The following is a 144,179-nucleotide window of genomic DNA, read 5'->3' as shown; positions in this document are numbered from 1 at the left end:
TCTTTTTTATTTTTTCCCCAAAGAAACCTTTTATTTAAGGAATACAAACTTCATGCATTACCTAGGTACAACTTTGGGAATATAGTGATTGTTCCCACTGTACCCGCCCTCCCACCCCTCCTCCTGCTTCTCCCATTCCCAGACCCATTCTCCAGTAAGATCCATTTTCGATTAACTTTATACACAGAAGAACAACTCTATACTAAGTAAAGAGTTCAACAATTTGCACAAATTAAAAAAAAAAAAACTGTTTCTCAACAGTAGCGACAAGGGCTGTTCATATCTTCCACTTAATACACTAAAGTAGAATAAATCTTTGAGAATAAGCTTTGATATTAACTCTCATAATACAACTCATTGAGGACAGAAGTCCTGCAGGGGTAGTTATCGCACAGTGACTCCGCTGTTAATTTAACAATGAACACTCTTATGTATGACGTCAGTGACCACCCAAGGCTCTTGACATGAGCTGTCTAGGCTACGGAAGACTTTTGAATCCATAAACTCCATTAGTATTTAGACAAAGCCACAAGCAAAGTGGAAGTTCTCTCCTCCATTCAGAAAAAGGAACCTCCTCTTTGATGACCACTTCTTTCCACTGGATTCTCACTCACAGAGATCCTTCATGTAGGACATTTCTTTGCCACAGCGTCTTGGCTTTCCATGCCTGAGAAACTCTGATGGGCTTTTTGGCCAGACCAGGAAGCCTTAAGGGTGATTCTCACCAGGTCTTCTGACTACAGTCTTGTCCTGCTCTTGTTCCTAGACACGCTGAATGCCCTTCACTTCCTTAAGCGTGCTTTTACAGATTGAATGGTGTCCACTCCCAAAAGACATGTTTTAGAGTTCTCACTCGCTGTACCTGAGACTGTGGTCTTATTTAGAGATGGGGTTTTGATGGAAGTAATCAGGTTAAAATGAGATGACCAGGCTGGGCCCTGAGAGGAAAGAGGGAAATTGAAGAATGATTTTTGTTTTATGAAGATTTATTTTGTTTATTTGAAAGACTGAGAGAGAGAGAGAGAGAGAAATAGAAAAATAGAGCCTCCATCTGCTGGTTCACTCCCCAAATTGCTATAATGGCCAGTGCTGGGCCAAGCTGCAACCAGGAGCCAGGAATTCCATCCAGGTCTCCCACAGGGATGACAGGGGCCCAAGTATTGGAGCCATCCTCTGCTGCCTTCACAGGTACAAAAGCAGGGAGCTGGATCAGAAGTGGAGACACCATGACCTGAACCAGCTCTCCAATATCGCATGCTGGCATTGCAGGTGCCAGCTTAACCCACTGTGCTACATTCAGGCTCAAGACAGAATTGTTAAGCACAAAGAAACCAGAACTTGAAGATTTGGAAAATTCCCAGTCCACCTGTTTGCAAAAAATGTGGAAGTATGCTCTGGAGAAAGTTCCAAGAGTTTGGCTGGACAATGGCTTCCCAAAGAAACTCACAGTGATTGCCTGTGTGTCAATCAACCATCTCAGAAGAAACACTACCAGCTGAGGCTGAAGAAGAAGAGCTGAGAGGCAGGGCTACCACCCCAGAGGGCCGGAACAGCACGGAGCAAAAGAAGATTGTTCTTAAGCCTTAAAATCAAACGGGGCCCAGTCCTGTGGCATAGTGGGTGAAGGTGCCACCTGCAGGGCCAGCATCCCATATTTGCCCTAGGTTCAAGACCCGGCTACTCCACTTCTGATCCAGCTTCCTGCTAATGCACCTGGGAAAGCAGTAGAAGATGGTCCAAGGGCTTGGGCCCCTGCACCCATGTGGGAGACCCGGAAGAAGCTCCTGGCTCCTGGATTTTGGCTTCGGCCTGGCCCAGCCCCAGACATTGCAGCCATTCGGGGAGTTAAGCAGTGGATGGAAGACTTCTCTCTCTGTCTCTCCTCTCTCTCTCTCTGTCTGTAACTCTACCTCTCAATTAAATAAAATAAATCTTAAAAAATCAAATGGAACTTGCCCCACTAGGTTTTCAAGACGCTTTGAGTCCGGGATCCTTATTGTCCTTATGCCCTTTGGGAATGGGAATATCTAGCCTGCGTTTTAGAGGGAGGTAATTTACTGTGTGTTCTCACAAGTACAGAGAGCCAGAGGGATTTTGTTGTGGGACGAATCAAATTGTGAGTCTCACTCATGCCTGATTTGGTGGATAATTGAGATGGTGCTATTTGGAATTTTGACTTGATGCTTGGATGAGATTTTGCCCTTAGAGATGGTATTGGAGTGATAAGTCTTTGAGAGGGGGAGATTGGGATGGGTGGTTGCATTTTGCATGTGGAAAGGACATGGATTTGGGGGGTCAAAAGGCAGACTGTTAAAGGTTGAATTGCATTCCTGTAAGAAAAATGCATTAGAGTCTTAACCCCCACTATCTCCCAACATGACCTTATTTGGAGTTCTGATCTTTACAGAGATCATCAAATTGAAATGGGGTTGGTGAAGTGTGGCCTAATTCAATATGACTGGTATCCTTTTAAAACAAGGGAAATGCATATAAAGAAATAGATATGTACAGGGATCTCTCTCTCTCTCTCTCTCTCTCTCTCTCTCTCACACACACACACACACACACACACCCCAGATGCCATCTGATCATGATGGCAGAGGTTGGAATGATGTGTTCTATAAGCTGGGAAATGCCAATGGTTGTGGGAAAGCCACCAGGAGCTAAGGGAGCAGGTGGAATTTCTCTCCCATTATGCTCAGAAGGAACCAACCTGTGCTACCTTGATTATGAACTTCTAGCCTCCAAAATGGCAGGACAGTGAATTTTGGGGTGTCTTTTATTATGGAGCCATAGGAAACTGATATCTGGCATGTTCCTTTTACTTCAGAGACCTTGAAAATCTTTTTCTATCTACCTGTGCCATTCTTACTCCAGCCCAGGCTTGCTTAGCTAACTCCTACCTTCCCTTCAGTTCAGTTGGAGCCAAATTTTCCAAGAAGACGTCCTCAGCTTCCTTGTGCTTGTGAGGTGCCTCCTTTTCCATCCATAAGCTTCTTGTGTTCCTGCAGGTGTAGCACTGAGCATTCTGTGTGGACAGCCTGTCTGTCTCCAGCACAGACTGTGAAATCCCTAAGGACAGAGCTGTTTCCCATTCCTCATGGCTTTCTGGACACAGATGCAAACACATGGAGAGCAGCTCAAAACTATTATTTCAAATGAGTGAATAGAAAATTAAGTCTAAACTTTGTAGATAAATACAAGTACTGAGAATTAATCAGGCTGTTAAATGACCAGGCATTTCTGAAAGGGTTGGAGAATTAATGGCATTGTGAATTGTAAGATCCATCAGCGTGATAATGACTTTCTAAATTGCAAGCAATTATATTTTCGATTACTGAGCCTGCTTTGATTGAATCAGCTGCCCATGACTGCTTTCATGGCTCATACGTTGCCAGCTAAATGCTCATAGATTCAAGTCTCACGGAGGGCTTTTAATTTCCTGCATAAAGTCATATCAGAAGGGCTGGGTTAACAAAGGAAACAAGTCAATGAATTGATGGCTTACTGGACAACTTTCTCACACAGAGGTTCATTCACAGGGAACCCTGGCGTAGTGGAGTGTGTGTGAGAGCTGGGTCGAAGAACCAGGTTGGAAGAATGGTGGTCCTGTATCTTTCCAACCATGAGGCTTTGCTACCATGACGATGCAATGGGACCATGGAAAGGGTGCTTAATTGTGAGTCAGCACCCTGAGTCACTTGTTACTTACCATCTGAGTGACTGTAGGCAGGCTTAACTCTTGGAGGATCTGTCTCTGAATCTCTAAAACAAGGACATGGAGCCCCATCCATCCCTCTTCTTCATTGATCTCGTGAGCTGCAAATGAGCACATGCATGGGAAAGGGCTTTGTAAATGTAACAAGCGGTATTTCTTGAATGTTCTCCCAGGACGTGTTCCTGCAAGAATGCACACCAGCTTAAATAAACGCGAGAGATGCTGCCAAGGCTTTCCTTCCTGCATATGACAAAATGGCTTCTCACGTTCAAGGCTCTGCGATACCTTTTGTTTCGTCATAGTAGCTATAATACTTCCCAAACTTGCTTGTGCAGGAAAACACTTGTGAATGTTTACTTGTGTATGTCGAAGCACTTTTCTAGTATGAGTTCCACATGACACACTCAGGAGCCATTTCCATATGTAGCTGGAGTACCTGCCATTCCACACGCTACTTAATCAATGCATTTTCACAGGCTCTTCCTACAAACTGTCAAGGCTGTTTTCTCAAAATAAGAAAGACTCTCAGATGGCAAGGACAAGACATCCCTTCGACATTCAACGGGTCTTCAGAAAATTAGTGAAACATTCATATTATAAAATAAACTATGCATGTATTTCAAAATCTTTGCACAAAAAAACTTATCTTTTAATTATAATTTTCCATGCACTTTTATTTATTTATTTATTTATTTATTTTATTTTTGACAGGCAGAGTGGACAGTGAGAGAGAGAGAGAAAGGTCTTCCTTTTGCCGTTGGTTCACCCTCCAATGGCCGCCACGGTAGGCGCGCTGCGGCCGGCGCACCGCGCTGATCCGATGGCAGGAGCCAGGTGCTTCTCCTGGTCTCCCATGGGGTGCAGGGCCCAAGGACTTGGGCCATCCTCCACTGCACTCCCTGGCCACAGCAGAGAGCTGGCCTGGAAGCGGGGTAACTGGGACAGGATCGGTGCCCTGACCGAGACTAGAACCCGGTGTGCCGGCGCCGCAAGGCGGAGGATTAGCCTAGTGAGCCGCGGCGCCAGCCCCATGCACTTTTTAAAACACCTTCATACAGCTTGTAATGGCAGAGATAGCACTGACTCCTAAACCAAAGGTATTCTTGCCCAATTTTTTTAATAAGAATTCAGTGTTCAGTAGGATTTTCCTGAGTGTGGTTATTCTTTTTTTTTTATTTATTAAACTTTTATTTAATGAATATAAATTTCCAAAGTACAGCTTATGGGTTACAATGGCTTCCCCCCTCCCATAACTTCCCTCCCACCCACAACCCTCCCCTTTCCCGCTCCCTCTCCCCTTCCATTCACATCAAGATTCATTTTCAATTCTCTTTATATACAGAAGATCAGTTTAGTGTATGAGTGTGGTTATTCCTAATACCTCTTCAAATGTCCCACCCGGGGGGCTGGTGTGTGCGCTAAGACTTGGGCCCGGGCAGGCCAGAGCTCCTGGAGTTGCACAGATTCACATCTGCAAAAATGCAGAAGCTCCACTCTGCTTCTCTCCATCTCAGCCTGCTGTCACTTGCACCTCAGCCAGGGCCCTGAGGCCACAGTAGGGAACCCGGAGGAGATGCGATACGGGAGAGACGCCCGAGGATGGCCAACGATGGCTCTCCCAAGGACTGAAACCCGGCTTCCAATCAGCTCAGCACACATTGGATGGGGGAGATGGTCCCCAGAGGCACAAGTAAATCCTCTCTGGAGGGACAGAAGATTCACCAAAGCTTCAACTTGACACTTTTCATATAAAATGTCTGACTTTTTATCAAAAAGTTATGCATTGCAGAAGACAAAAGAAAGAGTGGCCTAAAAGCAGAACAACAAAGAGTAGCTATCAGAAAGAGACCTCTGGAGGGCTGGCGTTATGGCATGGCAGGTTAACTTCCTGCCTAGGACACCTGCGGCCTGTGTCTGACTGCCTGGTTCATGTCCCAGCAGTTCCCCCTCCAAATCCAGCTTCCTACTAATTAATATCCTGCAATGGCAGCAGAGGATGGCTCAAGTATTTAGGTCCCTGCCAGTCACATGGATGGAAATTCTGGTTCCTTGGCTTCAGCATGGCCCAGCCCTGGCTGCTGCAGCCCTTTGGGAAGTGAACCACTGGGTAGAAGATCTCTCTCTCTCTCTCTCTCTCTCTCCCTCTCTCTTTCTCTCTCTTTCTCTCTGTCACTCTGCCCTTGAACTAAATGGAGAAAAAAAGAGACCCATAGGAGATCTATATATTGGGATGATCAGACATGAACATTAAAATTACTGGGATTAAAACTTTCTGTTTCTAGAAATTTTTATTTATATAAAGGGAACAAATTTCATATATGCAGTTTTGATGCATATATGTTTTCATATGTACAGTTTTCAGAACATAATAATACTTCCTGTCTTATACTCTCTCCTCCCCTCACTCCCTCACTCCCACCCTCCCTCCTCCTCCCTGTCTTATTCTTCTTTTGATTTTTACAATGACATCCTTTCAATTTACTTTATAATCACAAGCTTAACCCTCTTCTAAATAAAGAATGCAACAAGTAGTAAGAAAAAAACTCTGTCCCTCAGGAGTATAGACAAAGGCTATAAACAATAACCAAATCTCAAAATGTCAGTTCCACTCATATACATTACATTTGTTCTGCACTCTGTACATTAGTTACCACAAATAGGCGAAAACATTATATTTGTCTTTTGGAGACTGGTATTTCACTAAGCATAATGGTCTCCAGTTGCATCCAGTTTGTTGTGAATGACAGGATTTCATTCTTGTTTTTGGCTGAGTAGTATTACATTATATATATATATATATATATATATATATATATATATGCCACTAGATGGACATGTGGGTTGATTCTACAGCTTAGCTATGCTATAAACATGGGGATACAGACGACTCTTTTAAGTGCTGACTTCACTTCCTTTGGGTAAATTCCCAGGAGTGCAATGGCTGGCTCCTATGGTAGATTATTTTCAGATTTCTAAGGAATCTCTATCCTGTCTTTCATAATGGTTGTACTAGTTTACACTCCCACCAGCAATGGATTAGGGTACCTTTCCCCACATCCTTGCCAGCATTTGTGGTTTTTTTTTTTTTTTTATTTTTGTATGATAGTCTTTCTTAAAAAAGATGACAAGTTAAAATCTAAACAAAATGCAAAGTCTATATGTGAAAAATACTATACTAAAATCAATAACTCAGTGTACTTGTTACCAGCAGATTAGGTCCTACTGAAGATTAGTGATCTAGAAGACAGGTCAATAGGAAATATCCAAGGTCTGGTGTTGTGGCACCTAGGGTTAAGCTACTACCTTGATGACAGCATCCCATAGTGGAGTGCTGGTTAGAATCCTGGCTACTCTGCTTCTGATCCATCTACCAGCGAATGCATCTGGGAAAGGCAATGGAAGATGGCCCAAGTGCTTGGACCCTTGCCACCCATGTGGGAGACCCAGATTGCGTTCTAGGCTCCTGGCATCAGCCTGAACCAGTTCTGGCTGTTGCGGCCATTGGGGAGTGAAGTAGAAGTTGGATGATCTCTCTATTTCTATCATCTCTCTCTCTCTCTTTCTCTCTCTCTCTCTATCTTATCTCTATCTCTTTCTCTATATCAAATCTATCTCTTCTCTGTCTCCTCTCCTTGCCATTGTGTGTGTCAAATAAATAAATGAATCTTAAAGAATAATAAAAATAATTGAGCAATTTCTAAAAATATTTTTAAAAAATCTATAGTTACACTAAGAGAGCCCGCTAACAACTTTTAGCTGATGAAGTACATGATCAAAATATGTGAACGTTACAGCTCTGGAGAGTCTGGCTACAAGGGCCAACAGGGTGCAGCATGGGATGCTGGCATTCCATCTTGGGGCGCCAGTTCGAGTCCCAGCTGCTCTTCCTCTAAGCTCCCTAATAATGCACCTGGGAAAGCAGCAGAGGATGGCCCAAGTCCTTGGGCCCTTTATACTCCCGTGGGAGACCAGAATGGAATTCCTGGCTCCTGGATTTGGCGTGGCCTTTCCCTGCCCTGCCCTGCCCATTGCGAACATTTGGGGAGAAAACCAGTAGATGGAAGATTTCTCTCTATCTCTCTCTTCTTATCTCTCTGTCACTCTACCTTTCAAATAAGCAACTCTTTTAAAAAAAGAAGAAAAATATAGCCAGCTGTGGTGTTGCTGAGAATTTGCAGTTTCAGGTTTATTGGATATTACCAGATCACTCTCCTGGGTAAACGTGGGAATCTGTCCTGTGACCAGCATTCACATGTAATCACATGAGCTGCGAGACTTCTGTGTTGTCTGGGTTTATAAGGATTTTCCAAGAATCACTGCTGCTCAGAGATGGCACATTAAGAGCTTGGTCATCAACACACCACTAGCTTCAAGTTCCTCATACGGGCATTTTGCCAGTCCCAGAGGCGCTGGGATGAGTTAGCATTATTGTTATTCCTAAGAGCCCTCACTTTCTTCAAGATCCCCTTTGCATTCATGACCCCCAGCACCTCACTCACATCTCCAAGTGTGCCTATCACCTCTTTCTGAAAACTGAGATGCTGCTGCACAACGCAGTAGCTTTCCTATCGCGACTTTTCAGGGCTGTCATCATGTGAATGCAACATTCCCAGGGATCCAGTGAAAAAGGCACAAACATTGGAAGTCCAGGCAAAGAAAGCAAAGGATTTCAGGGCCCCGTGAGTTGCGATTGCCAGCGCACCTGCAGGACACCTGCGAAGGCTCAAGCAGGAGGGTGCGTGTGGTAGGCAAAGCCCCCAGCTTTTGACCGACAGAGAAAACTCAGTGCGTGAATGAGCATGGATTTGTTACCTGCGCATTTGGGCACTGTTGATAATACCTGAAACAATGGTATCCTTGAGGTACTCATCTGACTGTATCATACAACAAACGCTTGGACAAGGTTAAGTAAGTACCTACTGTGTACCAGGAAACGTGCTAGAAGCTGTGAGTGGATGACAACCCCGTTAATAACACTGGAACTTATTATGCATTTGCTTGTATGCCAGGGTCATTATTTGGGGCATTTCTTGCACCTCTAAGATCTCTTGATAAAGCTCCTAATAAAATGACCCTGATTGAATAAATTGCAAAATCTGAAAATAAAGCCAGTTGAAGTAACAGTTCAGGCCCATACAGCTAATAGGTGCAGGAGTTAGGACTACAGACCAAACAGAACCACTTGGATTCCAGATGCACAAACCATAGGAAGGTGGACTCAGGTTAACTTCCCCTTGACTGAATGGTTGGCATCAAAACTGCTTCAAATTTTGGACTTATTTTTTTGGATTTCAGAATATTTGCATATACACAATGAGGTATCATGCAATGGGACCCAAATCTAAACATGAAATTCACATTATGTTTCATGTACACCTATACACATAGTACATGTACACCTATATTTCATGTACACCTATACACATAGTACACCTATACACATAGTACACCTATACACAATGTCACTTTATGCGATATTTTTAGTGCAACTGTGTTTTGACCATGACTTGTCATGTGATGTCAGGTGCTGCATTTTTTCCCACTTGTGGCCTCATGTCAGTGCTCACAAGTTTTCAGACCTTAGAGCATTTCAGATTCCAAAATTTGGGATGAAGGATGTTCGACCTGTGGTTCCTACCACTGCAGAACTTGCAGTCTGGTGAGCAAGACAGACACACAAACACAAACTGATGATTATCAGGCATGCTTGTGCAGCTGGTGGGAGCAACAAAGAGATGGGGCATTTCTCCTGGGTCTTAAATGAGTAGGATTTTGACAGATGGAAGAGATAAGAAAGAACATTCCTGACAGAGGCAACAGCTGTACAGAGGCATGAGATGTGAAGGAGTGCCTGCCACCCGCCATGAACAGGAAAAAGATTCTGTCCACAGAAAAAAGCAAGAAAGGAGGGATTCTAAAGAGATCACCAAGGCCAGCTCTCGGAGAGCTTTGAACGCCAAGCTAAATGAGAGCCCCAACTTTTCGGTGTCTGCCACAGAGATCCAGGAATGGAGTTGAATACAAGGTGTGACATGACTAGTGCCAGATTTTACAACTGCTTCCCGTCTACCTACAGACTTGTCAGAATTCCCACCCTGCTCCCTGGGGAGGCTTCAAAGACTGCCTTCCTCTTGCAGAAGGGCTCAGTTTCAGACTGGCATTAATATGTAAAGCCCCAGGGACCCAATAGAAACTTTAAAGCCTTAGAAGAATAGCAGTAGGTCCCTGGGAAGTCTCCCTGAGCTTCCTCGCCTGCAAACCTGCAGCCCTTTCATAGATGACTCCTCCCCTGGAAGACAGGGTCAGGAGAATGGGGTCCAATCCTTCCGTCCCTGGGGCAGAGGCCAAGTCCAAGAGGTGCCAGCCCGATGCTCACGTTGAAGTTGCAGGCCTCATTTTAGGGACATCAAACTGGGGATAAGTCCTTTGATCCACCTCATGTGTACTACCCTGCGAGCATGCCACCCCCCCCCCCCCACCATGAGACTATTTCAAGTCAGAAAGAGAGTTCTTTAGGGCAAAAGGAAATATTTCGATTGCTCATCCACAGCTAACTTTTATAAAAAGACACGGAGAGCTAAAATTAAACCTCCTCAATTATTTGGTTTCTAGACTGACTTAGGAAACTCACAGAGGACTTTGTGCAAATAATCGGCAGCTATGGGAAAAGAGTCTTTGCAAATCTCCGCAGGCAGCCAATCTCCCCAGCAGATTGCACGGACCTCCAGCCCTGGACGGAGCCGCTGGACTCAGGGGCCGGATATGGGATGAGGTGTCTAAAGGAAAGAAATTCGAATCTGAATTCAGAAGAAGAGGCCATCTCCGTGCAATCCCAGCGAGCAATGCAATTTCCTCCTCCATCAAGACCCAGCCTTGCCTGTTTGCAGGGCTGCTGGCCTCATGCTTCCTTCATTACTCTGCAGTTCCTGTCTGCTCCGGCCACATCAGAAACCATAAGCAAACTATTCAGTCTGTCTGGCACAGGGAGATCTATTTCAACCTGTCCCTGGTCACAGTAGCCTCAAATTGGAACTAAATTAACTGTCCATCACCGGGGAAAAAAAAAAAAAAAGAATACATAGCACATAAAGGCAGCATTTGATTGTTGGGAGTCCCCAAGGTACCAACAATCTCTGGATACAGAAGTGTACTATAAAAAGTGGCCTAGTATTTGTATAGACTCTAGGCACTTCCTCCCATATATTCTAAATCATCTCTAGATTCCTCACAATAGCAAATAAAATGTATGTTCTTTGTAAACAGCTACTATGCCATAGTTTAAGGGAATAATGACAAGAAAAAAAGCCCTGTACGTGTCTGATACAGAAGTTATTTTTTCAAATATTTTTGCTACATAATTATGGGGTCCTCAGGAGGGCCAACTGTGTTAGAAAGAAGGGCACAGTACTTGGAGCTGTGGTGCAGCGGGTAAAGCCACCGTCTGCAGCGCTGACATCCCATATGGGCACGGGTTGGAATCCCGGCTGTTCCACTTCCAATCCAACTCCCTGCTAATGTACCTGGGAAAGCAGCAGAAGATGGCCCAAGTACTTAGACCTCTGTACCCAATGGAAACCCGGAAGAAGCTCCTGGCTCCTGACTTTGGCCTGACCCAGCCTTGGCCATCGCAACCATGGGGGTAGTGAACAAGCAGGTGGAGGATTTCTCTCTCTCTTCTCTCTCTGTCTGTAACTCTGATTTTCAAATAAATGAATTTAAAAAAAAGAGTAAGAAGCGTGGGGCTGGCCCTGTGGTGTTAGGTTAAGCCTCCACCTGCAGTGCTGACATTCCATATGGGCACTGGTTCAAGTCCCAGCTGCTCCACTTCTGATCCAGCTCTCTGCTATGGCCTGGGAAAGCAATAGAAGATGGCCCAAGTCCTTGGGCCCCTGTACCCACATAGGAGACCTGGAGAAAGCTCCTGGCTTTGGATCAACCCTGCTCTGGCCATTGTAGCCATTTAGGGATTGAACCAGAGGATGGAAGATCTGTCTGTCTCTCTGTCTATAATTTGCTTCTCAAATAAATAAATAAATCTTAAAAAAAGAAGGATGCAGAAGTACATGCATACATCTCAAAAACATTATTTTGAATTAGAGTAAATTGTAAAATGATTCTTAGAATTTGGTACTATTTGTTTAATAAAAGGTATTATTTGTGGGTACCTACTATGGAGTGAAGCATACACTGGAAGGATATTGGGCAATAGCTCCCCATGCTATGCCACAGCACTGGCCCAAGATCTGGTAATGTTGAGTGGCGGGCGAATGCACAAATGTTCGTTACACTGGTCTCCATTCTTCTTTTGCCGTTAGAAGCAGGTCATTAAACATTGTCTTAGGGGCAAGCCTTTGGCTTGTGGTTAAAACTTCAGTTGACACCTGTGTCCCACGTCAGCAAGCCATCTCCAACCCCTGGCCCCAGCTTCCTGTTAATGCAGACCCCAGAAGGCAGCAGCCATGACTCGAGCAGCTGGATCCCTACCACCTGTATGGGATGGCTGGATTGAATTTCTGACTCTCAGCTTCAGACCTTCCCTCTCTTTGCCTTTGTGGGTATTTGGGAAATGAATCAGCTGATGGGAACCCTCTCTTCCTGCCCCTTCTCTGGCTCTACCTTTTAAATCAATAGAATCATATTGTATTTTTTGAAAGAATTTATTTAGTTTTATTTCTTTGAAATGCAGAGTTACAGAGAAAGGAGAAGAGACAGACAGACACACACACACAAACAGAGAGAGAGAGAGAGAGAGAGAGAGATCCTCCATCCACTGGTCCACTCCCCAAATAGCCACAACAGCCAGGGCTGGGCCATGCTGAAGCCAGGAGCCTGGAGCGTCCTCCAGATCTCTCATGTGGGCACAGGTGTCCAAGCACTTGGGCCACCCTAGCTGCTTTCCCAGAATCCTCTAGCAGACTTATCATTGGTTGGAACTGGATCACATGATCACTTCTCTTGGGGAATCAAGTATCTGACATTTGGAGCATAGAGTAGGCAATAGACTGTGCAAGAAAGTAGAATGGGGAAGCAATGGATTTAGGATGGGCAACCAAGAGGGCGTTGCGACATATGAGACAGGGTAGGTGAGAGAACAACTAATATCCCAAAGAAGACGTTCCCCCTGGTTATACATTGGAAGCATCACCCACAATGGAGCCTCGAGGGATGACTGGGCTAATGGTCCTGCGTGGTAGATCAGAAAATAAAATTGCTCATAGGCTCTAAGATTTCACAAATGCCTAAAACAATGGAGAGGGCGCTGGCATTGTGTGTGTGTTATATCGACACTTGTAATACTGACATCCCAAAATGGAGAGTCAACTCAAATCCTGCTGTTCTGATCCAGCTCCCTGCTCATGTGCCTAGGAAAGCAGCAGAAGATGGTCTGAGTGCTTGGATGCCTGCACTCACGTACAGGGCCCATAAAAAGCTGTAGGCTGACAAGAGAGGTGGTGGAAGAGCACACGACCCAGCAACTCACGCTCCAGGTTCTTATTCTCCTCTTTAGGAGCTAGGAGACTTCCTCAACGCAAAGAACTGCAAGTCTCAGTTTTCATGTCTGTTCAATGGGGCATTCATTTAATGTTCAGCTGGCTGTTCAGCTTATGTGAAATATATGAGAAAGCAGCAGATGATGGCTAGCACGGACTTTGCCATCAGATTGACATTGACATTGACATCCTTAAGCTTTCCCTTTCTCCTCTGGAAAAAGTAAAGGATTCAGCAGAATGACATCAAAGCCTGGGAGATGCTTCGAGCCATTTCTTTATGATGGATAGCCATCACCCATGTCATTAGTCACAATAAGCTGTACTCAAAACTATTTAGCTTGGAGCTGATGCTGTGGCGTAGTGGATGAAGCCACCTCCTGTGACACCAGTGTCCCGTATGGACACCAATTCAAGCTCTGGCTGCTCCACTTCTGACCCAGTTCCCTGCTAATGTGCCAGGGAAAGCAGTAGAGGATGGTCCAAGTGTTTGGGCTCCTGCACTCACGTGGGAGACCCAGGTGAAGCTCCTAACTCCTGACTTCAGACCAGCTCAGCTCCAGCCATTGTGGCCATTTGCAGAGTGAACCAACAGATGTAAGATCTCTCTCTCTCTCTCCATCTCTCTCTCTCTCTCTCTCTCTCTGCCAAATAAATAAATAAAACTTTAAAAAAACTATTTAGCTTGGATCACTCAATCCATTGCAAAGACAGCAGACAGAGCCCGTGGTCTAGGAACAGCCTTGGCAGTCCTTTCTATGAGAGCAGTACTTTTGCCACAGCTATCCTCATGTCTTGGGCATGTACAAAGGCTCTGACAGACAGCTGTCCTTCATGTGCCCAGAATTGCTCTGAGCCGGGTCTTGTCTCCTCTGTCTGTACTGAACCCTCCTCCCTGTGCAAGGAGAAGAGAGGAAAGCCCTGGGCCGGCTACGGGAGCCCTCTGCAGCCGGTGATCCAGGCAGAGAAGCTCTTTGCTGACTTGGATGCGGTAATCTTAATCTCCCGTAGGAAGATTCTCTCCTAATAGGGTTCTCAGGATTCTAACTTGAAGAGGCTTCCTTCCTTATTTCATGCCTTTTAGCTTCACACAGCAAAGAGCACTGGAATATGTGTCTAGGGAGATGTCAGAACATCAGAAAATGGGGAAGCTCACGTGGAAGCCAGCATATTAAGTCCCACATCATGCACTTATCCAAAATGCAGCAACCGCCCTTTATTATCTTAAATATTGCAGACCCAGACTCAACCTGGATGTACATTTACAATATAATAAGCCCTTCTGTGCTCTGACCAGTGAGCCAGATGAAATGGCTTTGGGGGTTTTAAGAGCCTTGGAGCTGTGTGGCTGTAGACCAGATACAGTGCACAGAAAGTGTGCTTGCGGGTCCATGTGTGTCTGGATATTTAAATGATCAGGAAGAGAGAAAATACAGGGTCAGAGGACCTGCTCTGTGCTAGGAGTGCTACCGAGACTCCTATGTAATTCTCAGAGCCCTCTTGGGATGGTATTAGTAAGACTACTTTACAGGTAATAATCACAGCAATAGTCTAAATAATAGAGCAACGGTGATCATCACCCGCATTTATTAAGCCCTTGCTGTATGCTGGGCACACTGCCAGCTAAGAGCTTTCCATGCATAATCTAAGTCCTCACAAAACTCTGAAGTTTATGATTCTCCCCAAACCACGGAGTTGGGGACAAACATGTCCTAAGTGGGAACGCTGGGATTGGCATGCACGCTCTTGGTCATTGCACAATAGAGTTCAAGGCAACGAGGCCAAGGCAGTGGAAGATCTCACCTGGGACACACAGGTCACAAGTACATCAGAGCCAGTATTATTTGATCTTGAACCTCAGGATGGCCCCAGAAGTTCAACAAACAAGAAAACCGAAGTTCCCAGTAAGTTGACTTGGGCCAACTTTCCTCTTTGCCTTAATAAGGGGCCCAGTTAATGGATTCAGGCTTCCCAGTAGGCAACACAGGAAGCCACAGAGGGGAGTGTGAACCAGAGAGTGGCGGGTTCTTCAGAAAGGATTTTCGGAATCACTGGGGACGCTCTGCAGAGCAGAGACTGAAAGAGCAGGAGCGGGGCTGTTCATTCCATAACGTCTCATGGCTATTTGCACAGATGTGTTTTCCCCACAACCCTCTCCATGCAGCCTGCACCTGAACCCGAGCCTGTGCAGTCCCGCAGGCAGCCCTCGAGCGGTGTCATGAGCGCCAAAGAAAACAGACGGGCATCTGGATCATTCGAGGCAGGCCCCGGCAAGCCGACCGAGGGTCAGAGCAGTGAGGCCACCACGGCCTGCTCTAAGCCAACGGGGAAACACTTCTATAGTGCATTCTCAGGGAAGGCGGATGGGAGCCCAGAAGAACAGAGGCCACATCTCCCAGGGCTTCGGAGACCCAGCAAGGGAGTGAAGAAGACCGAACCTAGGAAACCCATAAAGATGGGCTCTTTCAGGTAGAGTACTGGCTAATAGTCATTGATTGATGCCTACCCTGCCCCAGGTTCTAAGCACCTAGCCTACACTAACTTCTTTAACTCTCCCCATCCTGGAAGGCTTAGAACAGTTGATTCTTGTTACTTGCAGTAGTTAACACTTTATAAGGCTCCCAGAGCACTGACTTAGCAAACACGGAACCATCTTCTCTGGAAGAAATAGAGCCTCTGATCACATTTCTGTCAATCAGCACACGATCTTGCTGCAGGTGTGCTTCTACTCCAACACACCCCATGTAGTATAGGTCACGGATGCATTAGCATTGAACTTGTAGCACAGTGACTCGTGTCTGGATGCGGCATATCTAACACACCCCTAGAAACTCATCGGAGTTGAAAATATTCTAAGTTGAAAATATATTGAGTGCCCCCTAACCTGTAACCACCACAGCTCAGCAGCTCTGTGCACTATACAGCTGCGGTCCTTCCCCTCTTGACCATGGGACAGACTGGGAGCCAGGCTCACTACCACTGCCCAGCACTGCCAGAGAGAATGGGACCACAGGAAGCCAACTAAGGAAAGACCCAAGAGACAGACAGAGGCCTGGAAAGCTGCAGTGCCCTGCCCCAGATTTCATATCCAGTAAGTGTCAAATCCCCTTTGGTGAACTCAAGAATTCACTTCCCTCTATGCGGGTCAGCTCTCTTGCCTGCTAGCCATAGGATATGTGCGAAGTACAGCGAGTAGAAACCTGTGGCATCTTTTCATGAGATAACGCACATTTGCTGTGGGCAGCGATAGTGCAAAGGGGAGAATTGGATCTCCCACCTCATGGGACTGGGTTTGCTATAGGAAGGCATGAAATGTCCACAGCACACAAATGACGCTTGACAAATAGTAGCACCCACCCAACACCCACAGAGAGAAATAACACAGGGAAAACCCATGCAGAGCATGCACATGGAATGTGACCGCAAGGGCAGGCTTTGGGATTCTTCTTTGACTACTTACCTTGGAGAAACCCACTAGAAACTCACCAGTCATGCAAGATTCGATCATTGAAAGTATTCATGGAAACCTGGCTACCACAGAGAGAACACCACAGGTTTCAGATGATTTGAAAGTTCTGTAAAACCCATCTGGTAAAGCCATCACAAAGCAGAAGAGATGAGAAGGGTTTTGCTTTTTCATTTGTAATGGATCCAAATGATCAGGGAAAATGTTTGGCAGTTTATTCATTTAGAAAACTATCAATGGGTGAGACACCAATTAATTGCTAAGATTCAGAATCCAAGAACGTTCTGTGTTCAGTGAGATGTCATCAATTGAATATGGTGCTTTGCTAATTGAATATATAATTTGAACAAATTCAAAGAGTCTATGTGACACTTGAACAGATTAAGAAAAAGCATATTAATATGTGGAATGAGTCAAGAAATCAAGATGATTTCTTAAAAGTGATTTAGAACAATAGACACATTAAGCTGCTAAGTACTAGAGGGAAATAAAAACCAGCTCTGGTAGATTTTAAACATCAAAGAGTTGGAGACCAGGTGAGAAGGACCTTCAAGGGATTGAGTCAGAGACAAAAGTTGGTCCACCACACAGAGTCAATGGGAAACCCTTTGCCACACTCCAGGGCTGTGCGTTGCATGGATACTCCAGGCCGAAAATTCACAAAACCCAAGACAAACAAGCAAAAAAGATCCATTTACCTACTTTGATAGTTGCTCGATTTTTAAAGAGGATTTATTTATTTATCTGACAGGCAGAGTTACAGAGAGAAAGGGAGAGCCAGAGAGCAAGAGCTTCCATCTGCTGGTTCACTTCCCAAATGGCTGAAACGGCCAGAGCTGTGCCAGGCTGAAGCCAGGAGCCAGAAGCTTCTTCTGGGTCTCCCACATGCATCGCAGGGACCCAAGCACCTGGGCCATCTTCCATTGCTTTCCCAGGCACATTAGCAGGGAGCTGGATTGGAGTGGAACAGCCGGGACTCAAACCAGTGCCCATATGAGATGCTGGCATCACAGCCTTAACCCCCTATGCCACAGCACTGGCCCCAATAGTTACTCAACTTTAAACTGAGCCGGAAGCCTTAGACTTCCTGATGTCTTGCAGATCATCTGTCTCCCGTGGGGCTGAGTTTTATTGTTAGTGAATCCCAGGGAAAACCAGTTTCTGCTCTTAATATTTCTCCAGGTCTCCTTTGTGTTCAGAATATGGCTCTCACCGATCGAATTGCTTGTTGTGAGCTTTGTATCATGCCGACCATTGGCATGCCTGATCTTGCTTAGCCACGATGACCATCTCAATGTCCAGTTATTTCTAGTTTGCAGAGGGGGAAGCTGACACCCTGAGAGGTCAAGCGTGCTTCTCCCAAATCCAGTCGATGAATAGCAGAGTTTAGATTTGAACCCAAACCCATTTGCTCTAAATTCTGAGTTTTTGATCATTTTACTGAACACTTTTTAAAGGATGACTGTGCTGTGAAGATATGAAAAGACAGGCTAAATATGAAAATACACCCACTGGGGCGTAGGCACTGTGGTGCTTCATTTAATGATTGGTCCGTGTGCTAGCCTCAAGGGCAGCAGTCCTATGGGCTATGGCTCCAGTCCCACATCTGTGCAGTGGTCCTTGGAGGAGTTGCAGAATAACAAAATGAAGGCCACAGCAAGTCTGACTGGCGAATATCAGGAGAGTTTGTTGATGTCCTGAGGCCCAGGACAAGCTGTACTCGCCATTGCTTCCATGCATTAATTGAATAATGTTCTGTGTAAGACAATGCATAGAAGAGAAAAATGCTCTTTCCAATCCAATCTGTCACAACCCATTTCAGTGTTTGCTGCCTCCCACTTTCCAAGTAGCTAGGAATATTAAAGAGCAGAGCTTCTGGCAATCTTCCCGCTTAGTTCTGAGATGTTTGTCCAGGGAAAACCTCACCAATCTTCTGACTCCAGTCCATCAGTGGGCCAAGCCAGTCAAGCGCACATCCTGGCAGCCTGCGTGTACCCCTCCATATATGTACGTGACAATCAAACACACCAAATTGCTGATGTGGGAGTATGAAAATGAAAGGTACTGTCTTAATATCTAGCATCAGGAATTGCTTCTCCGAGGGAAGGAACTCTCATTGGGAAAACACCTTATGGAGAAAATAAGATCTGGAAGAATTATCTCAGCGGTACCAAGGTAACAAAGCAGTGATTAGAGAAAGAAGTCTTTTATCACTTAACAACAAGAAAGTTCTCTGGGCAATATGTCTTTAGGCAGTTCTATGTTTTGAGGACAACGTAGCGTGTGCAACAGGTCAACCATTTGATGTGGGCTTTCGGTGCAAGCAAGAGATGTGATCATCACAAGACTGGGTAAGGGAGACCCAGACAGGTCAAGTGTCTTTCCCTTCTCCACAAGACTCTGCTGTTGGTATACCCGGCCACAATGTTTAACACCTTTTTATAATGTTTAGCATTCTTTTTATAAGTAGAAGGACAATAAAACAATGAGAAAATGCATACTGTAGGAAATACATAAGCCAGTAACATTCATTTATTACAATATCAATTGTCATGTACTATACAGGATTGTATAGGACTAGCAGTGCAATAGGTACGTTTCCACCAAGATCACTACACACATACACACAACTGATGCTTTTCCCTATGACACTCTGATGGCTATGATGTTATCAGGCAAGAAACTTCCAGCTCCATTATGATCTTATGACCACTATCATACAAGCCCATGTACTTGGTTGTTGACCAGTTTGGCTGTGTGGCACATGACTGTCACAGCCTGAACACACAGTAGTTGGGTGTGTTCTTTGATCTCAATTATTTCTGCAAGGCATTCATTTGTTAAATGGAGACATGAATCACTTTTAAAAGACAAAGCTGGTTTGGAGGAGACAGTCTTCAAAACATGAGTCTGTGGGCAGAAAATAAGGCTGAAGCCTGGTAGGGAGAAGACATGAGAACATTGATCAAGCCTCTGCTGGTGTGATGTTCACCCGCCCGTGTTCTTCCTTTGGCCAAGGCAAGTCAGGTGTCCGAGCCCAGGGTTGATGTGGAGAGCACTACAAAAGGGCATGCATACAAAGGGCTGTGATTCATTGGAAGTAATCAGGCAACAACTCACCACAGTCTACCTGCTGGCCCTCCGGTCATGTTCCTCTCTCAAGCAAAAGCCCTTGCCGTCTCTAAGACTCCCAAAGTCTCATCCATTGTTGACCTCAGTTTGCCTCTCTCTCTCTCTCTCTCTCTCTATATATATATATATATATGTATATATATATGTGTGTATGTATGTATATATATAATTACATACAAATTGCTACTATTTTAATTATATATATACAAATTGCTAATATAATATATATACAAATTATTTTTGAAACAGATTTCTCTCTATTTTGGGAGGCATTGAGGGAAGCTCTCAAGATTCTTAGAAATCCTTTTGTCTTGCTGAGAGGGTCAAGGAAACACTCTTAAATTTCTGAAGGTTTAACTGATTCCCGCAGATCTAGCCAATTTCAGCTTCATAAAGGATCTTTTGTTTTCGGCACACTTCCAGCTCTACAGAATATTCTTCCCCTGCAATTGATTCTCGCCGCAGCTCAGACAGGGAGACTTTGTTGTGCCGAATCTCAGAGGAGACCAGCCTTCTGGAAGGAGACGTCACGTATCAGAGATCATGGAGTAGGATGCCTAAGCCACGTCAGATCACTTGTCTCCTGAACCCACAGGACCAGGAGCATAGGATGGGTCGGGAGCCGACCAGAGTTGACCCTACCCCATGCGAAGCTTGCTGCACCTGGGGAAATTACTGCTTCACATCACCCTCTCCTCAGAGGAAGACAGCCCAGCAAGGGGGCTGCTGTGATGTTTGGAACGGAATAAAATGCTTCCCACAGATATATTTTGCTCTCTCCTACATCCTCTCTGATCTCTCCACTTCAGGACTGCAGGGGCTGTCTTAGCGTGTTTATCTACCACTCACATTCTCAGCCCATTCTATGCCATTTTAAAGCACTTTCATATCCATTATCTCATTTGATCCTCACAGCAACCATGCAAAAAGGGCCTAATTATGATCAGCGTGAAGGCTGGAGAAACTCAGACACAAGGAATGGGTTCCAAAGCAAGTCAGCCTTTCACAGAACCCTCTCTGGGCTTGCGGTCCTAAAAGTCAGCTCGGCAGCCAGCACCCCTGATTTTCCAGATGTGGAAACAGAGGCCCCACCAAGGGCAGAGGGAAGCCAGAGTTTACTCAGCTACTAGCTTCTCGGTTAAGATTTGAACTTAAGCCCTTTGCCCTGAACTGAGTCATCGGGCACTGCCTGGGCTCTTCCTTGATCTGCAATTCTGTTTCCCCAGCCTGCAAGGCAAGGCTGAGTCATGGTTTATAGGACTGGCCAAAGTTAGCTTTTCTTTTTGTTTAGTTTTCACAGGTGAGCATCCAAACCTAGCCTAAAATCATCTGCCATCTCACCCAGCATCACTGGGGAGAGAATTCCCAGCACCTTCCCCAACTTGGGAAAATGATGGCTGCCCCTCCACTCAAGAGGCTCAAAGACTATCTTTTTAGAGTGAGTGCACGCTGGGGGAAGTGAGCCACTGCACGTGCAACCAGAATTAGATTCAGGCTTGGGAAGGAGTCACATTCCTGGGGTCTGGTCTGGACATCTCAGCAAAGTCACTTCACTTGTTTGTTTTTATCATAAGGACATAAGAAAGAGGAGAAGGAACTCATGATCAAAATCACATATCACCGTTGCCCCATCTGTGCTTTACCTAACCCTAACAATAAATCAGGTCTGACCTGGCTGGTCACTCGTCACCCAGTCACCCACCCAACCATTAGTTCATCTGTCCATGCATCTGGCCGTCCCTTCATGTATCCAATCCTCCATGTATCATCCATCCACCCATCCACTCGCCAATCCATCCATCCATCCATCCACCCATCCACTCGCCAATCCATCCACCCATCCATCCACCCATCCACTCGCCAATCCATCCACCCATCCATCCACCCATCCACTCGCCAATCCATCCATCCATCCATCCATCCACCCATCCACTTGCCAATCCATCCATCCATTCATCCACCCACCCATCCACTCGCCAATCCATCCATCCATCCATCCATGTACCCACCCACTCACCCATCCTCTCTTCCATCCATCAACCCTTACCCCTTAGTCTTTTTCTCTCTTAGTCTTTTTCTCTGCCCTTCCTTCCATCTGTGCCCCTTCATTTACTTATAATTTATAAGTTCTGTGATTTATTTGCTCACTTATCAGGCACATTTTCTTCTCAATTACTACGAACAACAGCTTGTGTTCTTCTCTTTCACCCCACACACTCTTTTGATGTGAGAAAACTGAAGACCCAGAGACATGACACAATTTACTCAATAACTGTTGAATTATGTACAGTTAGACCTCTTTCCTTGGAGGATTTTTATCCAGAGGAAGGAGAGTATCAGATATGAGCTGTTTGATGATCCATACTCTAAAGCCCTTTTCTGAGCCCATTTCTTACACACTCAACAAACATTTGTAGAATACATGTTGTGCATTTGTTAAGCTCTGGTATGTGCCAAACAGCTAACAGGAACCAAAACCACAAATTGTAATATAAACTCTTACAGTTTGGCTAAAGGTCAGTGCACCTGGTTGTGAACAGACAACCAATTATATCTTTCAAACATGGTAAGTGTAATAATAAAGATCAACAAAGAAATGACTGGTGGCCTGGAAAGTTTGCCTAAAGAAAGAATAATTAGGGACCTGTTCTTTGGGGCAACGGGGCAAGCCACACCTGCAATGCAGGCGTTGCATATGGTTTGAGTCTCAGTTGCTCCAGTTCTGATCCAGCTGCCTGCTAATGTGCCTGGGAAAGTAGCAGAAAATAGCCCACATCATGGACCCCTAGACCCAGATGGGAGACTCAGATGGATTCCAGGCTCCTGACTTTGGCCTCTGTCTCATCCTCTCTCTATAACTCTGCCTTTCAGATAATAAATAAATAAATCTTTTTTTTAAAAGGAGGAGGGTAGCGCTGTGGCACAGCAGGTTAACGCCCTGGCCTGAAGTGTCGGCATCCCATATGGGCGCCGGTTCTGTTCCCGGCTGCTCCTCTTCCGATCCAGCTCTCTGCTATGGCCTGGGAAAGCAGTAGAAGATGGCCCAAGTCCTTGGGCCCCTGCACCCATGTGGGAGACCCGGAAGAAGCTCCTGGCTCCTGGCTTCAGATTGGCGCAGTTCCGGCCATTGTGGCCAACTGGGAGTGAACCATCGGATGGAAGACCTCTCTCTCTCTCTCTCTCTTTCTCTGCCTCTCCTTTCTCTGTGTAACTCTGACTTTCAAATAAATGAATAAGTCTTTTAAAAATAATAATAATAAAACTTTTAGAAGGCTTTTAAAAAAAACTTTTTAAAAAAACTATACTTATTTCAGGACTGAGTAAAGTCCTCAAGAAAAAGTCAGAATGTGAAAAATGGGAGTTTCAGATAGAATTCAAAACTATTTTAATTGTAAAATCACTATAACTGCTTCAAAAAGGTCCTTAAAAATGGAGTTAAAAGGGCCAGCGCCATGGCTCACTTGGTTAATCCTCTGCCTGCGGCACCAGCATCCCATATAGGCGCCAGGTTCTAGTCCCGGTTGCTCCTCTTCCAGGCCAGCTCTCTGCTGTGGCCTGGGAGGGTAATGGAGGATGGCCCAAGTGCTTGGGCCCCTGCACCCGCGTGGGAGACCCGAGGAAGCACCTGGCTCCTGGCTATGGATTGGCGCAGCTCTGGCAGTAGCGGCCATTTGGGGAGTGAACCAACAAAAGGAAGACCTTTCTCTCTGTCTCTCTCTCTCTCACTGTCTATAACTCTACCTGTCAAATAAATAAATTAAAAAAGAGCTAAAAATGGAGTTAAAAGATAAATTTGCTTTGTTATTTTGTTGTGAAAATTCTGAAGAATTCTCATATGCATGGATTGCCCAAAAATTTGCACCAAAATAAATCTGTAATTTTATTCCCTTATTCCATGAACTTTTTGAAGTACACTCATTTGCTTACCCAAACATTTTCACTAAGACATATATGGACAAAAAAAAATGTATAACAAATCAGCTCATTCCCTGATCCTTCCCCCCGTATTAACCATATTAACCCTATTAACCATATCTAGCGCATCGTTCCAGAATTCTCCAGCCATATGCAAGCAAATCATCTCCCCAGGACTGCACTGGGCCTTTTCTATCATTCATCCTACAGTTAGTAGCCGCTATTATTTGATAAAGAAAAGCTTTCCTTCATCAGAAAGCCGAACTGCAATTTATTCTGAATACATAAAGTGAACAATTATTTCCTCTAGTTACCAATTTTCAGGGAAGGGTTATCCATCTATCTATCTATCCATCATCTCTCTGCTTATCTTTCATCTATGTGTCTATATCTATCTGTCTTGCTTTTTTTTTTGTTTTTTTTTTTTTGTTTTTTTTTGGAATCACAGTAGATTGGTAAAATTCTCTTCGTCTTATGCTTCACAATAAGCCACAGTTACATTGATGTTTAGTACTCAGAATATTCCAGACTTGAGCAATGTGGAGTCCTAAGCCTGACTTTTCGCTCTTTGCCCTGTCTTCTTGCTTTCGTGAATGACCCCGCTCATCCCTCAAGACGCCTGCCCCCACCTCGGAATTATTCATTTCTCCTATTCTTTCTTCCTTTTGGGGGAAATTGTTCCCAGAAACCAGGATCTGAGTACTAGCTGTGTTCAAAAATATCAGTTTTTCATGGCCTTTCCAATGGACAGAACTACGAATTATATTTGTTTTAAGGACTCACGAGTTTATGTTGATATTTGCAATTCAAATCTAGTTTTAGGGGATTTTTTCTTTTTTTAAAAGAATTATTTTATTGTTTTGAAAGACAGTTAACAGAGAGAGAGAGAGGTCTTCCATTCTGCTGGTTCACTCCCCAAATGACCCCAACGGCCAGAGCTGAGCTGATCCAAAGCCAGGAGCTTCTTTCAGGTCTCCCATATGGGTGCAGGGACCCAAGCACTTAAGCCATCTTGCACTGCTTTCCCAGGCCATAGCAGAGAGCTGGATTGGAAGAGGAGAAGCCGGGACTCAAACAGGTGCTCATATGGGATGTCGGCACTGCAGACTGGGGCTTTAACCCACTGCACCACAGCGTCAGCCCTGGGGATTTATTCTTAACACTTTAATTCATACTTTTATATCCTGTTGTCTCAAACTAAACATCTGAGTTCCTGATAACACAGTAGTATAAGATCAGCTCTCTGTACCCATTGGTTCTGTACTCATGGACTCAGCAAACTCTAGACCAAAAATAACCAGAAAAAACCTTACATCTGTACTAAGCATGTACTATTTCTTCTTGTCATTATTAAACAATGTAATACTATATTAAACAATATAGTATAACAACTATCGACACAGCATTCACAATTCATTAGGTATTATATGTAATCATCTGGAGTTGATTTAAAACATTTGGGAGGACAATGCTTTCTGCAAATACTATGCCGTTTTATATAAGAGACTCACTTTGGTATCCACAAGAGTCCTGAACCCAACGCCACACTGATAGCAAGGGAAGGCAGTGCTGATTCCACATTTGTTTTATCTTACAATGGCTGCTAAATAATGACAATGTCACCACCACTATGTGAATACTAACAAAGAAATCACGGAAAGAGGTTGAAGATTTCTTTGCTGTTTTTTTTTTTAAATAAATAAATCTCTTTTTTAAAAAATTTATTTGACAGGTAGAGTTATAGACAGTGAGAGAGAGAGACAGAGAGAAGTCTTTCTTCTATTGGTTCACTCCCCAAATGGCTGCTACGGCCGGAGCTACGCTGATCCTAAGCCAGGAGCCAGGTGCTTCCTCCTGGTCTCCCATGCAGGTGCAGAAGCCCAAGCACTTGGGCCATCCTCCATTGCTTTCCCGGGCCACAACAGAGAGCTGGACTGGAAGAGGAGCAGCCGGGACTAGAACCTGGCACCCATATGGGATGCTGGCGCTGCAGGCGGAGGATTAACCAAGCGAAGCACCGCACAAGCCCCATGCTGTTCTTTTTTATCTTCAAGGATGCTGAGTCTGGGAATCACATGCAAAAGCTACCTGAGGGGCAGGCGTTGGCACCACTGTTAAAACACCACCCAGATGCCTACCTCGCTTATCTGAGTCTCCATTCCAGATTCTGGCTTCCTGTTAACACACATCCTGAGAAGTAACTGGAGATGACTCAAGTGGCCGGTCTCTGTCATCCCCATGAAAGACCACATTGGGACCCTGGATCCCACCTTTGGCCTGGCTCAGCCCTGGCTATTGTTACTAAAAATCATTTCTGTTTGTGTTAATGTTATAAATTTAATATATAAATAAGGTTTTTGTTTCAGCTTATTTTCAATTACTTTTTGAACTATGTGAAGCATTTACATAGCTCACAAGCTAAAACCATATGAAAACATGCACTCCCAGGGGCTGGCTCTGTGGCATGGAAAGTAGAGCCGCTGCCTGCAGTGCTGGCATCCCATATGGGCATTGGTTCTAGTCCCAGCTGCTTCAATTCCAATCCAACTCTCTGCTATGGCCTGAGAAAGCAGTAGAAGATGGCCCAAATTCTTAGGCCCTTGTACCTGCATGGGTGATCCAGAAGAAACTTCTGGCTCCTGGCTCCAGATTGGCACTGGCCATTTGGGGAGTGAACCAGCAGATGGAAGACCCCCCCCCTTCTGATCTCCCTCTAACTCTGCATTTCAAATAAATAAATAAGTTTTTTTTAAAAGATGCACTCCAAGAAGTCTTTGCCCCACCATCCTATTTCCTCAGCCTCTGCAGATCAATGCCATTTTATAGTTTCCAATTTATTCTTCCATCATTTCTCTTTATAAAAATAGTGTCTCCCAATGATTTTGAATACTACTGTAAGTAGTATTCAACATCTTGCTTTTATTCTTTGAAATATGCAAAAAAAAAAGCACTGCACATATGTTCAAAGAGAATTTGTTTTGCATTTTTGAGGGCTGCCTAGTGGTCTGTTGTGTTGAAGTACCGAGTTTATCCAATTACTCTCAGGTGCACATGTGAGTTGTTTCCCATCTTTTCTTCTCTCAGAAATAATGCCACAGTGAATATATTTTCCTACGTACAAGGGTTTATCTTCAGGGTAGATTATTAAGAGTAGAATTTGTGGGTCCAGAGGTAAATATCTAAGTAATATAGTCAAACATAGTGAAATAGTCAAATACGAAATCATTACGCTTCGTAGGAGTTGGATGTTTTGTATTCCGGCCAGCACCACATGAGAGTGATGGTTTCCTTGAAAATGTATTTCTAACTCTTGGCTTTCTGCCAACCTGAGTAATGACAGATGACATTTCACAGCCGTTTAAACTTGCGTTCCCTCATTAAGAGAGAGGTTGAGCATATTTTCATGTTTTAAGGTCTTTGCCTTTCTTTTTCCATAAACCGTCTATTTATGTCTGTTGCCCATTTTATCTCAATGTCAGAGTCTTTAATGTATTAACATAATTAGTGTTTTATGATGTAAGTTTCAAGTATTTCAGCTTTTCCTTTGACTTTTGACTGCTAATGGTATTTTAGTCATATAAAGTTTTAAAAATGCAAGTAGTTGAAGTTATCAATCTTTTTCTTTTAATACTTCTGGCTTGTGAGTCATAGGAGAGAGGTTCTTGCCACTCCCAAGTTAAATGGAACTTGTCTATGTTGCTTTTTAATCTTTACCTTAATTTTCATATTTAAATTAATGATGCATTTGGAATATATTCTAGTGAATGCTGTCCATACAGTTTTATCATTTCCCAAACGTCTATCCATGTTGTCCTAATGCCATTGGGACAAAGACCAAAGGTCTATGTCACAATACCACAGGACCTCCTACACCTTCCAAGATGTTCGCTTGCCTCCCCAAGCTGCCCCCTGCCTTCCTGTGCAACTCCTAAACCCTTCCTCATGCTCACCTCCCTCCCACTCACCAGCGCTGTGTCTGGCACTCCTCTACTTGTTCACCGTGTCTTCACGTAGGATGGAACATTCTCCTTCCAGATGAATCATTCTTGAAGATATCCATGTTCAACCACCACAAAGGCCCCACCAGACTGCCCGTTATCTGCTCATTTTCCACCAGACTTTGCACCCTGAGATGTCCTCTGAAGTTGATGCAGCTAGAGGTAGATATTTAGTTTTCCATATTTACATAATTGAAGTAATCATTTTTTGCATTTTACTCATAAATGGGTACTAAAAGTAGATTTTGAATATAAATTTTGTTTTTGATATTTTTAAAATATTTATTTATTTATTTGAAGGGAAGAGTAATACAGACACAAAGAGAGGTAGAGAGAGAGAGAGAGAGAGGGAGAGAACCATCTGATGGATCACTCCCCAAATGGCTACTACAATCAGAGCTGAGTCAGAGCAAAGCCAAAGCCAGGAGCCCAGAATTCCATCTGGATCTTCCACCTAAAGGGGCCCAAGCACTTGGGCCATCTTCCATTGCTTTCCCAGGTGCATTAGCAGTGAGCTGGACTGGTAGAGGAGCAGCTAGGACTTCAACCAGCTGCCCATATTTGATGCTGGGATCACATGTGGCAACATAACTCACTGTCCCCAAAATTTTTATTTTAAGATTCATTTATTTATTTGAAAGTCAAAGTTACACAGAGAGAGAAGGAGAGGCAGAGAGAAGAGAGGTCTTCCATCCAATGGTTCACTCTCCAAATGGCTGCAACAGCTGGAGCTGTGCCGATCTGAAGCCAGGAGCCAAGAGGTTCTTCCAGGTCTCCCATGTGGGTGGGTACAGGGGCCCAAGGACTTGGACCATATTCTACTACCTTCTGAAGCCATAGCAGAGAGCTGGATCAGAAGTGGAGCAGCTGGGATTCGAACTGGTGCCCATATGGGATGCCAGCACTGCAGGCGGTGGTTTAACCTGCTATGCCACAGTGCGGGCCCCTAAACTTTTGTTTTTGATTGTCACATAATTGTATATATTTATGGGGTACAGCGTTTCAAGCCTGTGTATAATTTGTGATGATCCAATCAAGGTAATTAATGGATACATCATTTCAAACATTTATCATTTCTTTGTCCTGAGAATGCTCCAAGTCCTCTCTACAATCTATTTTGAGATATAAAATTGCTTTCAGTTGGTTTTCCTACTACTCTGTAGGCATTAGAAGCCATTGCTCATATCCAACTGTACTCCTGTTCCCATTAATTCTCCCCTCTCCACCCTCTCCAACCTTCTCACCCTTCCCAGCCCTGATAACCACAGTTCTACTTCCATGAGATCAATTGATTAAGCTTCCACATGTGAGTTATTTACTCTTTTATGTTTAAAGAGTTTTAGAAGATGCACAGAGAACTTGTAGTTTAGGCAGCCACCCTTACGCAACAGGACTCTGGAACTAACGTGGGCTTCTTAAACTTGGATATTTTGTAAGCAAGAAACGCCTCTGCACGGATGTAGCATTTTTGCCCAATTTGTCCAATTCAATCAGTCATTCTGTCAAACAGGTGCAGGTGGCAGCCATACATTTTTGGAAAGAGAGGACAACTCATAGATCCTGTTTGAAAACAGCCAACCTCCTTGGGGCACTCCTGGGAGAAGTAAATCCCATCCTTTGGCCTTCAGACTCTTCTCAATTCCATGTGAGTTTGAATCCTTCCCAGGAAAAGCAGGGTCTTCCTGCAGCCTGATAGTCACCCTCAGCATTGTCCTCGGCATTGCCTGTCCCTCGTTAATGCCCTGACCGTTGTGCTTACTGGATGTAAGAGCTCACCAATCATCGCTTAGTAATTCTCTTTGGCTCCTGAGGTGAGCGTTAAATCAACACTGTGAATTAGTACAAATATAAGGAATTTGTTTCCTGACTAAACAGACCCCCCCACACTGTCTCCCCATCCCGCGGAAGCCCCTGTGTGGGTTTCTCACCTGGGATCACCCCTCCAGTCCCTTATTCCTCTTATTTCCCATGTTATCCTCTCCAACTGGAGTGTATTGACTTTACCCCAGTCTAGGGGTAGGCTTTGAATGCCTGTGCCAGTTAGGGTATCTCCTTCCCCCTGCCACAATGATTGGTTCAAGGTCTAGCACAAAATCTAGCCCTAAACCCATCAATGCATGACATACCTCACGCATCCTGATGAGTTCAGAGGTGGTCACCAGGGTGAAGCTCATGACGTTGGCATGATAGTTGAGAGAAATGATGTATCTCTTTTTCCTATGGATGTGACTGAGGAGGCAGCGTACCCCGGAAATGGTAGTAAAATAAAAAATGTGTAAGTAACTACCCTGAAGCCCTGAAGGAGGCTGTGATGGGGTTGAAGCAGCTCACAGAATGTTGAGAGATCTCAAATCTCCCAGGCCCTCGCATGATTGCATCTGCAACAGCTCTACCAGAGGCACAAATGATGCAATCAGTCAAGGGAAGGCCCTGAAGCCAGTCAGGCAGGTCTGGGCACCAGTCCCAGGTCTACAGCTTAATACGTGTGGGATCCTTGGCGGGTCAGTCCGTCTTTGGGGACCTCGGTTTTCTCACCTGCTAAATGAGTTCCTCACAACTATGTCCATCTCCAGCTCCTCCACCAGCAGTGCTCCGTAAATGTGGAGTGGATGAACGAGAGGAAAGAAAGGAGGAGGAATGGATGGATGGGTGGATGGCTATGAGTCAGATCCGATCTAATTCATTTTTATCAGGGGTGTTGATCTTAAATGAACTAGAAATAGAGCCAACGGTCACAAAACATTGTACATATTTTGGCCAAACTAGGATAATTGTGCAATCTAAATGGGAAATCCTAAATAAGTGGATCAACTATTTGGCTTATAGGGGGTGTTCAATTTTCATTTGCTGAATAAAAGATTTGTTTGGGGGAAAATACTCTCTAAGCACAGGACCTGCTGTCTCCACAGGTGTTCCCTCAAGTGACATTCTAAGGGGACCTTTTGTATCTCAACTCAATGATACTCAAGTAGGAAGTCCTGATTTCAGATGTTAGTGAGTAGATTGTCACTCGTTCTTAGTAAGAGAGATTTCTAGCTCTTAATTAAAATATAATTACAAAATATCAAATATAAATCAGTACTACATTGGGTGGGATAAGAGAATGGTTTGCCTCATTTAAAAATGCATTTTAATTCTCTTCAGAGGTAAAATTCATTGTTGCTGATCTTTGCAAATCCCAGCATCTCTTCCTAAATTCTGGAAGAAGATTCATGAGTTAAGACAAACTACATTTTTTTATCCATAGATTATCAGAGGCAAAAAATTTTCCCTGAGTCAGACACGTCCCTGAATTCTAACCCATTAGCATATCCTGTACACATTTGTCTCTGTAAGATGATGCATCATGCTATCTCAAAGTAAGGATGCTAACACCAGTTGTAGCACTGCTACTACCATTCATATTGATTATACTTTATTGAATGTCTACTATATACAAAGGAATAGAGTGCAGTGCTTTCCAAACCATATTTCTAATTCTTACAATAAGCCTGCAGGGGACATTGGATCACTGCTCCCATCTGACAGCTGAAAACATTGCATCCAAGGTCGCGTGATGGAAGGCCTGAAACTCGAGAACTACGGGGATCATTTGACATCATTTGATTCAATGGACAAAAGTGGGGTCTAACCCCCACCCCACTCTGAGAGATGAAGCAGTTGAAGCCCAGAAAGGGAAGGAGCATCTCAGGCCCAGGGCCCAGCCTCTCTCTCTGTGATCTTGGCCTGTCTGAATATCTGTCTCCTGACCTCGCTGCTGAAGTTGCTCTTATTCTGTGGCTGCCTAGCCAGGCTCTTAGAGACCTTGGAGATGCCCACTCAGAGTTTATGTTTCTGTGTGCAAAATCCAAGTCTTTGGGCACACACACCTCTGTTGGCAATCCCAAATTTACTTCTTTGATATTTCTTATTATCCCAAGGAGCCAAGTACCCTTAGCAAAAGACTTACTGAGAAATAGGTTGTGATACAGAAAACCCAAAAACTGGAGGGAAGAAAGACCCAAGACATCTGTTATTATAACTTGAATGCAGGTGAATGAGTGCAGCTAACCCTTACGAGTGCCTTCCCTAACCCAGATGCTATTTCATGGAAGCATTTCGTGTCATGCCTCCCTGGAGCCCAACCACAATCCCACGACACCAGCCTCATTTCACTGACACTGCAGTGAGGCTGGAAGGGTTAAGAAACTTGTCCGTGGGTGGCAAAGTCAGGGTCAAAACCTTGGTGCTTCCAAAACCTGCGTGTTTACCGCTGTCCGGGTGCCTCTCTGCAATCTCTCCCCCTCCTACCAAGTGGCCCGGCAGGCCACCAGGGAGCAGATTAAATCAGGGCTGTTGATCTGCACTGGACGCTGCTGTGCAATGAGGCATTGGGGGAGTGCATTTGCTGTTCTCCAAGCAGAGCGAAAACGTGGGATTTACAGCATTAGAGTGAGGCCTCCTCCTGAGATGGAGACAACGCCTTGAGGAGTTTGGGTTGCTCCACTGGAATTGCAGAGAGGAAGCCCCGGGAAAGGACTTGAGCACAAGAAGTGAGCAAAGCCAGGAATAAGAGTTTCAAGGGCCCTGCATGCAAAAAGTCAGCCAAGCAATCCCGAAGAGTGAGGACCACAAATAGAACAAGCACTCTGTGGCACATGGAGGGATGGTTCCCCCTCCTGCCAGTTCCCAGGATTAGGGACAGGTCGCTGAAGCAGGCAGGGTCACTGAGTTCCTGGCATCCGAATGCCGCTCTGTGGACTTTTCCCAAAACTCATCCATCAAAATGATTATGGAAGAACACAGTGTCCAAAGAAACAACAACAAAAAAGAAAAAAACGACAGAAATGATAATAATAATATCTGCCATTTGTTGAGTGCCTACCATGTGCCGTGTAAAGAACTTCGAGAAATCATCCCCTTAAAATCTCACAGAAATCTTGGATAAACGTATTATCACACTTGCTTCCTAGAAAGGAAACCTGAGACTCCAATGTTAAGTGACCTGCACAGTGTCACACAGGTAATAAATGATGGGGATGAGATTCAGCCCCAGCTCTGTCTGTCCCTAGAGCCCGCTGTCTGTGTCTCCGGGCTGCCTCTTCCATCGCAACACTAAATGGCTTAGGTAAGAGCAATAGCTGTGGGGCTCTAAAACCCAATCATGGGTTTTAGAGAGAACTACAGCCTGAGCAGAAGCTTCTCTTGGTCAACCGGCAGGAGCAGGAGACAGAGTTGGAGGGAGGAAGGCAGCAGCCACCTGCTAAGCAAACGGGCTCAGTAGATGGGGAGGGAGATTACCTCTTTGTCCCTGGGGAAGTCCCCTGGTGGGCCAGCTTTCTCGGAAGGAGCCAGGGTCTGGGCTCCGAACAGCAGCCTTCCTTCTCTCTGGTGTCAGACAATGAGGCTAAGTGACAAAGAAAGGGAGCGAGCTCATTTCCAGGTGCCAGAAACGGGTCCAGGCATCCACACGTCTGGGCCAGGTCAAGGGTAAAGCAGCCTCAGGTTCTCTCAAGTCTGGTTGGGCCAACTCAAGGGACCAGCAAGAGGTCTTTAGGAAAAGCTTGTATTTATTCTGGGGCTATTTCTGAATTACTCAGCTTTTTTTTAAAAAATGGAATTCCAATTCAAAGTGGCTTAAATAAACAAACAAAAAAGGAAATGTATTGGCTCTTTAACAAGAAAGGTCAGAAGCAAGAGTGTCTAAGGACATTGCTGGAATCAGATACAAAGTTAGTATCCCCAGAGATCTGACTCTCTCCTCTACTTTGTTCTGAGTCCACCACTTCCCAGTAACTTCAAGTTTGTCTACTAGATTGAAATTACCATTTTTTAAGAAAGTGTCTTTTTCTAGGGCCTGGCACCGTGGTGCAGTAGGTTAGTCCTCCGTCTGTGCTGCCGGCATCCCATATGGGAGCCAGTTCCAGTCCCAGCTGCTCCTCTTCCAATCCAGCTCTCTGCTATGGCCTGGGAAAGCAGTAGAAGATGGCCCAAGTCCTTGGGCCCCTGCACTCACATGGGAGACCTGGAAGAAGCTCCTGGCTCCTGGCTTCAGATTGGTGCAGCTCCGGCCGTTGTGGCCATTTAGGGAGTGAACCAATGGAAGGAAGACCTTTTTCTCTGTCTCTCCCTCTCAATGTCTATAACTCTACCTCTCAAATAAATAAATTAATTAAATAAATAAATAAAAGAAAGTGTCTTTTTCTAAGTAGTTCTGGTAGTAGTCTTGGATTGATGCTGACTCCTCCACCTCTTCTAGTATCTCTAGCTCCTCTCAATCCAGTCATCTTTAAAAGCATCCAGGATTCGCACAGACCGGGGTAGCAGACCCATTCTTGGAGCTATTGTTGGGGTCCACACTCCACACTGACCACTTGAAGTGTAGTGAGGACGGAATATTTTCTAGTTTCTCAAAGAGTTGTCATGGTGTTGTTACGAGGAGGAGGGATACATCACCGAAAGGAAAAAATGATTGACGGCCACAGGAATGGGGCTGAAGCAGTAGGGGGAGTAATCATTTCCCTACTCCTTTAGGGTTTATGCACTACACAAATGAGATAGCACTGATCATGGAGAAACACACCCGTGGTCTGCCATAGAGAATAGTAACAAACACTTCTGTAGTTTTTTCTTTATTTTATTTTATTTTTTTTACAAAACGTTTCACCTTTATTACTGCATTTAATCTCTATACTTCAACTCTGTGCTGTGTTGACAGTGCCACTGGGCAGTTGAGAAAACTAAAGTTCTGAAAGTAAAGTTGTTGACCTAAGTTTTATTAATGTGACAGACTGGATTATTCTGCCCTGTTCTGCCCCCTGTGGCCTGCAACAGGGTTACGGGTCCAGGCCCTTGGCCATGTTCCTTTGCAGATCTCCTGTAGGCACAGTGAACCTGTCACTCTGGACTAATAAAGTGAGGATGGATGTGATGCACACCACATCCCAAGAAAAATCTGCCTGTTGAGCTCCTGAGCTCATCCGTGAGAAGAACATGCCCCAGGAAGCCATCGCCCCCGGAGGAGCTCAGTAAGGAATGATTCTTTCAGATGAAGACAGGCAGAAAAGACTTGAACCCAATCTATTCCTGGGAGCCAAGTGTGGTGGAACTCATCAGACCCACAGCCAGATCACAGAGCTGTGGGCAATAAGGTAACACCTGCTGTTGGGATCCGTGGATATTTCGGGGGTGTGTGTTATACAGCAAACACAGACTAACGGCTACAACTAACAAGTCACGAATCAGATAATTAGAGGCTGCCATAACACTGCCACACAGAGCATGGGGCATGGGCTCCAAATGCCAGCATGCACTTAGACTTCACCTGGAGGACCGCTGGAACCACTGAAGGGAAGCCGCTATTTAGATAGGTGCACTGGCATGCCACGTCTAGTACTTCAGGGGGATCCGAGGGCCAGCCAGGAGACGAAGATGAGATGATGAGCCATGCCGCTATGGCAGCCCGGAAGTGAGTGCAGCTTTCCGTCCAGCTGTTACAGCTCCGTAATGGCCCAACCCCACTGCCAATCATTACACCCACAGGGCCAGGTAAACCCATTATGATATCAGCTAAAAATAATCTCTTGAGTAACCTCGACAATTGGTTCCGTCCATGATCTCGTTTTGATTAGAATTTGTCTGATTGTAATCACTGAACGTAATTCAGCGCCATGTTTTATGCATGTGGCAAACACCAGTCCTGGCTCCTGACAAGGGGGTCTTCCCTGGTGCCCCTTGTGGGCAACGAAACTTTCCTTCACGTTTAAACAATGTTGGCCTTGGGAAGTTTCATGCGTTGGGGACTTTGGACTTGGGAAAACTTAGCAGGTGGCATTGGGAAATATATTTTATTCACTTTAAATATAAGCCTGATTTTTTTTACTTAATGATTTTTAGAACCAATGTTAATTTACAGTAATAAGTATTCAGGAAGGATCTTTAAATAGGGGAGTCAGAGTCGGATTCCACATATTGTAAAGCCCTTTCTCTCTGCCAGCTGTCCACATTGCTCTAGTTAGCTTTCCTTACCCTGTGGCAGCTGGTCCCACTTTACAGATGAGGACATTGAGACCTGGGGAGGTAAAGGGAATGAGGATAAGAAAAGGGAAGCATCGGCCGGTGCCGCGGCTCACTAGGCTAATCCTCCACCTGCAGCGCCGACACCTGGGTTCTAGTCCTGGCCGGGGCACTGGATTCTGTCCCGGTTGCCCCTCTTCCAGGCCAGCTCTCTGCTGTGGCCTGGGAAGGCAGTGGAGGATGGCCCAAGTGCTTGGGCCCTGCACCCGCATGGGAGACCAGGAGAAGCACCTGGCTCCTGGCTTCGGATTGGCCTAGCACGAAGGCCGTAGCGGCCATTTGGGGGGTGACCCAACGGAAAAGGAAGACCTTTCTCTCTGTCTCTCTCTCACTGTCTAACTCTGCCTGTCAAAAAATAAATAAAATTTTTAAAAAAGGGAAGCATCAAGAAGAAATGTTAATGCGATGAGCGACTTGAACGGCTTCTTTCAGAGAATTATTTCTTAAAATACTCACACCTCTGAGCTCCATTTTCCTCATTTGCCGATGTCACAGAGTTGCCATGAGGTTGAAATATGTATTGGGCACTCGCCATTCTGTGCTCTTATAGCACCGTTGAAAGCTGTTTTAAATCAGGAAACTTCCTTGTTGTATGAATCTCGGAATCCCAACTTATTACTTTTTTGAAAAATACTTTTTATTAATTTGAGAGAGAGAAAGAGAGAGAGAGAATTCCTATTAACTGGCCCACTCCCAAAATGCCCACAGTGGCTGCGGCTAAGCCTGGAGCTGGTAATTCAATCTAGACTCCCATGTGGGTAGCAAAAACTCAACCTCTTGCACCATCAATGTGACCTCCCAGGGTTTGCACTAGCAGGAAGTGGGAGTCCGGAGCCAGAGCCAGGACTCAAAACCAGCACTCTGACAAGGGATGGGGGTTGTTAACCAGTAGGCCAATCGTCCATTCCTCATTTCACTTTTAAATAGCTTGAGATATAATTTACCTAACATAAAATCCACACATTTTAAAGACCCTACTCAATGATTTTCAGGAAACATAAAAGTTAGCAGCCATCACCACAGTTCCATTTTTGGAAACATTTTCATTGATCCAGAAAAGTCTATGCTGTCCATTAGTGGTACAGACCCTCTCTTTGCCCAGCCCCAGGCAAACACAAATCTTTGCCTACAGATTTCCTTTTCTGGACATTTCATATAAATAGATTCATATGATTTGTGGGTTTTCTGTGTCTGGTTCTTTTGCTCAGCATGTGTTTTAGGTTCATTCATGTGCCTTGTTATTGCTGGATAGCATTGTACTGCATGGGTATGTCACAGAGTGCTTATCTACCTCCAACTGAACATTGCCATTATTCCAAGTTGTTGGCTTGTCTCAGTCTGATTTGTGCTGCTATAACTGGACATCCCAGAGTATGTAATTTATAAAAAGCAGAAATGTATTTCCTTACAGTGCTTAAGGCTGGGGAGCCCAAGAAGCCAGCATCTGATGAGGGCTTTATTGCTGTGTCCTTACGTGGCCGAAGGCAGAAGGAAAAAGTCAACGTCCCTCCTTGGCAAGAAAATGGAAGAGAGAATGCACTCTCACAAGCCCCCTCTATAGCAGTACTAATTCATGAGAGGCGAGCCCTCAAGACTCAAGCACCTCTCCCAAACCCCACCTCCAACAGTGCTGTTTTAGAACAGCATGGACTCTGGAGGGGACCAAAACATTCAAACCATAGCACGGCTATCATGAAAAATGCTGCTATGAATATTTGTGTACTGGGGCTGGCATTGTGCACAGTGGTTTAAGCCGCCACTAGAACACCACTATCATGTATCAGCTCTGGTTCGAGTCTCAGCTGTCAAGTCCCAGCTCCTCTGCTTCTGATCCAGTTCCCTGCTAATGTGTCTGAGAAGGCAGCAGAAGACAGCTCAAGGACTTGGGTCCCTGCCAACTACTTGGGAGACCTTGACGGAGTTCAAGGTTCAGCCTGGCCAAGCTCTGGCCATTGTGGCCATTTGGGGAGTGAACCAGTAGATAGAAGATTCTTTCATATTTCTCTCTCTCTCTCTCTCTCTCTCTCTATTCTCTCTCTCTCTCTCTAGCTCGGCCTTCCAAATAAATAAGTAGATCTTTTAAAAAATTGCATCCTCTGTGTGGACATACACTTTTATTTCTTCAACTAGCTTTTTCAGACTCCCTTGCAGCTAGGGTGGGTGCAAACCAAAGCTGCATCCATCAGAACCCTTGTCATCATGCCCCACGGCAGCTTTCTCAGATTGATAACAGACCTATAGGGACAAATGGTGCTGTCTTCCAGCAGCCATGCTATCTTAATAGTTCACCTGTGTTATCTTAGTATTTGACATTTGTTGAACCTTTTTCCACTTTACAGATAATGCAAACCGAGGCACCAAAATTGAAAGATTGGTTTATTTTGGTGCCAAAAATCCACGCATCTGAGAGGTCTTCAAAATCTTCAAGGAAATGCATTGTAATGGAAAAAATATGAATGGATTTCATTTTTTACACATAAATAAACACCTTCTAATTCCATTTTCCATGAACATTTTTAAGTATCCTCGTATATAAATAGCCACTTTGCTGCAAATGAGTCAGAGGCAAACTCTGTCTTAGAAATTTAGCCCAAGAATTTTATACTTTACTAGTATTTTGACAAGTATATTTAAGAGAACGCTCGTAGCTTCAGACACTGAAGTTTGTTTGTTTTTTCTTCTCATCTTTTATAGGTACCCAATTTAGCTACATGCTACAGACAAAATTGCCAGAGAATTGTGATGACAAGTGAGTGTACAAGTATCTCCGCACTCTGGTCCCCTCCCTCCCCAGCCACAGAGAAGAAGGGATGATGTGTGGGAAAGTAGGGCATTAGAAAGGGTAGGCACTGGGGCAAGCATTTTGCAGCAAGATGGAGACACTGGTTGGGACAACCACATCACATTTGGGACAACCACATCACATTTGGAGTCCCTGGGTTTGAGTCCCAGCTCTGCTCCCAATTCCAGCTCCCTGATAAAGTAGACACCAAGAGGGAGCAGAACTCAAGTACTTTGGTCCATGTCACCTACATGGGAGACTTAGACTGGCTCCTAATTTTAGCCTTGCCTAGCTCCAACCATTGCAGGTATTAGGGGAGTGAACCAAAGGATGAGAAATCTCTCTCTGTCTCTGTATATTTCTCTCTGTGTGTGTGTGTGTGCCTTTCAAACAAAATGAATAAGTAATCTCAAACCTATTGACAAGACAAAAGAAGAAAGGGTTGGGGCCACGCGGGCTGTATTTTTGGGACTGGTTTGTTCACGAAGCCTCAACCCAAAGCCTCTCTGTGAAGGGCTCATTACTGACTGACGCTCTGGTTCTCCAGGTTAATAAGGCAGGGCCTCTGCCCCAGAGGAGCCACACCTAGTGCAGGCAGCAGGCCACACGAAAGGTTTCCGACTGAATGACAGGAAGACAGGAAGAGAGCACAAGAGACAGGGCCACTCATTTCAGGAGAAAAACAGCCAAAGGTGCTCTGAGTTGCTAGACTCCAGAAGTGGGAATTAAAAGCCCTGAAGGGGAGAGGTGATGGAGTCTGGGGCACCCAGGGCGCTGCACGTGGCCATGCAAGGACCACAGGGGAGAGAGAGAGCTGGGCTGGAGGTAGTGACCAGAAGCCCAGCAGACAGCGAGACAAGTGTTAAGAAGAGGCCATGGCCGGCACCGCGGCTCAATAGGCTAATCCTCTGCCTTGCGGCACCAGCACACCGGGTTCTAGTCCCAGTTGGGGCATCGGATTCTGTTCCGGTTGCCCCTCTTCCAGGCCAGCTCTCTGCTGTGGCCAGGGAGTGTAGTGGAGGATGGCCCAAGTGCTTGGGCCCTGCACCCCATGGGAGACCAGGAGAAGCACCTGGCTCCTGCCTTCGGATCAGCGCGATGAGCCGGCCGCAGTGCACCGGCCACGGTGGCCATTAGGGGTGAACCAACGGTAAAGGAAGACCTTTCTCTCTGTCTCTCTCTCACTGTCCACTCTGCCTGTCAAAAAAAAAAAAAAAAGAGGCTATTAACCACTGCAGAAGAACCCCCAAACCTGCGGCTGCTTCCCCAACATGCAGAAAGCCAACCACGGACATCAGGGTGGTGGAAGGAGGGGGGTGTGTGTTGCAAGGTGCAGAACAAGGAGCTGGCAACTGTCCCGTAATTCCCAGACTCCCCAAGGAGTCTGGGGTGAAGGTTCCAGTAGATCGAAGCTGAGAGGTGCGTGATCAGCGTGTGTCAAGTTCCTGGTTGGTCAGCGGTGCTTGTGCCCTTCCGTTGATTGGTCGGTGAGGCCGTGCGTGTCAGGGAACTTAGGAGCAGCAGGTGGGCTTCCGATAGAAGTGGTGGTTCCCCTCTGCCCCAGACCTGGAATTCCCCTACACATGCTCCTCCGGACAGCACTGGCCAGCAGGGCTTGATCTGTCGGAGAGGCAGAGGACTTCTTGGGTCTGGTGATTAGAACCTTGTAGGGCCAGCTGTGCCACTCTCTCAATTCCTTCCCTTGGGTTAAGGGTGGGACGCTGGCTCTGATGATGCCTAGCCTATGCTTTTAGGGACATTTGAATAGCAGTTCGGTTTCACACCGAGTCAGAGAGCGTCCTGGCAGAGACCCCGGGCAGTTGAAGGAGCTCTTTAAGGGAAACTCTTCTGTCTGGGAACAGCGTGTGGGAAGCATTAGGGAGGCAAGGGGTGGCGGAATGGCCCCCACAGTATGCCGCTTTGTCGTCAGGACTATGTTGAGCTAAAAGCACTTACAAAGCCCCAGGTACAAGAAGGGGGCTCTAAGACCACCTTTTCTTGCTGAAAGCAAGAGACAAGCCCCATCCCCCTCCAAAGATGCTCTCTGGCAAGTGAATGGGCAAAGGTCAAAAAACGTGTCTTTCTCTACAGGGGCAGCGGCAGTAACCCTGAACCCTGACAAACGCGAAACTTCGGTTTTTAAGGAAGGGCTGTAAATGAGCCCAAACCGAGTGTGCCCCCACGGCTGCTGCCCACGAGCCTCCTCTGCACTCTGCCAGCAAGCTCCGAGCTGTAGGGCAGAGAACAGAAATGCTAGTTTCACTCCAATCGTGTTTGGATTTTGATCTTAAACAAAGTACTCAGACATAATTGGCTTATTCTAAGCACTGACCTTGTCCAAATACCTTAACTGACTTATCAGGTCTCTCTTTTCAATTGGCTGTCTTAAAACTCTTACTATATTTTCATATTCCCAAAATAATTATACATTTTTAAATTCTCCCAACAATGATCTATTATTTCCGATTTCACAGATAGGTAAACTGAGGTATGGACTTTCCCAGAGGCACATCACTGGTGACAGAGGAGGTCTTGAGTCCAACCAGTATCACTATTGACCTTGAGCCTTTGACTACACTCTGTTGACTATGAAGTCTTCTGGTTTCGCCCTGTTCTTCCTCCTGGAATCTGTGGGGATCTGAGACTTCTCTTGTTTAAATCATAGACTGTGTTTCACACTGATGTTTCTGAAATGCCCAACATGCTCAGGGCTCCAGCAGTGCTAACAGGAAGGGGTTAACCATTCCCATACCCGTGCCTGTGACCCCAGAATGAACATGGTGTGGTACTCAAAACTCCCATGTCTTGCTGGCTTCAGTTGAATTATTTTCCTTAGATCCTTACATTCGTTTTCCATTTCAAGTTCATAGACAGAAAATTGGAAAGCACAATTGTGATTAAGTCTATGATTATAAAGTGGATTTAAATTATGTTTCTGCAAAAACTAAAGAAAAAAATAAAAGAAGGAAGAGAGGAAGGGGGGACTCAAGGGGGGACAGAGGGGAGGGCATTATGGCTATCTTAGAACTGTATCTATGAAATATGTTCTCTTTATATTAATAAAAAAACTTTTAAAAAGACCAAACATAAGCCATGCTGGCAAGGACATAGAGAAAATGGAGCCCTTGCACACTGTTGGCAGGAATGTAAACCAGTATCACCCCAGAAGACAGTATGGAGGTTCCTCAAAAATCCAAAAGCAAATGGCCACATGATCCAGCAGTCTCACTCCTGGGCATATATCCAAGAGAAATGAAATCTTCTGTTGGAGACACAGCTCCTGTCTCAGGTTTCTTTCAGCACTATTCAAAATAACCCAGAAAGTCAAACAACGTGACTATCGCGTCCACCGATGAATGAGTAACAAAAATGTGGTACATATAGACCACGGAATACTACTCAGGCATGAAAAATATTGTTTGCAACAACATGAGAGGAACAAGAGGTCATTATGTTAAGTACAATAAACCAATAACAGAAAGAGGAAAAGAAATAGAAAGAGATCGCCCACAGAGAATCGGGTTCCAGTGGGGAAAGGAGGAATAGGGTTCTTGGAACTGCGTGACAATAAACTCTGCTCCTAGGACTATCCCTAACCCTGATTAGCCTCATGCTGCTGAACAAGGGCTTCAATTCAGGAAAACTAATGCTGGAAGAGGCTTCAGAGACCAAGGATCTGGGAAAATTAAAGCTGGAAGCTTTCCTGTCTCCACTCTCTCCAGCAGGTGCAGAAAGACAGCATGGGTTTCGCTGCGTGGCCCAGTCAGCAAGTGGTTGGTTGAGCCGATATGCTCACCCTAAGCTGTGATACTTCTACCTCGGAATAGGGCTAATGGTCTACAAGCGCACTTTTTTCTTTTTTGACAGCGGGGTTAGACAGTGAGAGAGAGAGAGAGAGACAGATAGAAAGGTCTTCCTTTTCCAATGGGTCACCCCCAAATGGCTGCTACGGCCAGCACCCTGTGCTGATCCGAAGCCAGGAGCCAGGTGCTTCTCCTGGTTTCCCATGCGGGTGCAGGGCCCAAGCACTTGGGCCATCCTCCACTGCCTTCCTGGGCCACAGCAGAGAGCTGGCCTGGAAGAGGGGCAACCGGGACAGAATCCGGAGCCCTAACTGGGACTAGAGTCCGGGGTGCCGGCGCCGTAGACGGATGATTAGCCAAGTGAGCCGTGGCGCTGGCCTACAAGTACACTTTTAAAAGTTCATAGAAAATGGAATTTAAAGCAAAGTTTATTTTGCTGCAAGAACTTTTGAAATCCATGCATAGTTCATCCTAATACGTGTTTTCATGAATGCTTTGCAGACCTATTACGCAGTCTGTCCTGGCCTCAGGGTTATCATGAATGTCAGATATTACAGTAAACATACAAGGTTCAAGGTCCCAAAGTGTGCTCTGAACACACACCCTCAGGTCTGCACTTCGGCTGTAGCAAATATCAGCGGGATGACTTGGACCTTAATCGTTCTGAGCTTTTGTATAACCATCGCAGACAAATCGGGTGAGACAGATACAGGTGGAGTATCAATAGAGCCTACCGCAAAGTATGGTCCAAACAACAAAGTCAGCTTGTGCTTAGAGCATATTTAGCACAGTGATTGATACACAGAACATGCTCAAGGAATAGCTGGTATTTTTTGCTATTATTTTTAAAAACCCAACATAATGAATAATTGCTTAGTTCTGTCTTAGGCCCAAGTTGTGTTGAGAGTAGCTGGGGATTCAGAAAGGAGAAGGCGAACTTAGAGGGGGAAGGCGAACTTAGAGAGAGGGGGTGGTGAGAGAATAATACTTTGGTCATACGTGACAAAAATCTCAAGCACAGGGGGGCAAAATAATGTGGGAGAGTGCACTTCTAACTGGCAAAATCAAGGACAGCTTTTGGGGGGGGGGGGTGCTTGCTACGGCCCTTGAAGGAAGTGGGACTCTGGATTATGTCCATCTGTGGGAGGTGACTACCTTTGACGTAACGGGGTGATTTCTGGTGGAAGAATTGCACGAGCAAAGGAGTGGAGGGTGGAATCGGCAGTGGTGGTCACCAGCAGTTCGGGCTGGGTTGGAGGATGTTTGTAGGAATCAGTGCTACCCTGGAGTCTGTCTGCAAGGGGACGTAGGCTATTCCGTCTGCCCTGCACCCAGCCACCCATCTCTTCTAGTCTCTGCATTCTGCCTTCTCTGCGAGAAGCCGCACCTCCCACTCCCAGTGCCTAGGCACGGTGATTGATGCTCGGGGGTGGAAGCATGACCGGGCCTGGACCAATGAGGACCTTCCCTGGGACTTTTGTCCGAATTCCTGGGAAATAGACGCTCTCATTTCACTGGGGCTTATAAGATTGCAGGGTAGAAGCTTGTGGCATTGGCTTCCTTCTTTGCCACCCATGATACAATCTACATGAAGTACTCCCTCCAGAGGACGGCGCGACTGAAAGATCAAGACGACTTTGAGTGACATTGGTCAGACATGATGTCAGCTGTACTCCTAGAGACTTAGGTATGTGAGGAGTAAATCCTTCTTCCTTCTTTTCCTTTTTTTTTATTATTAAGCTTATTTGTATTGGTTGTCACTAAAATAATTCTGATTAATTAATTAACTAATTAATTAAAGCAATTGGCTTTTAGTGAGAATTAATCACATGCCTGGGGCATTTTAAGAAATTTATGAGTAACAACTCATCCAAATTTCCTCACAACACAACAGTAGGTGTTAATTATCACCCTTCTTTTACAGGTAAGAGGAACTAAAGCCCAAAGTAAGATGCCCTATATTTCACAGCTATAGCTAGTAAGTAATGGAGCTGAGAGCTGAGGTCAAGCAATTTGGCTATAGAATTGATGTTCTCACCCACTATGCCATGCTCACTCCTGACATTGGCACAAAGATTTCCAGGTGGTTCATGTATTCTTCGTGCTCTGATTCTGCCTGCTTCGTGATGGCTTGCATCCTATCTGTAGCTATTCTGAGGTTAACAGTATCCTTGGTTACCATTTCTTCTTTTAAAGTCTTGATTCTGATACAAAATCCAATAGACTGAAGCTCAGTTTTTGAAGTTCTTTCCACCTTTACAGACAAATGACTCCTAAGGACAATTCCAAATGCAACTCTTCAGATGTTGGTTTGCACAACATTGTCCTCACCTATTCACCCTTTTTGTACCCAAGAATTCTCTTCTACAGATTACATTCACCCAGGGTAAAAAACTTTAAGGACATCAGCCTTGATATGATGAGAAAAATGGACAATGCAAATTATTTGGCTACAACACACTGGATTTCCTGTGTGCTACGTAGTACTCTATGCACTTGCAAGGTATTGTCTCTGAATTTGAACCTGAACTCATCTGCCCTTTACCCAGTGATCCAACTTTATACCCCATTCCAGGTCACAAAAAAAAAATGGTTTGGAACAAGAAAGGAAAATGATTGAAACACAAGGCATGACATCTTCTTTTAGAAGCTCAAGAGAAATAAATTTGAGTTTTAGATAAAGAAAAGGAACTTGATTACTTAAAATGTGATTTGTAAATAGTGTAGATACTGAGATACATACAATTTATTTCTTAATAAATAATTTGAAGCTGACCCATAGTAGGAATTCAAGTTTTGCTAATCTAAGTAGAATGGAATCAAGGGTTTTTCATGTGAATGGAATGGAGCAGAATGAAACGGGGGGTGGAGCAGAATGGAATGGTGAGGAATTGAACGGTTGCACAGTGGCATGGAACTGGATGGAGTAGAATGGGGCAAAAATGGAATGGAAAGGAACAGAATGGGTTAGAGTGGAATAGAATGGAAGGGGGTGGGCCAGAATGGAATGCAGTGTGAGGGAGAAGAATCAAATGGACACAATGGAGTGGAATGAAGCAGAGTGGGATAGACGGTGATAGAATGGAACAGAGTGAATGGAAAAGAATGGAACAGACAGAAGGGGAGAGAATGAAGGGAACAGAGTGGAGTAGAACGGAGTGGAGTGGAGCTGAATGGGAAGGAATGGAGCAGCATGGGATCAAATAGAACAGAATGGAGCAGAATGGAGTATGTGGATTTGAATGGGGAAGAATGGAATGGGTGGAGCGGAATGGGATGAACTAATGAACTGCAGTGGAGTAGGGTGGAATGGTGTGGAGACAAATGCAATGGAATAGAGGAGAACGGAGCAGAGTGGAATGGAGTGGAGCAGAGTGGGATGGAGCAGAATTGGGCAGAATCAAGGCAAATCAAGTCAAGTAGAAAGTTATGAAGACAAGCAACTATATCAGTATTTGAACCAGGAGTAGTAACTGAGAAGAGTAAATATTTTCAGATTTATTTATTTACTTATGTAAAGGAGAGAGAGAAAGAGAGAGGGGAGAGAGATCTTCCATTCACTGGTTCACTCCTCAAATGGCCACAGTGACCAGGGTCTGGGGCTGGTTTGGGCCAAAACCAGGAGCCTGGAGCTCCATAGAGCTCCACATGGGTGATAGGGACCCAAGTGCTTGGGTGTAGAAGATTGGAAGTAGAGCAGCTGGGACTTGAACCTGCACACTAATATGGGATACTGGCATTGCAGGCAGCAGCACCTTAGCTTGCTGCACCACACCAGAGAGGAATATAATCTTGAAGAAAGAGGAAAGGTGTGTTGCCTCCTGAGTGTGCCCTAACTGAAATCTAATTATAATGTTTTTCAGGAAACATTGACTACTTTCCAATTAATTAGTACCCTTTATATCACAATACCATACACATTGTCATAAACATGTTTACAGATACTGATATAAATCAAAAGGCTTTTTCATCAAATAGTATTGATCCAGGCTACTCAGGATGCACGCTGTTTTCCATTCTACTTTATTCTATTCTCATCTAGTCTTCATTTTTTTCTTTTAGTTACGCTAATCCCAAACCCACAAGGCTGATTTATGTCCCTCAAATGAATTGAATTTGCAGTTTGGCAAGGCCGTTCTCCTAGAAAGGCTCTGAGCAGTAGACCTAGGGTTGAATCCAAGTTCCTCATGTACTCTCTGTGACTTCCTAATCATTTATAACTTCAATTACCTCGCCTGTAAGGAACTGCTAACTCCTTGGTGGAGATGGTTGGGAGGAACAGATGGCACTGCACGTGTAATAAACAAAGATCCCAGAGTAGTGCTCAACACACGAAGCAAGTGGCCCATAATGTCACCAAGCCTCAGGGCTGTATCTGACAGTGGAGGGATTGCCATTTCTTATCCCTTTCTTCCCTCTACTCCTGGTCCACTGACTGGCTCAGCTGCAATGTACCCTTTCTAACACAGGAGCCATTCCTTATCCAGGTCATAGCTGGAGGTTCACGGTCCCGGGCGTTTCTCAGGCTGTCATTCTGCGCTGAGATCATCTTAGGAGGAAGCAGTGGCTCAGGTAATTAATCACCATGAGCCAAGTCCTGTCTGATGGATGCCAAGGAGCAGGCAGCCCTCTGTGGAGGCTTGGGAGCGGCCCTGAGACACTGTGCTGAATTATTCAGGGTGAGAAAGTTCTGACCTGCCAGGAAGCAGAAAGATAGAAACTGCACAAGCTAGGAAATGGTCTGATAAAAAATGGAGCATAAAAAAGGAACAGTGTGGATTTAAAGAGAGATGGAAAACTTCAGAGTGCAAAATAATCTTTCTACATTTTCCCCTATTCCTCCTCCTGTCAACCCATTCATTCATTCATTCAAAACACGTGGACACCACCATATTTTTCATCCCTGCTCAGGCTCGAAGGAGATCAGTTAAAAACGATATGGTCCCAGGGCAGGTGCTGTGGCATAGCGGGTAAAGGCCCTGCCTGCAGAGCCGACTTCCCCTATGGGCACCAGTTCAAGTCCCGGCTGCTCCACTTCTGAGCCAGCTCTCTGGTATGGCTTGGGAAAGCAGTGGAGGATAGCCCAAGTCTCTGGGCCCCTGCACCCATGTGGGAGACCCAGAAGAAGCTCCTGGTTCCTGGCTTCAGATTGGCGTAGCTCCGGCCGTTGCGGCCAACTGGGGAATGAACCAGCGGATGGAAGCCTCTCTATCTCTGCCTCTCCTTCTCAAACAAATAAATATTTTTTTTAAAAAAAGATGATATGTCCCTTCCTTGAGGACCTTACAGTATGTGGGGCCACAGAGGGAATCTGATACTCACGGTGCATCAAGATGAATGTCCCAGGTGTTGACTGCACAACGCTGCAGTGAACACAGCAATGCAGATGTCACCTTGAGATTCTGATTCCTTCGAGGAACGGACCCGGCATCGGAATTTCTGGATTAAATAGTAGATCTAGTTTAATGGTTTTGATGAACCACCTTACTGATCTCCAGAATGGCTGCACAAATCTATATTCCTACCAACAGTGTACAACAGTTCCTATTTATTGATGACCTAAATGTCTATCAACAGGGGAATGGATAAAAGAAATAGAACATATACATGCAATGGAATGTTATTCCATCTTTAAAAAGAACATAGCGTTGTCATCTGTGACAACAGGGATAGAGCCTGAAGACCTTATGCTAAGTGAAATGAGGCAGTCACAGGAGAACCAACATGGATCAAAAAATGAAAAATCAAGAATATCAAACTAGGGAAGGAAAAATTAGAATGTGGCTACCAGGGAGTGGAGAGTTGCTGCCTGGTGGGTATCAAGTCACTATTACACAAGAGGGGGAAAATTCTAGAAGTGACAGAGTGCCTATGGTTAACAATATGGTATGTGCACCCAGACATTTGTTAAGAGGCTAGATCCCATGTGAAGTGTTCTTAGAGATAAATCAGTTGACTGACTAGTCAATTAAAAGGGTACAGGTGAGAGAAAGATTTCTGACCTTGATTGTGGCAATGATGCCATGGGTGTTTGCATATGTCTAAACGCAGTAAATAATACACATTGACTAAGCCAGAGTGATTCAGTGTGTCTCCGACCCTGCTCCAGGAGCTCTGTATCCAGCATAGAGCTGAGGTGCTCACTCCCTCTCTCCACAGCCTTCGATGGCTCCCCACTGCCTGCAGGACAGTCCAATGTCCTTAAGTTTGTCCTGCAGATTCCTTCGTCACCTGGCCCCACCACTGTTTCCTGCTCACCTCTTCCTCTGCCTCCCTCTCCATTAAGCTGCCTGAATCACTCTGGATCCTGTCCAGGGAACAGATGAGGAGAAACGGGGGGAATGCACACTAGATACTTGTCCTGAGTCAGTAATTACTGTTGACTTTTTTAGATTTCACATTACAGTAGCTGTGTTTTCAGGAAAGTGATTTCTTGTCTTTCACAACACACACTGTGAACTTTGTACGTGTGCTGTCTCGGGTTTTCTTCACATTAACCTGAGTCTGGGGCCGCAGGAACTGGAGGGGAGGCAATCAAAGAAACGCAGTGGCCTCTGCGTGGCTGCTCACTGAAGCTGGGTGGCAGCTGATTAAGGTGCATTTTGCTATCTCTACTTTTGTTTATGTTTGGAATCTTCTAGAATGAAATGTTTTCAAGATAGTGAAGCTCGAATGAGGGGAAAGAAGAAATAATAGCAGGAGCCAAGGCGGGTGTCTGGCCTGTAGCTAAGGCGCCGCTTAGGATGCCCACTTCCTGTACCGGAGTGCAGGTTCTGACCCAGGCTCTGCTCTCGATTCCCACTGTCTGCGAATGCACGCCCCGGGAAGCAGCAGGGAAGCTCGCATAGCTGAGTCCGTGCCACCCATGTGGGAGATCTGAAGTGGGTTCCCAGCTCCTAGCTTCAGCCACAGTGGGCATTTGAGGAGTGTACAAGATGGGAGATCCACACATACAAAGAAGTCTTCAAAAAGGAGTGGAGAGGAGCCAGTGCTGTGACGTAGCTGGTAAAGCTGCCCCCTGCAGCACCTAATCCCATATGGACGCCAGTTCGAGCCCTAGTTGCTCCACTTCTGATCCAGGTCTCTGCTATGGCCTGGGAAAGCAGTGGAAGATGGCTCAACTCCTTGGGCCCCTGCACCCATGTGGGAGACCCAGAAGAAACTCCTGGCTCCTGGCTTCAGATCGGCACAGCTCCAGCCATTGCGGCCAATTGGGGAGTGAACCAGTGGATGGAGGACTCTCTGTCTCTGCCTCGCCTCTTGCTGAGTAACTCTGACTTTCAAATAAATAAATCTTTAAAATAAAAAAAAAAAAAAGGAATGGAGAATCCACATTACAAAACCACTACACATGGATTTCCAACATTTTTTGCATCAGCATAAACTTTCTTTTAATTCCATTTTCCATGAACTTTTTTTTTAAATAAGAGATTTGTTTGTTTATTTGAAAGGCAGAGAGACAGAAAAGAAGAAGGATAGGAGGAGGAGAAGAAGAAGAAGAAGAAGAGAGAGAGAGAGAGAGAGAGAGAGAGAGAGAGAGAGAGAGAGAGAGAGAGAGAGAGAAAACAAGATCTTCTATCTGCTGGGTCACTCTCCAAATGGCTGCAATGGCAAGTGATGGGCCAGTCTGAAGCCAGGAACCAGAAGCCAGGAGCTTCTTCCAGATTTCCCATGTGGGTACAATGGCCCAAGTACTCAGATCATCTTCTGCTGCTTTCCCAGGTACATTAGTAGAGAGCTGGATCAGAAGTGGAGCAGCCAGGACTTGAACCGACACTCATATGGGATGCTGGCACTGCAGGCAGAAGCTTAACTTACTACACCACACCGCTTGCCTTTCCATGAACATATTTGAAGCCCCCTCATACATTCAGTTTATGGGACTGGCATTGGATTATCAACACTTCATTAAGTCCGGTTCAAGGAACAGAAGAAACCTCAAGGGACAAACAAAAGTATACGGACAGTCATTGAGATCAATTATACGGCATGTTGGAAAAAGTTAGGGAGAGGAGGAAAGGTGGAAGGAGGCATAAAAAGTGAGGGGATGGGAGACAGACTGGGTGCCATGGAGGGGGCTGATAGCAGAGAGCTGGGGACACCGTTCAGGGCGGGGCACTGCATAGCCTTCCCCAGGTGTGAGAATCCCCATGTTCCTGAGCAGCAGGGAGCCAGTGTGGCCTGGGCAGAGTGAGGGATGGGTGGAGCAGCAGAAGAGGAGGTTAGAGAGGTCACATGGTCTGCAGGTCCTCATGGGTGGTCCAGGCTGCAACCAAGCCCACCCATGTTGTAACTGGTAACGCACAATGCTGATGAACCTATGAATTCTGTAAGGAACCTAGAAGGGATGCCCAGTGTTGGGAAGAGATTCTGCTGGGCCCATGAACGCGAGTCCACAGCTTCTGCTGGTCCTCCACTCAGCCCCTGGGGCCCGTTTGAACTAAGGGAATTTCTCCAGCCCAGCTCTCTACAACAGGAGCACACCAGTGTCCCCACTCCTGCGAGTCCTCTTAGTGAACCGCGGCAGCCTTGGGAAAACAGACACGCAGAGGGGGATTGGTGGCGCAGGCTTTGAAAGCACTGCGGGAGCTGCTTTACCGAAGGGCCCAGGGCAGAAGCAAGGAGGCCAGAATGGAGCCTGGTGCTGCAACCCCAGCAAAAGCTTGCCCTGCCCTACGCCAGCAGGGCTCTGGTGGGCGTGCTAAGCGTAGGATTCCAGAACTTTTCAGTGCTGGGACGCGGTGATAAGCGGAGGAAACCCCCAGGGATGCCTATGCCAATACGGGCTGTTGAGCAAATGGCTGTCTTCACTCATGAGCTTTGTCCCGTCCCCTGAGTGTGCTAGAGCCGGATGGCGGATGCCTGTTCCGATTTCCAGCAGGATCGCCGGCCTGTCACGCAGAGGCGATTTGCAATGGTCTCGTCCTCTTTTTCTAGCACCTATTTCCTGGGGGAGGGTTACAGTAAGTAGACCGACGTGCTACTGAATCCAAGGCCATGGGGTCGACACAAGAGAACCAAAGAGAAGACGCAGCACCTGCTCAGCCCTGCCTCCCGGACCCCGGCTCTTCCAGGAGGTAAAAGAGGGTACGACAGAACGTTTTAAAAGAAAAGTTTCAAGGACAAATTGAAGTGGGGTCGAGAATCCAGGTACCGTGGGCTGTTCCTGCCATGGAAGAAAAAGACACCTCATTTTTTCTGACTTAGATTACACAAACTTTCTTGAACTCTAAATTTGAAACCCCGTATTTCAAGGCAGGTGGGTGGATGGGTGTGGAGGAGGAAGAAGCAGAAAGACAAAAGGCAAGCGAGCTGAGCGAGCTCTTCGGCGCCTGTTCTCTGTGCGCTCTGCGATTTTCAAGTTGAGGAGTGATATTATGTTAATCCATGTTCTAATTGCTCAGCAATAAACATCACCCACTCACTGCAGAAATGTCAGGACCAAGACTATTTCTAAATCCCTGTCAGTCACCAGCAAAGAGCACAAAGGGATGGAGTACTTTGTTAGCATAACAATTTCTTTTTAAATACCGCTGATTGCCAGTTGGCATGGGTATTCCTTACTGAGAGCCACAGACTCTGGGCAGGGTGAGAAGTGGGAGGACCGGGCTGTGGGCCCCAGGGGCCTTTTGTCAGCTCAGAGGGAGGGGCGGTTGACACTTGAAACCTTTGGTTGAAAGTGTCACAGAGTAGGTTGCTGCTAAGCTACAGGTGGTGCAGGAGGAGAGGGAGAAGAAGCTGCAAACTCTCCAACAAGGTCAAGGCCACAGAAGTAGGTGTTCCGCCCCACAGTTAAGATGCACGCATCGCATTGCACATGGCAATGCCCCAGGTTCATCCCCAGCTCCTGCTCTGGACTCCAGCTCTCTGCTGCTGTGGACTTGGAGAGGCAGCAGGGATGGCTCAAGCAGTCGGGTTTCTGTCCATCGCCGTGGGAGACTTGGACTCAGTTTCCAGCTTCTGGCTTCAGCCCCGGCCCAGCGCCAACCACTGGCGGGTTGGGAGCTCTTTCTCTTTGTCTCTCTCTTCTGGTTTCTCTGTCTCATCGTCTTTCAGATAAATAAAATAAAATAAAAAAACAGTGGGACAACTTTGAATGCTCCAGCCCACCAAATCTGAAAAGATGTGAAGAAGTGAAGTTTTTAAAAACCAAATAAAGGCTGGTGTTGCGGCTCAATAGGCTAATCCTCTGCCTTCGGCACCAGCACCCAGGGTTCTAGTCCCGATCGGGGTGCCAGATTCTGTCCTGTTGCCCCTCTTCCAGTCCAGCTCTCTGCTATGGCCCGGGAGTGCAGCGGAGGATGGCCCAAGTCCTTGGGCCCTGCACCCGCATGGGAGACCAGGATAAGCACCTGGCTCCTGGCTTCGGATCAGCGCGGTGCGCCGGCCACAGCGGCCATTGGAGGGTGAACCAACGGAAGGAAGACCTTTCTCTCTGTCTCTCTCTCTCACTGTCCACTCTGCCTGGCAAAAAAATAAATAAATAAACAAAATAAAATAAAATAACAGGAAGATCCGTCTGCTCTAACCTCGGCTGGGAAACACCAGCAGCCGACACATGGGGAGCATGCAAAGAGCCTGGGTTTGGGAATGGAGCGGTCTGAAACTTTCCTGTATGTCATCAGGAAAAAGAGCCCAGCTCTCTGAGCCTTGATTTCCTTGTCTTGTTTTCTTCCAATTTATTTATTTGAGAGACAGAGACAGAGTTCTCCATCTGCTGGTTCACTCCGCAGATGCTTGCAACAGCTGCAGTTACGCCAGGGCAGAAGCTGGGAGCCGGGGTCGTGTTTGGATACTGGAGCCATCACCGCTGCCTCCCCAGGGTCTGCATTAGCAGGAAACTGGAGTTAGGAATTGGAGGAGGGCAGCACACTCAGGTGCTCTGCAATGGCTCGCAAACACCTTAACCCTTGTCTTAACGGTAGGTTGAATGCTTGCCCTCTCCCACCAGCCATCTTTAATTAACATCCAGCAGTGGTAATTTGACAACAAAAGTCATACCGGAGAAAAGATGGCGTGTTTCTTTATTTTGAAGATAATGCAGGAGTCATAGTAAACAATAAAGGCGAGATGAAAGGTTCTGCCATCACTGGACCAGTTGCAAAGGAGTGTGCAGACTTGTGGCCTAGGATTGCATCCAATGCAGGCAGCATTGCGTGATCCTCAAGTGTATTTGTAAAAAAGATAAATAACCCATTAAAAAGTATTTTCTCCCTCAAAAATAAATAAATAAAGCTATTTATTCTTGCCTCTTGGAATGGACATGAGGAGCAATTAACTAAGACGTCTGGGTAGGCGTCTGAATGTCTCTTGTGTGTAGTGGTCACTTAATAGATGGTACCCTAAGCAACCTGCAAGACATAAAACCAGAGATGCTATAAGAGTTCCCTTCATTGCCAGCAACACTGCGTGGCCTGTCCTAGCTCACTGGACAGAGAGCTCAGAGGACAGACGAGAGCTGACCCGTGTCTCAGATGCTGATCAGGAGCAAAGATTCTTCCACACACCAGCTACTTCGGCTGGCAATCCCTCCTCACCTAGAATGAGGGCCACAGCATAAGGGTTGAGAGCATGAGCTTTGACATAAATAGGCCTGAATCTTTGAGTATGTGTGTGTGTGTGTGCGTGGGTGGGGGTGGTGTTATTTGTACGTGGTTGTGCACATTAAGGAACATCAGAATGAAAGTCTTTCCCCAGGAGGTGCTGTTTTGTGGGATTCAGTGTTGGTTACAAGTATCTGGGTTGCATCTGACTGTGATCAGCCAGACCTCACGGTGAGGGTCTGAGGAGACTTCTGTGTGGTTTGACCCTGCCTTGGAGAATTTTGTCTGGAAGTGCTGGGTCAGGATACCCTTACCTGCCCTAAGGATCATGGGTCAGCCCTCAAGTAAGACACAGACCACCTTCAAGATGGGATAAGGACAAGCCACCCACCCCCAACCCATCTCCACCCCCATGGATGGTGTGGGCACTTAGGGGGACACCATTATGAAGGAAACCCTAGGATGGACCAGGAAGGCTCTACCATTTCCCAAGGGGCTCAGTATTGCGGCTTTACTTGCTCTCTTTATGAGACACATGGAGAGGCTGCCCAAGGTTAGTCATTAGCTTTGCCTCAGCTTTCTGAGGCTGCCTTGACAAAGTACCAGCAGCAGAAATGCACTGTTGCATAGCTCTGGGGGGCACCAGGTTGACTTGGTGTGGCAGCACTGGTCTCCTCCAAGGTCGGCCTGCTTGGCTTGCTGGCTTCCCAATGGCCATCTTCTAGGCCTTTCACACCCTGGATGAGTCTGTGTCCCCTTCTTATAGGGACACCAATTGCACTGGATTAACGTTCACTCTAATGGCCTCATTTTTTACCTCCTTCAAAGTCTCATTCTCCAAATACATTTCCACTCTAAGCAACAGGTAGAGGATCCCTGCTCCTAAAGGCTTGGCACCAGGAATGTTTCAGATTTGGGAGTATTTATAAGATTGTAGGGCCTTTTGCAAAGCTTTTATCTATTGAGTACCCCTAATCTTTTTTTATATTTGAAAGAGAGTTACAGAGAGAAGTAGAGACAGAGAGATTTAGGTCTTCTATCCGCTGGTTCACTCCCCAGATGGCCTCAATGGCCGGAGCTGCACTGATCCGAAGCCAGGAGCCAGGAACTTCTTCCAGGTCTCCCACATGGGTGCAGGGGCTCAAGCACTTGTGTCATCTTTTACTGCTTTCCCAGGCCATAGCAGAGAGCTGGATAGGAAGAGGAGCAGCCAGGACTAGAACCGGCGCCCATAAGGGCTGCTGGCGCTTCAGACCAGGGATTTAACCCACTGTGCCACAGCACTGGCCCCAAGTATCCCTAATCTTAAAATCCAACATCTGGATTTCTCAAAAATCCTAAACTTTTTGGGTGTCATTGCTTGAAATATTTGGGGTTTTGGAACCTTTGGTTTTCATATTTTTGAGTCAGGGACGCTCATCATGTACTATGTATTAAGACTTTAACATATGAATAAGGGGTAGGGGAGGTGACAGTATCTGCTCAAAATGCTCTCTGGGGGAAATCTCCTGGTTTGTTACTTTTGCAGGAAATAGCCATTGGATACATAGGAAAACACATGTCTGCCACCTCTACAGTGGCCTGTGGGTTGGGGCCACCTGGGCCAAAGGAAAGATGCAGAGTCAGAGAGGGGACGGGGCACTGCAGCCTACAGCACCGTGTTGTGCAGACTTGAAAGTGTGTGCTGAAGGGGAAGTTCCAGGGTCAGCCCTAAAACCACATGGCCTGGGGCCGAGGGTGAGCCATACTTAAGGCAAGTAGGAGGACAATCAAGGTCAGGTCGAGAGGGAAAGTCAAGTCCAGAATGCAGCGGCAAGGCAACACCACCCACAGAAGAACCCATGTTCAAGGGCCCAGGAAGAGAAGAGGAAGAACATGGCAGAACCGGTGGAGGCTGAGGGATCCTGAGTGTAGGCAGGGAGAAGGAAGAGCATTTGGCTCAGCCGGGTTGGAGGTGTCTTAGGCAGAGTGAGGAGGGCTCACTGCTCCCGGTAATCAGGGAGAGGTGGAGCAGCACTGAAGAGAGAAAGGGTCAGCTATGCATAGCTGCCCGAGGTTGGCACCGAATTCCACCCACCCACCATGGAAGCACCTGCCCTGCCCCGTGCCGGGTCAGCATCAGCTGAACAGAAGAGCTTTTGTACAAGAGGGAACAAAACGAAGGCTAAAAGAGTCAACTCTGGGTTGACCCAACGAGGGAGCACAGTTAAAGTCAAGGGCAGGCACCCCCAAGTTCAAAGCCTGCTAGCTGTGTGATGGGTACACACTGTCCCCAACCATGAGTCACATTTCTTCATCCACAAAAGTTAGACACAACGCTGAGTGCTGACTCTGTCAGGAGGTGGGGGAAGCTTTTATATCAAACAGAAATGCTTTTGGTTGTAGCTAAAAGAATTACTGGCCAATGGGGAGTTAAAAAAAAAAAGCACGGCACTTAGTATACCAGCCAACAAAATGCCTGAAAGTTGTGGGCTCCAACTTTGATAGAAACTGGGCTGCTGAGATACATTTCATTCTTTTGTTCTGCTGTCCTATGAGTGTTGACTTTGTGCCTTCCAGTCACAATACGGCTGCTGCTACTCCAGGCATCCTATCCTCATGCCAGCAACCAAAGTTGGAAGGGATGGGGCAATAGGGTTTCTCTTGAGAGACTTTCTCTTCTGTTTCTGCCTCATTTCAAGCCAAAGTAGTTTGACTTCAGAGACAATTTTTAAAATCCTTGGGGCTGGTGCTGTGGTGCAGCAGGTAAAGCCACCATCTGCAGCACCATCGTCCCATATAGGCACCAGTTCAAGTTTCGGCTGTTCCACTTCTGATCCAGCTCCCTGTTAATGCACCTGAGAAAGCAGTGGAGGATGGTCCAAGTCCTTGGGCCCCTGCACCTTCGTGGGAAACCCAGGAGAAGCTCCTGCCTCTTGCCTGGCCCACCCCCAATTGTTATGGCCATTTGGGGAGTGAACCAGTGGACGGCAGACCTCTGTCTCTTTCAGTCTCTCCTTCTCGCTCTGTAACTCTTTGAAATAAATACAATAAATTGTAAAAAATTCAGTTCCTCACTATAGCATTATTATGAGACTTAACTGCATGACGCATAGGAAAGTAACCGGCGAGGGCTGGCATTCAGTAGGTGTAGTTTTTGTTGCGAAGGAAGGAAGTCCAGCAGGAGTTCAGGCTGTAGAATCCCATGGTCTGGATTGAGCGAGACCATGAGTGAGCCACTTCCCTTTCTGTGCCTCAGTTCCCCACCCCACAGCATGCAAAAAGGGCAATGAGAGTCAGGTAGTCCACACTCTGGAAACACCGTTCCCATTAGGATTGGACCTGAGCTTGAGAATTCACCCAGGAGCGTCCCCCAACCCCCGCACCAATCAATTAACACGCTCAGCCTGGGGGACACAGCGATAATTATCTGCTCCTAGGGCTCCTGTCAGAACTAAGGATATTTAATGAAGTAGATAAGTAATCTGATGCTGCCTTAGAAAATGGGCATTATAGATGCTTATCCATCACCAGGAGCAATTGGCTTTATCTGCTTCTGCCTGATACGTTTGCTGCTTCAGAAAGGATTCCTGGGGCCGGCGCTGTGGTATACAGGGTAAATCCACCGCCTGTAGTGCCGGCATCCCATATGAGCACTGGTTAGAGTCCCAGCTACTCCACTTCCGATCCAGCTCTCTGCTATGGCCTGGGAAAGCATAGAAGATGACCCAGGCCGTTGGGCCCTTGTACCCACGTGGGAAACCCAGAGGAGGCTCCTGGCTCCTGGCCAGCTGATCAGCTCAGCTCCAGCTGTTGCGGCCATCTGGGGAGTGAATCAGCAGATGGAAGACTCTCTCTCTTTCTCCCTCTCTCTCTCTCTCTCTCTGTGTAACTCTGACTTTCAAATAAATAAATAAATCTTTTGAAAAAATAGGAAGGATTTCTTTCTGCAGGGCTAGCACACATTTATTCTTTAAATTTAGCAAATGGAATTAGATGGCATTTAGAGCTTTAGCTTTAATTACTTGTGCCACTAATTTCATCTCAGCATACGAAATCTGATTCTCAAACCAAGAGGCCATCGTGTGGACAACATTCGTTTTGTCCAATGACCATCCATACATCCAACCACCCTGCTTGCAACCCCCGTGTTGGAACAGTGGAAGACCTGCTCCTAGACTGCAGGAGCTTCCTGGCCAAGTGGGGGACAGACATTGCTGCTACCAGCGCACCGCTAAGGTGCTCAGGTGGGTCCCAGCAGTGCGCACTCAGGAGGGAAGTGGCTCAGAACGGATGAGAGGGGTGGTCCTGGAAGCTGGGGCGTGGGCTGGAATCGGACACCTCCAAGGAGCTGCAGATGTGTGAGCCAGTAAGGATTTCCCTGGAAAGGAGAGAGCACAGCCATAGAAGGTGGCAGCTGGAAACTGCACTGCGATTGGAGCCAAGGACATTCAGGTAGAGACAGGTAGAGAGAGGGAAGTAGCAAGACCACTGGCTAATGCAGCGGGGCAGAGGGCAAGGAGCTTTGCTCTCTATGGGAAGGACCGGAGCCCTTGGCTGAGGCCTTGGTGTCCACCTGCCTCCCTCCCTCCCTCCCTCTCACCTTCCCCTCCTGCCCTCTCACCACCCTCTTGCTGTCTTTATTTTATTTATTTTTGAACTCAGAAAGCTGGCTTGCCTACACCATAGGGTTTTCATGGAATGGTTTCACTTCAAGTTTTTAAAAAGGCAGGCAGACATGAAAGATCTCTGTGAGTGAGATCCCAGTGGAAAGAAGGGGCCATCAAAGAAGGAGGTACCTTTCTCTGAAGGGAGGAGAGAACTTCCACTTTGACTATGTCCTTGTCTAAATAAGGTCGGAGTTTGTGAACTCAAGAGGATTCCATAGCTTTGGCAGCTCATGACAAGAGCCTCGGGTTATTACATTATAAATAAGAGTATCAATTATTAAATCAACAACAGGAGTCACTGTGCACTTGCTCCCCATGTAGGACCTCTGTCCTTAATGAGTTGTAGTATGAGAATTAACAATAAAACTTGTCTTCAAAGAGTACTTTATACTTTTGTGTCTGTGTGGGTGCAAACTGTTGAAATCTTTACTTAGTATGGAGTTAATCTGCATATAAAGATAATTAAAAATGAATCTTAATGAAGAACGGGATGGGAGAGGGAGTAGGAGGTGGGACAGGAGTGAGGGTGGGAGGGCTGGTATGGGAGGAAGAACTGCTATATTCCTAAAGCTGTACCTATGAAATTTGTGTTCATTAAATAAAAGCTTTCAAAAACAAAAACAATAACAAAAACAAAAAAGGCAAGCAGTCAGGTGATCAGGCAAGGGTCAGAATTGGAGACTTGGCTCTGTTAACTCATTAGGGGACAGGAGGATACTGCTGCACTCTGTCAACCTCAAGTTCCTCAACAGTGACATGCTACCTGTGGGCCAGATGCTCTCTGCGCTCCCTTTAAATGTGAAAATGCTGCCCTCCAGACCCTGGAACTCCAGCTTCTCTGACAGCGCTGGGAACAAATGCAGGAAATATTTCCATCAGAGCACACGGTGCTTCTATGTGGCCCCAACGTGACCAGGTTCCCAAGGGCCAGCACCTGCCTCACCAGGAGAGACCCAACTCAGCCCCGTGGTGCTGCCCCAAATGCAGAGCCAAGTCCTCAACTCCCCAGCACACTGACGAGCTGGGCAGATTTCCCTGAAGGTTTTCCAGGGAGACAAGGAAGGGCTTTTGTATACACACCTTGACATTGACACTGGAGAGGAAGAGGAAAGGCTTGGGAGAAGAGAGCACTTTCCTCAACTTTAATCCAAAACTGTGCCTTTCTTTGGCTTTTTGGAAGGCAAAACACAGCCTTCAGCAACTAAACAGAAAAGACAACCACAGAAAATTTCATGCAAGCTTTCCATGTGTCATTTACAAGTAAAGCCTGGAACAGGTTTTATGGTGAGGCATGTTACTCTGCCACTTGGGACGCCTGGTATGAGCTCAGGATACTCTGTGCTTCTGATCCAGCTTCCTGCTAATGCGCCTGGGAGGCAGCCGATGATGGCCCCTGCCTTCTGCGTGGGAGACCTGGATGGAGTTCCTGGCTCCTGGCTTTAGCTTGCCTGTTGCAGGTATTTGGGGGAGGGAACCAGCAGATAGAAGAGCTGTGAGCGTGTGTGTGTGTGTGTATCCATCTCTCTCCGTCACTCTGCCTTTCAAAAAAAACTCTTTTTGAGAAAAGCAAAAAACTGAACTGTGCTCAGAAAAGCTGACAGCATCCAGTGAGGGTGATGAGGCTTTGAGGCTTTCATTTTTTTTTTTTAACAGGCAGAGTGGACAGTGAGAGAGAGAGAGACAGAGAGAAAGGTCTTCTTTTTAGCCGCTGGTTCACCCTCCAATGGCCGCCGCGGCCAGCGCACCACGCTGATCCGAAGGCAGGAGCCAGGTACTTCACCTGGTCTCCCATGGGGTGCAGGGCCCAAGCACTTGGGCCATCCTCCGCTGCACTCCCGGGTCATAGTAGAGAGCTGGCCTGGAAGAGGGGCAACCGGGACAGAATCCAGTGCCCCAACCGGGACTAGAACCTGGTGTGCCGGCGCCGCAAGGCGGAGGATTAGCCTGTTGAGCCCCGGCGCCGGCCAGCTTTCATTCTTAAGGTGGATGCCATGACATCCTTTCCTGTGTATTAACCAAAGCTGCTGGTTAATATCACACTCCTTTCCCCTACAGGTCTGGTGCAGAAATGGCTGGTTGTTTTTCTTTTTTTTTTAATTTCCAAAGTCTTTGCAAAAGCTGCCTTCACCGTGCACACAGACTCAGCACAGCCACAGCTAGAGACAGGGCAAAGCAGCAGGCTCTCCTGTGTGTGCATCAAAGACTATCCAGCAGGGAGTGGGAGCACTGTCCACTCAGCACGGCACTCAGCTTCCCTTTTCTCTCTTCTCATCCCAGACCTGGGAGAAGTGATCCAGATAGAAAAATGAGAGTTCATAGGAATAGGAAAGAAACCGCTACTGGCGATTTAGCTTAGAAAACCAGACTGCAGTGGCAGGCACTGGGCTTAGCAGTAAAGACACTTGGTTAAGACACCCACATCCCATGTTGAAGGACCTGGGTTCACTTGCGGGCACCAGATTCTCACTCTACCTTCCTGGGAAGGCAGACCCTGGGAAGCAGTGGTGATGGTTCTAGTATTTGGTCTCTGCCATTGATGTGGGAGACCCTGGTTCAGTGCTTGAGTTCCAGCCCAACCCAGGCTGCTGTGGGCAGGGGAATGAACTAGTGAATGTGAGCATTTCTTCCCTCCTCTCCTTTCCTCTCCTTCCCTCTCCTTCCCTCTCCTCTCCTCTCCTCTCCTCTTCTCTCCTGTCCTCCTCAAATAAATTATTTTTAATATTATTTTATAAAATAAGCTCTACAAAGAATTTCTCAAAATATTTAATATTTTAAAAAACAAGTGGGGCTCCATTTTAGTACACAGACATTGATTCTTTCATTTTCTGGCTCACCCAGTTGGCCGGTGCAAGTAAAACCTTGGGGAGAAATGTCACCCACATCGCAAGTGGCTGATTTGGTCAAGACAGAAGGCTTAGCTGGGCTTCCCCAGCCACAGGGGCCTTTGCAACACTTCTCCACAGAGGGCAGAGGGAGACGGATGGAAGCAAGCACACCTGATTTGCACCTGCCTTTGATATCCGCTGACCTGTGCTTTTGCTCAAATTCCTAGCTATTGCTTGGCCCTGGCTTCTTTCTCTGTAAAATCATTAATAAACTCATCCCTAAATGCTCTTCACTCTGTTTCTCAGAGAAAACCAGCAAGTTGCATGAAGGGAGTTGAGGCGTTAACAGCAAGGCAGATTCTGTGCCCACTTTACAGGTAAGAAAACAAGCTTAGCTCGTAATGGAGACTTCAGAGAGCAGCCACTGTCCTGGGCTTGCCCTGTCCTTGTCCTCACTCCCCTTTGCTTGCCTGGCCTCCTGGCCTCCCACCCTTCCTCCCTGCATGTCTTCCTAATTTCCACAATCAGGACACCGCTTAGTCTCCTTCTGTGGCCTCAGACAAGCAGAGGCCGGGGAACCTTAACTCATCTGTGGGTCCCAGCTGCTTCGTTTTATTTTAGCTTTGCTTTTATAACTGTGCCATCTTTGTCTTTTCCCGTTTCTGTCATTTCTGTGAGCTTGATTGCTCCAAGACAAAAGCAGCTGCAGGTGTCAGACCTAACGACACAGGACATATCCTGGGGTTTGAGGTCTCACTGTGTGTGTGCACGCCTGCGCATGTACACGTGCTAAGTACTGCATTGTGTTTTCAATGGCGCTGCACAAGGAGGGGCTGCTTAAGGAGGTACTACCTGCAGAACCACAGCTTCCTACTCAGCTTAGGGCCACAGGAGACAGGATAGAGTACTGGCCAAGATGGTGCATTTTTTATTTTTATTTTTATTTTTTTTGTGAAAGGCCCACAGGCCTGGGTTCAAACCCCCCATTTTACCATGACGTCATCTTTCTCGGATCCCTCACATAGGAACCAGGGATGATGCTATCGCATGTGTCGCTGGCTAGCTAAGAGGAGTAACTGAGGATATGCGCATGCCATTCCTGTGGCCCAGTTTCTTCATCTGCTTCAGTCTCCGCCCTGCCCCCATCCCCAGCTCGCTGTTGGGCGGGGTGGGAGCGGGTGGCTATGAATCATTGCAGAGAAGGTCCTGTGTGGATGGGGTTCTGCAGCTGAGTGACTGTGCCCCAGGTTCATGAGATGCTGAAATTAGAGCCAAAACAACCCCCACTCTCACCGGGAGTGAGAGAGCTGCAGAAGCTGCTGGTGAGTCAGAACCCAGAAGGCAGCACAAGTTCAAGGACAGGGGAAAGCTGGAGTTTCCCCAGCTGTGAGTCCGGAACAGCCCTTCCCAGCTTTCTCAAGGTAGCCAGCCCTACTTCCCCGGACGGTGTTTTTGAACGATTCTTGAAAAGTCAAAGACTTTGTGTGCCTTGATGAACCACGTAAGAAAGATGCCAATGTTCACTGGGTCCATTCTGTAAAATTCTCAAAAGGAGCCCTGGGAGGCACGTATTTGCAACTCCATACTAGAGTTAGAAAAAAACGAAACAAAACAAAACAAGGCTCAGAGTGGCTAGGCCACTTGTCTGATGTCCCAGGGCTTAGAGTAAGGATTTGGGACTATTTGCCTCCCAAGCCCTAAGTGTCCTGCCTGATCAAACCACCACCCAGTAATGCTGAGCCAGCTCAGGAATTGGAGAATGCACTTATGTTTCATGAGGGTGGGCTAGTGAGAGTCGCTGGAAGATAACCCTTTAAGACCATGTTATTTGCAGAACTTACGTATTAGCGCACTCCATCCTAACTATAGGATTCTTTACAATCCCCGTAAGAGTCCTCTTAAGAATTCACTAAACATTGCTATGGTAAAGACTTAAAATACAGTCATAAGGACACCCCGTGGATAACAGAATTTGCAAATATTCAAGTCCTTTATAGTAAATGGCACAGAACTTGCACAGAACATGCACAATCCTCCCACATGCTTAATTCAGATCTAGATTACTTATAACACTAATGCAATGGAAATACTATGAATATAGCTGTTATACTATACATTTTAGTAAATAATGGCAAGAAAAATTCTACGCATCTTCAGTACAGATATAATTTATTTTTCTAAATATTTTTGTCCATGATGCAAAACCCACAGAGATGCAGAGCCAACTGTGTGGCAAAACCGAACTCCACAACATATTGAAGAGATCAACCACTCTGATCAAGGGGAACTCATCTCAAGGATGCAAAGATGGGGCTGGCACCGTGGCATAGCAGGTAAAGCTTCCGCCTGCGGTACCAGCATCCCATAAGGGCCCCGGTTCGAGTCCCAGCTGCTCCACTTCCAATCCAGCTCTCTGCTATGGCCTGGGAAAGCAGTGGAAGATGGCTCAAGTGCTTGAGTCCCTGCACCCGCATGGGAGACCTGGCTCCTGGCTTTAGATCGGCGCAGCTCAGGCCATTGTGGAGTAAACCAACAGATGGAAGACCTCTCTCTCTCTGTAACTCTGCCTTTCAAATAAATACATAAATCTTCAAAAAAAAAAAAAGGATGCAAAGACAATTCAATACGCAAATCAGTAAATATGGCACAAGCAAGTTAACAGAGCAAATGACAAAAACCATTTGGTCATTGCAACAGATACAGAAAAAGCAAGCAACAAAACTCAGCATCCCTTCAGGATAACAGCAAAAAAATTAGTTACAGAAAGAAGACTATACCTCAACACAGAAGCTTTATATGACAAACTCACAGCTAATATACTGAGCAGGGAAAAGATGAGACTATTTCTAAGATCTGGAACAAGACAATAATATTCAGTTTCACTTCTATTCAACACGATACTGCAATTCTTAGCCATAGCAATTATACAGGAAAAAGAAATTGTACAAATTGAGAAGGAAGAAATTCAGTAGTCTTTGTTTGCAGATGACATGATCTTGTATATAGAAAACCCTGGGGACTCTGACAAAAACCTGGTAGAACTAATAAAATTATAGAATGCAAACTCAACATACAAAAATCGGGAGTGCTTCTATACACTACAAGAGAACCATCTGAAAACGAAAGCAAGAAAGCAATCCCATTTACAATAGCGACAGGGGCCACTGCTGTGCATGGTAGGTTAAGCACCTGCTTGAAATAGAACCACAAAAGCCCCCCAACAGCCTAAGCAATTTACAGAAAAAGAACAAAGTTGGAGGCACCATTGTACCTTGACTTCAAAATACTAACTAAAGCAGCATGTTGTTGGAACAGGAACAGATGCATAGACCAATGGGATAGAATAGAGAAATTAGAAATAAATTTCCACATTTCCAGTCAACTGATTTTTGACTGACAAAGGTGGTAAGAACACACACTGGGAAAGGAGAGCCATTTCCACAAACGTTAGGAAAACTATATTTGCACATTCGGAAGAAAGAAAGTAGATTATCTCTCGCCATATACAAATATCAACTCAAAATGAATTAAAGACTTAAGTGCAAGATATGCAGGTACTAGAAAAAGCGTAGGAAAAAAGATCCATGATCGTTGATCTGAGCAATGAGGTTGTTTGTTTGTTTGTTTGTTTTGCATATTAGCCCAAAAGCACAGGCAACAAAAGCAAAAATAGATGAATGGGATCTTATCAAACTAAGAATTTTCTGTGCAGCAAAGAAAACAACCAACAGCATGAAAATACAACATTCAGAATGGGAGAAAATATTTACAAATTACACTTCTGATAAAGGGCTAATATTCAAAAGACATAAGGGCTTCAAACAACTCAATAACAAGGAAACAACCCAACTCCATTTGAAAAATGGATAAAAGACCTGAATAGACATTTCTCAAAAGAAAACACACAAATGGCCACCAGGTGTAAGAAAGAATGTCAACAACGCTAATCATCAGAGAAAGGAAGATCAAAGCCATCATGAGATACCACTGTGATCCTGCCAGAGCAGCTATGATCAAAAAGTCAGAAGATAACAAGTACTGGAGAGGACATAGAGAAAAGGAAGCATTACACACTGTTGTTAGGGAGGAAAATTAGTGCAGCCACTATAGAAAACACTATGGAGGGTCCTCAAACAACGTAAAAATAGAGCAATCATATGATGTAACATTTCTCTTGCTGGGTACCTATCCAGAGGAAATGGAATCAGTACGTTGAAGATGCATCTGCACTCCTACACTTACCATGGTGTTGTTCACAATAGCCAGGGTGTGGAACCAACTGAAGACTTGACTGGATGAAATGACGCAATAGGCATACACAGAGGAATACTATTCAGCCATAAAAAAGAAGAAAGTCCTGTCATTTATGACTATATGGATGAACCTGGAGAGCCTAATGTTAACTGAGTAAGCCTGGCATAGAGAGAGACAAATACCATATGAAGTCACCCAACATGTAGAATCTAAAAAGTTGATCTCATAGAGCTAGGGACAAGAATGGTGGTTACCAAAGACTAGGGGTGGCTATGAAGGAGGAGTGCTTCAAGAGATGTTGGTTGAAGGATGCATAATTGTAGTTAGATAGGAGGCCAGATCTCAAGGGCTCTATTATACAAGAGCTCTTCAAAAAGTTCATAGAAATGTAATTGAAAGGTGACTTCATTTTGGTTCAAGAGAATTTTGAAATGCATGTATAGTTTTTTCATTATATCTGTTCTCAAGAACCCCTTTGAAGAATCTTTTTTTAAAGATTTATTTATTTGAAAGTCAGAGTTACACAGAGAGAGAAGGAGAGGCAGAGAGACAGAGAGGTCTTCCATTCGATGGTTCACTCCCCAACTGGCTGCAATGGCTGGAGCTGGGCTGATCTGAAACTAGGAGGTTCTGCTCTTCCAGGTCTCCCATGTTGGTGCAGGGGCCCACGGACCTGGGCCATCCTCTACTGCTTTCCCAGACCATAGCAGAGAGCTGGATCAGAAGTGGAGCAACCAGGACTCGAACAGGCGCCCATATGGGATGCCGGTGCCATGGGCTTTACCTGCCATGCCTCAGCACCTGCCACTCCACAAACTTTTTGAAGTACCTTCATACAGTGTGGTCATTACAGCTAACGATGGTAAACTGAATTCTTGAAAAATCCACAGAGTGGACAAGTGTTCTCACCACAAAAGTAACTATGTGAGGCAATGCTTGGTTAATTAGATTTAATGATTCTCCAGTGTACTCATATGTATACTTCAAAACATCATGCTGTGCCTGATAAATACATACAATTTTATCCGTTGATTTCAAAAAATGTATAACTATTGCTGACAATTATTGAGAGTTTGCTATATACCACGCTGTATCCCAAGGAGTTTTTGTGTCATAGCCCATCGAGGCCTCATAATAACCTTGTTATTGGTATCACTTCTGCAGCTGGAGGAACAGAGGCATAGCAAGGTGGAATAAGTTGCCCAAGACATCTCAGCATAGCAGCAAAGCCAAGATTTGAACCCAGGTTGTTGGTCTGACTACGGAGTCTGTATTCTCCGTTCCATTGCAACGGGAGCTTCCCCTGACTAAAGACATGCCAGACATACATATGGTGGTCAAAGAGGAGAAGTCATTGTCTGCTGAGTGAATCCAACTCCTCAAGCCCTACACCCATGGTATACACAGATGGCCCTCAAACAAGTCTACAGGCTGAGTGGCATGAAGACACCGAGACTCTGCAAGTTGGGTTGACTTGGGAGAACTATACAGCTGTGGTAATGAACTCTGAAGCAAAACTGTCTCCCAGTAAAGACTGGGGTCTTTCCAGCCCTTCAAAGATCCCACTGGTGGTGCACAGGGAGAAATACACACCCTACCCAGGATGAAAGGGCTGCAGCCCCAGCAGCTATAAAATCCCATGTCAGGAGCGCAGCTTCCCACCTCCACCACGCGCCGACGACTGGCAGCCTTCTTTTGTGTGAACTTTGCTCACTGCAGGTTTTCATTTTCAGTGATGTTCCTGACAGCTTTTGTGGGATGATTGCAGGGTAGAAGACTGTAATCTTCAAAGGTTTGGTAAAAACTCTGCAAGTGGGCGGTCTGTCGTCTTCCCGGAGTGTGTTGGCAGCAGCTGCTTCTACATGTTGCCTTACAAATCCTGGTACTGAGCTCTCCAGGTGAGGAGCACCCAGCTAGACAGTGGCGAGGGTGCAGAGGCTGGGGAGGAGGGAACTGGGAGAGATCATGGAGTAGGATCGCAGGACTTGGGCTATGAGAGATGGCTGGCAGGAGGAGAGATGGGAGTGAAGGGTGCATCTCAGTTTGGGTGGCAGCCAAATGGTTGGAGACTGGAAATGCAGATTAGAAGGTGAAAGAACCAGACAATTCCCCATCTAGGCTGAGTGTCTCACTGGGATCTCAATGTGAAAACTCTCCCCAGCCACCTCCCGATGCCTTGGAGGCCACTGCTGTGGTCTCTGTGGCTGTGGCCAGCACTCTGGCTTCTTTTGGCTTCTGTGGAAGTCTCATTTGGGGTCTTCCTTTGCCTGCCATCTTTCTTTGCCTCTGTCTCCTTTTTCTATGCCCTCAGGGGACTATGGGCACATGTGGGCTGGTGCGTGCCTGTCCAATGCCTCCCTCCACCATTCCTCCTTTACTCTTATTCCTTAAACCTGCATGTGCCTTGCGTAGATGCCTTTGGGGAGCCACACCCGGCAGGTGCAAAGTCACTTATATACAGTCCCTGCCTGACAGTGCTCACAGCCCAGGGGAAGCCTACAGATCTAGTGGCTCCAGGTGCAGGACAAGGGCTCATGGGAGGGCAGCTGGAAAGTGAGCACCTGCCCTACTAGAGAGATGGGGAGGCACCCCAGAGGGGGGATACTTAGCTGGGCCTTTGAAGGATTACAGGTTTCCAAAGCAGATTGGAGAGCAAGGGTATTCTAGGCAGAGGGTCACCGTGTGCAGGGGCAAGGAGCTTGAGGAGAGAGCGGTGTTTGAGGCCAGGCAAGGGAGTCCAGGTGCTATGACTCGAGAGGGTTTGTCCCCACAGGTGCTTGTGCTGGAAGCTTTGTCCCCAGTGCAATGGCACTGAGAAGTTGCAGGACTCTTAAGAGGTGGAGCCAAGGGGAGGTGACCAGGTCATGTGGCACCGCCTTCATGAATGGACTCATGTCTTTCCTAAGAGACTATTTCTCTCAAGACTCAATTAGGCTTCTTGGGAGTGAGATCAGTTTCATGCACTGGCTTAGTTAACTTAGGAGTGGATTGGTCTGGAGAGAGAGAGCCAGCCTCCTGTCTGCCTCTCCCTCTGCCTCTGCCTCTCCCTCTGCCTCTCCCTCTGCCTCTCCCTCTCCCTCTCCCTCTCCCTCTCCCTCTCCCTCTCCCTCTCTCTCCCTTACTCTTTGCGGGCACTCACTTCCGCTTCTCTATGAGGTGATAATGCCACGCCAGGCCCCCACCAGCAACCCAGCAGATGCTGGTGCCTTATTGTTGGGCATCTGCATCTCCAAAACCATGGGCCAAATCAAACTTCTTTTCTTTGTAAAGGGCTCAGCCTCGAGTATTTTGTTAAAGCAACAGAAAATGCACTAAGACACCATGGGACTGGAGTTTAGGGTGGATGGGGGGTAGAAGGAAAGAAAAATGCCTTAGAAGTCATGCAGGGCCTTCAATGCCTTTGGGAAAAGTTTGGGCATTTTCCCTGGGTATTTCCTAAAGTGTGTGTGATCTGGGGAGCGGGCATAAGAGGACCAACTTGCAGCACTTGTTAAAAATGTAGATTCTGGTTCCTACTCCAAGATCCAAAGAATTAAAATCTAGGAAGATGGAGCCCAGGAATCAGCATTTTAAATTGCCCAAATAAGCACTGTGTTTCTATTGGCAATGGGGAGCCATGGAAGGTTTGAAAACAGTTGTTCTAGTTGTGTCTTACTGAGTATAAACTATCTTAAAACTTAAGGGCCTAAAACCAAATTGTATTATTCCCCCTCATGGTTCTGTGGGCTGATTGGCACAGCTGGGTGGTCCTCACTTAGGGTCCTCCATGCAGTTGCAGCCAAACAGTGGCTGAGCCTGGAGTTGTCTAGAGGATCAACTGGGCTTTGTGTCAAAGCTTGCTTACATGGGGCCGGCGCTGCAGAGCAGCGGGTTAAAGGCCCGGCCTGGAGCACTGGCATCCCATATGGGCACTGGTTCGAGTCCCGGCTGCTCCACTTCTGATCCAGCTCCCTGCTAATGCACCTGGGAAAGCAGTGGAGGATGGCCCATGCACTTGGGTCCCTGCATCCCTGTGGGAGACCTGGAAGAAGCTCCTGGCTCCTGACTTTGGTATGACCCAGCCCTAGCTATTGCCACCATTTGGGTAGTGAGCCAGCAGATGGAAGATCTCTTTCTCTCTGTCTCTCCCTCTTTATCTCTGTAACTCTGACTTTCAAATAAATAAAATAGATTTTTTAAAGGGGGTCAACTGTGCATATACAATTTTAAAAAAGGAATTGCAATTGCTTATTGCAGAGTTCATAGCTCACTGCAGACAGGTATCTCGTTCTTCCCTCTGGGTTCCAAGATTCTTCGTGTGTAAAATTCCCTGGCACAGCTCATTATAGATGGTGGAGCATTCATACATCTATGTAGCCCTCCTTCAGCATTCCCTACCAGACACCAAACTCTGCAGGTGCCCGAGTCCCTTCTATAAAGGGCACGGTATTTTTCTAGAACCTATGCACATCCTCCCCAATACTTCAAGTCATCTCCAGATGACTTCCAATACCTAGGCAATGCAAATGTCACATAAATGACTGTTGTGCCATACTGCTTAGGGGAAATGGCAAGGAAAACATCTGTACATGTTCAATGCAGACAAAATTTATTTTTTTCCAAATACTTTCCACCTGCAGTTGTTGAATCTATGGATGAGGGCAGTGAGGGAGAGGTATCCTCACCCTAAGCACTTGGGCCAACTGCTTTACAGCTCCACTGAGGGATGTAGCCCCACCAGGGATCTACATAGACACGAGGCTGGAGTCAGCATGATTGGTCCTGGAGTAGCCATAGTGGCATTGTTGAGATCTATGTAGGATGACAGTTATGGTGCATCCCTGTCCTGGAGACTGGCAGGCAGGCCTTTGTGCAAGGACATGCCCTGGTAAACAAACAGACCAGAAAAGCCTGTTAAGTGTCAGCAACCACTTGGCCAGCGCACTTTCATTGTAAAACCAGCAGAGAAAGGGGCCGGTGCTGTGGTGCAGCAGGTAAAGGCACCACCTGCAGTGCCAGCATTCCATATGGGCACTGGTTCAAGTCCTGCACTCTCTACTTCCAATCCAGCTTCTGCTATGGCCTGGAAAAGCAGTAGAAAATGGCCCAAGTCCTTGGGCCCCTGCACATGTATGGGAGACCTGGAGGAAGCTCCTAGCTCCTGGCTTTGGATCCATACAGCTCCAGCCGTTGTGGCCAATTGAGGAGTGAATCAGCAGATGGAAGACCTCGCTCTCTCTCTCTCTCTCTGCCTCTCCTTTTCTCCCTGTGTAACTTTCTGTCTTTCAAATAAATAAATAAATGTTTTAAAAAAAACAGCAGAGGAAGTGAAGTTTGCCTGACAATCCTACAAACTGTCTTGGCACAACTCCAGAATCACCTACAAGAATTTCATGAAAAAAATAAAAATAATCATTTAAGCAGCCGATTTGTAGGGCTTTTCTACAACCCATCATTTTGCGATTTCCGGGTGATTTCTAGACACTTCTCTGATGGGCAGTTTTGACTTGCCACAGCAGTAGCTTCAAAAACAAACAAAATCTCCCCGTGATCTGACTTCTCTGGCTCTCCAGGAAGCAATTTCTCAACCTCAATCTTAAGATCCATCTGGATTTCAAGAGGATTTTAGTTCACACACTGCTGAGTCCAACAACAATGCTATTTTCCAAGAGAAATTGCTGACACCCCCCAGAGTCCCTTTAGAGATCTTTTTCGAGTGCTCTGACACTGAAGGAGCTGAAGGGCCACTCTGAGCACCGTGCTGGTGTTTTGTGCCTTCCTCTTGGCAACAAATAAATGAAATTCAAATCCCAAATGTCTTGAGTTTTCCTCCGAGCTTGAACGAGTCATGGAGTGCTTCTCTATGTAAGCAAAACACACGCATGCCCCTCATTACGAAGAGAACGAATGGCAGGTGCCGTGGCAGCGTGGGAATGAGCAGGGCTCTTTGCACACCTGCTTGGCACTGTTCCTGCAGCCCAGGTGGCTGCGCACCCCTTTACTGCCACAGGCTGGCTCGTCCCCCCGCTGATTCCCACAGAAACTTAGTACTGGGCTAGCTTCCACACCAAGCATACAGACTTATTTTCATTTTTCTAAATGGATACATCATAATTGTACATATTTATGGGATCACGTTTCATACATGTGTAACGATCAAATCGGGGTAATCGGAATATTCATCACTTTCGACATTTATCACATCTTAGGAACATGCAAATGCCTCTCTACTAGGTCTTTTGAAATATACAGTTAATTGGTGTCACTTAAAGTAACTCCTTGGTGCTACAGAAGATTAGAGGTCGGTCCTCTCATCCAACCGCACCTCTACCTGCCCTCTCTCCAACCCACCTCCTTCCTGCCTCTGGTCATGTCGGTATTTTTATTGTGATGTTTAGGTCAAGATTTCTATTGTCCTGGGCAGGATCACGTAACACCTCGCACAACCTTTGCACATTTGTGCATCCCCACTGGAAGGATCCTCTCAAATCTCCCCTTGACTCACCAATGCTTGCCAAAATGCTCCCCACTCCCCAGCACCTCTCCCCACACCCTAGTGTTGAAGCAGTCATGCCAAGTGGCTGAACCTCAGATTGTGAAGTCAAGACTGCAAGTTTAAAATCCAGCTCCAGGCTCTAGCATTGTGGCGTAACAGATTATGCCACCTCCTGCAACACCGGCATCCCATACGGGTGCCGGTTCGAGTCCTGGCTGCTCCACTTCCCATCCAGCTCCCTGCTAATGCACCTGGGAAAGCAGTGGAGGATGGCCCATATGTTTGGGCCCCTGCACCATGTGGGAGACCCAGAAGCTGGCTGTCAGCCTCTGCCTGGTCCAGCCCTGGCTGTTGTAGTCATTTGGGGAGTGAATCAGCGGATGGAAGGCCTCTCAGTCTCTATCTCCCTCTCTGTTTAACTACCTTTCAAATAAATAAGTCTTTTTTAAAAAATCCAGCTCCATCGCTTTCTGAGTACATGGCCTTACACCTGTCATTTCAGCTTTCTGTGGCTATTTCCTGTTTACCATAGGGTTGTGAGGAAGACAAAATGAGACAGCTCACGTCAGACCCTTCCAACAGTGCTGTTTGTCCACGTGCAATGCAATTAGTATATGAATAAATTAATGGGCCCACCCACCTTCAGGAGAACTCAGGAGTGTAGCAAGGGAATGCTCTTCAAAGCATTTCTCCGGAAAATACAACTTTCTCCATCTCATTTCGTACAAGAGACCCAAAGATGTGTGGAAACATGTAGGGATTACGTATCTTGGAAATGGACCTAGTTTGGTTCATTTCTGAACTCCTCTCCTCACCCTATTGCAATATTGGGGTGTGGAAAACAACATTGCCCATCTTGCCTTTCTCTGGGACCCCAAGCACAGGGTACTTAGCCAAGCTGCCAGACATGGAGGTGAACCTGATAAGTGGATTTGAGCTCCTTCGGGAGGCAAAGCGCTATTCAAATTCCATTTTGGATGTGAAGTCCATCCTCCAGGGTCCATCCTCCAGGGCCAAAGCAAAGACTTGGAAAATTCAGCACTTAGCAATAGCTGAACCTGATCAGAAAGGGACAAGAGACTGCTGCTGTGACCTTGAGGACACAGAGTTGGAAAACTACCAGTAGCTACCGATTGACACGGACCCCAAAGGCAGAGCTGTCTGTATATAAAAATTGGATCTCTGTGGTGCACGGTCACTGGGTGGAAGAAAGAGCCCAGACTCTGGAATTAAACTCAAGATAGGAATCCAAGTTGACCAGATGGAATGCGTGACCTGCAACGTGGAACTCAGCCTCTCTAAATGTCACTTTCCTCATCTGCAACACACAGGCTCTGCATCGTAGTCATCAATAATATTGCAACAAATAAACGATTAACACACATAGAACATTTAACACAGTGCCAACCCCAGCCCACACTGAATAGCCTATGTTTAATTTTAGTTAAGTACATGACCCAAAAATTCATTCTGAAGACCTGGAACTATGTATTTAACAGCATTAAAATTATCTCATGCAAGTGTAAACATTCAGAGACACTCCTCCCCAGCGAGAGAATGTCATGTTCCTTTACCAATTTCGTTTACTGATGTAACTAACCATATATCATACACGCATGCACATTTGCACTTGTGAGTCTGTGACTAGACAATGCGTGTATCTGAATGTAAACATCCATAATCAGCATACTGTGAGGTAATGTGTGTCCTTAATATTAACACAAATAGTAACAGTAACAGTAATTACTCATTACATGTTTAAAATCCAAACAATATCCTGTATAATATATGTATACTTTTTTCTATTCCATCAAGAATCTATTACAATGTAAATGCTACTATCCAATGTCAGATGTCTGACTCAGGATTATAATTTGCTTTTATAAATGAAGCAATTGAAACCGAAGTTGATACATGCAGAAGTTACACTAATGGCAGATCAATAAAAATGTCAGCCTAAATCTGTCGCTAATACTCCTGCTATTCACTGAAATTTCTAATTTGAAATATCAAATGGATGGATGGACTGGCAGCCCATCAGTGGAGATGAGCAACATATTTAGATGATTAAAGTGATGAGTTTCGTTTTGAAAGTGTTGGTTTTGAGATGCTATTGGATAGATGGATGGTGACCACGCCCGAGAGCCTGGAGAACATATGGGACAAGAAAGCCAAAAATATTTCTGGGTTCAGTGTAGAATTTTAACACTTTCTTCATCTCCCTAAGTCCTAGTTTTTCTTTCCATTAAAACAATGAGAGTTGCAATAACTTCTCTGAAGGATTTTTGGGGACATTACATGCAATGCTATACTGGGATTTCTGGCTGTGTTCCCGTTGATAATGAGACAAACAAAAGTTACAAAAATAAGTACAGTGATGCTTGCTTTCTATTACATGCAAAGCCCTGCATTTGAGAATGATCAAAGCCATGTCATACAGCAGATGACTGTAGAAAAGGGAGACTGAGCCGAGATGAGGAGGCACAGCAGTCAAGAGTTTAATTGGCCCATTTCATCATAGCAACTCCACACGGCAGATCCTCACTCCCTCTAGAAAGCTGAGACAGCTGGGCTCATTAAGGATCTAAAGAGTTGGTCTCCTTTGGCACAACTTAGCTTAGGATTGAGTCCAAATTTGATTTGGAATATGCATTTTTTCCTGAAGTCTTAGGCCATCTCCAGACAAGAAACCATCTTGCTTTCATATTGCACCACAACGTTTTTATTTTTTAATTTCAGAGGAAGAGAAAGTTAGTTCTCACCACTAGTTTGTTCTTCAAATGCCCACAGCAGCTGGGGTTGGACCAGGCCAAAGCCAGGAGCCAGGAGGAACTCAACCCAGGTCTCCTATGTGGGTGGCAGGAACCCAATTACTTGAGCCATCATTATTGCTCCCTCCCAGGGTATGTATTAACAGGAAGCTGGAACTCAGAGCTGGAGTCATGACCAGAACCAAGGCACTCCAGTGTGGGATGCAGGCAACTGACCAACCAGGCCAAATGCCTGCCCCTGCATTACAATCTCTTGACTTCACCCAATGACTAGAGGTGACTGAGCTGGAGCTTAATTCAATGGAAGCAGTGGATGGGGAGCAGATGTCACCTGAGGATGACACAGGTCATCTGTCTCAGGAGGCAGAGTGCAGAGTCTGTCGGGAAGCTCCCTAGAAAAAGTCAACAAGAAGGGACACACACCCTTTTCTTGAGCAGAGAAAACCTCACAAATGGAGAAGACTCCTGGAGGAAGGGTGGAGCCCTGGATGAGAAAGAAATACGGCCTGCCTCTGAGAACACGGAGTGTTTCCAATTCTTGGCACTTGCAGGCCGACATAATCTTCAGAAGGTAATGAAGACTCGTTACCTTCAACTTCAGTTCTGTGAGGTGATGATAACATCTCTGCATTATTCAGGCCTTTGGAGTCGCAAGCGACAGAAACCCAGCTCAACATGAATTTAGTGAAGGGGAAATTTCTTGGGTTTTTCAAACTATAAGCAGGACAGAGGTTACTGAACCCAGGACTCAAACATCAAACCCTTTTCTTCCTCTAATGTGTACTCCTGCACATCTTGGCTGTTTTGAACTGATGTTCTCTGAGAAGCTCAAACAGTGGCTAGGAGAACCCCTAGGGTCACCTCTCCCCTCTTCCCTGAACAAGAGGAAGGTTTTCTAGTTACTTCCCCTAATTAGCCTGGTCTAGATCACCTATCTTTGGATACATCACTCCCAGTCACGTCCTGGGAAGGCAAGTTCCTATAGGAAGGTGAGAACTTGCCTTTGGGTCACCTGATAGAGATTGGTACAAATGTATGAAACATAATTGCTTGAAGATGAGTGCATTGGTCTTAGAAGAAATGAATATTTTGGGCAGAGAAAATGATGACTCCCATGCAGATCTTTCATCACAGTGATCTCATGAGCGTTAACCTGGACATTGGATATGAAAGTGCTAGACAAATGTGTTTATCTCAATAGAAAATGTGTTATTAAAACCATTGATTATCTAAACTATTGATGAAATCATATAAAATTATCAAAATGAGAGGAAGATACATTTTGCACAAAGGTAAAAGATTCTTGTCACCTAGCGAAGGGCTACAACCAACATCTGTTGATATTTTGAGAAGTCCCTGTCTCCCCCTGTGATGTTGTAATTAGCATTAAGAAGTTCTCACATAGGCATCTTGGTCATTATGCCTTGTTCTGTCTGACACATAGCTCAAAAGATCTTTGCAATTTCTTAAGCAATAGGAGCATTCATACAGAGCTCCTTAAATCCCTTGAAATTTTCTGGGTGATAAGACTATCCTTTGTTCTAATGGACACTGCCCACACGAAACAACAAGGCATAATTATGAGCTTGGATGTTTCAGTCTCACCTCCCACTCTTCAGGAGTGGACAGGAGCTCAAGATAGAGTTACACTCAGCCACTAAACAGCAGGGTCCAGAGAGCTTCCGAGGAGGAGCCATGGAAGTGGAGGACTCGCCGAGGGCAAGAAAGCTTCCCACGCTCGCCCCCGTCCCTCACTTGACACACACTGCATCTGTTCATCCAGATGCTTCATTCAATACTAATCCAGTCATCCTAAACAGGTGTTTCTTTTAGTTCTGGGAGTCACCTTAGTCAACTATCAAACCCAAGGAAGAGACAACAGGAACCCCAAGGTATAGCAGGTCCACCGGAAGTGTAGACAATGACTTGGGACTTGAGATTGGTGTCTAAGTTGGGGGAGGACTTGTGGTACTGAATCCTTGACCTGGGAGTCTTGCTGACTTGAGTTAGTGAAATAATTGAACTCATTGGTTGGATTCCCAAGTGACGTCTTCTAGAGAACTGCTTGGTGTGGGGAAAACCCCACACATATTTTGGTAACCAGAAATGTTTTGTGTAAAAATACAATAGAGGAAACTGGTTTTTTTTTTCTCCACCAGACACCCATTATGATGGTGGCCCAACACATAAAACTTAGGTCCGCCTTTGGAAAGGAGAATCCAACCTGTGGCCCATGCATTCATCTGATACTGAGCACCAGGTCCATTCCAAGCTAGTGCTGCATTAAGAGGCAGAGATAAACTAGGGATCACCCCTTCCCCAAGCAATCCATAGCCTTTAGAGGAGAAAGCTATGGAAAAGTTTAGGTTAAGTCTGTGTGGTACAACCTTGGAAAGAAAATGCCTATGGCAGTATTCATGGGACCAACACAATGGTTCATCCAGGCTACCAGGATTTGGTGAGACCAGCACAGAAGGCCTGGGGTCACTGTGTGATTGGGCTTATGCAAGGTGATTATGCAGTTCAGTTTCCTAAAAGAGGCTCAGCTTTTACCTGTTGATCTGACATTATGATTAATAATCCCCTCCACCCTCCCTCTCAAAAGAGATGCAGGCCATATGATTGTTCACCCCGACTGGATGACTTCTGCCCTCTAATGAGGACAAGTGTGTGTTTCAGACATTCCAATTATGGTGGAGAGAGTGCAGGGTCAGGAGTCAGGGGGCACTGGGCTCAAATCCTACTTCTTTCCTTTATATACACATAGATGTGTGACCTTAGAAAAATTACTTGACTATCCCAAGCCTATAATTCCTTGTCTGCAAACCAAGTAGCCTATTCTGCACTTGCACCCAAGTAATAGTCACACGTCCTAGAAAAAAGTGCTGTCATTGACCCTATGGGTCACTCAAGTCAGAACCCCAAGAGACACCTTATATTCATTCTTTTGCTTATACTTTGACACTGAAACCCCTTAAAAGTCACAGCAAACCTGTCTCCAATATTCACCCTGATGATGACAGTACTTTATACTCAAAGAAGAAAGGCTGCCTAAAGTATTTTCTATCTTCCCCTGAAATCCGCAAGTACCCTTGGTCTTCACTATCTGAGCTACTTGGGCAAAAGTCTGGATCTTCTGACCTGTAATGTGATCATCTTTTCTTTTAGACTTGAAATTAACACATTAATTCCTAGGGAAGACAGTGTCCATCGTAGCGTGGCTGAGATTGGCTATTACTAAGGATCCTAAAACACTGCAGGGGGAATTTGTTTTTCTAGCATAATCACAGATGAACATTTCAATGGGATTCTATGTTCTAAGCATCACTTGGGCCATTTTTACTTCTGTATCCATTTCTTCAATTCAAGAAAGATTTCTCAACATCCTCTCATTCCCCAGGATCACCAAAGGACTAAGGGTAAGAAATCCACATGTCATTTGCATAGCAAAGTTGCGTATCCCTGAGTCAGGTACCAGGAATCCTAGGACCCAGATTTCTTCTACCTGGGACGCTTGTACGACCTTGGCCATGTTCTCTCCCACCTGACCTCGGGTTTCTCATCCATAGAGGAAGCAGGATTACATCTATGGTAAGTTAGAGAATTCTAGAAGAGCGACTAATTTCCCCCTAAGAAGACGTGTCTGGACGCCACTTCTGCCTTCATTGAAACACTCTTGTTTATCACGCAGCATCAGTGGTGTCTTCCTATTTGTGTAGCAGGCATGAACTTCAGCCTTAAACTCCAACAGGCAAAAGTAGAATTTTATTTCTTTCTGATTGAACTTAACTTTTATTTTTGAGGCCCCGTATCCTCTGTTAGTGGACAATATAATCTTGCCAATTCAAGGTACACTCTCTCATGTGTGTCTTCATTGATCTCTCACTCTCCCTTTTCTCTTCTCCCAGGGAAGGTCTGAATTTGGGGGTCTTACACACTGCCTTGGTGTCAGGGGAGAGACAGTGTTCTCCACATCCCCATGAGGACTTGGGTTGACAGGGTGCTCGCCTCACTGGGTGTGTTGGCTTCATTTATTCTTGATGCACCTGCCCTGTAAGAGTCTCAGCTTTCCCAATGACAGAGCTACATCGGTCCCCCTCTGCATCGCCCTACCCTGACCACAGGTTGCTCTGGGGCCCCTGGCTTTTCCAGAACTGCCTTGTCATCATCACTTCTCTTGAGCCCAGGCTAGTACTCAGCCTTTGCAAAGCTGTCTCCTCCCAAAGCTGCAGATGGGGAGCGAGCTCCAGTTCCCTCTGATCTTGGTCCTTGTTGGTGCATCTAAGACTTCCACGGTGGTCATCCTGGGACTTTTGCTTGGACACCTATGCAGAGGCCCTCCTTGAAACATTTCCTTGTGCCTCTCTCTCTCTCTGCTCCTCCCATGCTCCTCCCCTCCCCTTACCTATGGGATGTTTATCAAGTCTGGAATGGAAACTGAGTTCTTCCCACATAGCTTTATGAAATGAGCCATTTACATTACTTTATCCAGCCTATTGCATTTGATTTACAAAGCCAAATATTTAAACTGATAAAGAAGAACCATTTTCTGCCTCAAAATTCCAGACTCACGCAATGCTAAGCCTTTATTTTTAAGACGTTGATTGTGGCGGGTCTCTGGAGCCAGTTTCAGAACCTTCTGCCCTTAAATTTCCTTGCCTATAGAGGGGCTCCTCCTGAGTGATGGGCCTGTGCTCGCTGGAGAGTGGGCTGGGTACAAGGCAGCATGGGAGGCAGCCTTGGTTCACATCTCAGAATGCTGTCCCATTGCAGCCGTCTGCCTCTCCCATGGTCCTTGAGCCCCTGGGTGACAACTGCACCCTCTCTGAACCTCCAAACAAGGGTTGCTTCTGCCTTTATGCAGGAACAGGCTATTCTGTGCATCTCCTGTACCTGCCCTCCTGTGGCCACCCCTCCCTGAGCCATTAGCCAAGAAGATCACTTGTGAGGAACGCTCTGCCTCTGGAACCATGCACATCGAACCAGCCAGTGTAGAGGTTAATATTAAGGGAGATTCAGATCGTCGAGCATTACAAACAAAAAAAGAATGCCATTAGCAGGGGAAAGCAATGTGGCACCCAGGGAGGGACAGCCAAGGGGACCTAGAGATAGGCAGGGGTCTAAGAAATGCAAAGGAGAGGGTTTAGTGGTCTTAAATTGGTCCCAACCTGCAAACAGTTGTGTCATCTTAGTTTTGTGGATGAACAGAAATTCTGGTGCTAAAAGCAAAGGCCCTTCCCTGGAGGAGCCAGCATCCAGGATGCCTGATACGGAAATCACTGCATTTCTGCCCTGAGTCAGTGCATTTTTTTCCCGGGGAGGCAAGAAGCCGTAGCCCCCCTTCCCCAGCCAGGACCCCCAGTTCCTAGGCATTCCTCCTCCTATGATGGCTGCAACATGGTTTGAGTGTAGCCGGCAAGGTGGTGGCCTTGAAAGTGTGTGGCCCAGCGGGAGTGGAGTGGGATCCGGGGGACATTGTCCCCAGAAGGGTTAGGGTAGTTCCTGTGGGACGGCTACTCTTCCAACAGGGCTGTTACAGCTAGAGGGAGCCTGGCCCCTTGTCTCCCTCTGGCTTCCTGTCACTCCCTGTGGTCCCTTCTTCTCACGTGAGCTCCCTCCATTATGCCACCCTCCATAATGTGACAGTCAGGGGAGCTCTTGCCAGGTCTGGCACCATCTGTTTGGACTTTCAGTTTCCAAAACTGTGAGCTAAGTAGACCTGTTTCCTTCTCCCTTCCTTCCTCGTCACTCCCTCCTTCCCTCCCTCCCTTCCTTCCTTCCTTCCTTTCCTCCTTCCCTCCCTCCCTCCCTTCCTTCCCTCCTTTCTGTTTCTTTCTTGCTTACTTGCTTTCTGACTTTCTTGCTTCCTTTCTTCTTCTCCTCCTTCTTCTTCCTCCACTTTTTAAAAATTTTTTTTTAATTTTCTTTTAATATAGAGAACAGATATAACTTAGTTCATAGATCCAATTCTAAGACTATAATGATATTGCTCCCCACTTCCCTCCCTCTCTCCTCCTTCCTTCCTTTCTTTTTTAATTTTTTCCAATAGCATATGTTTCATTTACTGTATAATCACAGGTTGAATATGCCACCAAATAAAGAGTTCAGCAAGTTGAAAACTAGAAGGCGCACTGTTCAGCAAGAATGTAGACAAGAGCCATCACCTACAATCAAATCCCGAGCTGTCAATTTCTTTTTTTTATTTTTTTTAACTTTTATTTAATGAATATAAATTTCCAAAGTACAGCTTATGGATTACAATGGCTTCCCCCTCCCATAACTTCCCTCCCACCCACAACCCTCCCCTCTCCCACTCCCTCTCCCCTTCCATTCACATCAAGATTCATTTTCAATTCTCTTTATATACATAAGATCAATTTAGTATAAAGATTTCAACAGTTTGCACCCACATAGAAACACAAAGTGACGCATACTGTTGGAGTACTAGTTATAGCATTAAATCAAAATGTACAGCACATTAAGGACAGAGATCCCACATGAGGAGCAAGTGCACAGTGACTCCTGTTGTTGACCCAACAAATTGACACTCTAGTTTATGGTGCCAGTAACCACCCTAGGCTGTCGTCATGAGTTGCCAAGGTTATGGAAGCCTTCCAAGTTTGCCGACTCTGAACATATTTAGACAAGGTCATAAAAGACAGAGTGAGGATAGTAACCAATGATCCTAAGAGTGGCATTTACCAGGTTTGAACAATTATACAGCATTAAGTGGGGAAGAGGACCATCAGTACACACAGGTTGGGAGTAGAGCCATTGGTGGTAGAGGTTATGATTACAAAGGAATGAGGCCCAAGTATGCTAGACAGGGTCTAGAACAAAGGACAGAGTCATTATTAGAGGAGCTAAGAAAGGTGCTCTCTAAGCTACAATTAAGTTTTCTGATTGAGAGGCAAATAGAACCTGATAGAAGGGGCTTGATAATAATCTGGTGGGCTTTAGGCCTTGTAAGTTAAGAGGCCCAGACCTATCTATCTCTTCACATGGGGTATATCCTAAGGGAGGTGTGAACCTCCTAGGGGAAGGCACTCTGTTGACTTTCATTACTTGGCTGGCCTGGGAGGAGAGCTGCCCAGGTAAAGGCAGGGGGCATCTCTAACAAGAAATTTACAGTTCTGCCTGTAATGTTGCTGACCCTATTTGGCCGTCCCCTCAGCTGCAGTGGTCACTTTGGAAGTTGGGCTGAGTGAAGGGCTTTTCAGCTTAGAGCTAATAAGATCTGTGGCTCTGACCTGGGCATCCTTCGACTCCAGGGCAGGTCCATTTCCAGTGATCCAACTCTTGGTAGAGCTGCCAGGGCTCTTCGCAAGCTGACTTCTGCTGAAGCCCAGGCTTACCACATTGAAAGCCACTGCAGTAGACTGGCCTGTTGGGTCTCCTTGAGGGCAGATCACTGTACAGATCAGCCATTAATAGGCCTGCCACCCATTGCTGCTGATGCCTAGCTTTCTTTTCCTACTGGTTTGTGTTAAAGCAGACCAGAGGATGCAAGTCAAGGGAGTGCCCAAGTCCCATCTCTAATCTTCGGTGGCCTGAACTACAAGTCTATAGTCACAGGCATGTTCTGTAGTAGTTTTTCTAAGGTAGACAATGCCCATGAGGAAAATTATATTCTCACTTAAAAACTTTCTTTCCCTTTGGTCTGAAAGGGAGGTTTTTTCTACTTACTGTTTACTTCACTGATGGCGAAGTCCGAGCTGTCAATTTCACTCAGGTACATTAAATGTTTTTGTACCCTCTATATTAGCTACCACAAATCAGGGAAAACACGTGATGTTGATCTTTTTATGTCTGGTTGGTTTCTTTATAAGTTACCCAGCCTCAGATATTTTGTTATAGCAGCTGAACTCTGCTCCATGCCTTCTCACTCCCACTCTGTAGCCCCCCTCTTGCCTTCCACTCCTTCCCTCCCAACCTCTAAAATGTGCTCATGTCTCTCTCAGATGAAAGACACTCTCCATGATCTGTCTTTTGATCTCCTGACCTTCCATACCCACCAGGGGAGAGGGATCTGTAATGGAACTCTCCCTTTTGTCACTCCCACCTCCCTCCCTTCAGCCCACTGCAGTCCCAGTTTCTAGATTCAGGGACACAGAACCACAGAGTCTGAGCCCCACAGGGTGGGTTCCACATCTCTCTTGCTCTCTCTCTCTCTCTCTCTCTCTCTGACCTCCAGCACAGTGCCAGGCCCATAGCAAACATCTCATCGACGCACAAGTGCACGGGCAGGTGGATAATGACTGATGCTGCTTGAGCTCTCAAGAGGCTCAATCATGGTAAATCAGAAAGACTGACAGAGTGGGAGGCATTTGGTGCAGCGGTTAAGACCCCTGGGGACACCCACAGCCATGTTGGAGGGCCTGGGTTCAAGTCTCGGTCCTGCGCCCGATTCCAGCTTCCTGCTCAAGCGCGCTCTGGGAGGCAGCGGGTGATGATTCAAGTACTTGGGTCTCTGCCACCCACACTGGAGACTGAGATGGAGTTCTGGGTTCATGCCTTGGGCCTGGTCCAGTCCTGGCTGCTACAGGCATTTGGGGAGTGAACCTGAGAATGGAAAATCTATTTCTGTCTCTCTGTCTCCTCTCTCTCAACTTTTCAAATAAAATGAAATAAATACATTTTTTAAGACTTAAAAGAGAAGTCAAGTTGTTTCAAATAGTCTTCTTTTTAAAAAGCTAAACAGCTAAGTGGCACCTGTCATGCAATATTATAAAGGCAGACGTAGCAAGACAAGAAGGGACTGCTCCTTTGCCTCGGACAGGCATGTTGCTCTGAGCGATAAGCCAGGCTCTAGGAGAAGAGTTGGGATGAGGCAGCTTCTCCAAGGCTCAGGGCATCTGTGGCTGCCAGCAATAGGTGATGAGGAAGGAGGTTGCTAATTTTTCTAATAGATTATTTATTTATTTATTTGAAAGTCAGAGTTACACAGAAAGAGAGGGAGAGGCAGAAAGAGAGAGGGAGAGAAAGAGAGAGAGAGAGAGTCTTCCATCTACTGGTTCACTCCCCAACTGGCCACAATGACCAGAGCTGGGTTGATCTGAATCCAGGAGCCAGGAGCTTCCTTCAGATCTCCCACATGGGTGCAGGGGCCCAAGGACTTGTGCCATCTTCTACTGCTTTCCCAGGCCATAGTAGAGAGCTGGATCAGAAGTGTAGCAGCCGGGACTCGAACTGGCTCCCATGTGGGATGCTGGCACTGCAGATGGCAGCTGTACCCACTACGTCACAGCGCCGGCCCTGAGGCTGCAGATTTGAGACAGTGCATGTCTCCTTGGCTGCTGCCCCTCGCTTAACCTATCCAAGCAGACAGGGAGCTCCGTGCCCTTCGCTCATAAGATGCAGGACTGGGAAAAGCTGGAGAGAGGAGGCCCCAGTTTTAGCCATTGCAGGCATTTGGTGGCGTAACCAGCAGGTGGGAGTTCTGCTTCTCTTCTTCTCAAATAAATTTTTTTTTTATTTTTTACTTTTTAAAGATTTATTTTTATTTATTTTAAAGATAGAGTTACAGAGAGAGGTAGAGACAAAGAGAGAGGTCTTCCATTCCGCTGGTTCACTTCCCAAATAGCTGCAATGGCCAGAGCTGAGCTGATCTGAAGTCAGGATCCAGGAGCTTCTTCCAGGTCTCCCATGCGGGTACAGGGGCCTAAGGACTTGCTTGGGTCATCTTCCACTGCTTTCTCAGGCCACAGCAGAGAGCTGGATCGAAGAGGAACAGCTGGGGCTAGAACCTGTACCCATATGGGATGCAAGAGCTTCAGGCCAGGGCGTTAACCCACTGTGCCACAGTGCTGGCTGCATAAATAAATTTTTTTAAAAAAAAGATTGTGTCGGGGCCACCATGTGGGTGGCCAGCATTGCAAGAGGTGACTTTACCCACTATGCCACAATACCAGGCCCATCATGGAGCTATTGAACGTTTGGAGACTTAACACAGTGCCAGGCAAGCGAAGAAATAAGTGTTACGATTGTCAACACGGTGGAGGCCAGTGCCTCACATTATACAGTGCAGACTGAGAGTCCCAGACAAACGGTTCCGTGGGGCTAGAACTCCGGTGCTTCACAAGAGCCGACATTCTCTCAACGTTGCTGTCTGTGGGGTGAATGTGACTCACGAGCCTGTCGGTCATCTTGAACGACTGGTGCAGCTGTGTTTGTTGGGGACTCAATCACGAACCAGAAAGCTAGAGTTTCTGTGCCCGAAGGAGGGTGCATTCCCACCGAGAAGATTTCAGCCACGAGAGAGCCTAAGCGAGGTGCAGGGCTTTCGGGAGGGGGCAAAACTCTTTCTGAAAGTCTTGAGGAAGCCATTGGAGACCAGGGGGCAATGGGAGCTCTCAGTCCAGAGACGCCTCTCGGGAAGCTGGGTGCAGGGGCTCGGGACCCCTCCTCCTGGGGAGAGAGGCCAGAAGACCTGAGCCTTGTTTACACTTCGTCTTACTCTTAGCCTCCCAAAGAGGATGCCAAGGCCACAGGTGCTCAGGCACAGTAACAAGGTTCGTGTGCCTCGGACGTGGGGCTTAGCTCCTGAAGGCTGACATGGGGTGGCCCTCTTCTAGCCTCTGATTCCTGACAGTGACACTTGCCAGCCACCCTCTGCGGGATCCCCTGCCTCCCTATGAGCCTTAATTGTTGATATTTGGAAATCTGTTAGGACTTGGGGAAAATCAATACGTCTTCTTCATGGCTTGTCCACTCACACTGGACTTTTAGTGGTGTTACAAGTGCTAGGCAGGTAGCAGATGATCAATGCATTTCTGTTCAATGGCCAGAGAAGAGTCGGGTCAGAGACTGCAAAGAAGCCACAGGTCAGCAAGCACCATCACTGCTCTCCTTCGCTTTGCTCCACACGAACAAGAGCCTGAGAGATGGCTTATGGGAGCAGCTTGCCTTGAGCAAGATGAAGCTGGCCAAAGACAGCTGTACAGGCAGAGTGACCAGCGTAGAAATGTGTCCTGTCCCTACGACCTGAATCTCTTGTTTATCCTGCTCCCTTCATGAAGGTTTGGATAATTGCATGTGACAACTAAGAAAATAAATGACCCCGGTAATTTGTGCCTTCAGTTGAGAAGGATCAAGTCACATGTTTGAATCATCTTCTGGGTTGTTGTTGTTGTTGTTTTGTTATTAGAAAGGCAGAGATACACAGAGAATGACACAAAGATGAGAGAAAGAGAAAGCTCCTATCCAGTGGTTCACTTCCCAAACGTAAGCAATAGCCAAAGCTGGGCTGAGGGCTGAGCTGGGAGCTGGGATCTGAACCCAGGTTTCCCGTGTGTGTGGCAGAAACCCAATTACTTGATTCATCACTGCTTTCTCCCAGGATCTGTGTTGGTGAGAAGCAGGAGTCAGGAGCCAGAGCTGAGGCTCAAACCCGGGCATTCTGATATGGGACACAGGCATCTTAAATGGCATCCTCACTGCTGGGCTGGATGTCCATGCCGAGTGATTATAAATACATGCAAAAGACAATGCTTGAACATGGGCTCATTTCTGATTGACAGCGAGAATGTCTGAAAGCTGAACACACGTTAGAAACACCAGAAGAGCTGGCAAAAATAGATTGCTGGTCCCCTCCTAGGGTTTGTGATCCAGTAAGTCTGCACTGGGGTCCAACAATTTGCATTCCTAACACATTCCTAGGTGGTGCTGTTGATGCTGTTCTGGACAAATTAGAAAAATGGAGTTAGGCGAAAGACAGCCTGAAGTTCAGGCTCGCATTACACCGCCAATGCACTTGACCTTGGACAAGTCCCTTGACTCTCTGAGCCCCGGTTTCATTCTGTTGAACAGAAGTAAAGCTATCAGGCATGGACCTGACATTTGACCTCGAAAGATTCCTCTTTTCAGCTGTCTCTTGTGAACCACAATGCTTACAGACTTGATGAGTGGTCATTGTAAGGAACAGTTACGGAGTCAAACATTTCTAGGAGTGAATCCCAGATCTGGGACTCAGAAGTTAATCAATCGCTTTTGAGTTCATCCTCTTATTTAAAAAAAAAAAAAAAAAAAAAAGGACAAAATTAACACCAGAATGCGCCTCCTAGTGTGAGGGAATGGTATTATAGGCCTGGCACACAGCAGGCACTGGATGAAGGTGGACACTGATTACTGGCAAATTCTTATGCTTGATAGAACCTCTGCTTGGCCATGAGGATATGCCCAAGGGACAGAAAGTATGCACTAAGAACCTGACCTTGAGTGAGATCAACGCATAGCCAAAAAGTTAAAATTTTGAATTTATAAACCAAACTTCAGGAGGAAAGTTGAAGTATGTGATGTATTTGTTTTGAAAATAATTAGTGCCCAAAGGAGGGAGAGGAAATAAAAAATTGTGCTGAGGACCCATATCTGCAATTTCAGGAAAAACACGGACAAAATTGACCAAGCAATTGGAGTCGATTCCTCCCTTTCCTGCAGTCCCTGGTAATGATGGACTACCTGTCAATCAGCCCAAGATTTCTCTCAGCGGAAGTAGGGTTGGCCTCACCTCTGAAGATAAGGGAATTGGTAGCAGGAAGGGTTCAATGAGCTGATATGGGAACTGGAAAAACCAATCTAATGGGTCAGATGTCTCTGAGCCCTTGGCCAGCCTGAGGCCAAAATGCATAGATTCACTTGCATGCTTTTTATTTTGCTCGATTCACTTAATCAGAACAGTAGTGATGGAAAATCAAAACATTTCATGTCATTTGCCTGCTACCTAGACAGGGAGGAGATGAAAAAGGACAGAGAGGAGGAGGTGGGTGACAGTGAGAGGAGGTGGGTGACAGTGACCTGACTTACCCCAGTGCTATTTTTGAGCAGCATTCTCAGTGAACACCACAGAGGTCTTCAAAAATTCATGGAAATTGTATATTTTGGGAAAAAAAACTCTGCATGGATTTCAACATTTTTTGCAACAAGATAAAGTTATCTTTCATCCTTTTTTCCACATACTTTTTAAAGACTCAATCTGTAGCCCTTTCCACCTTCTTGCAGTTGAGTGGTATGAAAGGACTCAGACCCAGAAATGGTTCTCTGAGCAGAGAAGATGCTCCATGCTCAACCTCAGGATCCAAGAAGAGTGCTGGAAATAGCAGCCGTAGTCTCCAAGGACTAAATCAAGGTCTCACTGCCAAGGCAGATAGTATAAGGCTTTCTGAATATACCTTAAGAAAAATGTTTTTGTACTGCATTCGAATCACAACCCCAACTCTTGAGTATGGTCTAGGAGCAACCTCATGATCTCAGCTGTTAAACTAACACCAACTTCATCTCGCACCCCCAACCTCATGCTCACCTGCCTCCAACCACAGGTGTAGACCCACACACGAGGCTCACCTGTTCCTCAGATGCTTTGCACCTGTTACTCCCTCTGCTGGGATTGACTTCCAAATTGAATCTTAAAAAGATAAAGCCTTTGCTGCCACTGGGCATGTATTAATTACTGGTCACTGCAATGGAATATCTGAGAAAACTATGTTTGTAAAGACAAAAGATTTATTGAGTTCACAGTCTTAGAGTTTCACATCCAAAATTTGATGGCTCTATATGGTTGGCTTCTGATGAAGACAGCAATAGTGAAGCTCAGAGCATGTGTGTGGAAGATAGACCCATGCCAAGCCAAGAAGCTGAGAGAGAGAGAGAGAGAGAGAGAGAGAGAGAGAGAGAGAGAGACTTGGTCCAGTTTGGCTTTTATAACCAAGAGTTATCTTCCAAAGGCACACTGCCTTTTATCACAGGGTCCCTCTCTGGGATCAACTCCTAAACACCATAACTAGATAAAGTTTCCATGTTCTTTGTACCATTGACTTACAAGTCTGTGGCCTATAGTCCTACATGAGTACAGGAGCCAAATTCTGTTCAAACCATGGAAGGATGTCAGCTCCAATGTGAAATTTCCAAGACCCTCCCGACCCACTACTGAAAGCTGCCCTCTCTCCCTTCATTTTTGGTCACATTCTTCGCTTTCTTTGTAAGGGTTCATTAAAGGTATAAATATGCTTTTTTTAAATGGATTGTCTTGTTTTGTTCACAGCCTCCTCTTCCAGAATGCAATTCCACAAATATCAAAACCTTACCTATCTTTGTTCACTACTGTCCCTGCATAGAATGGAGCTATGTGTTCTATAAACATTTCATACACATTTGTGAACAAAATACATCCACGTACCTCTCCGTTTGGAATTAGAAATGGCGGAGGCATGAGAAGATCAATTCGGTTCTAAACATCTTTTTGGTTATCTCTGCCAGGAATGGTTCCCACTCACGCACTGAAACCTGGTGAATTCCTAGTCATCTTCAAAGTCCAATTCGGAAGCTCAGCATCTTCCATGCCACACCTCCTTTAAGAGGCAACCACTGAGTTTCTGTGCAATCTGTCTTGCACCTACCTCTATTTTTACCCATATCATCTCAAGTGTATTTATTTATTTATATGTCTATCTTCCTCACTTGCTTATACATCCCCAAGCATAGAGAAACCATGGCATATCATCTATTTCACAACTGAGACTCAGTGTGGCCAAATGAATCGCTCAGTGATTCCCTGGGAAATAGCTTGCATTGAAATGAATTAACTCCCATTTGTAAAAACAGTTTTTAAATGTCTACAAGCCATGAGGGAATGACCATCTAGTTTAATTCAATTAACAGGCATTCATTCAGCATAATCTAGCAAATAATGACACTGCCCAGGAACTGTGGTCCATTCAGAAAAAAGAAAATGAAAAGCCTTGAATTATAGCAGCTCATAAATTGGGGTGTGGAGGTTGCTGTCACACAGCTGCAAGACAGAATTAGAGATGAGCAAATGTCACCAAGTGTACGTGACATCTCCTTTCCACTAAGTCTTATGCGCTGTTCTAGGGATTCAGAATGCTGGGTGTTATCAGCATGGTACTCTTCAAACCTTGTGGGAGCGGAGGAGAGAGAAGGAAAATTACTGGGGGGTTTGGAAGGCCTTCTGGAGAAGCAGAGGTTTAATCAGGCCTTTGGAGCATGAGCGAACTGCGGCCAGAGAGGGGAGGATGAACCTGGGCGTTCCAGTTGGAGAGAGATGAGAGAGAGGGCGCACAGGCAGGACCCCTGGAGTGCTCGTGGACAGGAGAGAACTGGAAGAGCTCAATGGCTTGGAGTGCTTAGAGAACTGCCACTTATTGCCACATTGCCAGCCGGATGTGGGATGCCCGTGTCCGGATGTCACAGGCCTGCTGGGAGTTTCGAGGAACGGAGCTTTCTCATTGTTGGGAGGCGCTCAGGCAGGTCTCAGTGTGTTAACTACGTGCCCAGAGGAGGGTTTTCCCAGTGTAGGGTCTGTCTGTGACTTCCACACTCTACCCTCTCATGCAAGCAGGCTCTGTCCATCCCAAAAGCAGCTTTGAACACCACAAGGCTTCCTTGGAGATGGAGCTCTACTGGGGAACCCTGGTCAACCATGGAAATCACAGCAGCTAAAATTCAAAATCTGCCCCTTCTTCAGTCTGCAGCTACAAGCATATCACCGTCCCCCAAAGACCTCAATACTATCCTGTGTAAGGAGGGATAGTGGTGCCTGCCAGCCAGGATTGTCCTGGGGCTCACATGAACTGGTTCTCATGTGCAGCATGCAGGAATTCATGGATGAGAGATGACTGTGGATCCATACTTGGTAGTAAAAGACTGTGTCATTGCTTAAGGAGCAAGTGTCTGTATGGTGCAAATATCTTTAGAATTCCTCTAACATTTGCTGGTCCCTCTTTTCACAAAATAAGAACAGAAAGCTTTAAGCTTAGAGCCATGACAGTCAACCAAATACAAAAAGTGACCACAGAGAGGCCAGTATTGTGACATAGTGGGTAAAGCCACCATTGGTGATGCCAGCTTCCTATATGGATGCTGATTTGTATCCCAGCTGCTTCACTTCTGATCCAGCTCCCTGCTAATGACCTGGGAAAAGCGGCAGAGATAGCTCAAGTGATGGGATCCCTGTCTCCCACATGGAAACCTGGAGGAAGCTCCCGGCTCCTGGCTTCACTCTGGCACAGCCCTAGCCATTGCGGCCACTTAAGGAGTGAAGAAACAGATGGAAGACCTCTCTCTCTCTCTGTGTCTCTCCCTCTCTCTCTGTAACTCTTTTAAATAAATAAATAAATCTTAAAAAAAAAAAAGAGTGGCCACAGAGCCCCTGTGTGTGCCACAGGAACACGTGCGTGTTTTCCTCCTCTCTTCACACACTCATTTTTAGCCTCTCTTTGACACCTTCTTCCTGCTCAGCCATTGGAAGTCTCAGCTGGAATGTCACAGGTGGACCCTTGGTGGCTCCTGTCTGCCCAGACTCCACTGTATTTGAGTTTGTGGCTATCTTCTATTTACAACCAGTGATGCTGTATTTTATTTCAGATGATGACATAAAGTTTCTGAAGTTAGATAAATACATTCTCTTTTTCTTAATCCATAGGATCAACTCAATGAGTAAATAAGAGCTATGCCTTAACATCCACAGCTATGAGCAGGTGCAGTGCAGCAGGTGTGGAGGAGGTGATCCACCCATCACTAGAGTTCAGTAAGTGATGAATAAAGGGGTTGGCAGGAATTTGTGAATAGTGGACAGGACCCATTCACGTGGCAGGGCCATGAACGTTCTTTTGGCCAAGTCATTAACTGACCCCTAACGGGAATGCACTCAACATCATAATCCAACCCACAGGGCTCAGCACAGCGTAGGGAGGCCCTTGGATAACCAGAGTGGCCTGTTTTCTGCCCCTGTGTGTCACTGAGGGAGAGGATGCTCATGTCACAGAATCTCTGCTTAATGACTGATGTCTTACTTTCCTGAAATAATCGCAAATTATGTGGACTTTGCAGTGACTTCTTGTGTCTAATGAGAGGGCCACAGAGCAACCGGGACATTCAGTGGATACCGAGAGGCAGGTGGTTCTGGAATCCTTGACTGGAAGGAGCCCTGGGTACTGTCTCAGTAGCCGGTCTCGAATCGGTCTTGGCTGGTCCTGGTGTGATATGAAAGCCCTGTGATGTCCCCTGAGGTGACTGGCTCAGAGGACTGAGGGGAGGAACAGAGAGAGCCACAGTCTCTTTGATAAGTGACAATGAGGTTTTTTCCCACATCTGCCTGTATTTAACATGACAGGGCCAAGCCCTCCCTGAGTGTGAGAGGGTCAGTCGTGTGTGGTGAGATGGTGCAGCAAGCAGATGCTGTCGCCCTGGGATGGCAGCCTAAACGTGGGGGCAGGGTCTCCCGGGACCTGCACTACTTCTATGAGCAGGACGGGCACACGCCAGGGGAGGGCTGGGCCCAGAATTTGCAGAAGAACCCAGAGGCCTCTGGAGAATGAATTCATTATGAAGGGACCTGCAGCAAAGCCTTCCTTGTCAGAGAAGTGTTCTCCGGGGCAGCGAAGTGCCCACCACACACGGGGTGCTCCTTGCCTCTGTGTGGCACAAGCAGTGAGTGATGAAATCCATCCCCAGGGCTCCCAACAGCTCAGGGATGGCTTATCAACATCTGAAGATTCTGGTTCTTGATGTCTTCTTAAGGAAGAGTGGCCTCCAAGTTTGAAGCTAGAAAATCCCAGGAATTGCTTTAGAAGAGAAAGACAATACATGGCTTCTAGATTTTTCAGTTCAGATGTTAACAATTGTGTACAAATTGAAATGTCTGTGTACTGATTCTCCACACCAACAAAATCTCAATTATAATGGGAAAAAGAAAAGAAAAAGAGAGAAAAGAAGCCCAGCTCTGATCCAGGCAACAGAGGACCAGGATTTGACCCTTTCCATTGAGCCCTCCCCCTAGGGTGGATCACTTACAGCTTTATTAATGGCTTTATTAATTTATCATCTATCATGAAAAATAGCACTGAGAAGGAATGACAGCTGTCTATTGTTCCTAAGTAAGTCACAATGCCATCTGCATTCTCTTCTCTTAGAAGATGAGCCGCACTAGGGGCCGACGCTGCGGTACAGAGGGGAAAGCCGCCACCTGCAGTGCCAGCATCCCATATGGGCGCCAGTTCAAGACCTGGATGCTCCACTTTCCATCTAGCTCTCTGCTGTGGCCTGGGAAAGCAGTAGAAGATGGCCCAAGTCACATGGGAAACCCGGAAGAAGCTCCTGGCTCCTGGGTTCGGATCAGTGCAGCTCTGGCCATTGCGGCCATCTGGGGAGTGAACCAGCGAATGAAGACCTCTCTCTCTCTCTCTCTCTCTCTCTCTCTCTCTCTCTTTCTGTAGCACTGCCTTTCAAATAGATAAATAAATCTTTTTTTTTTCTTAAAAAAAAAAAAAGATGAGCCACACTGAGGGAAGACAAAGTCTAATATTTGCAAATTCCCCTACACAAAACTCCATGATTTCTCAAGCTAGGAAACTTGCTTTCTCCCACAAAAAGGGAAAGTAATTTTCCCTCAGCCTCTTGAAAGAGGGAAGAGGGCCGGCATTGTGGCACAGCAGGTTAAACCCCTGCCTGTGACCCTAGCATCCCATATGAGTACCGGTTTGAGTCCGTTACTCCAATCCCCTGCCTGGCAGAGATGGCCCAAGTGCTTGGACCCCTACCACCCACGTGGGAGACCTAGATGGAGTTCCAGGTTCCTAGCTTTGGCCTGGCCCAATCCTGGTCATTGTGGCCTTTGGCAGAGTGAACCAGTGGATGGAAATCCCACTTTCTCTGTCTCTTCCCCCTCTCTCTGTAATAATAAAAAATAAATAAATAAACACATCTTTAAAAAGAGTTAAGGAAGTCATCTTTGGAGGTCATGTTTGACCTGCATTTTTGCTCTAGGGAAGTTCATAAAAGGCGACAGAGACTTCCGCTCTTCCCAAATGGCCATCTTGTCACATCCACCCGGGGTCAGCTCTGGATGGTGGGGCAAGCCTCTTACATCATCCCTTGGTCAAAATGAGCTCTGCTATCTCAGGACTTTTGCTGTGAGTTGATTAGGAATGGTGCAGGTGGACATGTTATTTTTAATTGAATGAATCACCAGATGGGGCTGAGCCCAGAGAAGCGGTTCCTTTTCAATTTGGCCAAAGCCCTAAAATACCTCTTGTGCCTCCTTGAAGCAATGGCAGCTATGCCTGGGGCTGTGGCGTCCTGCAGCATGGAGCCCTACATGATGAACAGGTGCAGCATTGAGTGACCAAGCAGGTGTGGAAGGTCAACAGTGGTGGGCTTGGGCGTCAGCCTCCACGAGATACCTTGGAGACTTCAAGGAACCACTTGGGGTGGAGAATCGCTTCTCCATAGGAAATTGTCAGCAGATGGGGCCATCTGCCAGGGGTGTCTAATCCCTACAAGATCAGACGAGATCGGGTGTGTTCAGGGTGGTATGGCTGTAGTGGGGGTATCTAATCCTAAAGATTTCTGCAGCTTCTCTTGTATCCACAGAGGAAAGGAACTGGCAAAACTCAGGCTCCGCTCATCCGGCAGTATGGAAACTGCAGTGCCCCAGGATAGATGTCAATTCTGGGAGAAGATTCCTGCACCCATTGCCAGCACGGGCTCTCAGGCGCTCAGGCTCCGCTCCCCTCCTCTCTGTCACTGTGTCATCCTGTCTCTCATGTAAGTGCATTAAGGATTAGCACTAAGCCTGTGCCAGTTCTTGCTCTGGAAGCCTCTCCGTTCCTCCTAAGGCTAAGCCCTCCTCTGCGTTTGTCCATTGCTCCCAAGCAGTGCCTAGCAGTGAAGAACCTACAGAGGAAGACGCGGCACACACCACCTAGTGGAAGACCTCAAACCACCCTGTTTCATATTTCTGACCCTTCTCATGCTGGCTGACCAGTCGAAGACTCCCCAGGCTCTCCACTCCGGGTCTTCTTCTCCCCGTTTCTCCTTCTTCCTTTCCCAATTTTCTAAATTTATTTCTACATGAATCTAGTCTAAGTTTGTTTCTGCTCCACAGACAGTTCATGAAAGGCGCCTTTTGATAAAGCCAATCTGATGTTCTGATACGGGAATTCTCGGGCCTGTTGCTGAACTGTCCCAAAATGCTACACAGGAGAGCTCCAGCATGTGGTAGGTCATCTACACCCGGGTCTTCTTCTCTCTTCTCTCCAGATCCCTGTCACGTTTGGAGTCAGGGAGGTCTCAGAATTGGGAGTGAGCTGGTCACATTGCTGAGCTGGTCACATCCCTACACAGAAGCTGGCTGCCCAAAGCTACACTTGTGCTTCCCCAGAGGCATCAAGAAAGCAGAGAAACCCCAAGACTGCCACCTGTTCTGGCTCTTCCACTCACCCACTTTGTGACTGGGGGAAGTATGCTTTTACAATCCAGGACGTGAGTTTTCTCATCTGAAACTAATCAAGATAAAAGGGTCATGGATGATCTGAGGATGATCCGAGGCTTAAAAGCATTATACTCAGGCCAGGCATTTGGCCCACGGGTGTAGAAGTCAGGTGGAGTGCACCACTGCACCACCCACATTCCCTATTGGATGCCTAGTCAAGTCCCAGCTCCACTTCTAATTCTAGCTTCCTTCTAACACACATCTGGGAAGCAGCAGATTATGTCCCAAGGGCTTGAGTTCTTGACATCCTCATGGGAGAGCTGGATTCAGTCTGATGGTTGTGGGCATTTGGGGAGTGAACCAATGGATATAAGATCTGTGTGTGTGTGTGTCTGTCTGTCTGTCTGTCTGTCTCTCTCAGTGTGTGTCTCTCCCTCTCCTTCTGTCTCTCTGCCATTCAAATAAATAAAAAGTAAATGAAAAAAATAAGTGTTAGTTCTCATAGATGGAAAAAGACATCTAATATATTGGATATAGATTGAGGTTGCCACGAATAGTTAACATTCCATTGAGAACTAGAACAGCAGATGCAGTACCTAAGCCCTTCTGGGGACATCTAAGTCTAACACCTGGTTATGCTGCTTATGAACCACATGACTTTGGAAAAATAGCCTTGCCTCTGAGCCTGGATCTCCTTATGGATAATGATGATGGGAAGAGGGGACAGGGTATGCACGATGGATGGATTGAGGTATAATGGTTACTTTAAGAATATTGTAAGGATTGAAAGAAATAAGAAGATGAAGACTAAGTATAGGGCTTCCTCTTTTAGGCAGAATGATCTCAGTTTCACACACTTCTAAGGGGTTGCTATATTTCTAGTTTACCAGCCTAAAATGATATTTCACACTGTAAATTTATTCTGGGCTTCAAGAATTTGGTCAGTGAGTCTCTCTCTTTCTCTCTCCCTCTCAAATTTGAAATTTATTGCATTGTCCTAAAATAATGAAAACTCATTTCCGAAAATTTGAAAAGGCAAATCATCCACTATTCCATAATTCAACAGTTTATTCAACCAAGTTTATCTGTTGTCTTCCAACAGTCCGGGTCTTTGAACCTCTGAACTTGTGGTACACAAGACAGCCAGGGCCCTGCTCTTTGAAACTGACATTCAAACATGGAGAGATAACCAGTGGAAAAATCATAAATAAACAAGAAAATGTGAGTATTAAGTAGTTGTAAGTGTACAATGAAAATAAAGCAGGGAGTATGCTTTTGGCCAGTAGTTAAGACCCCAATTGGAATGTTCACATCCTGTATCATAGCCCTCGGGTTCAAGTCCCAGTTCCACTCTTGATCCCAGCTTCCTGCTAATGTGCACCCTCAGAGGCAAAAGATGATGGTTCAGGAAGTTGGATCCCTACTGCCCATGTTGGAAATCTGGGTTGAGTTCCCAGCTCCCAACCTCAGCCTTGGCCTAACTCAGTAACTGCAGGGCATTGGGGGATGAATGATTGGGAGAATTCTGTCTCTTTCTCTCTCATATAAATCAACAAATCAACTGTTTCAGTTAAGAAATAGAAGGCGGTGCATGTGTTGGAGATCCAGCTCCTGTTGATGAAATAGCTAGGAAAGACCACGTGAATCACTTCTCAGCCTTTTGGCTAAGATCAAGTGAAAGACCACGTGAAAGGGCTGGCATCTGAGCTGAGACCTGAATAGAAGCAAACTACCGAGATCTTGGGGGGAAAAAAAGAGCCTGTAGCCAGGGCTCACGTCCTGAAAGGGAAGCAGAGAGAGATGCTGGAGAGACGAAGAGAAGGCCATGTGTCTGGACTGTATGAGAGTGAGGGCAATGATGCGAGACCAGGCTGGAGACAGAGGTAGGGCTGGATCACAGCCAGTCTTGGAGGCTTTAGATGGAGACTTGGGCTTTAGGCAGGTGCAAGTGGTGGCCATTAGATGGGCTCAGGTTTTTCAGAGCCCATCAGGGAGGAAAACTTTAAGGAAAAGGCAAGTGCAAAGAAGGGGAACCTGTGGGAATAGTACAAGCAAGAGATGGAGGTGGCCTGGCTGATGGTGGAACTGGAAGAGGAGAGAAGTGGGCAGGCTGGAAGAGTCACCAGGGCTTGTTGGTGGACTGGATGTGGGGGATGTGGGGTCCAGGGAATAGGCTGAATCTGTCATAACTCCTGCTGTTGACCTAAGTGATTGATTGATGGACAAAACAGGAAGAGGCATAGATTTAGGAGGCGAGTGGCATAAAGAGAACTTGGAGAAGGAATCAGAGGTCTATTTTGGAAATGGTACCTTTGAGATGCCCACTCAAGCCTAAGTGGGATCAGAGCTGTGAGGTTGGCAGTCATTGTCCTGTGATTGAGATGGCTAAGGAAAGAGGTTATATGATGAAAAGAGGACCCCAAACAGACACAGGCAGCCCCCTCCCACTTGGAGGGTTTGTGGAGAGAAAGAAGAACCGAAAAGAAAGAGCTACCTGTGACTTAGGAGGGAGCCAGGAGCCTGGAGTCCAAGAAGCAGGAGGAGAACGTGTTAGACAAGGACTGAGTCAGGTGTTTCTGGAAGAGTGTGAAGACAAGCATTGTGTTCAGCAACATAGGGCTGCTGGTGGCCTGGGCAACAGGACACTCCCAACCACATCACGTTGCCTCTTAGGATAAGCACCTGAGCACCCAGGACAGCCCGCAAACCCAGATGGAATGTGATCTGGCATCTGGCCTTTTCCCCACTGAACCGGTGGAGAGAGACGTGGCCTCGGGAGAACCCCATGTGCTCTTGTGGTCCTAGGGTCTTCTAACAGTCACGTGGTCCTCCCTCTGGCTTCCTCCACTGGGGGGCCTCTGGAATTTTCCCAGCCTGTAGAGCAGAGAAAGGCTGACTCAGACTAAAAGGAACACTTATTTTTGGCTGCAGTCATACTTTATGTGGAATTCTAAAAAGATTTCTTAATTGTCGTCCATTTATTTTAAAAAGCGAAGTACCCTGGGTATTTCCCTGCAAATAAATAACCCAGGCATCCTGTGTCTCTTGCTGTGATCTGCTGGCAACGTCCAACAATTTTTCAAAGCTATAAATACCACTTGCAGGCTGATTCTAAGAAGTTATGCGCTTTGGGAAATGCTGGAGTTGAACTTCTCAGAAACATTGGAAATATAAATTTTGATATCAGAGTTAACATTTTTGTGGTTATGAAAAGTTTATTGCTTCTTTGTCATGTGGTTTGGGGAAACACAGAGCCCATGCAAACGACTCTCATTAACTCAGATTGCTGATATCATTCATTAGACCACAAATACTTTCTCCCTGATAGTAAAAAATGTTCCCACAAACTTGGGAAGAGAGAGACTGTTCTGTCACTAAGACATCAAGCAGCCTTGAGAGTAGATTTTAAACTTGTATGATCAGCGGCAACTCGCCTTGGCCAAGCCACTTTTGGCAGCCCCTCACTTCTGAAAGACAAACAGGGGTGAACTACCCCATGAAAAGATGCCTTTAGGGGTACCCAAGCAGCTACAATCAAATTCACGTAGTGACACCTCTACAAATGATGTCAACCTACGTGGGCTTCCAAAAGCCTACCAATCCATGAACCTCCTGCTTCCCAAAATCCCTGTATAAATTAAGCAACAGGAGAGATAGGCTGAGCCATCTTTTTATTTCAGGGGTTGGGTGATGTCTCATCACCCTATGAATTCACTGTGTCCAGTGTTTAAATGTTGAGTGCATCAACTGACATTGGTTCATCAAAGCTTCATTGAACTTGGGCTGGGGACATAAAGGAAAAATTGGACATGGCCCCTGTCCTGGAAGAACTCTCAGATCAGGAAACATGTGGCTAGAATAACATGCGGTCGCCACAATCCCAGAAGAATATGCCAGGGGCTACAGCAGCCCACAGGCGGAAGTATCAACCTTGATGTGGAAGAGGAAGGCCAGAGAAGCATCTCAAGGATGATGCTTAAGGGGTCTGGAGCTGTGGTGCAGCAGGTTAAAGCCCTGGCCTGAAGTACCAGCATCCCATATGGGCGTCAGTTCTAGTCCCGGCTGCTCCTCTTCCAATCCAGCTCTCTGCTATGGCCTGGGAAAGCAGTAGAAGATAGCCCAAGTCCTTGGGCCCCTGCACTCACATGGGAGACTCGGAAGAAGCTCCTGGCTCCTGGCTTCAGATTGGCACAGCTCTAGCCAATGTGGCCAACTGGGATGTGAAACAGTAGGTAGAAGACCTCTCTCTCTGTCTCTGCCTCTTCATTTTGTGTGTAACTCTGACTTTCAAATAAATGAAAAAATCTTTTTAAAAAAACCAGCTTTCTCAGGCATTCTGGAGAAATGGTAATAAGTGTGAGTAATTACCTTAAAATTCAGGAAAATATAATACAAGAGTGGGCATCCCTAATCAGAAAATCCAAAACACTCAAATACAATAAACTCTAAAGTCCAAAAAAAAAAAAAATTTAAACAATGACCTGATGCCAGCAGTGGAAAATTCCTATGAAACAGAAATATTTAAAATATTATATAAAATTATCTTGAGAGTATATGGATAAGGTACATATGAAACATAGTTAGAAGTAGGTCCATCCCCCAAAAAATCACATTATGTATATGCAAATGTTCCAAAGTAAAAGAAAGGAAGGAAGGAAGGAAGGAAGGAAGGAAGGAAGGAAAGAAGGAAGGAAGGAAGGAAGGAAGGAAGGAAGGAAGGAAGGAAGGAAGGAGATTTCAGATAATGGATGCCCAGCCTGAAATAATACCAGCAGTTAGCAATTCTGAGCCCTTACTAAGCTCTGCACAATTCTACATCAGTTACCATGTATTACATATATTGTCTCATTAAATACCACCAATCCTATGGGACAGGCACCATTCTTACAACCATTCAAGAGAAGGACTCCTTGCAATAAAAATGAAATAACCTAAGGAAGCTAAAGTTGCTGGGTTTCATAATCAAAGAACCTGCAGGAAGATCCAGATCACCAGCCTGAAATCAGGGAGTTTGTGTTTTGGTAAACTGGAGCCCCTGAAGCACTTCCACACTCATCTGCTTACTGAACACCAGCTAACTGAAATTCTAAGACTGGCCAAGCCCACCAGTGCATTGCGTTTCTGCACATTCAGAGCTCCTAACACTAACATCATAGGTACACACCATGTGTTGACTGCTGGGTACTGTTCTAATCATTCGTATCTAACAAGGTATTTAACATTCCAAAAGCAAATCTGCGATGAGGCTAATATTATGTTAATTCCTCAAAGAAGAAACTGAGGAACAGGACGCTTAAGTAGTCTTGTTAAAATCACACAGAGCATAGCAAAGTTGGGATTTGAAGCCATGTGCTGTAGCTCCAGGGGCTGTAGCCGTGGCTAGTGCAGCGCTGTCCGAAGGGTGGTCAGAAGACTCCAGCCATCCACTTCAGCAATGCGCAGCTTCTCCATCCATTTCACCTGCTGTAGCTTGGGCACATCAACTATAGCACGCACACTGTTCGGTTCTGCTGACATTTGCTCCACAGCGAAACTTTCTCAGAGAACAAAGGGTTGTGATGATTGACATTTTGGTGCCAACTCTATCTTGTCGTAGGCCAGCGTTGTGTGACTCCAGTAGATGAAAGGGACTTTACAGAAATGATCCCACAGACAAACATGCACAGCTGGGGAGTGCCTATGACTTTTTGGCCAGCAATAGGACACATACACAAGGCAGTTCCATAAGATTATAATGGAACCAAAATATTCCTATTGCCCAATATTTCAGAGCCATTGTAACATCATAGCACACATCCGTAGTGATGTTTGTGTAAACAAACCTGCTGTACTGCCAGTTGTATAAAGTATAGTGCACAAATGTATGTACAAATACGCTTGACAATAATATAACAAATGGCTTACAGCTTATGCTTTTCCTATGCTGTTCTTATTTCAGGGTATACTCCTTATAAAGCAAGGTTGCAGTAAACAGTGTGCCATATCCACTGGTGGCAGTCTCACACGTCTGGTGTTTACTGTGACTTTTGAGTGCATGATTTTCTATTTGCTTGATTTAATTTGTATTGTTTCATTCATCATAGTCCAAAGAGCAACAGGCCATACTATATAGAGCAACAGACTGCACCACATACACGGAAAATGTACTTTATATTTTCTCTATTTTATGCTTCAAGATTTATTTATTTATATATTTGAAAGTCAGAGTGACAGAGAGAGGGAGAGATTGAGAAAGAGACACACATAGAGAGACTGAGAGAGAAAGAGAGAGAGAGAAAGAGAGAGAGAGAGAGAGAGAGAGAATCTTCTATTCACTGATTCATTCCCAAAATGGAAATAGTAGTCAGGGCTGGGCCAGGCTGAAGCCAGGAGCCAAGAACTCTATACAGGTCTTCCTTGTGAATGGCAGGGGCCCAAGCATTTCTGCTGATTTCCAAGGCACGTGAGCAGGGAGTCAGATTGGAAGCAGAGCAGCTAGGTCTAGAACTGGCACTCTGGCTTGGGATGCTGGCATCACAAGCAGTGACTTAACCTGCTGCACCACAATGGCAGCCCCATTCTCTTTTTTTTTTAATTCAGTATTCCTTGAGTTTTTTGTAGTGCAGTCACATACAAAGGTGCAAAAAGAAAAGTCTGAAATCTTTTTTTTTTTTTTTTTTTTTTTGACAGGCAGAGTGGACAGCAGAGGGAGACAGAGAGAAAGGTCTTCCTTTTTGCTGTTGGTTCACCCTCCAATGGCCGCCGCGGTAGGTGCGCTGTGGCCGGCGCACCGTGCCGTTCCGATGGCAGGAGCCAGGTGCTTCTCCTGGTCTCCCATGGGGTGCAGGGCCCAAGAACCTGGGCCATCCTCCACTGCACTCCCCGGCCACAGCAGAGAGCTGGCCTGGAAAAGGGGCAACCAGGACAGGATCGGTGCCCCGACCGGGACTAGAACCCGGTGTGCCGGCGCCGCAAGGCGGAGGATTAGCCTGTTAAGCCACGGCGCCGGCAAGAAAGTCTGAAATCTATGCATAGTTTTTAATAATATGCAATTTCCATGAATAAATAAATCTTTTAAATTTTATTTGTTTTGAAATAAAATCTTTCAAATCTTATTTGTTTGGAAAATCAGAGTTACAGAGAAAGAGGGAGAGACTAAGAGAGGGAGATCTTCCATCCTCTGTTTCAGCCCCCAGATGGCTGCAACGGCCAGCGCTTAGACAGGCCAAAGCCAGGAGCCAGGAGCCAGGAGCTTCAGCTGCATCTCCCATGTGGCTGGCAGGGGCCCAAGGACTTGGGCCATCTTCTGCTGCCTCCCAGGATGCATTAGCAGGGAGCTGGATTGAAAGTGGAGCAGCCGGGACATGAACCAGTGCTCATATGGGATGTCAGCATTACAGGAAGCAGCTTTACCCAATATGCCACAATGCCAGCCCTTCCATGAACATTTTTAACTCCTCTCATATGCACGGAGGGGTATGTATACCATATAGATTAGATAGGTAGCCTAATGAAGTATGTCTCAGAACATAAACCCTGTTGATAAATGGTACGTGTTTATAACTGTTACTAGGATCCATATTAGGAAGGAAAAGAGCACTAGATGAGAGTGCAACAGGGCCACAGGAGTCCCTCTCCTGAGACCTCTGGGATGAAGAGGGGACATCTGGAGTGGAGAGCATGCAGAGGAGAGGGTGATAAAGGGCTCTGCAGGTAGGGGGAAGTCACCTGGGAAAAACGCAGGTAGGAAAGACCCTGATGGCTTGGAAATCAGAGAAAAAAAATACATGAGCAAGTGTTAAAACTCTCCTGCAAGGGTCCCAAGTGGACATCACAATGCATAACTCATGCTAGGCGGGAGAGAAAAGACTCCAAGGCACACTGCAGGTAACGGCCACACAGCACCTTCTGCTGAGATCCCACGCTGCAGTTTCCTGTCCTTGGAGTATCCAAAAAGTATTTGCTCTGTTCCAGTTGACCCTGCCCAGATCCAGTCAGGGCCAAACTAGACAACAAGTTCAAGATTAGACTACACTCATTTCTGATTTTCTGGGGGCCAAGTCATGGGCTGAATTTGAATTGGGACTGGGGCCTCACTGGTCTGAACACTGTGGCTCTGCAGTATTTATAAGAGTCTGGGGTACAGAAGTTAAATGCAATGACCAATGGTTGGGAGAGGAAGAAGGGAGAGGGGGCCTGGGAGTGAATCTTTTAGTACAAAGTGTCCCATGCACTTCAGACATATTGTTATCTCCTTGAAGTGCCCATCACCTTCGCGTGGAAGGAGCGATGAATCTGCTCATTATGCATGAGTATAGCATGACTTTCCCGAAATGAAGAGGCAGTGAGATGGAGCATCCTCATATGCTCTGACCCCTCAAACCCAGCGATGTGATTACGGATCCCGGCCCTGACTCCATCACTGCTCATTCCAAACACATAATGACAGGGAAGGGTGAAATGGCGGATTAAAAATAAGACATGCGAGTGAGCGGCAACTACCTTGAACTTGTTGATGTTGAGAACTGGTTTCTGTCACCACTGTGCCTCCTTCCTTATGTCTGCAACCGAGGACTTGGCTCCCAACCCCTGGGAGCCTCAAATTGCCTATTTGTAAAACTGGGGAGCAGTGGTGGAGTCATTTCCCATGGAGATGCTCTGAGAATTGTGTGAAATAAGCTTATCAATCCCTAATCTGTATTTACAGCCCAAGACTTAGAGCATTACCAGAATCCTTGACTCCTTCTTGTTCTCTGTAAAATGGAGATGAGAACAGTCCCTGCTTCCTGGGGTTACAGGAGGATGAAAGGAAACCCTGAGCATAGAATGTTTGGAACAGCGCTTGGCCCATACATAGCTATGATCGCCAAAAGCTATGATGGGTATTCCACTCCGCCCAGGGTTTGATGCTGAGTAGAAACTCAGTAAATCCTGATGTGGCAAACAAGAGATGAGAAATTGGAGCAAGGATGAGGAGAGCTGGAAATGAGAGACGGGGTGAATGGGCAATGAGACTGGAAGATCCAGAGGGGATGAGTTGCCTGCCCTTCCCCCCATCACCACCCCCCCTCTCCCTTTATGAGTTTGACTCTCTGGGGCTGTCTTTACCCAGGGGTTACCTCATTGACATGCCCAGCTGGGAGAGAGGTTTTTTTTTTTGGAAGTTCAATGGTTTTAGAAGCTCAATGATTTTAAAGAAGTAAAGTAACAAAAGCCCTCTGGCAATAATTTACCAAGCTATAGCGAGCATTTCTGGAGAAAGATGACTATCCGAGAACTGTTAGGGCACTAAGTGTCAGCACAGCCTACCATAAAAAGGATCGATTACTCACTCCCTCTGTAGTTATCTTCCTGATCTACACATCACCAGTGCTGGCTGCCAGGAGGACCTGGAAGAAATCTGAAATCACACAGATTGACTTAGTCTCAAGGCTCCACCTTGAACTCAGCTGAGCAGTTCCACCCCACCTCCATTTTCTTATCTGTAAAATGGGAACAAAAACCCTTGACTGACGTTTCAGTAAAGTAGTGGAAGGACATGTGATGGGCTCAGCCTCGCAACCTGTTAGTCGGGAATCTGAACCTGCTGAGGGAGAAAGGGCCATGTTGGTCTGCTTGCAGCTCCCAGCTCAGGAAACCTTCTTTACATGCTAAATTGGCAGTAGGCACGAACATTTTTCCAGGTGAGAGGCTGACAGCTTTTATTAGATGCTCCAAAGAGTCCATGAGCTCCCAAACGCTGTCAGTCATTGTTGTCTGGGTGTGGTCAGACATCTCAGGCTCGGCTGCATTGATGATCCTCCCACGGGCTCTGCTCAACAAAATGTCTAGGAGGCAGTTGATTCGGACAAAGCTCTCGCACTGTGCCCGACAGATCAAATCAAAATGGAGCTCCTCATACTTACGTCCCACCCCACCAAGAAAAATTAGCTAGTCTATCAGTCTGATCTTCCAGGAAATTGAAAGCAAGAGATAAGAGTCAAAAATCCCCAAACAGGCTAGTGTTAGCCAGCATAAGAAGTCCCTCTGCTCTTTCCTTTGCAAGGAAGGGGACTTTGAAATGACCAATCCCTTTCTTTGTTGTTGTTCTTTGCTTCTGCTTTCTTCTGTCCTTGTCTGTCTGTTAGGCTCGGTTCATCCGAACACTCATTCTGTTTCACTGGGATAAAGTGTTGCCCAATTCTGGAACCACACTTAAAAGCCAATTAACTCGGCAATCTAAAAAAAGAAAATCTGTAACCTAAATGTGATGGAATTGTGTCTTTTGGCAGCACCAATGCTCCTTGACTGTGTGTTCTGCTGGGAACCACAGATTTGAGCTGTGTCGTTTCAGGTAGAGCCATCTTTGCGCTGTTTCAGCCTCGAGACAAATGGCTTGAGTCTGCTGTGCCTCAGTTTTCTCAGCGTGAGACAAGAGAGACAGAGCCAAGAGCTCGGAGTGGTACCCAGTGCACCGTAGACCTTAGTAACTGCAGTTCCTGGGCAGGCTTTCCCCTCTTAGCTCACCACACAGACTCTACCAGGGCTGGGAGTCTAGAGACAGGCAATAAGGAAGACAAGGATTGTGGGAAAGGTTTGACTTGTCTGATCACAGTCTAGCTTTGAATTACATTGTGTTCTATTCATCGTGGCTGACATGAGTGTTTTGCAGTCCCCTACTGCTGGTGATCTCTCCTTGTGACTCCCTTAATGCAGCTAATGCATTTCCCCTGCTGCTCCTCACTCCGTTACACTGAGCTCATCTGGTCCCTCCTGGTGACTGCTAGGGCAACCCACACCTGCAACCCTACTTGTCCACACCAAGTCCACTGGAAGTACACATTTTGGCCTGTTCAAGTGGGGGTGTGGATCCTCTTTCTCTGCCCCCAGACACTTCAGCCAGCCTCTCACTCTTCATACGATGCAGGCAGCAGGCAGCCACTAGCTGACTCCCGAATGCTTTGCATCTGTGATGGCAGTGATGGCTTAATGGGGTCAGAACTGGTTCTTGGCAGCCTCCTCTGCACAACAGGCTTACACTTCACTTTGGGATATGACATCTTTGTTGCTTTGGTCTGAATGTGTCCCCCTAATCTCTGGCCCAAATTGTTATGTTGATGGGTTTGGGAGGTGTTTAAGGTTGGGGGTAGGGTGGGGGATTCCTGTGATTAGAATAATGGCTTTACAAGGAAAGGAAGAGAGAACTGGATTTGGAGGCTCCCATACACATGCTCCCTCACCTTCCCCAAGTCTTGCACCATGCTCTTGAACTTCCTGGCATCTAGATCCATGAACCAAATAAATCTTTATTTATAAATTCCCAGTTGCACTGAAGTAACACCTTGACAGTAGAGACTCCATTTTGGAGAACCTGAGACTCCATTCTGGGAAGACGCCCCCACACACACACCGTGAGAGTCTGTTCTGAAACTATGATGTAAAACAGTTGAACCATAGCAGTCCACTACGTCCATCACACTTGGCAGAGCATAGAAACCCCCTAGCATGATTGCTCAAGCTTGGAAGTGGATAGGCTGCACCTGGGTTAATGATAAAAAAGTAATTTGTCTATGTCTTACATATGATTAAAACCAACACCTGGATTAATATCAAGATTATAATTAAAATTGTTAAGATTGTAACTGGTATTGTCAAGATTATAATTGATACTAGTTTCGCATAGATTTTAGGTCAGCTTGACCCCAGTAACCTATATTTCCCCCGATCCTAGCAACCATGTGTTCCCTTCCCGATTTTGTGGGTTTTGCCTTTATAAACCCTGTTGCTTTGGGCTTCAGGGTCGAGAGTTCTTTAGGGCATGAGCCCACTCTCCACCGCTGGCAATAAAGGACCATCACATTTTATCAATGTGTGGTGCTCCTTTGTTTACACTCACTCAGGTACAACAGCACATATTCATTATAGCAACACAAAAGAGACCAAGACATGTGTCTTGAGGCCTTGGCAGAATCTGAAGTCAGGCTATGTCCATTTTAAAAGAAATTCACATAAACAAACAAACAAACAAACAAAAAAAAAAACATGAGAATCTGCTGGCACAGCGGGGACAGGAAGGGAAGTGAGTAGGGTGGGGAAATGAGAGAGGGGTGGAATCAGGGACGGCTTCCTAAAAAGGGTGATATTCAAGATGGATTCTGGGCGGGGGGTGGCACTGTGGCATAGCAGGTTAAGTTGCCACCTACAGAGCCAGCATTCCATATGGGTGCCAATTTGAGTACAGGCTGCGCCATTTCTGACCCAGCTCCCTGCTAATGTGCCTGGGAAAGCAGAGGATGATGGCCCAAGTGCTTGGGCCCCTGCAGCCACATGAGAGACTCAAAAGAATCTCTTGATTCCTGCCTTCTTTGGCTTGGCCCATCCTAGGCCATTGTGGCCATTTGGGAAGTGAACCAGCAGATAGAAGATCTCCCTCTCCCCTCTCCCCTCTCCCCTCTCCCCTCTCCCCTCTCCTTTCTCCCCCTCCCTTCTCCCTCTCCCTCTCCCTCTCCCCCTATTTCTATAACTCTGCTTTTCAAATAAATAAAATAAATCTAAAAAAAAAAAACCAGGTGGATTCTGGAGGGTAGAGATGGACTTACTAAGTGAGGAATAACGGAAAGGCCGTTCCTGAAGCACATACACACAGACTCAGAAGCCTGAGGCCGGCTGGTGTATTTGGTTACTGGAGAATACACCAATAGAGTATAGAAGAGTGAGGATGGGACTGAGGCCAGTGTAGTTGAATTCAAATTAATCGCTCTAGCTACCCCCTTGGATGACCTTGAGAAAGCAAGTCAGCTTGGGCTGCTCAACTAAACTGCCTATTTCTGAAGCCAATGGTCGCCCAGGTTTGGAGAGCAGAGAACTCCCCTGTGAGGCTTTGTAGAACTGCAGAAGCTCAGCTCTCACTGGCAGAGGCTCCATCCCAATGGGTCTGGGCTGGAACCAGGATTCTGAAGCAGGTTGTATCAGATATTGAGGACGTTAAGTATTCTACAACTAGAGCAGGTCTGGCCGTACTCAGGAATCAGGCTAATCAATGTTAACACAGCTTGCACTGGAAGAACACTCCCAGCAGTAATGCATAGCTCCCTAAAATAACTCTGCATATTTCTCTCCACAGAGAGGCTCCCGCCTCCCAGAAGGTTTTCACAGAGGCAGAGGGCTCAGCCAGGGAACATTAGTCAGACCTGATGACGGTGGTGAAGGCAGGAAGACTCTACAAGGACAAATCCTGCAACTATTTTAAGCCGCCCGATGTCGTCATTGTGGAGATGGGGGAAAACCAAAAGAAAACCACTTGTGATTCATTGCAAAAAGCAAGATGGTGTGACAACTGGATCAAGGAGGGGCAGGAAGACAGACAGGTCTTCAGCGCTGAACACACTTTGAGTTTTAGTCATGGCAAGTGCTTTTACTTTTTTGAGCCTCAACTTCTTCATCTGTAAGATGGAAGCAATGTTACCTGCCTTGGAGGGTTGCTGTGTGGATTCAGCAAGTGTTACGGATGACCACTGTTCAGGTGCCTGAGGAAGATGGAGGATGGAAAGGGGTGACGACCACCCAAATGAGAACACACAGAGGTGATTTCTTCTCGAGAGGAAATCAGCCGCCATCATCTGAGTTTGGTAGAAAAACCCAAAGGGAAGCAAGGGAGTAGGAAAAGTTTTCCATGGAAAAAGAGAAGCTTCCAGCACGCTCTGAGTTTGTTGGCATGGGAAACCTGGGGGTGGCTCCCAGAAGCAGGACATCCCATGTGGTTGGTTTGGAGAGCACACTTGGCTTTGTCTGATGGGTCCGGAGTTGCAAGCTCAGCCAACAAAGAAGGATGCGAGCAGTCATACATCAAGTCTGACCGTTCTGTGCTGACTGCTGCCAGGGTTGTGGTTTGACCTCCTACCCTCGGCCCTTTTCCATGTGTATATCCAGGCTGTCACCGAGCTCTTCCTGTGTTTTTATTCTACAGTAGGCCTATATTGTTGCATTGAAGGTTCTATTTATCCAAATTTCCTATGTCTTGAGATTTCAAATGTTCATTGACCCCACTTTACCTCCAGAGCTGGGCTGAGCCAAGGGCTCTTCTCATCAACATCACCCCCTCCATGGATGTCACGTTCTCACTTCCCAGCCTCATGATGTGTAGCTCCCTACGATTCTGTTGCCTTGGTGATGGCTAGCCTCATCTTCCTCTGATACTGATGTCCTGGACAGGGATTATCGCTGTGGTAATAGTCAGGAGAAGCTAGTTTGGTGCCTGTGGGTCTCCAGAGGTCCTTGGTACCCCTTGTCTGCACTGTTAGCACCCCCAGAAGGAAACAGTTTATGTGCTCCATGACAAATTTTTTTAAAGATTTATCTGTTTATTTGAAAGCAGAGTTACAGAATGAGAGAAGATAGAGAGAGGGAGAGAAAGGGAAAGAGAGAGCGAGGTCTTCCATCCACTGGTTCACTCCCCAAATGGCCACAATGACCAGGGCTGGGCCAGGCTGAGGTCAGGAGCCTGAAACCTCCCTCAGGTTTCCCAGGTGGGTGCAGGGGCTCAAGAACACAGGCCATCCTCTGCTGCCTTCCCAGCAGCATCAACAGAGAGCTAGATCAGAAGTGGAGCAGCCGGGACCTGAACTGGCACCCACAAGGGATGCTGGCCCTGCAGACCACAGCCCAACCCAATGCCCCACAGTACCGGCCCCTCCATGCTATTTTTATGAAACATTAAAAGACTTCAACTTCCTGCTCTGCCTACCTAAGCCCAAAAGGTCCTCCTCTCCATCCTCTCTTTCCTACTCCCTCTCTCCTGTTTTTTTGTTTTGTTTTGTTTTGTTTTGTTTTGTTTTGTTTTTGCATTAGCAGAAGTGAAAAAAGCTACCATTTACTGAAATTTACTAGATACTGGAATTCACATTTTGCCAAGTATATTGTAAAATTAAATCTTTTTTTTTTTTTTTTGACAGGCAGAGTTAGACAGTGAGAGAGAGACAGAGAGAAAGGTCTTCCTTCTGTTGGTTCACCCTCCAAATGGCTGCTACAGATGGCGCACTGCGCCGATCCAAAGCCAGGAGCCAGGTGCTTCCTCCTGGTCTCCCATGCGGGTGCAGGGCCCAAGCACTTGGGCCATCTTCCACTGCCTTCTAGGCCACAACAGAGAGCTAGACTGGAAGAGGAGCAACTGGGACAGAACTGGCACCCCAACTGGGATTAGAACCCGGGGTACCGGCGCCACAGGCAGAGGATTAGCCTAGTGAGCTGCGGCACCGGCCAATAAAATTAAATCTTTTCATCTTCAGGATAACTATGAAATATGTACTTTCTATCATTCCACCCACTGGTAGATACAGAAATGGTTATGGGTTGAATTAGATCCCCCCAGAAAGATAGGCTGGAATCCGAACCTCTGGTACCTCAAAATATAACCTAATTTGTAAATGGGGTTTTTAATAGAGATCATCAAGTTAGAATGAGGACACTAGGATGGCACCTAATCCAATATGACTGAAGTTCTTCATTAAAAGGGAAAATACGGACACAGAGAACAGAAACGTAAAGAGACATTGGGAGAAGATACCCAGGTCTTAGCTGAATAGAGAACTGACCCACCAACCCTGATCTATGTTTTCTAGCCTTGAGAATTGTGCAACAATAAAGTAATTTGGTTTAAGCCAATGTAATGTTTGTCATTCTTTGTTTACAGCACTTCAGGAAATTAGTACAGAAACTGATGCCCAAGAGGTTAAGGTAACTTGCATGAGAATCTACAGCAAAACACACAAGCAGTGGAGTCTAGGCTCTGACCAGGGCCCCTGGTGGCTCTCTCTCTGTTCTCCCTCATTTTCTGTCTCATTTGGAGTCTCTGTCCCCTTCATTATCATGCTGTCCCTGTCTCTCTGGTCTCAGTCTCTTGCATCTCTCTCTCTCTCTCTTTTTTCTTCTTCTTCTTCTTCTTCTTCTTCTTCTTCTTCTTCTTCTTCTTCTTCAATTCAATTCAATTCAATTCAATTCAATTCAATTCAATTCAATTCAATTCAATTCCCAGTGCTTCTGAGGGCCCTCCACTCCCAGGAGATGAACTGGGAACATCACCTCTTTATCCACCCAATAGAAAGACCCACATGGTTGTTGGGGAAGACCAAATGATCCAAATAAGTATTATTTTGAGATATCTACCACCACACCAGATTCTAACTAGAAAACTGATTTCTACTAATGACCCAGCTGCAGGTACAGCCTATGCAGAGTGGAAGGGAATGCTGGATTTCAGAGGGAAAGTAGTGAAAATAAAGATGCATTTCCCCCACCCCATTCTCAGACTCCTGCACCCTATCAACAGACCCCTGCACCCTATCAACAGACCCCTCAAGGGTTAGGAACCCCTACGATCTGTCATAACTATGTCTCAGCTGAACAGAAGTGTTTGTTTTTGTGTGTTTCCTGCCTTACAAATGCTCAGCATATAGGACTATGTCTTGACCGTGTTTTTATCTACAGCACACAGCAAGGCCCACCTTATAGTGCCTTCTCTAGATTGCTAAAGGGATGGAGGTAGGAAGCTACGGGACAGAGAAGGGAGGGGAAGCAGCAAGGAGTGCTGGTGGAATGGCCCCTCACTCGCATCCACACGAGTTGGAGGCAGCTGTGAGCAACCTTTCCCAGCCTTGATATGTGGCTGTGATCTGCTCCTATGAATCCAAGATTTATTTCCACTCTCTGGCAAGTCTTTGTGACTTGTCCTCTTCATATTGAGGTGGTGACAATTCATAATACCTCAATCCCCCCCCCCCAAAAAAGTAAAATGCCATCTCTTGTAAGCATAAAAACAAAAATGGAGATTTTTTCAACATTTTTAACACATTTAGATTTAGAAATTTCCTTGTTAGCTCTATCTATTCAATTTTTTAAAATATCTATGTTATTTATTTGAAGGACAGAGTGACAAAGAGATGGAGAAACAGAGAAAGAGATCTTCCACCTGCTGGTTCACTTACCAAGTAGCCACAAAGGCCAGGTCTGGGCCAGGTCAAAGCCAGGGGCCAGGAGTTCCATTTGAATCTCCCATGTGGGTGGCAGGGACCCAAGGACTTGGACCATTTTCCTCTGCTTTTCCAGGTTCAAGTAGCAGGAAACTGGATCAGAAGTGGAGCAGCTGGAACTTAAACCAGCTCTGATATGGGATGTTGGAGTGCAGGCAGCAGCTTAACTCTCTCTGCCACCATGCTGGCCTCCCAACTATTAAATGTTGACTAAGATAATGTTTTAATCCATTTTTTTCTTGCAATAACAGAATACCTGAGACTCAATAATGTAATGAGAAAAGAGATTCATTTTTGTTTACAGATCTGGAGTCTGGGGAGTTCAAGATCAAGTGGCCACATCTGGTGAGGACTTCATGTTGCCTCAGCTCCCGGCAGACAGTGGACAGGCAGACAGGCACCTGTGGGAGAGAGAGCATGAGAGGTGGCCTTGTTTTATAACCACCTACACTGTGCTAACTAATCCAGTCCCAGGACAGCGAGAAGTCACTCACTTCCATGAGACATCCTTAATCCATTCAGGAGGGCTCCACTCCATGACCCAAGCACCTCTCAACACTCTATGTGAAGGTATTAAAGTTCCAATACACGAATGTTTGGGGCATGAACTCAAATAGTAGCAGATGATAACGCAAAGAAGTCATAAGGGGGACAAAGTTCCTGCCTCCTTTTCTGCCCTGCTCAGTTAGACAAACATTTGCTGGGCCCCTGGAAGCTGGAGGCCAAGCAGCCCTCGTGCACTGATGTGTCAAGAGTACGATTGTAACCCCTGCCTCACCAGCACACAAGTGTGCAAGGCTGGGTCACACCCATACAAGAATCCAGCATAGTCAAGAGGAGCCTGCTCAACCTCCAAGGCTGCCCCAAATCCCAGAGAACTCCCCAAAGTCAGGGGCTGAATCTGACTCACCTCTAAGCAGTAGACTCTCTGGGAATTTTAAATTAAGACAGGAAGGGAAAGAATCAGCCCAGTGCTACAAGCTGCCCAAACTCAATCAGACTGAACACCATGGAGACTTGGTTGCTCTGTACTCCACGCATCAGGATTAACCCCCAACATGAGTCTGTCTGTAGGGCCGTCTCATTCATCACCCTCGGTGGAGGTCCTTAGACTTCTGATGGAGTGGCTACTCCCAGCGGCATCACCACACTCTCTTCAAGCCAATCTCCCACATTTTGATGAAGAGTTCGAACACCATTTCTTTTTCCCCTTGACTGTGCCCACCCTGTCCAGCTGGCTCAGGTTGACTCCAGGCCCTTACATGCTTTGTGTTTGGATTCTTTCTCCAGATTTCCATCCTCTGCTATTACTGTTCAGAGGGGCCAGGCTCACCTTAGGTTAAACACAGGTGGCCTTTCAAGATACAAAGCTTCCATCTTTTCTAATCTCAAGTTCCTCCAAAGAGCCTCAGAAATGGCACCAGCAGGATCCAGAATATTGCACTTCTAGGGGTGTCTTTCTCTGAGTGCTCAGGCACCTGGTGTTTTCAGAGGTGACACACCACTTCCTACAAGGCTTTTCAGTTGGACCATCTAGAGAGGGGACCAAGGGCGAAGACCTCAAGATCACAAAAACCCTGTGTGGATACTTGCAGTGTCACACCCCTGTGTTTTGGAATATGGGACTATGACTTGACTTCACTAAGCCTTAATAGACTCATATTTGGAACTATGACTTGATCTCACTAAGCCTTAATAGAATCATCTGTAATGAGGATAATTACATACTTTACCTACTCCACCCGATCCTTGACTTCCAATGGGGTTATGTCCTGATAAATGCATCACAAATTGAAAATGTATTTACTATGCCTAACCTACCAAACATCATAACTTAGCGTTGCCTCCCTTCAATGTGCCCCAAACATTTAGGTTGGCCTATAATTAGGCAAAATCAGCTCATACAAAGTCCATTTTATAATAAAGTATTGACCATACCATGTGCACATATGCACAGACATTTCATAGACATGATGGAATAAGAAAACACAAAACAAAAACTGTTGGTAACACAGCACACCCTAGAGTGTCAGCTGTCTCCTTGTGATTGCAGGGCTGACTTGGAGCCGCACTCCCTGCCACTGCTCAGCATGGCTGGAGAGGATGGTGCCACACATATTGCTAGCTTGAGAAAAGATCCCAAATTCAGGATTTGAAGCACAATTTCAACAAAATGCACATCACTTTCATATCATTGCCAGGTCAAAAAAACCATGAGCCAAAGCATCATAATTTGAGTGCTGTCTATGGTTTATCTAAGGTTGATAGAATGTACAGGTTAAATGAAATAAGACATGTAAATTCTTAATTTGTTATGTATCCTTTATTACAATCTTTCAACTAACCATTCCATCCATGCCATCTTACCCAGGGGGCCTGAGAACTTTTGGCGATATTCATTTTAGTTCCGTTATTGTTCCTCCATGAGCTGCCTTCTGGACCCTTGTTTTCCAGAACAGGGACCAATAAAGCGACTTAGGCAGAGGGGAAGAGAGAGAGGACAGTGCCTCTGAGAGCTCTGGGAAATAAGGCAGAGTTCTTGTGCACTGAGCATCGCTCAAGTAGCAGTCCTGGGTGCTGACAACATCTTGGGGTGCGGAGCAAGTCTTTGAAGGGAAACAGTGACCCAAAAGTGACTGAGGCTCAATTTTCCATTAGCCAGATGAATGGAGGTTCTGCATCAAACTGAATTTGGCTCAAAGCAAATAAATGTGATGTGTACTACTTTGTGGAATCAGATGGGGACAATGATAATGGTGATGGTGATGGAGATAGTGGTCATGGGTGTGGAGCTGGTGATAAGGGAAGCTGTTTTTTGTCATTTTCAGGAAAAGGGGGCCAACATTTTAGAGATCAGAAAAGCATGTCCTTTATGAGGGGCAAGGAGGAGGGAAGTCAATGGCAGTGTAACAAAAGGAGAGAAGAAGGCTAGCCTAAACGAAGAAATTGCATTTGCAGAATCTGCCTGTGCTACTGTCCTGCTGACTAGAGTGCTGTTTGGCTAAGGGATTTCTTGATATGAACAAATGCAGTGGAACAAGATGAGACACTTACACACCAGTCAAAGGCGCTGTAATACAGGCACTGCAGCTGGCCAAAGCCACTCCCTTCCTGCGTAGGTCTCTCCCAAGAGTGTATCTCACTTTGCTTTTCTCCTCTCTCTCATTCTCCAGTTTTCTCTGCAGATCTGTAGTCACTATGTTCCCATCAAGGCAGAAGGTCCCAAAGAATTGCCTCTCCCCAGTAACTTCAGCCCTCTCTGAATTCCAAATTCCTAGGAAAGAATCTGATTGGTTCAATTCAGCCAATGGAGTGTGTCTCCTGGGTCAGCTGCCCATCTTGATCCAATCAGCTGTGGCCAGGGAGACACAGGGCCATGCACTACGAAATGTAGTTACCAGGGCCAGTTTTCAGAGAGGGGGACTTTGAGCTGAGCTGAGCAGGTGCCCGTCCCTCCCCTCCTTGCAGGAAGTGAGCACCCACACAATGCCCAAGTCTCAGTCTGCAGCCTCATGAACCAGCCTCCTCTCTCCTGTGGGAGGATCAGCTTCCCTGGGCTCAGAGGCCCCAGGACAGATGACTATCACAGCAACTGACACCTTACTGCAATATTTTATTTACATGACTATTTTTGGTTCATGTAACTCCAGAGGAGGACTCTATTTCTAGAACACAGTCCAGGCCAAACAAATGCTGACTGGCTGACTGAAGAAATGCAGGGCCAGCCAAGTTTTCATTTTTAGGATATATTTTAGTCCTCATTAGAGGCCTTTGCAGGACGTATCATTAATTCTCAGAAAGGTAAAATGACCTATTTATACCTGGCAGCCTCGTAGAGATGAATAAGGGGTTGAACCCAGGTTTTATGATTCCAGGCCTCTTAACAAACCCATTAAGACCAATCTCAAGGCCGGAGTTTGACATAGTGGTTAAGACACTGCTACGGATCCCCAGATCCTACATCAAAGTGCCTGTATTCAAGGCCCAGTTCTGTCTCCTCACTCCCTGGGGAGGAGCACATGACAGCTAAATTAGTTGGATCTCTGCCACCCACCTGGGAGACCCAAATTGAGTTCTCAGCTTCTGGATTCAGCCTGGCTCAGCCTTGACTGCTGTGGGCCTCTCCATGTCTCCCCCTCCCCCTATCTTTCCCTCTCTTTCTCTCCTCCTCTCTCCGACTTTCAAATAAATATAACAAGAAAAATTTTTAACTTGTTTAAAAAAAAAACAGTCTCTTTCTCTGAGGTAAGTACTGTCACAACCTCTCTGTTTTCTAATCTCAGAGAGCTTTATTTGAATAACATTATTTTCCTGCTAAGGGGTTGTAGGAGAAATAATTAGTACTTATCCATTGTCTGGAAATGGCAGGTTATAAAATGTAGCAATCTAGCTTAGTCTTCATTTTTAGATCTTTTCAAAAACACCAAACTCTACAATCAGAGGAGAAATGCTCTTCTTTGTCTGTTTACTTAAATGTGTCTTTGAGCTCTTAATTTTGAGATCTTTCTCATCTCCTCAAAAATAAGTGTGAATATAGATTTTTTTTAATAGTTTCATATCTCTGTGCCAAATCCCCTCTGACCCTCTCTCAGCTTATGTGGTTCGAAGTAGGGGGAAGCTGGGTCAACTCCTGGCAACAGGTGTGGTCACCTGACCAGGGACCTGACCAAAGGAATCCTGTATCCCTCTGGTAAAGTGATGTGTTCAGGGGAAGGCAGGTGGCTAGGCCAGACCAATGAGAATCAACTGTGGGATTTCACTACACCTCCAGGAAAGACCTGTTCTCTGGCCTCTGTAATTGCTGAGCCCAGAACTGCCAATGGTCACTTTTGCCACCCAGAGAAGACAGCCAGTCTGAGGCTCCAAAGGAAGCAGGCTCAAGGGACGAAGATTTCTCCAGCTCCAAAGACAGTGAGGACTCCATGGCCAAGGCCAGTGCCACACCCAGACTTACCAGTGATCAGTTACAAGAAATGATAAGTTCTCCTTTTTTTCTGAAATGTGTTTATGTCTTTGGCAACAAAAACATCTTGTATCACATATTAAGAATAGCAAGGAAAATAATCAGTAAAAAAGGTCTTTGAAACATCCATGGAAAAATTGAATTTTAAGTTTATTTTGGTGCCAAAACTATTGAAATCTATGCATAGGTTTTTCACAAGTTTCATTTTCCATGAATTTTTGAAGCTCCCTTGTATTAAAGCAGGTTTTTAATCTGTTTACTGAGCTCAAATGATATTGACTATGTTCTCATAGGCAACAATTCTCATGTTCAAAGAATTTATATTCTAGTCAAGAAAATTAAATATAGCTTATCTCTCATGATTATTATTTCATTCCTTCATTTGTAAAGGTGTGCTCTGTGCCCAGCAAAGTACCGAAAGTTAGGGATACAAATATGATGGACACTGAAGACAGACCAGATTCAAGATGATGAGAACTGGATCTCACTTCATGGCATGCAGTGCAAATCTAGAGACCCAAGTTGTTTGTATAATCATCATGTTAATGGCCTCTTCCGTCAGACTGGGATTTCATGTGGAATGGGATCTTGTCTCTTATATCACTACTATACCAAGCACAGCCACCCTTTAGGAGCTCATGATGTGATAGTAGAGACACATGTCTCCCCTGGGGGATGGGAGGCATAAAGGTTGTGGGTCACCAGAAAGGGAGCCAAGCCATTTGCTTGGAGAAGGAGGGAAGAACCAGAAAGGTTTTCCAGCACAGGTAGATACTGGACTTTTTTTTCTTTTAGGCAGATAGAAATCCCCCAAGGACGACCCTCATCACTTCCACCCAACGTACTCTCCACATTCATGGCTCTGCTTGTCCCAGGAACCAAACTAGGAGAGTTGGCTTTCCTGGTTTGGGGCATGGGCACACTCTCCTGCACGCAGTGCAGTGGGCAGCCTTTAAGATGGCCCTCAGGGATTGTGCTGGCTGGATTCACCCTCTACCATAGAAATCCTTGAGAGCAGGCAGGCTATAGTGACTCCCTTAAGAGCAGACTATGGCAAGAATGACAAGATGTCACTTTGGAGATTAGTTTATACAAAGATTATGTCTTCCGTGGTGAGAGTGCTTTCTCACTCCCTTGCTCTCAGGGACCCGGATGATCTAGGGAGAAGCTCGTGTGGCAAGGAAGCCCCTGACCAACAGTTGGTGGGAATGTTAGGCCTTCTCTCCAGCAACCTGTGAGGAACTTGTCTTAGTCTACTCTGTGCTGCTACCACCTGCTACCACACGTGGCACTGGGTAACTTAGGAACTGTGTTTTCTTATGGTTGTGGCAGCTGAGAAAGTCTGAGTTTGAGGAGTCCACACCTGGAAGAACCTTCTTTCTGTGTCATTCTGAAGAGGCAGGCATTAGGGCAACACAGAAAGAAACGGACCCACACCAGAAAGCCCTTTTATAACTGCTGCTAATCCATTCATGGTGGTGTGGGCCTCCTGACCTAAATAGCTCCCATAATCCAACACATGCATTTTAGGAGACAGATCAAGCCATAGCAAGAACTCAATTCTGCCACTGTTCAAGAGATGCTAGGGAAGGAACAGATCCCAGGAACCTAGAGCTGTCCAGCTGGTACCTGGAGAATAGAGCCTGGGAAAATCTAAAGAGGCCATAGACTTCCAATGCCAATGTCAAAACTCGCAGTTGTTCCAAGGAGAGAAATGGTGTAGAAATAAAGCTTGGAAGCCCTGAGTAGGCTTTCTGCTTTCCCTGTTGGTTTTTGACCAACACACCTGAGGTGAAAAAATGACTTAGTAACTAGGAATAACAACCCTGGAGACAAAGGCACTTGGATCTTAAACTAGCTGTTCCACTTTCTCCCAAGTTGTTTGTCCCCTGCAAGCCTCAATTTTTCCATTAATTCATTAAGCACAAATATGATATAGTATGACATGGTATGATATGCAGTATGACACAGTGTGATATGGTATGACATAAATAACCCTCCCTCGTAGGACTTCCTTGAAGTTAATTATAGATCTACTTTGTCTCTTCAACACTCACTTCCCTCAACTATAAAATATGAAGCATTATATATGCACTAACATATAGTATGTGTATATATATATAATGTATAGTAGTATTTATCAAGTGCTTGTACTACATAAGAAGGACTTAGCTTATAGGAAACAATAAGTGATCATTATTATTTTATTATTTATGAAAAAGTTCTTTACAAAATACATGTATGGTTATATATTACAAGTATCAAAGCCTTTTTTAGAATTTTTCTCATTACAGTGACTTTTTTTTGTTCCTTGCCCAACCCAGGTTGGGTTTAAAGCCCCTGACTTTAGTTTGGGGAGTCACCCCTTTGCTACTCCCGATACATGTGATTCCAGCTGCACTCCCTCCATACTGGTTCTTGAGACAATCTTGACCAATCACAGTGTCCATTTGGCTACAATCCACAATCATTCATTCAGGGGGAGGAGGGTGAGCCCAGCAAAGCCAATGAGATTCTATGAAACTTCTGCTGCCAGTCTGGGAGAAAGATGGAGGATTACAACCCACAGGATATAAAGATAAAGACTGGGAAGGAAGATCTGGATTGGCTGCCACCATCTTGCTACAGCAGGGAGCCTGAGATGGAAGCCAGCTGTGTGGAAAGTTCAGCCAAAAGATGAAGAGACCTGAGTCCCAGTGACTTTCTATGAAGCTTGAATCCAATCATACTCTAATTTCAAACAACTCTGGTCTTTGAATTTACCATTTTCTTCTATCAATTTGTTTGATGGAAGGGAGACAAGATGGGTTTTCTGTTTCTTGCATCTAAATTGTTCAAGGTGAATATCAACAGTAGGAGCATCCTTGTGGCTCCTAGCATCCTAAATGTTCAAGGCTCCTTATTCCAGATAAAACAAAGGACAATGGACAAACACCCCTTTTTTTTAATTTTTTTTTTTATTTTTGACAGGCAGAGTGGACAGTGAGAGACAGAGACAGAGAGAAAGGTCTTCCTTTGCCATTGGTTCACCCTCCAATGGCCGCCGCGGTAGGTGCGCTGCGGCCGGCGCACCGCGCTGATCCGATGGCAGGAGCCAGGTGCTTCTCCTGGTCTCCCATGGGGTGCAGGGCCCAAGGACTTGGGCCATCCTCCACTGCACTCCCTGGCCACAGCAGAGAGCTGGCCTGGAAGAGGGGCAACCGGGACAGGATCGGTGCCCCGACCTGGACTAGAACCTTGTGTGCCGGCGCCGCAAGGCGGAGGATTAGCCTAGTGAGCCGCGGCGCCGGCCCAAACACCCCTTTCAAAGCCCCACTCTCTGCCATTCTTTGATCATCAGTCTGGGAAATAGGTTTCACATTCACTTTGAGATAGATTTTTGGAAAGAGCATGGAACTGGAGAAGCTGGTTATGTTGACCCCCATGTCGAGGTTTTAACTTCCTCCCTTGGAGTTATCAGTGGTATCTACACCTCAGGTCATCCCGATGTCATCAGGGACCTCCTAGCACTTGAGATCTGAGGCCACTCAAAGCTCCTCTAAGATTTCTGAACCCCAAACCTTCCTGGTTTCTGGGTCTTTGTATCTCCAGTCCCATGGCTCTGAAAAGCCTTCTTTTCCTTGTCAAAAGCCATATTTATCCCTCGGGATCTATTACCATATACCTTCTCTGTGAAGCCTCCCTTGATTGCTCCCAGGCACAAGTGTGTTGCTCTTCCGTCTGTCCCGCACGCACTCTGAGCATCTTCTCACTGGACTTGTTAGCTATTGTGGACTAGTGTGCATGCCTTCCTCTCTAACAGACTGTAGCTTCCTGAGGGCAGGGGCTGCAGCCCTCCTTGTCCCCCATGGTCAGGTCTTGGGATGAAAAAGTCACTCAGTAATTTTTAATTAGATTATACTGGAAAAATAAAGGAAGTGGAGAAATTCTCCCACTGGCACTTCTAGTTCTGAAGACAATTTGTACTCTTGACCGCCAGAGTCCCTGAAGGAGGGTGCTTATCTCCCAGTACCATAGCATCCAAGTTAACTCACGAGAGCTCCTGATTCAGAGGAATTTTTTAAATATTTTATTTTGTTTAAAGAATACAACTTCATGCATTTAATATGCACAGATCTGAGAACGTGATGACTCTTCCCCCCCACCTCTCTCCCACCCATATTCCTGCCCTTCTTCCTCCTCTCTCTTCCTTTCTATTCCTATATTTTACAGGGATCAACTTCTCAGTTAATTTTTATACTCATAAAATTAACCCTACACTACATAGAGAGTTCACCAATTAGTATGAAGAAAAAAAGAAACAAAATCAAACAGTCAAACTAGAAAAAAAAATTGGTCCTCAACTGTCAAGGCAAAGGCTGTTCAAAATCAACGCATTCAGAGGGATTTTTAGTAAAAGTAGATCACATTTGAGCTCCAGCAAAACAAAATGGGACAAATGAATCCATGTCTCTGATGCTCTAGTTTTCTTAATCACCACCATCTTTTCTCAGCGTGAGAGGCTGGAGTTAAACGTCTTTCCCTGGGAGTGTTGAGTAAGTGCATCTTGTTGCCATTTAATTCTGAGCCAAATGTTCTGCATTTTCAAGTGTGCTTTAGAAAGCCCAGTAGTTTGGGCTGAAATGATTAAAATTAAGCTGCAGATTATTATCTCCTCTATTCCATTTTGCTAAATATTTAAATAGAAACCTAACCCAATTTGAAAGCTTCCTCGTCTCATCATTGCCTTGATTTGTTCGTTCATTCATTCATTCCCTCATCCATCCATTCGTCCCATCGAGTGACTGCTAGGAGACAGCCTTCTGTAAAACGAGATCTTCCCTCACTATCCAAATGTCTCTAATTTTCTCTAGTGAGCGACATCGCAAACAGCATTGCTGGGGAACAGTGACATTTGGAAGGTTACTTTGATGACACAGTCACTATCACTCCTCTCACAGCACATATCTCTGCATCCAAGGCCGTTTAAAATGCCTCATTCTTCATTTCAGGGTTTGCAATCAATAGCTAAGAAACCTGATAAGGCAATATTGAAAATCCAGTAGGTTACAAATCCTTCCCCAGCTTGCTGCCCACACAGACATATCTCTGATTCTTTCAGGTAATTATTCAAATCCCCCTAGTGCTTTGATTACTGCATAGCCCAGTATCTCTGTCTTAGGTCTCCCTGCCACATCCAAACTGCCTAAAAACCCTACACACTTACTTGATTTCTTCCTTCTCCTCCTCAGCCAGAAAGAACAAAGAACAAATAAGTCCAGAGACAGAGAGAACTGGAGAGTCTGTCCAGCGCACCTATAGCTCGTGCTATACCTTCTGTTACTGCTGATCAGTTTCACTATCCAGTGCTCATCCTGGCTGGCCTGGCTACTCAGAGTGTGTCCATTGAGCAGCAGCATCCATCTTCCCGAATGAGTAGGGAAATGCAGAATCTCAACCTCAGTTAGATCCCCTGAGTCAGATCCCACAGTGTCCCAAGATCCCTGAACGTCTCATAGGCACATAGCAGTCCGAGCAGTGCTGGTCCTGAGTCCATGTGTCTACTATTGCATCTCGTCCTGCTTGGCTTGGTTGATTCCAGTTAAGACACTAGCGCCCCACATTGGAGTCCCTGGGTTTGATTTTCAACTCCAGCTCCTGACGCCACCTTCCTGATAATGTAGACCCCCAGAAGCAACAGTGACGACTCCAGAAGTTGAGTCCCTGCCATGGGTATTTAAGAAGAGAACCAGCAAATGGAAGCTCGCACTCTCTCCCTCTCTCTCCCGCACTCCCTCTCTCCCTCCCTCTCTCTCTCTCTCTCTCCTCCTCCTCCTCCTCCACCTCCTCCTCCTCCTCTTTCTTCTCTCTTTGCCTCCCAAATAAATTAAAATTTTAAAAAATGCATTTCAAGTAGTTCCAAAATGACAAAGAAGAAAAACAACTCTTCAATGTGAAGTATCTATCACAATGTGTCTAAAACTAAACTCTTGATTTTCTTCTTAGAAACATTACTCTCTCTGTCTTTGTCATCCCAGTAAATGATTCCAAATACCTTGGTGTTATCTTCTACTCCTTTTTGGACTGGCAGGTGCTAGCCAGTCAAGTGTATCTTCAAAATGCACACAGAAGTCAATCTCTCTTTTGCCTCTTCTGCTATCTCAACGGTCCACGTCAATCTCATCTACTTCTTGAAAAAAAGTGATACCTTACCCAGCTGATCTCCATGAATACACATTTTTTCTAAAAGATTTATTTTATTTATTTGAAAGACAGGGTTACATGGAGAGGTAGAGACAAAGAGAGAGGTCTTCCATCCGCTAGTTCACTCCCCAGATGGCCGCAATGGCCAGAGCTGCACCGATCCGAAGCCAGGAGCCAGGAGCTTCTTTCGGGTCTCCCACGTGGGTGCAGGGGCCCAAGGACTTGGGCCATCTTCCACTGCTTTCCCAGGCCATAGCAGAGAGCTGGGTCAGAAGAAGAGCAGCCAGGACTAAAACCAGGGCCCATATGGGATGCCGGCACTTCAGGCCAGGGCGTTAACCCGCTGTGCCATAGCGCCTGCCCCCATGAACGTACCCTTGCTTCACTGTAGACCATTCTTTATACAGCAGTCAACAGGATGATTTTAAAAATACACATTGGTATTGGCATGTGGTCTAGCAGTTAAGCCACGGGTTGGGAACCCACACTGGAGTATTTGGGTTCAAATCCTGGCTCTGGCTCCCCACTCCAGCTTCCTGCTAATGCAGACCCTGGGAGGCAGTGGTGACGGCTCAAGTGGTTGAGTTCCTGCCTCCCATGTGGGAGATCTGGACCGAGTTCCTGACTCCTTGATCAACTCAAACCAGTCTTGGCACTGCTGGTATTTGAAGAGTGAACCAGGGGTCAGCATTGTGGCATAATGGGTTAAGCCGCCACCTCCAAGGCCAGCATCCCATATGGGTGCCAGTGTAAGTTCCAGGTGCTATACTTCTGAACCAGCTCCCTGCAAATGCACCTTGGAAAGCAGTGGGTGATGGCCCAACTGTTTGTACCCCTGCACCCACATGGGAGACCTGGATGAAGCTCTTAACTCCCGGCTTCAGCCTGGTCCAGCCCTAGCCATTGCAGCCTTTTGGGGAGTGAACCAGCTATTGGAAGATTTCTCTTTCTCAACCTCTTGCTCTCTCCTTTTGTAACTCTGCCTTTCAAATACATAAAATAAATCTTTTTTAAAAAAAGAGTGAACCGGCCGGCGCCGCGGCTCAATAGGCTAATCCTCCGCCTGCGGCGCCGGCACACCGGGTTCTAGTCCTAGTCGGGGCGCCAGATTTTGTCCCAGTTGCTCCTCTTCCAGTCCAGCTCTCTGCTGTGGCCCAGGAAGGCAGTGGAGGATGGCCCAAGTGCTTGGGCCCTGCACCCCATGGGAGACCAGGAGAAGCACCTGGCTCCTGCCTTTGGATCAGTGCAGTGTGCCAGCCGCAGTGGCCATTGTGGGGTGAACCAATGGAAAAAGAAGACCTTTCTCTCTGTCTCACTCTCTCTCTCACTGTCCACTCTGCCTGTCAAAAAAAAAAAAAAAAAAAGAGTGAATCAGTAGATAGTTCTGTCTTCTGTCTCTCAATTTCTCAAATAAATACATTTTTAAAAATAATTAAAATCTACTCTCAGAAATGTATGTACAATAGCTGTTATTAACTATAGTAAACTATAGTTTTACATCAGGTTTCCTGAACTCATTCCTACTAACTGACATTGTGTATCCTCTGACCAAACATCTCCCCAGTCTTCCATCCGTGTATTTGTTATGGATGTTAATAACTTACCAGCTGATATGCTGGGTGATAATTAGCTCAATGATACTCCCACCGCCACCTTTTTTTCCCCATCATACCAGAGTATTTACATCACTATCTTTTGAGGAATAAATAATATTTTGATGACTGCATTAAATCTGTCTGCCACAGAGGCAAGTAATATATACTATGATGGCTTTTTTTTCTTACAGAGTTTAACGTTGTCCATATAGTTTCTAATGATCTTTATTTTTATGCCTACAAATGTGTAGTAAGCAGTAAGTCTAAAATTTCGAAAGCCTCATCACATTAATTTTTCTAAGACACCCCCCTGCCTGCCAGTTTCAAGGTGCCCACCCTTCTAGAGTCCCTGCCTCTGCCCCTCCCCAGACTGGTTCTTCTTCAGCCGTGGACACAGAGAACATCGTGGAATTCCCACATAGTGGCTTTCCTGAGTTGACCATTGCTTGCTAAGTTACATGCTTTCCTCATTTGTTTCTAAGTTGCAAAGAATCTGTGGAGGTTCCCATCTCTCTCTTGAACCCTCCAGAAAATTAAGGTGTATACTGAATTATATTAGTCCACTTTCTATAACTATATGAAATACCCGAGACTGGGTACTTACAAAGGAAATAAATGTATTTAGCTCACAATTCTGGGGGCTGGAAATCCAAACGGCACCAATTCTTGGGTAAAAAAATCATACCCCAAACACAACAGAGACTTAATTTGCTGAATTATAATAATAGTTCCCACTTTTAATTACAAATAACCCTTTGAAGTGGATATTTTTATCCCTATATTATAGACATTTAAACTGAGGTGCAAAGCAGTCAAGTAACTTGCCCAGGTCACATAGCTGGGAAGCAGCAGAGCTAGGATTTGCCTCCATGACTGCCCAGTCCCAGCGTCTGACAAGCTACCATCTACTGAAATCTCACCACACCTCAGACACTATGCGGAGCTCTTCACGTTATCATTAGCACACGTCTTCCTTGCCACATCCATCCAGGAGCTGTTGACATGAAAGTTGTCGTCAAATATTGACAGGCTGTCACAGAGAATAAGGAATGGAGCTTACTAACACAACTACAGGGAGCATAACTTGGATCAGTGAGAAATTACTAGGACACAGATGCTGGATCAGAATACGGAGACAGTTTCAAACCATCTGAGCTCTCCTAGATGGATTAAGTCACTTTATAAGACAGTGAGCTCTCCATCCCTGGAGGTACACAATGAGACTCCATGTGTTCAAAGACACTGCAGAATCTTTATGTGAGCTGATTAGCTAGGGAGGAGGAAGCAAGGAAGAGGCTGCTGTGGTTTGAAATTCAAGGTGAAATTTAACCTTGGGTGCGACAGTGTCGTGCGGTGTGACCTTTGGGAGGTGACAGAGTCACGAGGACTCCGCCTGCATGAGTGGGAGTACGTGCCCTTACAAAAAGACTTGATGGAGGGAATTTGCGCTTTCCACACTATTCATCCTTTCCACCATCTCCAGAGGACACAGCGACGTGACGCCACGTGACGCCATGTTGGAGGCAGACAGCAGCCCTCACCAGACAACCAAATCTGCCAGCGCCTTGATCCTGAGCTTCCTAGCCTCTGGCATGATGACAGATAAGATTTATTGCTTCAAGGCTGTGGTATTTTGTTATAACAACACAAGCAGACTAAGACAGAGGTGGAGCTCTCAGGATAGCCAGGTCCAGTGCTTTGTATTCAGACTCTGGAAAAATACAATGTAAAGTGTTCTGACTTACTAGAGCGATACAGAAACTGATTTCAGGAAACCTAAATGATTACCCCAAGGTCACATAGTTTATCCGCAATTTCAAGTTCAAGTCTGTCTGACCTCAAATCCCAAAAGGTAACTCAACTAGGTATGTGATTCATAATCTTTCCAGTGCTAATATTTCTTTTGAGACTCCTCTCATTCCCAGAGCTCTTAAAAAGAGCCTATCTACTCAGCTCACTGCCTTTATTAAGCATCAGTTGTTAATCAAAAGTTTATCATCCTTTCAACTAGAGGGGAAGGGCTAATAGAACTCCATGCCCAGGCAAAGGCACACAACACTTGTGATAACCTCTTCAGATGTCTAATTGATATACACTAATATTAAACACAGTTCACAAAATGACTTCCTCCCAGGGTCCCTCCTGAATTAAGAATCCCAAAGTAAGATGAATGTATGTTGTTATTGATGTTGTTTTTTAGAGAGAAGCGTTATTTGTAGCAGAATCTTTTTTTCATTCTTGTTTGCTGAGCTCAGGTTTCTCTGCTTCTCCACTCCGTGATGCAATTCAAACCTTGAAGTTCATTCAAGAACCCATTAAAACATTATCTCCTCGGCATTTTGGCTTGGGAATTCCTCCAGTACTTGCATTAGGGCAATAATTTTGAACTTTCCCTAATAACATTCCATACGTTGCCTCCCTATAAAATCCTATCCTATGGGTGCCTGCAGAAAGGCTCCAAGCAAGACATTCTCAATTTCAATGACAGAAACTAACTCAACCTGGTATATGCAGGAAAGGAAATGAATTCATTAAGTAATACAAATATGCATGTGTAATCAAACATCAAACATGGATCAATCCACAGAATTCTCTTTCTATCTTTCTTTTTTTACCACAGTAACCATTGCTCCTAGTTCGGCTGGAAAAGAGGCCTCCTGGGATGTGGGTCTTTTAGGACTCCTATGGAGACAGTGTGGGGCAAACCAGGGCAATTTGTTCATCCTACGCTTGACCTTGTGTTGTTCTTCTGCTCTGTGCTGGTTCCATCTGTGGCTGAATCCTCTTTGTGGCTTGGCATCTTAGAGTTTATAGTTTCCTTACAATATGCTAGCAATTCCTGTAGAAAAGAAAAAAAAAAAAAGAATTTCTCTTTAATAGTGTTGTCAGCAAAATTTCAGAATCATTTCAATCATTTTGTCCTGGATTACAGGGCAGGCCCTGACCCAGTCCTGGAGTCACCTGGAATGTGGGACACGGATGGGTCAAGGCACTGGGAACACGCCATCTCCAGGGCTGAGTTTCACCATCAGCCATGCCAAAGTCACAGACCTGAGCATGAGGGGAAGACGAGCCCTGAGAGGAAAGTCCGGTTACTATCATGCAAAGAAAGCAGAATGGGTTCTGGGCGGGCACGAGTGCTATCCTCTATAAGGAGTGACATGGAGGGCCAGCAGATCTTGGTGTCACACCACTTGAGTTCAAACTCCAGATCTATCTTTTCAAGGCTGGGTGGCCCCTCTGAGCCATCCAGATGTGATCGACAGCTCTTAGGGTTGTGAGGATTAAAAGCATTAAATGCCAAGGTAAGAAGTGCAGGTTTATGATCAACACTCTGCTTGCCATATTCACCTGCAGATAAACAGCTTTAACCGGCATCCCCAGTAGAGGAACCCAATGCAACTCTTATAACATGTAATTGAATAGGAAGTAGTTTTCCTGTCTTAAAGCGAGTCATATTTTGGAGTTATTTTGAAAGCTTTAGAATTCAACACTGAGATACTGGGAATAAAATGAATAATCTTATTTAAAAAAACCGATAGGATATGATAACATGAATTCTACTGAAAAACATTTTGCTTTCCCCAAGATGCTTAATTGGGTCAGTCCTCTGTACATTCTGAACTGTCAGTCCTTACAGGTTTTTTTTTTTTTTTTTTTTTTTGGAGCAGAGGAACACAGAGAGGAGTGGGATGGAGGGAGGGAGGGAGGGAGAGAGAGAGAGAGAGAGAAATCCCATTATCAGTTCAGTTTCCAACGCTTGCATCAGCTGGGACTGGCCTGGGCTGAAACCAGGATCTGGCAACACAGTCCAAGTCTCCCACGTGGGTGGCAGGTAACCAACAACTTGAGCCATCGCCATTGCCTGCTAGGATCTGCATTAGCAGGAAGCTGGAGTCAAGAGCCAAAGCCAGGAATCAAGCCCAGGCACTCCTTTGTGAGATGTGGGCATCTTGCATCTTTACTAAGGAAATGCCTGCCCCCATGCAAGGATTTTGATCTCAAAATCTGAGAAAAGTATCTAATGTCACCCACATGAAAGTTAAAAAAAAAAAAAAATCTGTAAAGGACAGAAGATGAAAAATCTAATTATTTCTACAATCCACTTTGTACTTGAGATTTTGGTCCTTGCTGCAGAGAGATGGAAGACACTCTATCCATCAAATCACAGAATTTTTTTGGAAGATCTTGAGACATCTGATTCACTCTTCACTTCACTCTTAGGGAAACCAAGGCCATATTTAGCTACAAGTAAATGAAATGCATCACAACAGTTCCTTCCAGAGCCTTCTCATATATCATTTCCTGGGTTCCAGATGCTCAGGGTTGCTTCTCTCCCATGCCTCTGCAACACATTCTGTTCCTTCTCACTTCAACTAAAGACCACCTCCGCAGAGGATCTTTCCCTAACTCCTCCCAGCCCAGGTTGGATAATGGCCCATTGCTGCACAGTCTAAGTCACAGCACACAGTAAGCACTGCTTTTCTTGATTCCTCCTACCAATACTCCCTTGCCCTCCCCATGCCCCTAAGCCTCCTTTGGAGAACCAATGTGCTGTGGTTTGAATATAGCTTGTTTCCTCAGAAACACATGGTTGAAATTTGATACACTTCATGGGATATTAAAAGGCAAGGCCTTTAAGAGGTGGTCAGGGCTCTGCTCTCATGAATGGACAAAGCCATTCATGGGATTAATGGATTGAAAGACTGATAAGTTAGGGGGCTGGCATTTTGGCTCAATGCATTAAGCTGCTGCTTATGACATAGGCATCCCATATTGGAAAACCAGTTCAAGTCTCAGCTGCTCCACTTCCAATCCAGCTTCTTGCTAATTCACCTAGGAAAGCAACAGATAATGGCCCAAGTATTTGGGTCCCTGCCACCCATGTGGGAGACCAGGATGAAGTTCCAGGCTCCTGATTCCAGCCTGGCCCAGCCCTGGCTGTTGTAGCCATTTGGGGAGTAAATTAGTAAATGGAAGGCATCTCTCTCTCTCTCTCTCTCTCTCTCTCTCCTCTCTCCTCTCTCCTCTCTCCTCTCTCCTCTCTCTCTCCTCTCCTCTCTCTTCTTCTCCCTCTCCCTTTTCACTCTACCTTTCAAATAGATTAGTGGGTCGTCTTAAGAATGGGTCTGCTCTACATGCCAATTTGTGCAGGTTGCACTCTCAGATTTCCTGTCTCTCATCTTATGATGCTATGCACTGCCTTGGGACTCTGGCAGCAAGAAGGTCATCATGCAGCCCCTCAACCTTGGACCACAACATTCCACCAAAATAAGCTTCTTTTCTCTATATCTTTCCAAGTCTGTGAGATTGTGGTATTAACATCAGAGAACGGACTCAGACAGCAGTGTGCTACTCCTTGCTGAATCTGACACGCAAACACCAGTCATTGTTGTCAGAAAGACCTCCCTGCCATCCACACTGCACGGATTTTGTGAGCAGGTGACAAATCTTAGTATTCCCATTTTATATTATACATTCAAACCAAACAGGAAGGAAGTAATTTGGCTCAGTCACAAAGGTTGCAATGCCATGTTATCTAATGGAGACTGACCGTTGTATGCAAGCCACAGAACTCTGAAAGGGAATTGAACACATTTATTACTTTCTTTATTAAATTCCCCTTTATTTATGTTCATTTTATTTGAAAGGCAGAATGAGAAAGGGAGAATTTTCCATTGACTAGTTCACTCCCCGCAAAGTGCTTAACGGCCAGGGTGGAGCCAGTTCAAAGCCAGAAGCCAGGCACTCAATCCAGGTCTTCCATGTGGGTGATAAAGATCCAGGTACCTGAACCACCATGACTACATCCCAAAATGCACATTAGCAAGAAGCTAGAATTGGAAGCAGAGCCATGACTCAAACCAGACTCTCCAATATGGAATGTAGACTTCCCAACTGGTGTTCTGACCACTCTAACAAACACTTGTTCATTTGTTACCTTCAAGAAAAAGATGATCAATGGACAATTTAAGAGCTATAGTGTATAATTCACTGTTGGTGGGACTGCAAACTGGTAAAGGCACTATGGAAGATAGTTTGGAGATTCCTCAGAAACCTGAATATAGCCCTACCATATGATCCAGACATGCCACTCCTCAGAATTTACCCAAAGGAAATTAAATTGGCAACTAAAAGAGCTATCTGCACCTCAATGTTTATTGCAGCTCAATTCACAATAGCTAAGACATGGAACCAACCTAAATGCCCATCAACAGAAGACTGGATAAAGAAATTATGGGATATGTACTCTATAGAATACTATACAGAAGTAAAAAAAAAAAAAATCCGGTCATTCGCAACAAAATGGAGGAATCTGGAAACATCATGCTGAGTGAAATAAGCCAGTCCCAAAGGGACAAATATCATGTCCTCCCTGATCTGTGACAACTAACTGAGCACCTAAAAGGAAACCTGTAGAAGTGAAACTGACACTATGAGAGGCAATGACTTGATCAGCCCTTGTCATGACTGTCGAGGAACAGCTTATTATTTTATTCTTTTTAGTATTTTCTTTTTCTACTTAACACCATTGGTTGAACTCTTTAATTAATACATAATTATTCTTAGGTGTTTAAATTCAACTGAAAATTGATCCCTGTTAAAAATAAGAGTGGGAATAAGAGAGGGAGGAGATGTACAGTTCAGCACATGCTCAATCGGACTTACTCTTCATGGTAAAACTAGAAATGTACCATGGGACTCCAAATCCCATTAAGTTGGCAGGTACCAATGCCATCTTACTAGTTAAAGTGATCAGTTTAAGTTCATAATTGATAATAAAGATATGATTGTCAAAGGAATCACATAAATAAGACCAGTGTCTGTTGGTAATAATTGATAGAATTAAAAAGGAGAGAACGATCCAACATGGGAAGCTGGATATACAGCAGACTCATAGAATGGCAAATGCCCTAAGCAGCACTCTGGCCTCAGAATCAGCCCTTAAGGCATTCAGATCTGGCTAAAAAGCCCATGAAAGTTTCTCAGGCATGGAAAGCCAAGACACTGTGGCAAAAAAAAAAAATTACCTAAATGAAAGATCTCTGTGAGTCAGATCCCAGCAGAAAGAATGGGTCATCAAGGAAGGAGATATCTTTCTTTAAAGGAAGGAGAGAACTTCCACTTTGATTATGGCCTTATCTAAATACTGACAGAGTTTGTGAACTTAAGAAGCTTCCATAGCCTTGGCAGCTCATGACAAAAGCCTTGGGTGATTACTGACGTCATAAGCAAGAGTGTCCATTGTTAAATCAACAACAGGAGTTACTGTGCACTTACTCCCCATGTAGGATCTCTGTCCTTAATGTGTTGTACTATGAGAATTAATGGTAAAACTAGTCTTCAAGCAGTCCTTTATACTTTGTGTGTCTGTGTGGGTGCAAACTTGAAATCTTTACTTAGTATAGAGTTGATCTTCTGTATATAAATTAAAAATGAATCTTAATGAAGAATGGGATGGGAGAGGGAGTAGGAGATGGGATGGTTTGTGGGTGGGAGGGTGGTTATGTGGGAAAAATTGCTATAATCCAAAAGTTGTACTTTTGAAATTTATATTTATTAAATAAAAGTTTTCTTAAAAAAAAGAGCTATAGTGTAGACTGTGGCTTAAGAAGTGGAACATCGTGGGTCATGTGGCTGTTCTACTCTGTGGGGCCCTGCCTCTGATTGATGGAGCCTCTGCCAGCTGGATCAACATCCCTCACCATGGTAGGGGACAGGAAAAGCAGGGATGAACTGGCTTTGGTGAGATTCTCTTAACAAGCGACACCTGTCACTACCATTCATGTTTTATTGTCTAAAGCAAGCCACGTGGCAATGCCTGACTCAAATTACACTCTTCCAGGAGAGAGCAGGTGGGAATATTGATGATTCACTCCAAATGACTAGCACAGGGAGGAGGAGCCATACACACACACACACACACACACACACACACACATATATATATATATGAGTCCACTTTACAAAGTTTGCAGAAAATGGAATTTTTAAAGAAGCTGATTTTGATGCAAAGAAATTTGTGAAGTCCAGGCTTATGAAACATCCTCAAATCCATGGGAGAGTGCATTGCAAAAACACTACATGTATTTCAAAAGAATTTTTGCACCAAAATAATCTCATTTTAATTCCATTTTTCCATGAGCATTTTATGTACCCTCGCATCTCATGAGGGAACTTAAATTTAATCATGAAGTGGTAGGGAGACAAGCCAAGTTTTTTAACTGGGAAAGACATAGTTAGAGTTGAGGTTTCTTGGGCCTGACCTGAATATCCACAGTGATCTCCTTGTGGTTCTCTTCTCTCTCCTTTTTTAAAAAAAAAGATTTATTTATTTATTTGCAAGTCAGAGTTATACAGAGAGAGGAGGGGCAGAGAGAGAAAAAGAGAAAGAGGTCTTCCATCCGATGGTTCACTCCCCAATTGGTCACAGTGGCTGGAGCTGCGCCTATCTGAAGCTAGGAGCCAGGAGCTTCTTCCGGGTCTCCCACGTGGGTGCAGGAGCCCAAGGATTTGGGCCATCTTCTGCTGCTTTCTCAGGCCAGAGAGCTGGATCGGAAGTGGAGCAGCCAGGTCTTGAAGCGGTGCCATATGGGATGCCGGCACTTCAGGATAGGGCATTAACCCACTATGCCACAGCGCCGGCCCCAGTCTTCTCTCTCCTTCTGCTTCTCAAGTGTGTCTGTCTACAGCAAAGCACCATCTTTATCTCCTTTCTGATCTGTGAGGGTCTTGGCTGGAAAGACCACCCTCCAACCATTTCCTCTGCAGTTTCAAGAAAAAATGCAACTCAGGGGATTATTACTGATCTACTTGAGGTCTGAGCCTCATCCTCCAGCCTATCTTCTATAAGGAATAAAGTGGTCTGACCATCTTCATCTCACTTCTGAACCTGATCCCCTGTTAACTGACTCTTAGTCAAAAGAGAGAGGATTTCTGTGCAGAAATTAAGAGAATGTTCTAATTCTAATATTCTCTTTCCCCTATTCTCTCATACCCCAAGATGAGTTGGAAAAACAGATGAGGAGAAAGGCAGGTAAGGAGAAAGGCACAGAGATACAACAGAAAAGAAGACCTAAGTAGAGCAGAGACGAGAGACGAAGAAGTAGAGAAAGAGCAGGTAGTCCCAGTTTACCAACGATTTCACTTTCTGTGTTTTCAGCCACCTGTGATCAACCAGTGTCATGACATCTTGGCCATTATCCTTCTGACATATCATCAGAAGGTCAATCGTGGCTTAGTCCTATGCCACAATGCCCAAATCATTCACTTCACTTTATCTCATCATGTAGGCATGTGTCATCTCACATCATCACAACGACGGTGAGTACAGTGCAATAAGATATTTTGAGACAAGGATCACATTTGCATAACTTCTATTATAGTATATTGTTATAAGTATTCAACTTTGTTATTCATTATTTTTGCTAATCTCTTACAATGAATAATTTGTAAATTAGACTCAATCATAGATATGGATGAATAAGACAATACATACTATATATAGCATTCAGTACTATCCACACTTTCAGGCATCCACTGAGGGTCTTGGAACAAATCCTCCTTTAATAAGAAGAAAACACTTTATTTCTGAGTGAATAGATTGTGGGCATTAAGAGGAGGATCCCAGGATCCAGGCTACCCAGGACAAAACCCCTACCACCTTTACCACCAATGAGAACCAGGAATGATGCTGGACCTTGGACAAGGTACTATACTGTCCCCTGCTTCATTTATCACCTCTACAAAACTGGAGCAACCATAAAACTCTGATCACAGGACTCATGGGAGAAGAAAATTGAATGAGTGAACCCATGGGAAGTGTTTTGCACCATTCCTGACATAGTAAGTCCTAAACAATTTTGATAGTTACAGTTTTGCATGTAGAAGTTCAAACTGATTTGGGTTAAATGTGCATGAAGATACATAAACTCCTTGAAACAAACAAACAAACAAAAAATGCCAAATTCTGACTTCAGCTTGTATATTTATTTTTTGCCTCTTGCCCTTAAAATCAAATTCAGGTTGATAAGGAGATTTGGTGACTCAACCCAGATGCATTGAGCTAATAACACTTCGCTTCATCTTTCTGACTGTAGTCCCTTGTGTGGTTCAAATTCTATTTGTCCTTGAAACTTTAATAAACTTCTGAGTTTCCTTCTCACTAGGCTAGTTTTCATTATCAATATAAATTCTAGTTGCTTCAGTCTCCTAGGGTTGGCCAGAGTCCCACTCTCTCCATGGGTTTGCAAATGACTATGATGACATTTGCAAATGCGAATGGCTCAGGAGGAGAAACTACCATGACTTGCAGGATTACTCCATCCCCCACACTGGAGTGCTGCATGTATTTTCCAATATTTTCTCAATGCAGGTAGAATCAGATTCATGTTCACGAACAATCTTTGAAAATATATGTTTGTCTGTTGAAATCTTTACTTAGTATATACTAAATTGATCTTCTGTATATAAAGAGAATCGAAAATGAATCTTGATGTGAATGGGATGGGAGAGGGAGCAGGAGATGAGATGGTTGCGGGTGGGAGGGAGGTTATGGGGGGGAAAAAGCCAGTGTAATCCAAAAGCTGTACTTTGGAAATTTATATTTATTAAATAAAAGTTTAAAAAATTGAAAAAAAAGAAAGATATGTTTGTAGAGGGGTTGTTTATTTAATTTGTGTGCCTCCATTATATTTTATTGCTCAAGAAAGAGTGCCACCTAGACTCTTCCAGATGAAAATCTGAGTGCATGCCTAAAAGGCAACAGTCCATCTGTAGGGCAGGAAATAATTCTCTGGGGCATCTTGGGTTGAGGTCCCTGGGGAAAGATTCTGAGCTGGAGATTTACATTCAAGAAGTGCATGGCTCTCAGGAGCAAATTTGCAAGGAAGTAAAGGGAGCTGGATCAGACTGAGTGAGAAGCTGGGATGCAATGCAGTTACAGTAGCTACTTCCTTGGATCACCCAGGGATTTGCCGGCTGGGACAGCCCTGCAATGGTTCCTAACTTAAGGCAAGATGTCTTTGGCTGCACATATCTACCACCAGTTAGAGAGAGTTCCTTCAGAGAAGAGGACAAGATACTGGCTGAGGCAGCTGAGGGAAGTTCCTGGAGAGGACACACCCATGAACTTTCAGTGGTCAAGGCTCCTGAGTGTTGGGGAGAGGAACAATGAGTGTCTTCGTCCTGAAGGAGGCATGGGGCCAGTGCACCCCAGTACTCACTATGCAGGGCATTTCTTCATAAGATTAATGTCACTGGAGCTTGTAGAAAATGTGGACTGAGTTCTTTTTCTCTGTGCCTAGGTCTTCAGTAACAAAGCACCACCACGTGAGTGGCTTCAAACAAGAGAAATTTATTCTCTCAAAGCTCTGAAGACTAAACATCCAAGATCAATGTGTCAGCACAGTAGTGCTGTCTCTGAAGGCTTCAGGGAAGGATCCTTCCTGTTTCTTTTTAGCTTCTGGGGTTTACAAGCAAGGCATGATAGTCCTTACCTTATAGATGCATCACTCCAGTCTGCCCTCTGTCACCACACGTCCCCCTGTGTATCCAATTCCCCCCTTCTTATAAGATTCTGTCACTGGATTAAAATGCACTCTAACATAATATGATCTCATCTTAACTTGATTACATTCACTAAGGTCTCATTTCCAAGTAAGTCACATCCATAGGTTATGGGAATTAGGGCTTCAATGTGTCTTTGAAAAGATATATTCAAAACCTAATAGGCACTATTTGAGCACATGTAGTGAACCATCTACTGAAATATCATCCAAACCATATCACCCATCTAGCTCATGGATATGTCATCAAAGATGTCTCCATCTCCACAATTTCTCTCCTTGACTGTTCATTTCAATCGTTTTCCTGGTTCTCTTCCTTTGGTCTGACTCCACATATCCTCTTCATTACTCCAAGGAACCCTTCTAAAATCTAATTTTGATCATGCAACTCTGCTTCTCACAGCTCACCAATGGCATTCAGTTGCCCACATGAAATCCACACTCCACACTCTTGAGTGTGATGGTCTTGAGGTCCTGTGTCCCTGCACGCCTTAAGCAGTCTCATCTAGGATTTGTGTTTGCCCTGTACTTTGTCCTTAAGATGCTTCCATGGGCATGGCACCTATTGGACACTCAATAAATGACAGATCTATCTCTTCCCTCTACAGTCTCTACAGTTTATGAAAAGACTTGGGATCTGGTGGCTTTCTCACAATCACCTGGTGATGTGTATAGTTTTTTTTTTTATCTTTTATTTAATGAATATAAATTTCCAAAGTACAGCTTATGGATTAGAATGGCTCCCCCCCCCCATAACTTCCCTCCCACCCGCAACCCTCCCCTTTCCTGCTCTCTCTCCCCTTCCATTCACATCAAGATTCATTTTCAATTCTCTTTATATACAGAAAATCAGTTTAGTATATATAAAGTAAAGATTTCAACAGTTTGCCCTCACATAGCAACACAAAGTGAAAAATACTGTTGGACTACCAGTTATAGCATTAAATCACAGTGTACAGCACATTAAGGACAGAGATCCTGCATGATATATATATTTATTTATTTTTTGACAGGTGGAGTGGACAGTGAGAGAGAGAGACAGAGAGAAAGGTCTTCCTTTGCCATTGGTTCACCCTCCAATGGCGCACCGCGCTGATCTGATGGCAGGAGCCAGGTGCTTCTCCTGGTCTCCCATGGGGTGCAGGGCCCAGCACTTGGGCCATCCTCCACTGCACTCCCTGGCCACAGCAGAGAGCTGGCCTGGAAGAGGGGCAACCGGGACAGGATCGGTGCCCCGACCGGGACTAGAACCCGGTGTGCTGGTGCCGCAAGGCGGAGGATTAGCCTAGTGAGCCGAGGCGCCGGCCGGATATATATTTTTTTAAATTGATTAATTTTCTATGTAATTTCCAATTTAACACCAAGTTTTTTTTTCCCATTTTCAATTATCTTTATATACAGGAGATTGATTAGTATACACTAAGTAAAGATTTCATCAGTTTGCACCCACACAGAAACACAAAGTGTAAAAATACTGTTTCAGTACTAGCTACAGCATTACTTCACATTGGACAATCCATTATGGACAGATCCCACATGGGACGTAAGTACACAGTGACTCTTGATGTTGATTTAACAATTTAACACTCTTGTTTATGGCATCAGTAATCTCCCTAGGCTCTAGTCATGAGTTGCCGAGGCTATGGAAGCCTTTAGGGTTCGCCTACTTTGATTTTATTCCAATAGGGTCATAGTCAAAGTGGAAGTTCTCTCCTCCCTTCAGAGAAAGGTACCTCCTACTTTGATAGCCCCGTTCTATCCACTGGGCTCACACTCGCTGAGATCTTTCATTTAGGTCTTCTTTTTTTTTTTTCCCCAGAGTGTCTTGGCTTTCCATGCCTAAAATACTCTTAAAGGCTCTTCAGCCAGATCCAAATGCCTCAAGGGCTGATTCTGAGGCCAGAGTGCTATTTAGGACATCTACCATTCAATGAGTCTGCTGTGTCTCCCACTTCCCATGTTGGATCGTTCTCTCCCTTTCTGATTTTATCAGTTAGTATTAACAGACATTAGTTTTGTTTGTGTGATCCCTTTGACTCTTAGACCTATCAGTGTGATCAATTGTGAACTGATATTGATCACATGGACTAGCGAGATGGCATTAGTACATGCCACCTTGATGGGATTGTATTGCAATCCCCTGGCACGTTTCTAACTCCACCATTTGGGGCAAGTCCGATTGAGCATGCCCCAAATTGTACATCTCCTCCCTCTCTTATTCCCACTCCTAAATTTAACAGGGATCACTTTTCAGTTAAAACTTAAACACCTAAGAATAATTGTGTGTTAATTACAGAGTTCAACCACTAGTACTAGAACAATAAAATACTAAAATGGACAAAGTATTACATCGTACAACAACAGTCAGTACAGGAGCTGATCAAATTTCTGTTTCTCATAGTGTCCATTTCACTTGATGTGGATAGTTTTATAATAGATTTCATTCATGAGGACACTGAAAGTCAGAGGAGAAACAACCAGCTGGCTAATGATGAAGCCAAGAGTCACACTCAGGTTTCAGACCTCAATATGGGATCTTTTCTGGCATGTCCTCTTGGGACAATTTGTGCTTCAAAACTTGACCTTCCAGCTGTTTAAACTTCTCACCTCTTTCTTACAGCAAGCTGCAAATACTGAATTTAGAGGAAAGCTCTCCAATATATTACATCAGGTATGATAAGTGGTGGAGGAAATAGATTTTTTCCCAAATAAAACAAATTCAGGGTAGAATACAAATGCATTTAGGTATGAGAGACTACATTTCTCTTACAACTTCTTCCTCATAAACAGATCAATGTGTATGAATGAGTGTCCTTGCACTCTGTGTCAGGAAGACACAATTGGCCCAGAGAATCAAATAAAGATGTTGTGTTCCTTCGAGATACAGCTGTGTGAGTCAGAGGTGCTACACCAGGTGTTACAGAAGTTTCTATAGCAACATCATCTCCATTTTCCTTCCTGAACAGCACTGTAAAATGGTGACTTTGAGGCAACATCCATTTGAAAGCCTCAGCCTAAAGGTTCTATTTCATTTTAAGCTGCATTTATACATTTCCAAGTAGGATGAATTGAACAATTTCTCAAAGAACTGGGGAAATGCACACCTCCAACTGGCTTGAATTATCCAATTTTTCCCTAATATTATTTATTATTACCTGAATGATCCCATACTTACTGTAACACTCAACCTTGCTTTTCCTTGGTAGGAGTAGCTAAAGACACTTCACAATCTCATCCTCGGGAAGAAGATATTTCAGGGAGTTATTTCTAGAAAAACACAGGTCAAGGTCACTGGGCAAATATGAGGCAGAAAGAGTTGCAATAGTTGGGCAGATGAGAGAGCATATCTAGAAAACCAGCCTAAGAGTAGGTTCTCTGTGTAACTGTAGTCACATTTTCTGTATCATGGCCACAGAAAGGGTTTGAGATGGGCTCAACATGATACTGATCTTACCTGGCCAGCTCTCCTCCCAGGCCAGCCAAGTAATGAAAGTCAACAGAGTGCCTTCCCCTAGGAGGTTCACACCTCCCTTAGGATATACCCCATGTGAAGAGATAGATAGGTCTGGGCCTCTTAACTTACAAGGCCTAAAGCCCACCAGATTATTATCAAGCCCCTTCTATCAGGTTCTATTTGCCTCTCAATCAGAAAACTTAATTGTAGCTTAGACAGCACCTTTCTTAGCTCCTCTAATAATGACTCTGTCCTTTGTTCTAGACCCTGTCTAGCGCACTTGGGCCTCATTCCTTTGTAATCATAACCTCTACTCTACCACCAATGGCTCTACTCCCAACCTGTGTGTACTGATGGTCCTCTTCCCCACTTAATGCTGTATAATTGTTCAAACCTGGTAAATGCCACTCTTAGGATCATTGGTTACTATCCTCACTCTGTCTTTTATGACCTTGTCTAAATATGATCAGAGTCGGCAAACTTGGAAGGCTTCCATAGCCTTGGCAACTCATGACGACAGCCTAGGGTGGTTACTGGCGCCATAAACTAGAGTGTCAATTTGTTGGGTCAACAACAGGAGTCACTGTGCACTTGCTCCTCATGTGGGATCTCTGTCCTTAATGTGCTGTACATTTTGATTTAATGCTATAACTAGTACTCAAACAGTATGTTTCACTTTGTGTTTCTATGTGGGTGCAAACTGTTGAAATCTTTATACTAAATTGATCTTCTGTATATAAAGAGAATTGAAAAGGAATCTTGATGCAAATGGAAGGGGAGAGGGAGCGGGAGAGGGGAGGGTTGCGGGTGGGAGGGAAGTTATGGGAGGGGGAAGCCATTGTAATCCATAAGCTGTACACTGGAAATTTATATTCATTAAATAAAAGTTAAAAAAAAAGAAGGTCTTGAACGATGCTGAATTGTCCATTCTTTGTGGCAATAATAGGAGAAAAATTTAACAATGCACTGACAAAAATCTTCTACAAGGATCTTTTTTTTTTTTTTTCAGGCAAATGCATGCTGCTTCTTCTTGGTCAACATTTCCAATTAAGACTGGCTCTTAAATCAATCAATGTCTATAACTGAATCACAGTCATCAGTCTTCAGTTGGGACAAGGATGGTGAAAAGGTCATAATTGAGGACCCGAGTGACTTAATTCCCAAGAGAACTCAATTACCATTAGCTGTGTGACCCAGACAAATAACTCAATCATCTTTATTTATAAAATTGAATTCATAATACTTCTAAACTCATTAACTTTTTAAAGTATCAGCTGACATGAACATCAAGAGATTTCCATCTATTTATCTTGTGGGTAGAGAAACAATTAGCTTTTCAGAGCTATGCATTCATTCATCTGCTGATTTACCAAGAGTATTGGAACACAAAGGTTAGTGCATGGGTATTCAAGTTTGGCAGACCAAACTTGACGTTAAGTCTCAGTGTACTCATTTTTTTAATTGGGGTTGAAAAAGAGGTACTGGGGAAATTAAATAATATAATGCACATTAGGAATTTAACACCACGGCTGTCTCATAAAAGGTGCTCAATAAATCTCTGTTGTTTATATAAGTGGAAATGATTATTGAGTAGCTAATGTCTTCAAGATACTTTTTGAGGCATTGAGGACATGATTCAGGCCTTAGTGGATGAGGTTAAATAAATCTACTAAAAATTGGTCTAATCATTGCCTGTTGCCTTTGTTATATTATTTGCATATTATATTATTAGGAACAATGGTTCAATGGGCATCTTTGTATAATAATGCTTTTAACTCATTTCAGATTACAGATCCTTAATCTAGACTCCTGGAGGTGGAATTTCTGGGTCAAAGGGTATAATTCACAGCCCATCAGAGGCCAGCCCAGGGCTCATGAGAACACTGAGAAGGGAAAACAGCACCTGATCCAAGAAGGTAGAAGGAGACAGGAGCAAAATGATGAGAAAGCAAAACCAAAAGTAATGGGAGGAAGGTACTATTATTATGGTCACCTTTTTACAGATGAGAAACCAAGGACAGAAGAGGCGGAGATGTCTGCCTAAGATCCCGTGGTTCCACTGTGAGGTGGAGCTGGGCCTAACTGAGTCTGTCTGATTTGGCCTCTTTGGATGGGAGGAAAGGGCTGGTGGAGACTACAGGGGAAAGGGGAAAGGGAATCCAAGCAGAAGCAGCACAAGGTACAGACATATATAGGTCTGGAAACCATGGCACATTTCTGGAGGTGTAAGGGGTTTTCATTGCTATAAACAGTAGGAATAGCACCTGCTGAAGCCCCTCTGAAAAACCACTGAAGAATGCCAAGTTACTTAAAAGTTGGTTCTGAGACTCCCAACTAAACTCACTCTAGTTATTTGAAAGACTGTTCAGATCAATTGAAACAAATACTTTGGAAAATAGATGAATCAATAAAAGTCTGAATATTCATTCCTACTACCCAAGTGAGGAAAGTTGGAAAGGATTCAATTTATATTCAGTTTCACTAATTTACTTTGACTTGCCCATATGATTCTCATAGCAGCTGCTAGCATGCCCCTGGCTATGGAATAATCACTCTGTAGATGAGGTATCTGCTGCCTTGCTAGGCCCTCAGCTCAGTGCTCTAGGAGTTTCTTATCCTAGTAACTACATTCCCAGGTAGCTGTTTTTGTCCCCATTTTAAGGATGAACAAATAGAGCTCAGATATGTTTTTCCAATGCACAGCAAGGCATGGAGGAGCTGTTGGTTGAGTCCACCTCAACCTGCCCTCAGAGTCCATAATATGATGGGCCCCAGAATAGATAACTGTATACAGTAGACCCTCCTTAGCCACTGTCTTGCTTTCCATGGTTTTAATTATATGGAGGCACTTGTGACCCAAAGACATTAAATGGAAAAGTCCATTTCTGGTTTTCAATTGCATGTCATGCTGAGTAGTGTGAAATTTTGTTCCATCCTGCTTTGTCTAACCCAGAACATGCCTTTGTTCAGTGTATCCATGTTGTAGATGCTACTCACCCATTAATCACTTAGTAGCTGGGGCCCACAATGTGGTGTAGTGGGTAGAGCCACCACCTGTAGTGTTGGCATCCTATATAGGTGCTGGTTCAAGTCCCGGCTGCTCCACTTCCGATCCAGCTCTCTGCTATGGCCTGGGAAAGCAGTACAAGATGGCCTAAGTCCGTGGGTCCCTGCACCTGCATGGGAGACCTGGAAGAAGCTCCTGGTTCCTGGCTTCAGATCGGCGCAGCTCCAGCTGTTGTAGCCAAATGGGGAGTAAACCAGCAGATGGAAGACCTCTCTCTCTCTCTCTCTCTCTCTCTCTGCCTCTCCTTCTCTCTGTGTATAACTATGACTTTCAAATAAATAAATCTTTAAAAAATCACTTACTAGCTATTTCAGTTATCATATTGACTACCATGGTATTTCAGTACTTGTGCTCAGTCAGTATTATTTTACTTAATAATGGCCCCAAAGTACAAGAGTAGTGATGTTAATAATTCAGATCTGCCAAAAAGAAGTTGAAAAGTGTTTCTTTGTGGTGAAAAATTGAAAGTTCTCTATTCAATAAGGGAAGAAAAACATTGCATGCTGAGTTGTCAAGATTTATGCTAGGAATGAATCTTCTATCCATGACACTGGGAAGAAGGAAAAATAAATTCATTGCTGCCACACCTCAACATGCAAAATTTATGGCCATAGTACATGGTGAGTGCTTATTTAAGACAGAAAAGACACACTGGATAGAGTGCCATGCTCTTTGTGATTTCAGGAACCCCCTGAGGTCTTGGAATGTCCCTCCTGGATTCGCAGGGGCCATTTTACTCTGGATTCCAGGAGCAACCAGAGAAGCGATTAGGATGCCTCTAGCTTCTCCTCTAATTCTAATTCTGCCTGCCTCTCTTGCCCTCGCTTTTACCAAGAAGCTCTTTATTTTGTTTTTTAATGGCTTCTTAGCTGCCTTCAAACTCCCTGCTTCTAGCTCCACCCAGTTTCTGCATGTCATTTCCTGTAAGTTATCAGCCCCAGACTACCGCTCTTCTCATGTTGCTCTGCTTCCCAACCCCTCCAGGGCCAGGTGAGCATCTCAGGGACCATTCTCACCACGCCTCCATCACACACAGGGCACGTCCACGTGCCTGGCTTACAGCCCGGTCCTCATGAAGAAGATATTATGATCTCCCCTTTACAAGATGAGGACTATGGGGCCATGAAAAGTGTGTGTATCACAAACATTATAACGGCAAAGCTGGGATTTGAACTCCAGCTGGCTGACCTCGAAGTGTGTGCTTCCTACAATCATCAGGGACCAACGAGGAATCCCAACGTATGAGGGCTGTCTACAGTTCAGGCTTATC

This window comes from Lepus europaeus, chromosome 4, assembly GCF_033115175.1.
Source record: "Lepus europaeus isolate LE1 chromosome 4, mLepTim1.pri, whole genome shotgun sequence".
Lineage (NCBI taxonomy): Eukaryota > Metazoa > Chordata > Mammalia > Lagomorpha > Leporidae > Lepus > Lepus europaeus.
Note: the sequence above shows the minus strand (reverse complement) of the source record.